We start from the raw sequence: 144,179 nt of genomic DNA, 5'->3' as shown, positions 1-144,179 counted from the left end.
TTGCCTCATCCCTTCCCACACTGCCTGTTTCTGTACCCCCTTTTTGCTTCTTGTCACCCTACATTCTGTTCTGTTTGCCTACCCTTCCCTTCCCCATGCCTTTTCCCACTTCCCATTGCCATCATAGTCTGTCCTGGAGAATACCCCAAAAATTAAGTGACTGCTCCATTTCATAATTTCATGAATTAATCAGCATTTAACCTGGACAGTGCACTTTATGCCCCCAGATATTAACAGAACTTATAGATATTGTGACTGAAATGGTGCTTATTAATGGAGTAACGATGCAGAATAACAGAGTGAGATAGTATGGGAGTTAGGTGGCACAGTGTATAGAATGCTGGGGCTAGAATGAGGAAAACTCATCTTCCTGAGTTCAAATCTGGCCTCAGATATTTCCTACCTGTGTGAACCTGGACAAATTGCTTAATCCTGTTGGCCTCAGTTTCCTTGTCTGCAAAATGAGCTGGAGAAGGAAGTGGCACACCCCTCCAGTATCTTTGACCAGAAAACCCCAAACGAGATCATACAAAGGCAGACATGACTGAAAACAACAATAGTGTGAGAAACTGGCAAATATATGATTGTCAAAAAGGAGCAGAAGGTAGAGTCTGGAAAATATAAAATATTGAACTTCACATGATTCTCAACATTAAGACTGAATGATCACCTATGAGGGATTTATAGAGAAGATTCTTACATCAGAGGCAAGGGGCAGGATGGGGGCATGTACTGATAACAGACTTTAAAAGTCTCTAATTTTTAGGGTATCCTACTTATTATCATAAAGTATCATGAGTACAAGTTATAGGCAAGAACAAATTTATTTTATTAAATGCCTTTAATGTGCCACTTATATGGCAGAGTAGTTAGAAATATCCATTAGAAATAAAGGTATATTAATCATAAAGTCAATTAGTTCTGAGTTCAAGTCCTCCCTGCCACACATACTGATTTATAGCCCTGAAGCAAATCACTCAAATTCTGTGTTCTCAGTAATTCTTTGATACTATGAAATTAAGAAAAGGACATGTACTGGTAAAGGGAACTTCTTCATCTGAGAGTTCTCTATACCAAATAAAATTTCTGGTCTAGCTCCTATTCCTCCTCAAGTCAGGCAGTGATCTTTTTTGTTGTTGTTGTTTTATGTAAATCAGATGAAGAACACTAGTGGTTAGAAACTCCATTTTATAAGACAAGACCAACTATGTTCCTTATCTTACTCATTAAATTATTCATAGAAATTTAATTATTTTTGGAATCCCAAAGAAAGTGGAAAGGATAAGAAGAGACTTGGGACTGAATAAGAGCAAATAAGGAATCCCCAAGATAAATAAAAGCAATTTATTCTGATTATTAATCCCACATTTTTCTAGACCACTCAACCACAAAGCAAGATTACTTAATTTAGCCCTTGATATCCTACCCTCACCATTTGCACCCAGTCACTGTCTTTTCCCCTTTAAATGTATTTTTTCTCTTTAATCATGAACACATTGTTCAGTTAAAGGATTTAGGATCTGAATGTTTTGAACAGAGAAGGTGATACCTGGAGGTTTTGTGGAAAGCCCTTGCAAAACTGAGAATCCTTCATAGCCTGTGCTGTCAACAGCTCCTAACAACATCAAGCCTTCCAACCCTCTTGCTACAAGAAGAGTGAATGTGGCTCAGGGTCAAGAAAGGAGAAGGAAAGATATGCACTTCGGGAATAATGGTGCACCCAGACCTCTTTCTCCATTTCCCCTTCCCCCTATACTCTGTGCCATTTTCCAGCCATTTCTGAGTCAGATAAGTTAAGGCTTCTATGTGCAACTAGACATACCAGTGAAATTTCAGATTTTTTTTTTGCTTTGTAGATGCTCAATTTGAACTGCCAGTAGGTATTCCTGACAACTGTCAGCCTTAAAACTTGTAGCAGGATCCCTGATTAGAAGCTTCTGAACTTCATGGATGAAAAATCTCTGTGTTTACCTTCTAAAGCCTCTGCCAATTTAGGGGTTCTTATATCATCTGGACTAGCTCCTTGCTGAAATATTGACATCAGGAATGAATATCAGCTCTGAAAACCATATATTTTTTAAAAGGGCTCCAATTAATATGGAGATCCATCTTAGTCCCTGAAGATAACAAACTATTAACTCCAGGAAAGATGTTTTCTCTAATTTTGCTACCATTTAAATAAACTTCAGATGTGTGAATAGTTATCACAGAAAATCTTTTTCTTTTGGATTTTGGTGAAAGGAAAAATAGGGAAGAATTCTCTTCCATGTTTCCCATTTTCTTGTCTTTCTGCTTCCATATTTTTTATGGCCTGAATTAGTAGTATACCTATACTTTCTTTATGTGAATTATTAAACTTGATAATCATCCTAAAGACAGGCAGTGGTGCATAATGGATAGTCTTAGAGTCAGGAATATCTAGTCTAACATTTATTGGTTATGTGTCTATGGCCAAGTCACTTGCCTTCTCCATGTCCCATGAAGCACTCTGAGAATATTAGTTGCAGTGAATGTGGTCATTTATTTTTGGTAAGGAGGTTCCTCATGGGGGCTCCCTATCGTAGATTTCATTAAAAAATCTTAAATTTTTTTTTTAAATCTCCAAACTATTGACTTTCATCAGGATGCACAAGCTTCAGCAAAGCCTATTGCTTATCATTGAACACAATCTTTCTAATGTGATGGCACATGTCTGGCTGGTGGTTAATAATCATTATTTCAGTTGATCCAGGAGGGAAGCTATCCCTATTTTATAGGATGACACATTAAAAACTTTATGGCTTACAACATAGTTATGAGGACCAAAAGAGATCATGCATGTAAAGTTGTACATATGTAATATATATGATATACCTATTATCTCCATTTTAAAGATGAAAAAACTGCTCTGAAAACACAAAGATATTAAATATTAATAGAGTTCATGAGAACAGAGGCAGAGGCAGGGCTCAAATTCAACCTTTTGAATCTAAATCTAGTTGTCTTCCCATTCCTAAAAATACATTTGAGGATCTCAAATGGGTACTTCAAAAGAAGAGTGATACATTTTGGTTCAAATGATTTTAAAAACTGAGAAAAGGTGTAAGTGTGCATAAGCTTGGTTGCCCAGTGGATAGAGGCCCAGGTCTACAAAAAGGAGGTCCTGGGTTCAAATCTGACCTCAGGCATTTCCTAGACACTTCACTTAAGCCCCATTGCTTATTGCTCTTCTGCCATGGATCGAATATACAACATTGATTGTAAGGTGGAAAATAAGGTTATTTAAAAAACAAAACAAAAACTGAGGAGAGAAGTTCATATTCATCTGATCTTTTAATATACATAGAGCTTTGTTTGCATATAGAGATATATAACTACATAAACATAATTGTATGTTATCTTGTTGTTCAGTTACTTTTTCAGTCAAGTCCAACTCTTTGTGGACACCATTTGGGCTTTTCTTGGTACAGATATTGGAGCATTTTATTATTTCCTTCTCTAGCTCAAGATGAAGAAATCGAGACAAATAGGGTTAAGTGACTTGTCCAGGGTCATACATCTAGAAAGTGTCTGAATCCAGACTTGAACTTAGTACAAAGAGTCTTCCTTATTCTTAGCCAGGCACTTTTATTCATTGAACAGCCTATATATGTGTAAGTTCTCTCTCTCTTTCCCTCTCTCTCCCTATCTCTCTCTCTCTCTCTTGCTTGCTTTCTCTGTGTGTGTGTGTGTGTATATATATATATATATATATATAAAATGTGTTTAATACTAAATAAATATTATATTTGTTTATTATATTATTATATATTATATAATTAAATAATAAATATTATATAAATATTTAAATGTCTCTATAGTGTACAAATATATACATATGAATGCATATGTAATCTATTGTTTCATTTGATTCTTATAACAATCTCTGAGGAAGAGGCTGTTTTATTCCCATTTTACATGTGAGATAACTGAGACAAGGCAGTGTCTTGAGTAAGGGTATATGCCTAGCAAATATGTAAGGCAGGATTTGAACCATGATCTTCCTGACACCAAGTCAAGGTTTCTATCCACTGGTACAAGGTGCATGCAGGACCAGAATCTGCCTCTTTCCCTTCACTGCTTCAGAGGCTTTGTAGGGTCTTTCTAGAGTCAGAGTGACTTCTAACTACCTTCTTTTCCCAGCTGTTTCCCAGGGAATTCCTTATTAGGGAAGGACTGAGAAATCCCAAAGACTTATTTTATGATGAACAATGCATACGTCTGCTTTGGTGGATTTTTGTTGTTGTTGTTGTTGTTGTAGTTTTACCTTCAAAGCCAGTCCAAATTAAAGATATGTAACAAATACAATTCCGGTGACCTAGCTTGAAAGTGGGGCTGTATGAGAGCCCCAAATCATTTTCAACATCTCCCCCTCGGGCACAGCTGTTCAACTGGAAATCTTGGAGAAAATTAGTCACAACCAGATGATTGCGTCTCTATTTAGAAGAAAGATGGGATTCTAAGTGCACTGTGGAGAACCACAATTCACTAAAAGAACAACACAGACAAGTTTATGGAGGTGTCCCTCGACTAAGTTGTATTGTGAAACCCGTCCCTCTAATAGACGTGCAGGCATGCTCAGGTGGTGCTAATGAGGCCAAAGTCATGGGTTTGATTCCCATATGGGCCAGTTAGGTTCACTCTGTTCCACTCTGTTTCACTGGCTGCATTTCTAACCTCAGCTCACAAATTCTTGCCTTTGGGTCACAGAGAAAATCAGGCAACAGAGAGAGAGGGAGAGTAAATAGCTCAGGATGAATTTGTCACCGCAAACCTCACAACCTCCAAGAACAGGTACAGAATCGCAGAATTTGAAGACCGAGAGGAACCTTAGCCAGCCAGTTAGCCATTTAGGGCATATCCAGAAGATAATCGTCATTAAATTATACCTGGCAAAATAGTCAATCATATTTTTCTTCAAAGATCAATGGACATCAGAATATTCTTACTAAATATCTAATAGATGAATAATATAGCAGTAAAGCGGAGTGGCTAGAAGTTGGTTCCAAAATTTCAAATAAACAAAAAAACTCCCATTAATTTAGAATTTTAATTATTGCAAAGTACCTTTACACCTTCTCTCATTTGATATTGATCCCCATTTACAGATAAGGAAAGTGAAGTTCGGAGAGCTTAGGTAAGAGGCAGAATATGAACTCTGGTCTTTCTGAATCCAACACCAGCACTCAATGCACTATACCATCTGACTGACAAGACCTGGTTTCAAGTCTTGACCCAGATATATATTTCCTGACTAAGTTACTTAACCTCCAGTGCTCCTAGATAACTTTCTAGGCTTATAAATTTCTAACTAGTTGCTGATCAGATGAAAGCATATAATTTTTTTTTTCACTTTTTTATTTGGTTATATGTTTTGGGGGTTTGGTTTTATAAGATTCATCACTCACAAAAACGAAAAATATGGAAATCTGTTTTGCATGATAATATGTTTATAACCCAGATTGAATTGCTTATCAATTCTGGGAATGGGGCAGGGGAGGGAAGAAGGGAGGGAGACAATTTGAGTCATATAATTTGGACAATTTACGTGGAAATTTGTTATGAGATGTAATTGGTAAAAAAAGAAAGTTGTGTGATCTTGATCAAGTTAAAAAAAGTAGTAGTTAATCACCATTGGTTGGAGTTTGTTTTTTTTTTTTAGTGTTCCCTAAATAAATTACATCATAGGCTCAAAACTGCCACCCCCCCCCATAATCTCCCCAGTAATAATGATGAATGTAACTTACATCCTTAGGACTATACAATCTGAGTAGTATCAACAAAACTAGAACAGAATCGGGTCATTCATCTTCCAGACTTATGCTTTTAGATCAGAAACTCTAGAGTGTAGCACACTGCCTGGAACACAATAGGCATTCAACAAATGTATATTGACTGATTGACTAACATTCACCTCTATTACAAATAATCTAAAGAAATACCTTTTTGAGGCTTAACATTATGAAGTAAAAAGAGGACCTGATTTGGAGTCAAAAGCCATCCTGACTCTTGTTTAGTATCTAAGTTACCTTTGCTGAATCACTTCATCTGTCTTGACAATGGATAAGATGCTGGAAGTCTTAATTTTTGAATTTTAAAACCTGGCCTCAGACATTTACTAGTTGTGTGACCCTGGGCAAGTCACTTAACCCTGTTTGACATAGTTTACTTATCTATAAAATGAACTGGAGAAGGAAATGGCAAATCACTCCAGGACCTCTGCCAATGAAATCCCAAATGGGGTCACAAAGAGCTGAGCATGACAGGAAAACAACTGAGCTACATGTGCCGGTCATGGTACTAAATCCTGGGGATACAAAGAAATGAAAAAGACAGTCCCTTCATTCTAGGAGCTCACAATCTAACAGAGGAGGCAACACACAGAGAGCTATGTAGAATCAAGGCATACACATCATACATTGGAGATAATCAAAAGAAGGAAGGTTCTAGTATTTTTTTCAACACTTACCTTCTATCTTAGAATCTATACTACATATTGGTTCCAAGGCAGAAGAGTTGTAAGGGCCAGGAAATGGGGGTTAAGTGACTTGCCCAGGGTCACACAGCTGGGAAGTGTCTGAGGTCAGATTTGAACCCAGAACCTCCCATCTCTAGGCCTGGCTCTCAATCCATTAAGCCATTCAGCTGCCCCCAGGAAGTTTCTAGTATTAAGGGAGAATAGAAATTATCTCATTGTCCTGATCTGTAAAATGAGGCCTTTGGATAAAATAATCCCCAAGATGACTTCAAGACCTAAATCTTATGAATCTATGTATAATAAAATTTAGGGGAAAATACATACTTTTCCATTAAAGACATCCCAAATAAACATACCCTCAAGCAGTAATGAGATGATAAGATGTAGAATGAGTACATAATTGAGAGTTGACTTTGGAATCAGGATGTGTGTTCAAATTCTTTCATTTCCTGCTGATTGTGTAACTGTGGCATAGTCTCTGAAGATCTCAGACTTTCAGACAACTCTATAAAATTACTAATTTCATTAAAAGGGGTAGATCTTCATTGTCGAGGAAGTTCCTGTATTAGGAATTCCCTGAACCAATAATCTGATCCAAAATCTAAAATGAATCCATCCCTCAAAACTAAAATGTAGAGTTTTCAGGCATAAATTGAAGAGTTGTTTATCCATACCAGGAGAAAAGCAGCATATCACTAGCAAGGATCTGTATACTCCTCATAAAAGCTGTTGCTAAAGTTGCAAACCTTAGGCTTCAGAACTTGTTCATGATTCTATATTATGAGTACCCCTATTACTGAGCTAATCTTTTTTAAAATTTATTTAATAAGCTTGGATGTGCCAAGGAGGTCTATATAAAGTTGGAAGGGATCTTGGATATTATGTAGTTGAAAAACCTTAATTTACAAATGAGGAAATTGAGGCATAGAGACACAAAAGGCTTTACCCTCAGTCACAGAGGCAATGAGGTAACTCATTAAAACTGAGGCAAAAATCATGGATTTAGATCCTGATTCCAATTTTTCCTAGCTTAAATGTTATCTGAATCTGTTTCTTCATATATAAAATGAGAATAATAATACTTCATCCATCCCTGAATTGTACTTGTCAAATTTTAAAGTACTATATTAACAGAAATTCTTTTAAGTCTCTTCATCTAGTTCTTAACATTGATTGTGTAAGAAGTGGTGTAGGTAGGGGTTTAAGTATTTCTGATACTGACAACTTCAAGTATTGAACACAGAATTTGTAATCAGAAAAACTATTTTAACTTTGGCTCTTTCAGTTTGCGTATATGATCTTGGGCAAGTCACTTGACTTTTTTGGGCCACTTACTTCATTTTTAAAGTATGGTGGACTAGATGCCTCCAATAACCTTTTTAAAATTACAATCTATGATCCTCTAATATTATATATTAGAAATTATTTCTTTTAATGGACATATCTCTAAACCAGGTTTTTGTCTTAAATTTTGGTTCCTAAGCAAAACATGCAAAAAAAATTCTCCTGTTTTATTAATTACAAAGTAAATAAATCTCCAATAGATAGATAGTTTAATAAGTTCCTTCTTTCTATAAGACACTAAAGTTATATCCATCCTTCCATCCACATTTCCACCAAATTCAAAGGAATTTTGAATTATAATAATTTGTAAACGTCGTCTTGTTTTATCCTCACAAAAGTCATGGGAGTTAGCTGCTAATTTTATCCTTATTTTACAGATGAGGAAACTGGGGCAGACAGGTTGTGTGTGAGTGTGTGTGTGTGTGTGTGTGTGTGTGTGTGTGTGTGTGTTTGACTTAGGAATAGATATCTAATAAGTATTTAATATCAAATTTGAATTCAAGCCTTCCTGAACCTAGGGCTAGTACTCTATCCATTCAGTTACTTAGTTGCATGGACCATATTTATATCTTTGTTCTGAATGTTACATATTCTAACAGGTTAAGCCGATATTACTCACCTAACACAAAAGAAGCTTGAATGATTCTGTGATGGAATATTACAGCTGGAAAAGACCTCAAATCATGAAATTTAAAGCTGGAAACGGTCTTAGTTCTAATATCATCCAACCCCATTATTTCATAATTGACAAAAATGAGACCTGAGAAGTAAAGTCACTTTCCCAACAATCCCCAAATAATAAAAATAGGGTTTCTAATTCTGGTCACACTGCCTGTTGTGCCACACCATTCTTCCCATAATCAGTTGTCCCAGGGACCTCTAAATTACAATCAACTTAAGTCAAGGAAATAAAATCTCTTTTCCCTGAAATCTCTGTAACACAGTATGTTCTCAACAGATATGGGCTGATACTGCTCTAATAGTACTCAAGGCCAGCCATCTGACAAACACCGCAACTCGAGTTGCTGTACCTGGCAATACTAAGCCTTACACATATAGGTGCCAACTGACCAAAGTGGCCTCCTGTTTCCAGCTCCCCTTTTTGTGTTGTTTTCCTCTAAAATAATGTATACACTAATGTAAGGCAAAGACAAGGACATCTGTATTAACTGTGCTTAGCCCAGTCCCTGACACATAATAAGCACTTAATGAATATTCTATGTATCTAGCCATCCATTTATCTATCTTTTCATCTGTCTTTTATCTATTTCTCTTTCTTCTGACTCTAGAGCTCTGTATAACTTACCCATTTCTTTTTCATTTCTATCTACCCATTGGTATAGATTATTATATAAGGAAGACACGGCACAGGACTATCCAGTATTACATGCCTACATCAAAGAAGATGCTGTACTCTCTGAGCAAAGCAGAACTGTAGTCACTCAAAAGATAAGTGTGATCGGCAAATTTAGGGACATCTCCATCTCAAGTGTTTATATAGACTATTCGTGCCCAACCTGTGGTAGAGTCTTCTGAGCTCAGATTGGTCTGATCAGTCACAATTGGACACTGTATTTTGACCCCAACATAGTGATGTCATTTTGGTTGTCTTTGAAGGTAAAGGACAATATCCATTTAATAATAATCTCCATTTCTTTATAAGTTCTACCTTTTTCTCTGTATCTCTCTATAATTAGAACCCATTTCTATCTGTCTCTTGTCTCTGGCATCTTTCTACCATATTTATCATATCATACTATATCAGATCTATTGTATCTATCTAATCTATTTACATATGTATATGTATGTATGTACCTATCCATCCATCCATCTATCTATCTATCTATCTATCTATCTATCTATCTATCTATCTATCTATCTACTTATCTATCTATCTAACCTATCATCAACCCTTCTATCCTTTATATCCTTCTATCTAGCTTTCTCTCTCTATCTTATGCATCAATGTGCCTATGTTTCTACATATGTATCTGTGCATCTACGTCTATCTCTCTATCTACCAATTTATCTATCTGTAACAAAAAGGACTGAATTCTTATTCTATCCTTGTCCATTTGCCAAAAAGTCTTTGAAAAGGAAATAAATATTTAAATTGTATAGCTTCTCAAAAGTATTAGCTTGATACCTAGAGTCTTCTTTGGTTACCCAAAACAGACAAACTTTCTCCCTGTCCCAATGCTCATTTGGTAATGAAAAGTGGATGATGTACTGTAATGTTGGTTTTAGCATGTGGATTATCTGCTTTTTTCACATGAAATGTACTATACTTTTATACACTATACCTTTTTGTATGGAATAAGTAGCCAATAAATCTTTGTTCAGCATTGAATTGATACTGGGATATTTATATTTAGTCCTTTTAAGGTTTGCAGATATTAGGTCATCAGACTTTCACAACAACCTCATGAGATAGATGCTATTATTGTTCCCATTTAATAAATGGGGAAATTTAGTCCCAGAAAAGTTAAGTGAATTGATCAGGATTACATAGTGTTTTAGCCAGACTTCAGATCCTCATCTTTTTTATTCTAAGTCCAGTGCTTTTATTCATACCAAAATACATGGGGGAGAAATCCGATTTGGAACACAGTATATTTATTCAGCTACTAGAAATTCCTTCTCTATTTTATTTTCTTCTATTTGGAACACAATTAAATGTTTTCACTATTCACCCTGCCTTAAAATTTAAAAAGGTATCACTTTTTAACAAATTCTAATTATGACTGATTTTGCATTCTTCTCTGAATTTTTTTTAACAGATTTTAGTCTTTGCCACAGAACTGCAGTACAAAGTTAATTTGATGAACCTACATGACTAGGAACAAAGAGACTCTTTACATACACTCTCTCTCAGTGATGTGGGTCATTAATTGGACATCTCATTCATCACAGTACTGAACTGCGACAAACAAAGAACAAGGTCTTAAAGCAGGACTAGTTTTGTTGTATGTGTAAGAGGGAGTCAAAGGAATCTGCATTTAATCAAAACATACAAAACAATCTCCAGATACTGTCTGGCAACAAATTTAGGATTTTCAGAACTGAAATGTTCATTTGCTTAGCTATAAATATTGTACTGATGAAAGACAGTCCTGACTCTGTCTTCTTCCACTTCACTTCTGATAGAAAAGTCAAGATTTTATGTGTTTTCTTAGCAACCCATTAGGTCTAACCTTTCTGGGAGTAACTAGGAAGACATAAGCAAATAGTATATGAATAGACATCAGATTTTTACAAGGCAAATTCCTGCATAGACCAGCTAAAAGGAGAGTGGGATGAGAGAAGGTGGTACTAATTTGAGAGTTAGAGATGAGGTCAAGGGGTAGAGAAGGGAGAGTAAGAGATATTGGGAAGAGAAGAAAACTGGGGGAGGCAGGGAGAGAGATGGAAGAGAGTGAAAGAGCCAGTGAAGCAGAGGGACACGGAAAGAAGGATGGAGAAAACTGGGAGAGACAGGGTGGGAGAGAAATGGGAAGAAAAGATAGACTTTTTATTTAAATCTAAAGGGCAATCCAGCAGTTCTTGGAAAAGGAAGAGGACTTCCTTTGATGTCAATGAGTGTTCTGAATGCTTTAAGTTTGGGCAGAGGGCCCATCCTGTGATATGTTAACTAAAAGCAAGAATTTCTTCCTAGGCATCTGCCTTCTTTTTTCACCAGTTCCATGGCAAGCTGCTTCAAGGTGCTTTGTGAAAAGACTCTCAAAACTAACATGTTCTAAAAGCCATGAGTTTGATGACTGATGAAAGAGCCACAAGAGAATTTTTGCATCTTCCCTTTAATGGAAAGATCTTGAAAAGCCAAGTGACTGAAAAAGAGCATGATTCATCTTCTGAGTGTACCCAAGTCTGAATTTAACAGTCATCTAATGTATTTTGCAAAAGTGCCCACATAGCAGCACATTGAAAATATATCAATACATTTCTGGAAACAGAGAAGAACTGAGTCACGGTAAACCTCCAATTGCCCTTACTTTCCTCTGTGGGAATTGTGGACAATGTTTAAGCATCATGGGTAGTTGCACAGATATTCAAATTATGTGAAAAGCTGGCTATCAATGAAATCTCTGGGAAGAAAGTTGAGAAGAAATGCATGGTTCCTGGTTGACTAATTTCTAGAGAGCCAAGTGCTTACTCTTCAAGTACTAGAACTGTGTATTAAAAAAAAAAAAAACTATTTTATGGAACATAGGAATACTAAAAGGATCTGTAATTTCCTTAGCTTGAATAACTCTTAAATGTATGAACTCTGCTTACCAACATAGATCACAAAATCCTTTTATGACTTAGAATAGAATTTTCAGAAAGTTGTTGAAGTTCATAAAAGTGAAGTAATTTGCAGAGGGATAGTCTATAAATAATAGAAGAGGAATGTTGCAGCTTCATGTCCTGCAATCTATCTACTACACAATGTAGACTCATTTAAAAAATATAACATACACATCTTCAAAGAACTGTGAATATTGGATTTAGCTATCTCCTGATTGTAACAATGAAGATACTTAGCTCTTCCTTTATCCTGAGGATTAAATTGTAATCCCCTGATTGTAACAATGAAGGTATTTAGCTCTTCCTTTATTGGGAAGATTGAATTGTAATCCACAATCTATTTTTAGATTTTAATCTACAAAAGGTGATAACTCAATATTTTAAGTAGATCTACCCATTTTAACTACAAAAAAGGTGTTAAGTAACTACAAAAAGTGAACCAACCAAAAAAGGTGTTAAGTAACCAAAAAAGGTATAATCTAACCAAAGAAGGTGTGAACTAAAGAGTGGGCAGTCATGGAGAAAAGAGTCTGCTGTGATAGGTAGATGTGAAATTTAGGGGAGGTGACACAAGAGAAAAAGATCTTTAAAAGAGGACCAGAGGCCAGAAGGAGGATATTTGATTCGAGATTTGAGTTGGATGGAGGATTCTCTGACTCAGAGTTGGACTGGAGGAACTAGACCCTTGGAAGGACTTGTGCAGGAGACCTCAGACTGCTTTACCATTTTAGACGGTCACCTGTGTGAAAGGCTGTGTGAAAGGCTGACTTAGTGACCCTGCCCCGAGAAAGGTCCATCATCTTGAGACTTTTTTCCCCTGCCTGGGGCTTAGATATTTTAACTTTCTAACATATCAAAAGAATCCTAATCTCTCTCTCTCTCTCTCTCTCTCTCTCTCTCTCTCTCTCTCTCTCTCTCTCTCTCTCTCTCTCTCTCCCTTTTTCTCTCTTCCTTACTATCTTCCCACTATTGCAAATAAACTACCATAAATTCTATTTACTTTAGTAATTCATTTTGGGATTTAGAAATTAAATCCCTGGCGACCACTTATATAAATATTCAGAGTCCAACCACAATTAAAATTAACAGAACTAACTTTAAAAAAGATTGTGTGCATGCAAATTTTTCCCATAAGGTACTACCTAATTCCCCACCTTCTTAAACAGTATATAAAATACAACTCTCTCATGAATAGAATACAATCCAAGCATCTTATTAGAAGATAAGTTGAAGATTTAGCTTTGGATATAGAAACAGAAGCAATAAATAGTGGTGGGAGCTAGGACTGAATGGATCCTATTATCATCAGTGGTTCTAATTGCTTTCTTAAAAAAGTCTCCAATGTCATCTTGCTTTTCTATTATTGGTCTTTCTTCCTCTGAAAGTTATGAAGAAACATGTGCTGTTACATGGTGTCCTGGGTAGTAGAGCATGGCTATCTTTCTTCAAAACTGATTAGTGTATCAAAGGTTGAAGCAACCTTGTCGCATATGATTTTTTCATACAGCAGAAAAAAATATGTCCTTACCTAATCCCCTTTCTGTGACTTGCCTGAACCATTCAAAAAAAAAACCCAATTTTGGCATCATTGAGTAATGGACCACAAATAACACAGGCACATTTTTGTCACTTTTCATGGACGTACCTCATGAACAAAGTCTGTTCATGGCTTATGGAAGGAGGAATATCTCTTATGCTTTCTGGCATATGGGGAAGAATTTGTTCTAAAGCCTTCAGGACATTTCTGCTTACATGACACCAGAGCATAATTTTCTTCCAACTCTGATGTTTTACTTTTGACTGTAGCTAGGCATTTCCATGTTGACTCTCCCATTAGATCGTGAACTCCTTGAGACCAGGGGCTATCTTCTTCATTTTTTTTTGTATCTCCAGGACTTAGAATAGTGCCTGGCACATAAAAGATGATTAATAAATTCTTTTCAATTCATTGACAGACATTCAGACAGGCAAAGCATATATTAAGGTCTTACTATGCACCAGACATTGTGCTATGTAAATGATATACAAATAGGTATCAAAAGACTCAACTTCATTTTAAACCTTGATTCTTCATGTTTGTGTACACAAATCCAAATTGTTTCTTCACTAGAGTAGTCTTATAAGTACATCATGTGGTATGCAGATCCAAGAGGTCCTTGATCTTCAAAGAAGACCAGATGGTTTTTTCAGTCTCTCAGCATTACTCAAGGATTAGAAACTGGCACCTGATACCTATGAAGTGTTTATGAGTCAAACGAACTTGATAGTTATATTCAGCAGATTTTAGGAGAGTCAAAACAATTCCTGTCCTTAAGAAGCTTCCATTTTTTCCCAGCAGAAGTCAGGTAAACAGGGAGCAGCTGGGTGGCTCAGTGGATTGAGAGTCAGGTCTAGAGATGGGAGATCCTGGGTTTGAATGTGGCTTCAGACACTTCCTGGCTATGTGATCCTGAACAAGTCACTTAACCCCGATTGCCTAGCTTTTACCACTCTTTGGCCTTGGAACCCATACACAGTATTGATTCTAAGGCAGAAGATGAGGGTTAAAAAAAAAAGAAGTCAGGTAAACAGGAGCATAAAGGGAGAAGAGGGAGGAGTGTTCATTGGGTCAAGATGTGATGAAAGAAAGGGAATTAGCATATGAAATGCTTATTATAGATCTTGCATATGTCTATTAGTCATGCCCAACTCTTTTTTCCTAAGCCCTTATCTTTCAATTTAGAATCAATACTGTATATTGGTTCCAAGGCAGAAGACTGGTAAGGGATAAGCAATGGGGGTAAGTGACTTACACAGGGTCACCCAGTTAAGAAGTGTCTCAGGCCACATTTGAACTGAGAATTTCCTACCTCTTGTCCTGGCTCTCAAATATGTCCAGTTCTTTTTGACTCCATTTTGGATCTTCTTGGCAAAAACACTAGAGAGGATTGCTATTTCCTTCTCTAGCTCATTTTACAGATGAAGAAACAGGCAAATAGGGTTAAGTGACACAGTAAGTATCTGAGACCAGATTTGAATTCAGGTCCTCCTTAGTCCAGGAGTTTGGTGGCTCAGGAGATAGAGTGTTATACCTAGAGTTAGAAAAATTCATTTTCCTTAGTTCAAATCTGGCCTTAGATAGTTAAAGTTTAATACCTTTTGAAGTCTTGGGATAATGACATTTTCCAGTAGAAAAAGGTTTTATTTCATGGATAGTTGTAGCACTGCTTACTCAGCACACATAAAAATAGTCAAATTCTGCTCCATCCTAAGGAATCATGATTCCCAGACACCTTCCAAGGAAGAAGTTGTCAAATATCAAAATAAAAATAAACCAATTTTGGTACATTAAATACCATTCAAGTCTAGAAATGAGTATTCTAAAAAAGTGACAAAATTCTTCTGCTGACTGTTTTACCAGCTCTATCCAACCTTCTACTATTAAATCTCATTTCAAAATACCAAACCACCTGCATTTCCTTAGAAAACATGAATAATTAAGCTTATTTGCATTTTTGAATGAATATGGGTTCAAAGTTGAGGGCAGACTAATTGTTTACAGAAAATGCTCTCAGCCACCTTAACCTGGGATCCATGGATGCTTTCCTCTAGGAGTTCATGGATATATATCAGAGGGATCCATTAACTTGGATGGGGAAATTACATCTTTCTTATCACTAAAATCTAATTTAATTTTAGGTTTTTTTCAATTATTAAAAAAAATCCTCTCTGACACCACTAGATTGCCACAGAGGTCCATAAACCAAAAAAATGATTATAAAACTCTGCTTTTGAGCCTCAAATTTGTAGACTGTGCCTAAAGACTATAGATTTGGCCATTGTCCATGGACAGAAATCTTTATAGGCTAACTGCCCTTTCTAAGCCTTGAAATAAATACATGGATGATAAATCAATGTGGTGATGATCCATCAGTATATACCTGTGCTCACTCATTTTCAACAACAAACAGACGTCTCTTTTCCCTTTTGAGATTATTAGATTTATACATCTGCATTTTACAAAAGGAAACTGGAAATAGAATCAGATACTTGCTCCTTTTTGTGTCCTCTATATTGCATAATAGCTTCCACATTATAGGTGCTTAATAAATGCTTTCTGACTCATTGACTCCTGTGATGTCCATAGCTCTCTCATGTTGCCTATATGCACCCTCTTGTATGGTACTCTACTATATTATAGCTGCGCTTTTTGCTGTACTGTTTCTGGTGAATGCCATCCCAGACTGCTGAAGTGTAGTGATAGTTATTACAAAAACATGACAAATTGATGACTTAAGGAATAACTCTATTCTCTGTGTTATCAAGGAAAATGAAGTATTCCTCCTAAAAGTGGAAGCAACATCAGCATACAAAATGAGAAAAAATAAATGTGAAAAAACTTGTGGGTTCTACTTTCCTTTCCAGATCTATTTTACTTCCCTTTCCTTTAACCATTCTTCAGGTCAACAAAACTGCCTTTTCCCATCACAAATGGCTTACCATATTATAGTTCTGGACCTTTACATAGTGTCCTGCACACCTGTAATGCATTCCATCTTTGTGTGATCTATTAGAATCCATCTTTTTCCCTCAAAACTCAACCCAAGTTACCTTCTGCATGGGACTTATCCTGATCCATTTCCCTACAAATTATCTTTTATTTATTTTGTATATTATCTAGTTATACATATATGTGTATGTGTTTTCTCTGCCAATAGAATTATAAGCTCTCAGAAGCCAAATTTTTAATTTTTGGTTTCATATCCCAAGCACCTAGCATAATGTCTAGAGCTTAATATAATACTTATTTGTTTATTTAATTGATTGAAGGGAAAATAATCTACTGATTTTTGTTAAGAAAAAATGGGGAAGAGAAAGAGTCTCTGAAAACTGTAGACTAGTAAAGGACTGTTAGTGACTACCTCAAAATAGCTACCATAAAGAGACACCATGGTTTTGATAAAAGCAAGTGAAGCCAGATTAGTTTTATTTCTGTTTTTGAAGTTAGTTAGGTCAGGATACACTTGTAGAAATAGTTTGTCTAGTTTTAGCAAAGCATTTCACCAAATTTCTGAATTATTCTTGTGGAAAGGTTGGAGAGAGGTAGGATATCTAGCATTATCATTAGATTATTTGGAACTTGTTCCAATGACTAATGCCTAAGACTAAATACTTAATGATTCAAACTCAACATGGAAGAGGGAATCAACCAAAACACCTTGTCTTCTTAGTCTTGTGGCATTAAATATTCTTAATAATCAATCAAGACAAAGGCAGAGATGATATACTTTTCACATTTTTAGATGATACAAAGCTGGGAAAGATAACTAACATGTTGGATGACAAAGACAGGACTCTAAAGAGATCTTGGCAGTCTAGAGCATTGGGCCAAAACTTTAAGATGAAATTTATAGGAGTAAATTTAGATTCTTATTTTGGGCTCAAAAAATAAACTTCAGAAGAATGACAGTTCATTTCCAAAGGATTTGATTTTTTTCAAGCTTAAGAAGAGTCAACAATGATATGGCAGATACAAAATGTTAATATGATTAGAGGTTATATTAAGAGAATCATAGTTACCAGGATTAAAGAGGTATAATATGTATGTGTATATATATATGTATATATATATATATAAAATCTCAGTATACCATTTTATCACTCTACCTCTGAAATCACCAGTATCATTATACCTATTTTAGGGAGAACATTGAAATTTTAAAAACAATAAAGAGGAGGGCAAGACAGAAAAGGATCTTGAAGTCAGGCCATATGACATTCAATGAAAGGAATTCAGAATGTTTAGCTTGTAGAAGAAAAGGTTTAGAATGAAATGATAAATTGTCTTCTGTATTCAAGTGTTTGAAGGCTATCTCATGTAAAAGTTCACTTTAGCCTCAGAAGACAGAACAAGATGCAGTGGGTTGAAATTGTAAAGGTTACAATTTACGTTTGACGAAAGGAAAATAAAATTTTTTCCATAGCTTTTCAAGATAGAATTCATTGACTTAAGAGGTGATGGCTTCTGTACTTAGTGAAGGTCTTAAAATAAAGTCTGAAGGAGCACTTGTTAGGGATTCATATTAAGATACAAGTATAGAAATAGATATGGAAGTTAGAATAGAAGTTTCTTGAGTTCCCTTCATACTCTTGTATCTTCTGCTGCCTTTGGGAGCTGTTGACATACAATTGTAAGGGTTAAAATTAATGGTTGGATAATATTTATATGAAATTATGTGGTTGCCAATATTTATTATATCTCAAGTCAGAAATTCATTTACAAATATTTACAAAATGGAGAGGAAACAATAATGTAGAGAAATGTGAAGAGGTTAAAGAGGTTATCTATCCTATCAACCTAAATGTTTTACTCTGGGCCTGCTTAATCCAGGCAGAGATTAATTAGCTTTCAACCAGGAAGCTGGTAGTGAGTAACCACACAGCCTCCTCCAAGATGGAAGCTAGTCTCTTTAGAAACTAGGAAAGGAGTCAGCCTTTCACTCACCCAATGAAGCAGTCCAGGAGTCAGAGTCCAAGTTGAAGCCAAGCTCCAAGCCTACGCTCCTTTGAAAACTATCTCTAGCCAGAAAACTATCTCCAGAAGACAATCCCTTCACATTATCTTCTCAAAGACAATCTGCCCTGAAGGAATTAGGGGCTTGCTTTTATGGTGACTTCTTGTCCCTTCCCCTCTTCATAGGGGCCAATCACAGTTTCCAAATTGTCTAGCACTGCCCAGAGGGCAGTGTCTGTGGGATGGGTTTCTTACTTTCTAAAGGTTAAGTTCTCATCAAAAAGATTCACAGATTCCTGATTGACTGAATTTCTAAGGATGTGAATTTTCTAGGTACCTTGATAACTTCTCATCTAGTACAAAATAGGGCAGGGGTCCCCAAATGGCCACATCCAGCCCCCTGAGGCCATGTATCTGGTCCCCACTGCACTTCCAGAAGGGGCACCTCTTTCATTGGTGGTCAGTGAGAGGAGCACTGTATGTAGTGGTACCGCAAAGCACAGCATCATTCACGTACAGTACTATTTCCAGTGACATAATCCTTTGAGTGGTGCCTTAGAACAAGACTCAAAGGATTATGTACCTGCACGATGGAAGACGTCAGCATGGTGACCTGGGATCTGGGGGAGGGTATTCTTCACTGTGTATATTGCTGCCAGGTTAGTTTTAGGGTTAGGTTTAAGGTTAGGGTTAGGATTTTATAGTCTGGCCTTCCAAAGGTCTAAGGGACAGTGAACTGGTGCCCTGTGTAAAAAGTCTGGGGACCCCTGAAGTAGGGTGTTCAATCTTTTGTTGATTCAATTTAAAAGTAGACAAAGGAGAGTTAATCCTATCTTCAGTTTAGTGAGGTATTAAGTAGGGGTACTAAATTAGTGTTAACTCAAGAGAGACAATAGAGTAAAGAATTCTATTTCACAAAGTTCAAATAGCTACTTCACAGTCATTTCTCCCTCTTCATATTGATGATAGTACCTTATTGATACCAAAATACCACCCTGACAATTTCTTGCTTTTTTACTTATTTGCCTTTCTAATTGGTCTCTCTGATTCAGCTCTCTTCCAATTTATCTTGCACATAGTTGCCAATATGATTTTCTTAAAGCACAAGACTGAATATATTACTCCCCTGAAATATTTCCTTCTTTGCCTAAGAAAATCAAACCTCTTAGCCTGACACTTAAAATATTTCACTATCTGACTCCAAATTACCTTTTCTGATTATACATTATTCCCCTTAGCACATTCTTCAGTCTAGACAAACTGGCCTTCTTGCTTTTGCTTACACATACAATTTCATATTTTGTCTCTGATTCTCCCCCTTCCAGCTTTTTCCACCCCCATGATTTCTGTTTTGTAGACACCCATGTTTTCTTCAAAACTCAGTTCAAATGCTACCTTCTGTATGAAACATTTCCTGATCTCCCTAGCTACCTATATCCACCCCCACCCCATCACCATATATTTATTTTGTAGGTATTTTTTGATAAGCTTTTATGTGTATTTGTTGTATCCCCATATAGAGTGTAAGATCCCTGAGGACAGGGTCTACTTCATTAGTGTATTCGTAGCCCTCATGAATGACACAATACCTGTGTATAGTGGATACTTAATAAATTTTGGTTTACTGATTACTTATTTTTTCCTATTAATTTTATTTTATTTGTTAGTCTATATGATGCATGATATAGTGAACATCCATGAACTAATATGCATCTACAAGTAAAAAACTGTTCCTGAATGGATGTTGTATTTCACAACTTAATGACTTGCTTCTTTTTTTAAAATGTTATTTAGTTGATTAATTTAGAGCATTTTTCTAGGATTACAAAAATCACATTCTTTTCCTCCCTTTCCCCGAACCCCCTCCCATATCCGTTGCACAGTTCCATTGGGTTTTACATGTGCCTTTGATCAAGACCTATTTCCATATTATTGATATTTGCACTAGGATGATCATTTAGGGTTTATAACCCCAATCATATCACCATTGACACATATGATCAAGTAGTTGTTTTCCTTCTGTGTTTCTACTCCCACAGATTTGAATGTGGATAGTGCTCTTTCTCATAAGTCCTTCAGAAATGTCCTATTGATAGACTTTTGAGAGCAAAGTTTTGCAAGAGAGTGGAAGAGGAAGATTACCACTACTTTGCCAACCACACACAGAGTAGAGGTTTTCTAAGCCTTTGTCTTCAAGACAATTAATAGCAAAGATGCAGGTTCCCCTAATCACTTAAAAGCCTGCCTTTCTATCTTCTATATATTTTGTTTTTTTTCCATCATATTACATACTTCAAAACAGAGAACATGAGATGGCTGTGAAATGACACAAATATGTCCAGTTATTCAGGAAAGTAGGCAAGTCTTCAAGGTACTATAAAAATATGACCAAAATATGATTGCAGATTATTGGAGTTCACTAAAAGTAGTACCATCTGTGCCCGAAAGCAGCCTTGGAAATCATATAGAGGTGAGATGAAATTTAAAGGTGAATTAGTAAAGAAATAAATTGAGAAGATTTTCACAAATTCCACCATTGTGAATATGTTATAGGGCTCTGCATGGACACATATGTATACACATGTACTTTTTGTAATTTTATTGGTTAAAATTCATTTGTTCATCTTCCTGGTTTGTCTGTTGGAAATTAATTTTTCCTACTGTAATTAATTCTACGTGCTTTTCAAAATCCAATCCTGAGAAGCTGAGATGCTAAATCTTATACAATCCAAACTTTCCATCAATCAAAAACATTCTATTAATTGCCTACTTAAAAGACCCCGTGATACACTGGATATACAAAGATAAAAATGAAACAGTCTTTGTCCTACAGGAGCTTATGTTTATATGCCACATAAACTCAATATGGTTTTATAAGCCATAATGGTAGGAAACAATAATGGTTCCTAATCCTAATTTATTTTTGATAGAGAAGAATAATATTAGGAATTACAAATACAATTCTAGTTCCTTAGTGAGCCAGAATTGAATGTATATTAATAATAGCTAAGATCACCTGAAACTTGCTTAAACCAATGTAAAGGCACAAGGGAGCCATGATATAGATATTGGTAATCTAATAACCCCTCTCTGATGACATATACAAAATTCTTTCCTTCTACAAAGTTTATCCTATGTGAGTGGAGTATCTATTCTTATGAAAATTTTCCTACTTAAAAAAAACAATCTAAGAAAAACCAAGAACAAAGCAGCAGTTCTTTATATTTACTAATAAACACAACTATCTACCAAATTGAAGGCAGAAGTAACAGCAGTCACTATCTGCATTGGTGATAGAAGTACTCAAAATGCTAATTTGCAGATCCTTGTAGTAGTCAAACACTCCTTAAATCTATATTTGGTATTGAATATTATTAAATAATATTTGACTTGATAGGGCAATATGAAGTCTAAAGACCATTTGGCAAAAAGGTGACTTTCATGAGTGTTTAAGAATCACATAAGATCCCATGAAAGATGCTATAATAAAATACTTTTTTTGAAGGTGTTCTGATTTTTAATATTAAAAGAGGCATTACATAGGGAGATATAGTTTTACCAAAACTATATGGAATATTTATGCAACACATATATGTATATATATATATATATAACTAGTTTAAACATATAAGAACAAGAGTCATTCTCTGGAGGTGGTAAAATGATATGAATTATTATAAACAATTACAAACCATTAAAATGTTATGAAATGTTACTCCAAATCACTACTAATAATAAAATGTAAATTCAAACTACTCTGAGGTTTTGTCTAACATTGAACAATAGATTATCCTATTTCATATAACTTTGGGCTTATTAGACCAAGATCCATAGCATTGCAGAACTCATTAAATGACATTCACAATCACTCCAAAGATTTTAATTTCAAAATGCACATAGGAAAAAAAAAGTGGATGAAGAATTGTCCAGACTTTAGTATTCAGATGAATAAATACTCCATCAGTATACATATCATGGTCAGAAACTACAGATAGATGACTAACTAGACACAAATTAAACCAGAGTAAAAGAGGAGGCTAGTTAGAATTAGAAAAATTTGCAAACCTCTCTCAATGATCCTAATGCTACCTGAAAATAAAAACTATCTTTTTTAATTTAAAGATTTTTTTCTTATATTTCTGGGTGGCTAAGAGTCTTGAATTACCACAGTTAATGTAAAGGGTTATCTAAGAAATAATGGAGGAGTGTATGATAGGCATAAATAGGTTATAAAATTTTGCCATGAAAGAATCATGCACAAGAAGAAATGCAGAATATTCATATCTGGAAAATATGGTGGTCATGAGAGTGAGAGAAGATATCAGGATCTTGTGCATTGAATAGATGTCTGTATGTCACTAGGGAAAATCATATTGTGTTGAGGGTTTTGTGAAGAACACATGCAAGGGTTAAAAAAGATGACATAATGGATGAGTTGTAGTATACATTATTTGATGTAGTATTCACATAGCTTCGTGAGTTCAGAAACCTTTCGGTGTATAAGAAACCATATATTTTTATCACTTTTAATCATTTGTTGATATCTCCTATTTTTATATCACCTTCATTTTAAAATATGATTTGCCCCCTTCCCTTATCCAGAAAGCCAGTTCATGTAACAAAGAATAATAGAAAGAAAGAAAGAAAGTAGGCAAGTAAAACTAACCAAGATTTAATCGGAAACTGACAGTATTTGAACGTTCCATACCCAGATACTCTCATAGTGGGAAGAGTATTTAAGAAGCTTCATCGTGTTATCAATTGATCCCTTGATAGTGACAAATAGTGAATAGCATTAATCAGTGATTCACAAATTATTTACATTAAGGACTTTTTTTTCTGCAGTACTAAAGGGCCATGGATAACTTAACTACCTCTACTTGGTAACAAAAGAGAATTGATTTTAGAATATGTTTTAAAACAATTATTTCAAGTAACATTCAAATCTGCAGGTGAGAACTACAGTTGTCTTTTGAAAAGAATTTGTACTTAAAACTTTGAGGTCTCCCTTATTTAGAATGTCTGGAGTAAATCACATTGATTTTATCCCTAGGACCCATTGTATGAGGCATCAGTAAATAACTACATCATGGCACATGCTTCCAAGTGAAATGATTAAGTGGAAGATGAGAATTAGCTGTTAACAAAAAAGAATGTGAATAAATTAAACTCTACTAAACTCCTAAGCACCTTTTAAACAAAGAAGAAATTGAGCAAAGATATTTAATTTACTTCTATTTCCCTAGGGAGAGCTCTACAGAATTCAACTTATAAATTTTAAGGTGATTTTCTTTATTAATGATATTAGGCTGTAAATGCTTAAGATAGTATAAAACTTCCTGTAAGTGCCCAAGTTACATAATTTTGACATATTAAAAAGTCTGACAAATTATAAGAAAGATTAATGGAATAGTCTAATTATTTAATATCATGAACACCACTAAGCCAATTATAGACCACATGTCTGGCAGCCATCATATTTAAAAGAAGAAACTGAATCAGAGAGATTCAGCAATGTTCCTTAGTACATTCAATCCTAGTTTAGAGCCTAGAGTAACTGATTCTCTGACTGAACCCCATTGATACATCTCAAATGAACAATTTATCTCGAGATTATGATGTCAGATCACATGAGATAATATATATGGAAGTATATGTTTAAACTATAAAGCATTATGCAAATGTAAGGAATTATCATCTCATTAGTCTTTTGTATTATTCTTGGAGAAAAGATGGAAAGATGTGAGCTAAATAATTGAAAAATTAGACCGATTCAGAACTAGTTGAATGGATGGACTCAAAGAGTTACCATTAGTGGTTTGATGTCAGCTTTGAAATTCTGGAGGGCAGTGTAATGTTTCAGGGATCTGTGCTTGGCCCTATGCTGTTTAATCATTTTAACATTGACTTAGATAAAAATATATATGGTATGCTTATCAAACTTGCTGGTGACACAAAGCTGGAAGGGATACTTATCACCCTGAATGACAGAAACAAGATTTTGGAAGGGAAGGAAAGGAAAGAAGGAAGGAAAAAGGAAGAGAGGAATGAAGGAAGTGAAGGAAGAATGAAGGGAAAGGAAGGAAAGAATGAAAAGAAAAGTAAGGAAAAAAGGAGGGAGGGAAGGAAGGAAGGAAGAAAGGAGGGAAAGAAAAGAAAGGGAGAGAAGAATGGTAATTTCTCTCAAAAAAGATTTAAAGGCTGATTTGTGGGCTTCAAATTCAAAGTCAATACTGTGATATGGCATCCAAAAAGTGATGCAATATTAGAACGAATTCAAAAGTTATAATTTCTGTAAATAATGAGGTTATAATGACTTGGTCAGACCGTAACTGTAGTTTTATGTTCAGTTCTTTGCACCACATTGGAAAAGAAATAGTTAAGTTGGACAGCAAGCAAGAAGACCCTGGAAAACATGTTGTAAGAATATTTCTCAAAGGAACTGGGGAGGTTTAACCAGAAAGAGAGAAGATTCATGGGCAACAAAATAGCTGTTTTAAAGAATTTAAAGGATTATTATTAGATTTGTTATGTATGATTGCAGTTTGGAACTAGAAGAAAGGAGTAGAAATAGGCAAGAGGCATATTTAGACTTGGTGAAATAAAAAAATAAAGAAAAATAAAATTCCTAAATAAGTAGCCTTCATTTTTGTACCTGCTTATTGGATGTCTTGAATTCAATGTGGCATAGGCATGGTGGTGTACTGAAGCTAACTCTGAAAGGATTTGACTGCTAAATTTTAAGCGTCAAAAACTTCAGATATCAACAATATTATAAAATAAGATTTGATTTATTGTTTTGTTGATTGTTTAGACTTAAGAAAGTGATGGAGGAAATAATAATACAGAATAAATTTGAAAACATGTTATGTGTACTTTTTTTTTTACAAAGAGCCAATTATTAAACTTTCACTCCCAAATTGTGCTTATTCTTCCTTCTGCCAGCCAAACTCTTGCCTTTCTTCCCTGTTATTGTCTGATGTCACCATTCTTTCAAACACCCACTCACAAAAATGTGTCATTTTTGACTGCTCAGTCTCTCTCATCTTCCATATCTAAACTATTGGTCCCCCTTCATTACATTACTCTGTCATCTTCTCTCTCCTGACACTTCTACTATCCTGGTTCTTGGCCTCATCCATCACATTTTTTTTTCTGTTGTCTTATGCCATTTCCTTCTCCAGCTGATTTTGCAGATGAAGAACTGAGGCAAATAGGATTAATGACTTGCCCAGGGTCACACCGATAGTGACAGTCTGAGGCCAGATTTTGAACTCAGGAAGATGAGCCTTTCTGACTCAAGGCTCAACTTTCTAGTCACTGTACCCCTTAGTTGCCCATCCATCACTTTACTGCTGGATTATTTCAATAGACTATGGTTGACCTTCATAAGTCTCTCCCCACTCCAATTCATCCTCTATTAAATTATCAAAGTGATCTTCCTAAAGTACAAGCCTAACCATGGGACTCCCCCACTCAATAAACCCCCCCTATTACCTCCAAGACCAAATATAATAATTTTAGGGTTTTTTATCGTTCTTTCAAATCCAATCTCTTCCTACCTTTCCAGTATTACTACATTTTTCTCTCCTCATATTCTGTGATTTACTGACACTGGCCTTTCTATTCCTCACATAAGACCCTTCATGTCTAGGCCATAGGAATATTTACTATCTACCTTGGAAATGCTCTATCTCCTTACATTTTACCTCTTAGCTTCTTTGAAGTGTTAACTGAAAACTCCCTTTCTTCAAGAATCTTTTCTGGGTCCACTTTAATGCAAAAGACTTACCTGTGAGATTAGTCCAATTTACCCTCTTCATTATAAGGATGTAGATCTCTCTCTTACCTTCATTTTCCACTAGAACAGGAACTATTTGATGGTAGGGACAATTTTTACTTCTATTTGTTATCCAAAGCACTTAGCATAGTTCCTGACTTATAGCATGGGCTTGACAATGTTTTTGACTGATTAGCCTTAGAAGGTAGTGAGTTCTTAAAGTAAAAGTTAGATAACCATTTATCAGGTATCATGCAGATTCCACTTTCTCCCCATCATACAGAAGTAAATACTCTTTTAAAAAACTCATTATGCTGATTACATAGCCCTTCACTTTTTAAATCCAATATAGAAAAAACACTAACTTTTTGGAAACTTCTTTCTTATATACAACCTTAATTTTTCATGGCAATGCAAAGATTTGTTACTATTTTATTTGGTTCCTGGTAGACTTGAAGATCTTAATACTTTTAATACTTTCTAAAAAAGGTAGAGGAATGGAAAAATGATCTCTTGCTATCCATTCTAATACAAGGTCTATGATTCTATTATACTTGGAAATTTAAGTCAACCATTTTCCTCCTAGATAAATATATCTAGAAAAAAAGGAAAAAAGAAAAAGAGAAAAAAATTAAACATATTTTATGAAGATCTTTGGGTTTAAGAAAAGAAGGAAAGAGAAAGAAAGAAAAAAGAAGAAAAATAAGGAAGAAAAGAAGAAAGAAAGATTCAAAATAAGTTCAAGATTAAATAGGACCATGGGTTCCTTTTTGTTCTCCAATTATTTGGCTAACTCTCTTAACAACAAAAACTCGATTAAGATGAAGTCTATATCAGCTTATTCTTATCTGCAGACAAACCCTATGTTAAAAGTATAGCCAGCATTTAAGTAATTCTACTTTGCCAGGCAGTGATGAAGTACAGAAAGGGAAAAAGTGGAGAGGAGATAAATTCACCAGTTCCTGATAGTAGTGACAGGGAAGACCAAAATTGTCCTGATAGATCTTTCCTTAAGCAGTCCAAAGAGCCAGACTCTCATAATTGTATTCAATTTATCTGATATCAGTGGCTTTAACTTGTAGTTGACTGGATGCTGGTACTTGTATATGTGTGTACCTTCAGGAAGCTCTCTTTCCAGAGCTCCAAAGTTCCTGAGCTTTCCCCTATTCTATGGAACTTCTATATCCTACCATGCTTCAATCCTTTCTTCTGGCAGGGAAAAAACAACAACCTACACTTCTCATCAGTCTCCTTGCTGATTAAGGTTATTTTACACCTTATTATTTTCTTTATTATAGAAAATATCATTTAATAATTTATCTTTAAATTTTAGAAGATAAAATGACCTAAACATTGGATAGGGGATGACTTTGTTGGGCATAAAAATTACATTTCACTTGGATACTACCAGATATCCTAATAGTAGACCTGTCATTTGAACTAATTTCTAGATCATTGTTCTTTGTTGGCCATTATCATTTATTTTAAAAAGCATTTTTAGCTCTATGAAGTTATAAATCCATGATATACCGTAACAATATCCAGTGCATTTGGTCCAAAAAGATTTCATTTAACAATTAAAAGCAAGTAAACAAAGGAGTTCATTATAGACTAATAGGGTAAAGTCAGGGTTGGAAAATAATTTTTTAAAATATTAATTTCGTTTCCTTATCAACAAAATGAAGATAACCACTGCCTATTCAATGTAGAAGTTATGTAATCTAATAAAGCAAATTGTAATAAGAGTCTTCATTAAATTGCACGTTCATTAGAAAGGGGTCCTGGTTGTGATGGTAATGACAGTATTCTATCCTCTAAGATTCCCTAAAAGAAGCCAAGGTCTGCCACAGTGGAGGTAGCCTTATCATACAAAGCTCTGTTGTGAAGGGTTCCTGGTGTATTCTCTTCTGATTAGCTTGTGAAATGAAAAGAGAAAGAATAATGAAGGGGAAATACAGAAGGAAAAAGCTGCTGTTTCTAATATTTCTCCTAAAATCATTCTAATTGCCCTGAGAAATCACAAATGTTACAGAGACTTCTTTCATGGAACAGGGTATGAGAACATTTTCGTTTTTTCAAACGTTAAAGTTCCCAGGGCAATAATATTCCTCAATGACTTTTGCTTGCCATGCCAACCCTTTCGTTGCTCTGTCATGTGATGGTTGATAAGTCACAGAGGCCTGGTTATTCAAAGTGGTGGACACATTTGTTTTAAATTTGAGGGACTATTTTCAATCAGTTCTTTAAATAGTCAATGTTGATATTATTAGTTAAGGAAAAATCCAACTCTTGCACTTTGGGAAGATTATCACATTTGACATTTTGGAAAGATGAATTGCTAGTACATTAAAAAAACATTACTTCTCCCTTCTCCCCCAAATCAGAAGGCTGCTATATGGACTATCCAGTTAATGTACCATTCAGGCCTCTTATTTTTCTTTTTTTCTTCACTTTGCACAGAATAAGTATTACACAATATTGATTATTTCAGTGTTTATTTGGGGCACATTTCATTTTTCATTATCAATTTCAATTGGGAGTAGGCAGGGAAAGGAAGATGAAATTGAAATCAAACAATGTTACCTAAAATGTTACCTTTAGTAAAGGGAAAGAGAGGAGGTGAAACCTATTGATTCAAATTAGCTTTTAGATTATCTCTGAATTGTACCTGCTTATTTATGTTGACGCTAATTATACTATGGTAGTAAAGGTTTGGAAATTGAGATTAGTACCATAATCATTCTAAAGTTCTAAGTCTTACCCCAAATTTCAGAGTACATTGGACCTTTTAAATTGGGCTGGCATTTGTGGAAGAAAAAGATCAGTTGTAAGAACTGGCCATAGTCATCAATACTTGAAGAACATGATATTTCACAATATCTCAGCACTTTCTGTTTAGAAATACCGGTGGGAAAATTATTAGAGGAAAAAGGAAATTTTATTCTTATAAGTTTAATTTAGAAACAAATTTTAAATGAGAAAACATTGCTAACTGCTTCTTTCATCATCATGGTAACAGACAGATGTAAATATCACGAAACTTGACTATGAGTATCCCCTGCCATCAGAGACCAGAGAGAGTTCATTAAAGATGGTGAACCCATCATTGTGCTCCTATTTGTGGTTGACATTCTCCTATTTGCATCAACCCCTATAAGCCTGTAGATTCTTCTATTGAGATCTATAGTCAAATGAATTTGCACTAATCATACATGTATCAAAAAGGACATGCATTAAGAACATCTATTGTTTAGACTATGATTTGTATTTTGATGGATGGTCCATAAAGTTTGTTCATCAATATAACTATAGTCTTATTTGCATATATATCTCTATCCATATCTCTATGCTTATCTTCATCATATCTGTAGCCACATTATTATCTATATTTATACTGAACAGGTACTGTATTTCTTCAATGATATGGATCAAAGGGGGCAACTAGATAGCTCAGTGGATTGGGAAGTCCTAGGTTCAAATCTGGCCTCTGTTATTGTGGGATGTTTAAGGGGAAGAGACAAGAGGTAAACATCTAAATATTTTAAGTTTATTGATGGGGAAATGGGTTAGGAATGAGGGTAACCAAGGAGAAGGAAAATTTCTTAATCTTATCCCTAAAACTAATTTCCTTTAATATTAACCTATTGGTTAACTTATCTAAGTTAAATAAGTTAAGTTTCCCCAAAACAGAACCTCATAGACTGAGTCCAGAAATGGGCCAACATCCCAGAGGTAAAGTCCAAATTAGGTGCAGAAGAGATTTGATGGTTCTTCTTTGTTCTTCAGTCTAGCTGCCAGCAGCCTGTTCAAGTCTCTCTCTCTGCAAGCTGGTATCTCACAAAGGGTCAGATATCTTGTAGAAAGGTGGAAATCACAGCTACCTCTAAAAGCTTCAGCAAGAAGCCTGATTTCAGCTGGGACCACGAACCCCTTGGAATCTTGACCCAGGCTCTCATGTGATTCTGTGTCACATGCTCTTCGTTTTGCACACTTTATTTGTTTACTACACCTCAGACACTTCCCAGCTGTGTGACCCTGGGCAAGTCACTTGACCCTCATTGCCTAGCCCTTACCACTCTTCTGCCTTGGAACCAATACATAGTACTGATTCTGAGATGGAAGGTAAGAGTTTAAAAAAAATTATATGGATCAAAATTCACTGAATCTAGAAATAGGCTGGATCGAATTGGGGAAGAGGTAAGTTGTTTCCAATGAACTCAAAGTGTCCTCTTAACCAAAACCCCATTTCCAAAATATAATCCGTATTATTCAAGAGAATGCATATTTCATGGTTACAAAAATCATGGAATATGTGTTGTTTGTCTTTCACTTTCAAAGAGGACCAATGACATCATGGGGGATATCTTGACTATGAATTAGAGTTACGTGAAGCAGAGTGGGGTAGTCATCAACCATTTATTCAAGAATCATCAAAGTTCAGTTAGGACTGGGAAGTCATAGATGATCTTGGTGTCTTCCAAACTTGATCAAGCTCTAAGCATTCCACAATGGCCTGCTTTTGCTGTTTTCATGGCCATTGGAACAAATTGTTCTCATCTGCTCATTCTGCCTTCACATACCTGGTGTAGACACTTTCCTAATTCACCAAGAGGTCTGAGAGCTATTGGTGCTAAACCTGGTTTAACTTGCCTGCCAACATGGTTTTGCTAGGGTGTAGTCACTGAGCATGCCATAGTTTCTTGGAGCCACAGGGGAACGTTGGGTGAAAGATACACACCAAAGATGGAGGAGCAGGCAATGGTCTACAGTCTCTGAAACCTAAATTGTGAGTCATAGAGCAAGCAATGGAGAAATAAATGGTGAGCATTTCCCAATAATGAATTGTTATAAAAAATAATGTAGAAGTCACTGTTCAAGAGACATACAGCTTTTTGAGTCTACCTAGGTCAACATCAAATAAAGAAGAACATGGGTGGTTCCTAGTGTGAGATCAACAGACAACTTGTGCCACCCTTAAAAGGCATATAAGATCCTAAACACAACAAGCTGGACCTCCTTTATGAGAGTGTGTGGACAAAAGTCTCATAGGATGAGGAAGTATAGATGGGCAACCATCTGTGTAGGCTGAGTGAATATTCACATCAATGAGGTCACAATACATTAAATTAATCAGTTGAGCAACAATCATCTATTTAGTTCCTACACTATCCCATGCATTGTTCTAGGAAATGGGGATTCAAAGACGACAAAATTTTAAAATCCCTTCTCAATTCTTACATGAAATTTTTTCTGATGTTACTTATTGTAAACAACCACCAGTCCCCTAATGAGAACTACATACGTCTTATTTGACACCTCTAAAATGTATTTCTCATGTGCCATAGCTCTCTATAAGTATGTCATTTCCCTAATAGATTATAATTTCTATAAGAAGGACTTTATTTCATCTAAATTTTTCATCTTCATCCACTACTTAGTACAATGAAAGCTCTGCAAACAAAATAGGCATTTAATAAATGCTTTAAACTGAATGGGATAAAGCCGCAGCTATGTGATACAGTGCATAAGAACACTGTGCCTAAAGTCAGGAAGACTTGAGTTCAAATACAGCCTAAGAACACTTACCAGCTATGTGTCTTTGGGTGTGTGTGTGTGTTTCCATGTTTACCTAAAAGACAAGGCTTTTATGGATTGATGGACACTTGTGGAATCTTGGGAAATTTCCTTTGTTTCTCTGAGCCTCAATTTCCTCATCTATAGAACAAAAGCATCAGAATTGATCATCTCTATGGTCCTTTTAAGCTCCAAAACTACAACATTCTGTTTCTGTTATCCAAGCAGTACTATACAGAGAGTAAACAACTATGAAACAATTTAATATCAGACTTTTCTCTTGATGGAAGGATGATATTGGGTAATAACTCATGTGTTAGGAAACAGAAAGAGATAAGGGATGGGGTCTGTTTAGTCTCACTTGATAGTAACTGAAATCTTGCCTTAGAGACCAATAATCTGAGTTAGTAACAATTCTCAGGGAATACAGTTTCAATATTCCTTTTCCTTTTAAACTTTTAGCATCTTCTACTTATAATGAGTTTCATGATAATAATTAAAGAAAGTCCAATATCTAGAGATTATTACTTATTTAGCTTACTTCACTGAAGACCAGAATGGGATTTTGGTCTCCTTTTGTAAACTAGTAAACAAAAAAGAATTTGAAAGGATAATATTTTATATCCTGAGTATAGTTTAGCCCTTTCCTTTTACTTGATAAAGAGTCCTAGGAAAATATGAATCCTTGTAAATCTAAACTGGTGATACCTCCTGTTTTCTTCCCCTTCAATTCAGGTTTGCCATATTTTAAGTCCTCTGTTACACTCTTGGTAAAGCTTTTTGACCTATTATTAGAGCAAAATAAACTGACAGAAGAAGGAAAGGGTACCCTAAGTTAGTGAAGGGTGAAGGTTATTTTGTAAAGAGTTTAGTATTATATTTATATTTGATAGAACACTATAGGTGATTAATAAATGCTTGCTAATAGTCTGAATTCACTGAAGCAAAAATAGCCACCTGGAAGGGGTTCAGTGTGTGTGGGAAGAAAGAGGCTCACAAAAGATATTTTTAAAACAAATGAATAAATTAATTATAGAAAATCACAAGGATATGGTACAGAAGGCTTTTTTGTCACCTGCATAAATTATAATGAACAAATTGGCTCAAAAGTAAAAATGGATGATCACCTATGAAAGTCCATGCTTATTTTGATATTCACCTTGTAAATGTAGATTCAAAACCAGTTTGTTCTTTGCATATTTTTACTATTCTTTTTCACTGTGGACACACTCAACAAATAAAAAAAGAAGTCCCACAGACACTCAAGACTGGTACATCATCATCCTCAAAAAATGAATTCATTTATGTACATTATCTTTTATAAATTAAGGGAATTCTAGATCTAAGGTGAACTGATCAAAATTCTACATTAGACATTTATTTTCAGCTCAGTTTTATTAATTAAAATTATCTTCACTCACCCTCTTGAATTAATAAAATGTGGCTGGCAGTCATTGCCGTAGTACAGGCCACAGTTGGGATGAAAATGTGGTTGCTAGGATACCTTCATTATTTCATCTCCATGTTACACTGTTCTATCAATTAATGAAGAAACACTCAAGTTAATTCTCAGCAACATTTATACACATTCTTAGCATATGATTTCCCTTATCTCCCAGTGACATTTCTCCTTCTAGCATTCACCTTCTAATCCATAAAATATTAAACACGAGGTGATCACATCAGTTTACAAATTACGGTAATGATGCAACTCTTCTCCTTAACCTTTCCATCCACTTTCCATCTTAAAGAAAGTTCACACAGAGAAATATCCTTAGCTGGCCTAAATTATTTTTTCCACTCCTTGGTTTTCTTTCCAATATGACAAAGGAATAGATAGATACTAGATTTCATGTTATTTTCTTAAGGTGACATTTTTAATTCCTTTCAGCTCTTTCTAAGAGAGACAAAATGGGTAAGTCAGAAGGTCCTATAAAGGCACATTCCCACATCAATAATTGAGAATGCTCCCTAGATTATTATTCCATTCCCACTGGATACGTTTAATGCAGATGTGTGATTCAGGGTCTTAGAAATCTATTTCATCTGACTTTTATCTCATTATAAGCTTTGATACATACTGCCATAGGTCACTACTTAATGGGGAATGATAGAAATGAAAATGATAAATAAAAGCTTTTAATAAAATAAAAAAATCACCTTGTTTGCAAGTGATTTCTTCAATTTGATCATTGCTGATTCAAACATTGGTAAAAAAAAGAAACAAAGTTAGAAGGCAATTGGAATGCAAGAGATAATCAGACTCAAATAATTAGATGTTATACAAATAGATTCTCCTTTTAAGGCATCAAAAAGCTTTTAGACAGTTTTTCATCTCTGTGATAAGATTATCTAAACCTTTTAAAAAATTTAATTTTCAAATTACAAAACTAAGAAATGGAGAGACTGACTCTTTTACAGCCATGCCTCTCAATTTAACTACCCAAGTCCAGATCTGCATCATTTCTCTCCTGGATAATTTTTATAGTTAAAAGTAGTTTTCTTTCTTCCAGTCCAGCCATTCTCCCATTCATTCTTCCCATTGATGGCTAGTTAAGCAATCAATCTTAATACACAAATCTGATCATGCTGCTTGCCAAAAACCATCACAAAAACCACTAGCAGCAATAACAACAAAAATGAAATCTCCCACAACCTGCTTCCAATCCACCTTTCTAACCCTATCTTAGCATTAATGTTTAATTTGTGCCAAATACTGTACTATGTTCTCTGAATACAAATACATTGTTCTTTCCCTTGAAGGTCCAACTCAGGTGCTACCTACTCTGTATGGTCTAGATAACTGCTTTGGACACTCAGAGGTGAATTAATTGTCCAGGATAGCCTGGCTAGTGTGTGTCACAAGTAAGAATTGAAATCAGCTCTTCCTGATACTTATCAACTACACAGTCTTGCCTTTGACAAAGAGATTAATGAGCTTAATAAATATCCGCTAAATTGAATAATTGAATTAGTACTATTATAGCATCATATAATTTCTTTTTAGAAAAAAAAAAACCTTACCTTCTGTCATGGAATAAATACTATATATTGGTTCCAAGGAAGAAGAGTGGTAAGGGCTAGGCAATGGGGATCAAGTGACTTGCCCAGGGTCACACAGCTAGGAAGAGTCTGAGTCTAGTTTTTAACCTAGGATCTCCCATCTCTAGGCCTGGTTTCAATCCATTGAGCTACCCAGATGCCCCCAATCATATCATTTCTAACTATCTTTCGACCCCACTGACAGGGATGTTGCTTTTGGGAAGGAGAAAAGCTGTCTTCTGTCTGGGTAGTTTACCTAGTATTACTAAAGTCTTCTACGTAAAATGTCTCCAAAGATGAGACCAAAGATAGGTCATATAATTACTCAATAAGTCTAGAATAGAATTGCAGTTTTCTAGCCTTTGGTCCTATTTGTTTCAATACAATATTCTTCTGAAGGCTTTGAATTAAATTTAGAATATCTAACAGGATACCCTGAAAAAAATAACAAAAATAACAAAAAATAACAAAAACAAAAAACAAACAAAAAAAACTGTATTCCAAAGGTAGTTGCCAGAGGTACTGACAATATTTCCAGGCAGTTCAGCCCATCTTTATAATAGATATGGCAATAGACTAATAGGGATAGCATAAAAAACACAGACTGTCCAGACAAATGCAGTCTTTCAAAGCAAAAGTCAATGGACAAGATGGTACACAGCTGTTTTCAATTCTCTAAAGCCTATGTGTGGTCTTCTTTATAGGACAAAAAATATATTTCTCTATTATTTATTCCTGAAATTTTCATATGTGGTTTTGGCAAATCACACCACTAACTTCATTGTGCCCCAGTGTAAGAACAGCAGGTCAGGAAACAATTTTGAGAGTTCTATAAAATTGGTAATGGGATCTTAGGAAATTTAGGAGAGTTTCCTAACCCGTTGACTCCTAATCACTTGATGCTTCACACACTGACGAGAATGTGCCAGAAAAAAACTCCATTTTTTCTTAAGGAACTGTCTCCCAAAGAAAAGAGATGAAAGTGGTTTTTGAACCTCAAGATTATGATTGATTTAGACTTTGTAAAATTAAAACAAAAAAGAAAGCATGCAAAATTTGAATACACTCCAGAATTATAGGGTTTTGGCTGGAATGGTGAGGCAAAATAGGCATATCAGAAGGAGAAAAAGCTCTGGTCTGGGAACCAGGAAACCTGGGTTCAAGATCTATTTCTGATACTGCATAATTATATTGCTTGGGGCAAATTACATGACTTCTCCAGGCATGAGTTCTCTCAAATCAGTAATATTCTGAGTTTTGACAGGAGTGTCTGAGCCAGATTTGAACTAGCTGCTGGGGCATATATACCCACATTTGCCACAGTTCCTTATCTATAAAATGAGTTGCAGAAGCAAATGGTAAACCACTCCAGTATCTTTGCCAAGAATACCCCAAATGGGGTTCATGAAGAGTTGGACACAACAAAAATAAATATGCACATAGGTGTACATATATTAATATTTGTTATTATATATTCATTTGTTTATATGCATTTATGCATGCCTATATGGCCATAGAGTCCCATAGAGAGTAAAGTATCAGAGTCAGGATTTTAGTTAATATTTTTTTCTGACTTCACATGTAACACTTTATCTTCTACATCAGAGGGGTCAAGCACTAGGTCTTCAGGATACACATGGCCCATAACACTCCTAAGTATTGCTCAAATTGCACTAAAATGTAATTTGGAAATGCTTCACAACTAAGTAAAAATACAGCAAAACAAAAATAATATTACATTTTATAATTAATTCAATATTCATCTTGCAGGGATTCTTAGGTATGAATTGGTATCCCATTTTCTATTTGAGTTTGACACCATTACTCCATATCACACCTCCTATTTAAATGAGAAAATGCATGTAAAAAGTTTTATAAAACTTAATGTATGATATGAAAATCAGTCTTTTTTATTATTGGCTTTTCTTTGACAACTCTTTTCCCAAGTTAAGACTACTAAGGGCTCAGAATTATATTAATTGGATAGATATATTAATTTGTCAACTCTTGATGGTGGAAGTCCCCAAAATCCTGCTATTGATCCTTGACAATCAGTCCTAGGGCCCAGGTCTAAAGTCTCTCCATTATGTTTCCAAGGTAGGATGAACCTACTTTCTCCTACTATTTCCTTTTCACACAGCTCACGCAGTGAGAATTGAGAATAAACTCTGAGTATTCTCACTATACCTTCCCTCTTCACCCTTAAACAAAGAGTACTGAGGTAATTAGAGACCTCAGCCTTCCCAAGGTCCTTTGCCTCCTCATGAGCTAGATGGCCCCAGATTCCATTCTGTACTCTTGAGGACCAGCTTTGGAATTCCTCCTTATGTTATGTACTGGATCTGGACTATGGAACCCATCCTAAAATCTGACCATTTTGCTTCTCCTGAGGTACCATTTGGGAAGCTTTACATCACAAAGAAGCCCTTACAACCTATTGCCTCAGATTTTCTCCAGCCTTAGAAAGTGATTAGTACAAGAAATACAGTTTCCATTAGGGTTATGATGACCATTTGTTGCTAATGATGCCCTCTACCACACTTCTATAGTAACTTCTCCCTAAATGGTCTCATTTCCATTATAGTAGACGCTTGAGGCTCAGAACCTGACTGATCGGCTATATGCCTCTGCCAGAACTTGGTCATAACCCAAGTGCTTTTGTCATGGACATCTTGGGAAGAGAGCTCCCAATCTCTTTGGCCAGCAGCTCAGTCTGGTGATATTTGCCTTTGTTTCATCCTATACCCATTCTCCCTTGAATCCAAAACCGGACTCACCTATTCACTTTGAATAAAGAGTTGAAGAGACCATAGACAAATACTCTTTTTCTTACTCATTCTAAACCTAGAATCTGCTCCTAGGACTTTCACTGTCACATTTCCTCCCTATATTTATACACCAATATTCTATTTTTTTTTATCTCTAGGTGTTTCCTCACACATCCAACAACCACTCCCTCCTCCATTAAAAAAAATTAACCTTATTATATTTTAGTCAGTTTATGACTAGTACATGATCTAGTACAAAAATAGCACATGGTGAGATTTTGTAGTGCCGTGACAAAGCATGATCCATAATATATGCGGTCTGGTAGGTTGAGTGGTAAAATTCATGATTTTGGATAACAATATGTAGGCTACTTCCTTCCATAGTTCTCAGCCAGCTTCCTCAGAGGGCTCCCAAACTGAACAAAGAATCAGTTGAAGGAACGCAGATGGCTAGATAGGAAGAGGAGATGGTTCTTTTCAGGTGTCTGAAGAGTAATTTATTAGAATGATTAGATAGAACAAAATTAGGAGCAATAACTAAAAGCTTCAAAGAGTCAATTTGAGGCTTGATAGCAAGAAAATCTTACTAATTTTAGAACTATCCAAGAGTAGAAATAGTTACCTTGCTAAGTAGTAGGTTTACCCTCATTGGAGGTTTTCAGGCAGAGACTGAAATGACCACATATCAATTATGTTGTGTGAGGAATCCATTCCAAGTAAAGGTTGACTAGATGGCATCTGTGGCTCTTCCCAACTACATCATTCTCTGCTTCTATTCTTGAAAATTATTTATTCTGCCATCAACATAGGACAGAGTAGTTCCTTTCTAAAATTTGTGCTTGGGAGCCCCAATTTAAATTAATATTATTACTGATTCCTAGGTTTACCCCTTAGTTTGACCAATGTCATATCTTCTAGCCCTCAGAATTTAGCAACCTTGATTCCATCAGCAATCACCTAGTACACTCTATATTTCTAAGTTCTACATGTTCCCTTTGTTTTTCTCTCCACTAATACATCCATTCAGGGTTGGGAGAAAATACACAAGCATTTAAGCTCCATTTCAACAAACTGTTTCAAATAGATGACATTCCTATTAAAACTTCAGGCTTAAAAGGTTCTAGAAATAGCCCAAACTTGAGCTGTATAAAAATCTGGGACTCGTATTTCTAGGGCTGTCAGGAGAACCTTAACCTTTTACAAGCATTAATTTACTCAGCAAACAAAAAGGGAAAAATATGAAACCCCCAAATACCTCTATTAGGCAACATAACATTATAAGTATAGCAGTATCAGTGACCTCTCTCTGTTATTTAAACAATGAAGATGCCGTGCTCCTGGGGAAGTGGAACAATTGCTTGGCTGCTGCAAACATCAGCATGAGTCCATTAATCTCAAGCCTTGCTGTGGTCTTGCAGTATGCTTTGTAATCCCACTCTGCTTCATGTTAAATTATTTTAGTAAAGTCAGGAAGCAGTTTTAAAAGCCTAGAACCATAGGATGTAAATCTAAAATTACAGAGTGAGATTGTACAATTCTCCACATATTAATGCAATTCTCTGTCATTAGACCTTCTCTGATTCCTTTCTAACATCTAACACAAAGCTAAAGCTACCAAATAGAAAAACCAAATTGACTTCATGTCTTGAAAACACAGACATTTGGGTCAAGCCAAAAAAAATTTCAACAACCAAAAACAATCAACGAATCTAACTTTGCCAGATTTTTCTATAAACGCAAAAATGCTAAAAGCATCAACAATCATTAGCAAACATTACAACTGCTTCCTTTAAAAATATATATAACAAGTAAAACAAAATATGTGTCCTCCGTTTTCTTCAAAGGAGTTCCAAAGATTTCAATCCAACAAATTGTCAGTATTTTTGAGAGGTATTTTGATATAGATGTCATAATGACATACTTTGAAAACAAAAGAGAAATTAAAGAAAAGTTAATAAAAGTTGTATTGAATTAATTTTATATTCATACATTTATTCAATATCAAAGAAGAGCACTAGATAGGCCATTTTAGAGACTGAGTATATATTTTGTGTGGAATATTAGAGCTTGGAGAAGATAAGATCAGATAAACAATTTAGGAGGTAGTAGCTAAAGCCTCAGCCTTGAGCTAAGGACAAACTAGGTCCAAGTCCAGTCTCAAGTAAGTAACATATGTAAAGTGCTTTGCAAACCATAAAACTCTCTACAAGTGATCACACTCCCTATTTAACATCTTTGTGCCCCCAGTCACTCTAAGACCATATGCTACAAGATCTAAATCAGTAAAGGTATTGGGATTTTTATTTCACCAGAAATTTATCAGTTATATACACTAGTGAAATTATATGTCTACATCAAAAAACAAAACAAATTTCTGTCTTTATTTATCAAAGTCTATGTTTTCTCTTTAATCTCTTCCCTCCCACACCTGCCCTAACCTATCTCAGCTGAATAGAATGTAGTAAGACCCTTGAGGGCATGGGGTATGTTTTCTCTGCTTTTTTCAGTTGCCAGCACTGGGGTCCACACATAGTAGGTATTTAATAAATGTCTGTTAAATGAAGTAGATTTAAAAATACACATAATATCTGTTCTTTTCTATACTTTGCTCCCAATTTTGTAGATGTCATTGGAAACAAAGCTGGATAACAGGAAAAGGGATGAGAAGATGCATAATTTTTCACCTAGGAAAGAATATAGCTAGTAGGGAAAGGGGTTAGTTGGTGTGACTCTGACACAAGGCAGGAGCATCATATCCAAGTGAAGGTATTATTTATGAAGTCTAGAATTATAGGGCTCTTCGAGTCAACACCCTGGCATGTTAAAAAATGAAACAGCTGCTCTCAACAATCAATCAGCTCTGAAGTAAACATGAACATTTACTTGTCACTCATCAGAAAGCCTGAACTTCTGGACTTAGTGTCACTTACTGCTCATTGTTTCACAATGTTTTGCAACACCATGTGTGAGAGAACAGAATGGAATACAAGTTATTTATCCAAAATGGGATTATTGGCTGCCATAGTTTGGTGTGGCACATTGCCTTCATGCCACACAGAAGATGCCATGGCATGTACCAGTATTTCAGCTCTGACATGTCACATCATTGGTGGCATTCTCACCCCTGGTGTCATGGTTCCACCAAGATTTTAGGACAAAGCCAAAAACAGATGGGTGATATGCTACTCCTCATGGAATTGGAAAACAGACCACATGACTCTACCAAGAAGAATTTTATTTGGGAATTTCACTTCTTGGTTATAGTAAACATGACTTGCTGAAGCCATTAGAAGAGAAATGGAATGGTCTTCTGCATAGGTGAGGAATTTTAGAAAAAAATATGATCATAAGATCATAAGAATATAGATTTAGAGAAGAAAGGGACATTAAGGATCATTTAATACAACTCTCCTCATTTTACAGAAAAGAAAATTGAGTCCAGAAAAGTATAAGTGGTTTGCCAAAAAGGGAACAAATATCATAGATGGAATTGAAACCACCTTCTCTGATTTCAAGTCTAATGCAGTTTATTTAATGGATTAAAAAATCCTTTCTCCAAAACAAACTCCTGAAGCAGATAGAACAAATATTATCTTCTTTTTGCAACCTTGAAAATTGAGGCTTTCCCCTTCTCCAAATAATAAATGGTCAAAGGATATGAATAGTTTTCAAAAGAAAAAATCAAAGCTTATCAATAGTCACATAAAATGCTCTAAATTCCTGTTGATTAGAGAAATGTAAATTAAAATAATTTTGAGATACAGCCTCACACCTATCAGATTGGTCTGGTGGGGCTTTGTTGTAAGGGTTTTCTAACTCTTACTAGATTATTGGCATAGTGTGTTTTTACCAATAACTTATCCTATATGGATAGGCTGTTTAGTTATGACTTTTGAGACAAGATAGTCCTCAGAGTAGTCTCAAGAATTCTGGCTCAGCCAGGAGTATAAAAATATCTATTTATTATGATAAAAAAGGACTAAAGAAAAGGGATAGAAAAGGAAATAAATGGATAAAAATTCTTAAAATATATTTACCCTAAAATAATAAATATTATCTAGCCACCCAAATAAATCTGACTCACAAGAGTCTCTTTAGTCCCCAACAAGATTGGGGCTACATTCTCTTCCTATTCTATCTAAATCCCCCCAAAACTTAATCTATCTAGCCTATCTAAATCCTTATCTTATACACAAAAAAGAGAAAGTTAGGTTTTTCTTCTTAGCTGTATAGTTGGAAAAAACAGCTCAGAAACTTCAAGGTCTTCCTCCACACTGGCAGCAAACCAGCTGGGCTTGAAATGATAATTCACCCAGTGATCTCTTTTGCTGATTTTGGTCAGCATGAAATTTTATGTAGGAAGCAGTTGAGAAATTTCCCACTCTAGCTGAGCTTCTATCAGGATCTCCTATCAGTACAGGATCAACTGCAAGAGTGAAAAGAAGATTGGGTAACTGTAACTCAAGGCATTTTGGGAAAAAAATTCTCTTACCCCCAATTTATCTCTGAGATTCCATTTAAAGAAGCCTTAACTTACACCTTACCTATATATTAATCCATAAGTTATGCTATGTACCTATTTTCTAATATACCCTTACTTAATTAACTCTTAATTAACAAATATCCTACCACAGGTCTGAGCAGATGTGGACACTAATCCACTTTTGGTAGAGTAGTGAACTGGTCCCACCATTCTTGAGAGAAATTTGGAACTCTTTTAAAAAGGCTATAAAACTGTGTATACACTTTGATTCAGCAATACCACTACTAGGTATCCTAAAGAGATCAAAGAAAAGGAAAAAGGACTTACTTGTACAGAAATATTTCTAGCAACTCTTTTTTGAGGTGTTCAAGATTTGGAAATGAAAGGGATGCCCATCAGCTTGGAAATGACTGAACACATTGTGATATATAATTGTGATGGAATACTATTGTGTCATAAGAAATAATAAGCAGGATGGCTTCAGAAGAAACCCCAAAAGATTTAGATGAACTCATGCAAAGTGAAGGGAGCAGAACCAGGAGAGCATTACACACAATAACACCTAATCCTAATCAATAAACATTAAATCCTAATGGATGTTGAAAGGATTATCAACTGTGAAAGACTTAGCTGCTCTGATAAAGATAGTGATGTAAGACAATTCCAAAGGACCCATGATGAAAAATACAATTCACCTCCAGAAAGAGTTATGATGTCTGAATGCAGACTGACTCATATCTTTCTCACTTCATTGTTTTTGTTTGTTGTTTTTTTAGGGGGGATGGAGTTTTTTTACAACTTGGCTAATGTGGAAATATTTTACTTCACATGCATAATCAGTATCATTTCTTGCCTTCTCAAGGGGTAGGGAAGGGGCAAGAAGGAGTAAGAAACTTTGGAACTCAAAATTTTTAGAAATTAATTTAAACATTTTACCGATTATTGGGAAATATTTAGCAAGATAAATAATATATATTAAAAAAAACCCTAGCCTCTAAGTGGTTATATCAATAACCATATCATGATTTCATAAGGCCAGAGAGAAACATATTATTCTATATTATAAAAATCAGAGAAAGTATCCTAGAAAAGCTGAATATAAATTTGCCTTTGAAAGATGAATAAGATCCCAAAAGTAAGCTACTGATGGAAAGAACTACAAGCTGATATTACCAAATCTTATTTAACATTAATGTTTCCAAAATTAGGATAGCCATGAAACTCTAATTGTCACATGCAATATTATCATGCTACTTTTCAGATTCGAGAACCAGGTGTTGAGAAGTGGTTATTATGATTAAACTATAATAAAAGATGAAATGGTTGAGTAAGATGATGAAGTTTTATTATCTCCTACTTAGAATCAGAAATAAAAATAACAGACAAGTAACCACTTTTAAGTTTAATAATCAGGACCAAGCACCAAAGCTACTACATATAAAGGAGAGCAGCAATTTGGGTACAGCTGTAGGAATCTAGGACAAATTTCATTTGCTGCATAGTGTCTCTTCCCAGTCTTATTAAGTGAAACTCCATGTTAGTCTTTTTGTCCCTATTGTCAACTTCCAAGCATATGATAGAAGTTAAAAGGAATTTATTCACATCAATCCAAATATCAGCTAGCTCTAGAGTAGTTGCAATATAGGTCCCTCCATTCTTTGACCAACTCAGGCTACATCTGGAATTTTGTAATTAATTGTTGGTGACACAATTTAAGAAGGATTTTAATAAGCTAGAGTTCATTCAGAAGAGGGCAACCAGGATGGTGAAGGAACTTGACTCCAGGTCATATGACAATTAGTTGAAAAAACTAGATCTATTCAGTCTGGTCAAAAATAATAATAGCTGTCTCAAAATGTCTAAAAGATTGTTATATGAACGGAGGATTAGGTTTATTCTCTTTGACTCCACAGGGCAGAATCAGGAACAATAAACAGGTAGAAGTATAAAAAGATAGCTTTAGGTTTGATATCAGGAAAGCAAAAATAAAACAAACAAACAAATAAAAACCCTTCATAACAATAGACCCACTGTCTGAAAGTGGGATGGACAGCATCACTAGGTGGTGGGTTTCTCCTCCTTAGAAGTCTTTAAGCTCAGACAATATTATCATGTATTGACATGTTTTGGTAGGGACTAATTTGGATTTGGGTTGGACTAGCTGACCTCTGAAGTCTGTTTCAATTCCAAAATTCTATGAATCAGTAGTTTATTAGTTAATCTCTGGGCCCTCCTTTCCATTGTATCCTTTTGGTCTCAGCTTTGTAAATTCATTATTAAGATGATGCAGGACTCCATCAATAAGAGGAGAGTGTCTACAAAGAGAGGAATCAAAGTCAAACTATACTCTGTCCTAGGCTGCCCCCATCAGAAATGTCATGTCTAGTTCTGGGCAATCCATACATACCTATTCAGATGCATGAGTATACAAAGTATGTAGATATTAAAAGAATAATAGGTAGCATTCCCATATCACTTTAGGGCTTACAAAGCATTTTACATATGTTAACTCTGTTAGTTATCACCACATTTTGCACCTTTGCAGTAGGTGCTTTTATCATCCTCATTTTTCAGATGAGGAAACTGAGCCCAGGGTCACACAGTTAGTAAATGTCAGAGGCACTCACACATGTATCTATATACATATAAATATATAGTTATAGCCAGTTCCTAATCAATATCCTTAATGTATATATGTATATCTTAGGAAGGGTATTGACAAGCAGCTAGAACAATCCAAAAGAAAGAAATTAGGATGCCAAGGAAACTCAAAACCCAAAACTCAAAAAAATTATATGATGAGACTGTGTTTATTTTATTGTGTTTAGATGCTAAAGCTGTCTGCAAATAGTTGAAAGGTTGTTTTTCTGGAAGGGAGATTATAAAATGTTCTGTGTAATACCAAATGAGGACCATGAATTGGAAACTAAAAGGAAATATATTATTGTTCAATGTGAAGACACCATATATTCAATTAAATTTTTTTCAAATACTCTCAGAATACCAAAATATTAAAGTGGATCTGTGATCTTGGTACTGTATTCAATAACACAGATTACAATCCTGCCATACTTACCCACCCTGACAACTCTCCTTGTCCTGTTTAGGTTTATTGCAAGGGGTCCATTCAACCTCTAGAGCTGTGTTGTCAAACCTATGGCACATATGCTGGAGGAAGTTGCTCTGCCCCCTCTCTCTACCATGCCTGAGGTCATTTCTCACATCACCCACCCTCTGCCCAGCAGCCCAATGGGAGCAATTACTCCCTCCCCTGTCTGGTGTCAGGGGCAGCTCACATGCGATATGAGGGTACAGTTTGGACACTTGGTCTCTAAAAGGTTCACCATCACTGCTCTAGAGCATTTCTTGTTTTTTCTACCAATGATGCACATGGACTGACCATTGTTTTTTACTCTCACTATCTGATCATCCTGCTTCCTTATTAACTCATATGTTTCTTTTAAGACTTCCTCAATAATATTTCTACTTTACCATCCCCTTTTTATAATGTGTTACAGTTTGCCCACATTCACTATGAACTTCTCTATTGCTCCTTGGCAATACTCATTCTCATTTCTTTGGTGACTAAAGCCGTAGACATGGCTCACAGTCATACAGTCAACAGATAATCTTCTCTAACATTTAACTGAATTCACTGATAATAATATCTCACATCTGCATAGCACTTTACCATTTTGAGCTTACAGTGTATTCACACAGATTTCATTTAAGATTTTATTTAGAGATGAGAATTTAATGAAAGCAGCAGTAGAGGTTATCACTCACACAGTTGTTCATTCAAGGGACAAAGAGACACATATCTGCATATGTATAGTAAATGTGCACTTGTGAGCAACCAGGAAGTATAAGCAGCAGGAATTTGTCTTTTATGCTTTCCTACATATATAAGAAATAGACACATTGATATTGGGGAAAAATAAAAATGTTAATTTCTTGACTATACCATAGGTGAATAGACTTGGGTCCTAACTGCCACTTCACTGCTGGTATGAACTTGGGGAAATCACCAGTAGTTTCTGGACCTTAATTTCTTCACCTCAAAAAGAGAAGATTGTTCTAGATAATGTCTAAGATTTCTTCCAATTCTACATCTATGTGACACTATGAAATTCAGTCAGGCTTATTCAAATCTTAGAAAAGATTTATTGAGAAAAATATGACTTAAATTTGACTTAAAGGTATAGAAGTATCCCAATTTAGAGACAGAGAAATGAGAAGGTAACATCAAGCATCCACAAACATCTTAAGGGGGAACAAAGGAAAATTTTCCAACTTTGAATAGTGGTTGCTTTTATGGATGTGATTAGGAAATGAGAATACTTTTCTGGTTTGGTTAGAATACAGGAACCTTCAAGAGTTAGTATAATGAAAACCTAGCTGATCTATTTGGCAAGTAAGCAGCTTTCTGAATATGGACTATAACTACTGATATTTTTAGAACTCTGTAAGCTTAAGTGAGATTTCCTGACTGAGAGAACTTTAATGCAACTGCTTATGTTGGATCCAGCCATAAAAATTTTCCTAGATTTGGGTTCTTATGTTTCTGCTTTAGGGCTCATATACACGTCTATTAGCTAAAGATGCTAATGTTCTTATATACTTTAAGTCCAGGACTTTAATTTACTTTCCATTATATGGAATGCTTCACATTTGAAACTGATAAAATAATGCCTCTAAGTTCCCAATGATCATCAAAGGACACAATGTGCCTGGAACATGACTGGGACCATCTGCAGTGTAATTTCAATTCAATAATTTCCTCCCTCTCTGATCTTTCCTTTATTTAATAGTTGGTATTCTTTCTCTAACATCCTTAATGTGAACATATTCCAAGGTTTGCTTGAGGGTCCTCTTTTGCTAGACATATGAGAAGCACCTGTGTGGCACAGTGGGTTGAAGGCTAAACTTGGAGTCAGTAAAAGTCTGTTTTTATTCATTTTTTAGAAATTAATTCTTTATTTTGAATTTGCCCACGCATAATGATAATTAGCAGAGTTCACAAGAAGCCTCCTAGTATGCAATGTCCATCTACAACAATTCATTCTAAAAGTCTTTTTAAAAATCTTTGTTCAGACATTTTACCAGGTGTGAGGGTCTAGGCTGGTCACATACCTTCTCAGTTTCCTTATCTATAAAGTGTGGATAACAATAGCATCTGTCTCATAAGGTTATTGTGAGGTTGAATGAGAAAAATGTATGTAAAGTACTTTACAAACTTTAATGTGCTATATAAATGTTAAAAACGTTATTATTGTTATTTTTATTTAGTAGGGACTCAAGATAATCTAATACAATTTCCTCATGTAATTGATGAGAAAACTGAGGTCCAGAGTGGTCAAATGAACTTGCCCACAGTCACACGGTGTATTTTAAGGGAGTTCAATTTCAGAACGCCAGCCCACCCAGACACAGCTTCTGGCAAAAGTTGTTACTACTCATGAGAGGAAGAGTAGAATAGTAGGTACTATCAGACCTCCACATTCATGGAAGGCAGCACAGAGAGGATGGAGGCTGGGGTTTCTATGCTCTTGTAAAAAAGAGTTCCTATGATACGAATGAGAGATTCCTCTGTGTTCTATAAGATCGATAAAGCAAAGTTATTTTCAAAATTACCTAATAAAGTATAAATAATGAAATGCAGGGAAGTGTGGAGCTGAACCCTAATCAGGGAGGGGAGGCTAATAGCTAGCTGGACTCTGGGTTTTCCAGTCTTGGGATGCTTGAATCCTAGTGGAATGAGGCCTCCTCAGTGTTCACTTCTTGACATTCAGGAAATGAGAACAAAGCAGGTAGTAAGTAGTGAAGCCAGAATTGGAAACTTACATTCTCTGACTTCAAAGAAAATGATCTTACCAAGACATCACACAGCATCAGATTCCATTTTCATTCCTTTTATTATTTATTTAATTTCATGGTTTCAAATATCATTTATGTGTGTGTATGTATGTGTGTATGTGTTTTAAGGTCTAAATATTATTAAATTTTATTTTTTAAATTTATTTTTAGAGATATTAATATAAAAATGAATTTTAATGCCATGTTTATGCCATCTTAAGTTAGTAATAAATAGAAAAGACCAGTAATGAAGTTGTCTATTATGAACTTTAAAATATTTAAATGGAGTTCATATTAAGTTAATAAGCATTTATTAAGCACTTTGTTAAGTGTTGGGGATAGATAGAAAGGCAAAAGCAGTCATGGCCCTCAAGAAGCTTGTATTCTAATGGGGGAGAAAATGTGTAAACATCTCTACATATTAAAATAATATATAATAGCATGTAATATGCAATATATTACAGATGTGATGTTATACATAAAAACTATATAAGGATATGTAAAATACATGTAGTTCTTTGGTACACCTGATGAAAGGAATTATTGAAGCCAATAAAATATATATATGTATATATATATATTGTGGTGGTTTGCCATTTCCTTTTTCAGTTCAGTTTACAGATGAGGAAACTGAGGCAAACAGGGTTAAGCAACTTGTCCAAGGTCACATAGCTAATAAATGTTGGAGGACAGATTTGAATTTAGGAATTCACCACAATATAAATGATTCCTAATTCTGAATTTTTAATCTTGCCCAGTTGTTGGTTTTTCAACTCTACCCACTTAATGGTTTAGCTATATATGTATGTCAAAATCAACTGACCACCATTAAAAAAATGGCTTACCAACTATTTAATTATCAATTATTATAATTCTTCATGGTCCCTGAGGTTCACAACTTTAATGTAAACAGCTAAGTGGAGCAGCAAATAGAGTCCTGGGTCTAGAGTCAGGAAGACCTGAGTTCAACTCCTGCCTCAGAAAATCACTTTGCCTTCGTTTCCTCCTCTAGAAAATGGGGATAATAAGAGTTTGTACATACGAAATATGCGATGAGGATGAGATAAAATAATATTTGGCACTTAGCATAGAGTCTGGTATGTAGTTGATATTTATATCTCAGGCTATATCCTATAAGTTCTTTGTCTACCAGGTCTTATGGATTTAATTTTTGCTTCCCACAGCAATAAATGTTGTCGTTAATGATAAGATCACTGTCTGTATGGTTTGGCCATTGATTGGAAAGCCCACTCGCTAAGGTCTTTTCTTGGGTCTCTCCTATGGTTACCTGCCTCTGTTTTCTCTCTGCTATGTCCCAAATCGAATACAGGTGCCTGAATGCTTTTTCTTGGAGGTCATGTTTGTTATTGTTGTCTCATTCATCAGCTAAAGAATCTGCAATGATTCAACTGAAGCACTTCAGACTAGCTGTTAAGACCCTCCTTTGACTAGCTTCTTCATTCCATTCAAGTTAGTCATCCTCTTTAAACCACAACTCAAACATGGGGCTTCTGGGCTTCCTTTCAGGTTAGGCTAAAATATTTTAAAATGTAGTTCTTACCTGATGTTAGTGTGTTGATATATACATTAAAAAAAAAGAATAACTAAACATATGTAGCTTTCTAAGTTATTATGCAGCCCACAGGGATCCTTTTGTGTGGTTTAAGGATCATTTTCATATAGCCAGGAGGCACAGGTAGAATACCTAAATTCAAATCTGGCCTCCGACATTTATTAGCTATGTGACCGTGGACAAGTTGCTTAACCCTGTTTGCCTCAGTTTCCTCATCTGTAAACTGAACTGAAAAAGGAAATGGCAAACTACCACCACAGTATATTTGCCAAGAAAATTTCAGAGGGGGTTGTGAAGAGTCAGAAATGATCGAAAAGAGTGAACAAGAAAATTCCTAGTTTAAAATTAATTCAATAAATATTTATTAGTGCCTATTTTGTGCCAGGAATTGTGTTAAGTGGTGGGGATTCAAATAAGAAAAATAGATAGCTCCTGCCCTCAAGGAACTTTAATGGGGAAAGACAATATATACAAGGAGACTGAAAAGGGGTGAATGGGGCCACTAGGGCCTGTGCTGGGATCATTAACATGGTGTTTTGTGAACTTGAAGCCAAACAAAGCAGTTAATAGAAAATGGAATTATTGGGAAGGTCATGAGCCCTCTATAAAGAATATAGCACCACTGCTCTACATAGTCTTGCCCATTCTCATGTCTTGTCTTTGTTCATGCTTTTTTCTCTTGGTGTAGAATATTCTTTGATCTCTTCCTTACTAGTAACTTCCTTGAGAGTCTTAAGGATACATTCTAGAAATCTTTGCAACCCATGGTTATAACCTCCTTACATTGCCTTTGTTCTATATTCATTATTCACAGAATAATGAAAATTCAGGACTTTTGAGGGACATCTAGAGTTAATTGAGGGCATCTAGGCCACATGGCAGATAGAGGGTCAGGCCTAGAGTCAAGAAGACTCTTCTTGAGTTCAAATCTGGCCTCAGACTAGCTGTGTGATTCTAGGCAAGTCATTTAACCCTGCTTGTCTCAATTCTTCACCTATAAAATGAGGAAAGCACTCCAAATCTCTGCCAAGAAATCCCAAATGGGATCATGGAGAGTTGGACATGATTTCAAAATGATTCAACATCTTCATACACTTCTTATTTATAGCGGAGGAAATTGAGGACTACAGAAGTGGAAGGCCTGGGAGAACTTGGGTAAGTGGTAGATCCATTAATTGAACTCTGATCCTCTCATTTGGAAAAATGGAGATTTGAACCCCAGACTTCAATCCCCAGAAGTCCTTGGTATTTCCCAGAATTCCCTATAATCTCACCTGAGTCTCCACCTGGGTAAGATGACAATTTTGTATTTAATAAACTCTTGGCCTCCCAAGAGCTCTCTTCCTCTACTCAGACATTGCAACATGTAGTAAGTAGGCTGTGAATGGGCTAATCAGCCCTAGGCATGTGGTTTATTATTTTGTATCCTTGATTTCTAATAATCTTTAATAAAACTCATAAAATATAATATTTTTATTACTAGAAACAAATTTAATTTTACACAATCCAAACCCAGTTCTCTTTTTTTTTCTATACAATGCTGACTATTTTTTTCTAGCTGAGAGAATAAAGCATCTAGAGATATTAGTCAACTTGCCTATGATTACACAACTAGTTTTAGACAAAATCTGAATTAGAACCCAGGTCATCTGATTCCTAGTCTTATAAGCTCTCTCTACTACATCCTATTGTAATTCCCTGTTTGATGTGTTTTCTCATTGTCCCTGGTTTCTCTCTGATTTTCCCATTAGATAATAAACCCCTCAAAGACAAAGACTATGCCTTCCTTTCTGGCAGTCCTTCTACTACTTAATGTCATGCCATGCTGTGTTACCCAGCAAGTGGTCCTTTAAGTGCTAGTACAATGGGCCTGGCAAAAAACCATCACTGGGGGTGACTCCTTTAGGTACATACCACATTTTTCTTTCTGGTTATTTCCCCTGGTTTGAAATAAAAATCACCCATTTTCATTAAAAACAAAAGGAATATTCTCAACTAACGACAAGTAAGAAAAAGTTTCTGTTCCTTCTGAGCCTCTTCCAAGCTCAGCCAATGGAGAGGTGACACTCTGCTGCAGCCAGTGGATGATAACCTATCTTTAATTTCTCCAGGATCTAGGACTATTATCTTTCCACTGCCACAGCTGCATACTGCTATTGTCAGTGGTAAAGACGAGACATCTCTAATTAGGGGGCAGGATAAATTGCTTTTATCTACTTTTAACATGCTTTTACATGGCACCTGGTACACAAGCCTGAGCTAGGCAACCATAATTTGAAAAGCAAATGACTGCTCAGAGAAACATGATACATTTTTTAGAAAAAAGAAAATTAAATGTATAGAATAGTAAAATCATCGTGCCAGGGACTACTTAAGTATAAAACCATCAGAAGTCCAGCAGGAATGTGCTTTTAGAAATGAATTACAAGAAGCATACTTAGACCATATGGTACAGTGTAAAGACCTCTCCTCTGTCCCTCATGACCCCTGTCAACCTGGCCAAGTCACAAAACTCCAGCCTCAGTTCCCCCATCTGAAAATGAGAAAGTTGGACTATATGGTCTTTGAAATTCCTTTGAACTCTAGCTCTACAATTCTATATGCTCTGACCAGAGGATCTATCTCTCTAATTCTATTTGTGATTATGAGGAAACAGTTATATTAGAAATAGGGAAAAATATCCCTGCCATAGATTCAGTTGACTTGAGTTACTGGGTAGTTCAAGAAAACAAGGTAAAAATAAAGGGAATAATAACCCCATCAACTGGATCATCTCTGATTCTTATTTTGTTGTTCTTTGGCTAAATCCATCCAAAATATCAACAAAGCTACTTTCTGGCTTTTGACATTTTCATAAAAATTATTCAATCTTCATTTTTAAGATGGAAAACCAGAAATGACTGTTCTAGATGCCCCAATTATTCTAACAACTTTTGAAAAGGGAAATAAAAAATGAGTTGCCAATCCTCCTGTGCTGAGTATTCTCTGGCCTCTCTGGGTCTTGGACTTGGTTATTGGGAGTATGGCGGGCTACTGGTCTAACTTCACTTGCTCAATGACTCCTTTCACTCATCAGCAACAGAAATGTTCCCAACTCTGGCTCATGAAAAGCAAAGTGGCAGACATACATCTACACTCTCTATCCACTCCCTTCTGCTCAAATACAAAATATGCCAGCTAGTCAGAGAGCACCAAACTTTGGCCCCTTCTTTTGTCTGCATCTCTTGGCACTTTCTGATCACTGGCTGTAGCTTTTGGATTGTAAGAACTGGCAGTTCTAAATAATCACCGGGCCCCACTATTTTATTACAGCTTTGGATCTGAAATGCCTACTGGAGATTTTCAGGGATGTGGGGGAGGCTGATATCCAGCTGAGAGGAGCTCAGCGCAGCTGCTTCTCTCTGGCTCAGTCAGAGGAAACTTGCCTGATTAGGGACTCCTGGTTTCTTGTTCAATTCTCCTATGGGGCCGCCTGTATGGTGCCTGCCGGTCTTTTGAACAGGTATCCTACTGATGTACCATTAATGAGAATACAGTTAACAGAGCGAGAGCAGCGATCATTTTCTGAGGCTCTTTGTTAAAGCTCTAATCTGAACACTGGATTGGAGCACTTAATATCTTTTTGTATCCTAATCTCTATTTCAGTATTATTACTCAGTTCATAGTCACAGCATCTCCAATTAGTTTGTAATATTTTGTTAATTTAGCTGGCAGTGGTGTGTTATTTCTAGATTCTACAGAATGCCTTGAATTAAATATATAGGTTAGCCAAAAAAAAATCCATCCTTTGGGATTAATGTGGGAGAAATACACCTAAATTTGTAGCAGGGTCTCACCCAGAGAATGGGAGACTCAAACTCTGTTCAGTCCAGAAGTAAGACAAGAATTTTATTTGAAGAAGTGTTTTATGGTGGTAAAATAGCTGGTGGAATAGTCTGGGGCTAATCAGGTAGCCTTAGGGCTGATGGACAAGCCCAGGGGCTAGTAGAGTAGCCTTCTTGGAGATGATAGTATGGAGTAGCAGCTCTGCAGCTTCCACCTTGGAGTGGCAGCTTCCATAGCCTGTGAATCAGGATTGGCATATTTATTGGAGTCTAGTAGCTTAGCATCTCCCTTTCCATGTTCAGTTGGAGGTATGTTTTGAGGTTTATTGCCAGAAGAGATAAGGAGCATGCACAGGTTCACTGCTCCTCCATTGTCCACCTTGTCATCATTTGTTAACTCAAGAGAGGTCCTTCTAGAGTGGGAAAATCTACTGGATGTTCTGTGTTCTGGAGTTCTGTGTCTTGCCCAGGTTCACTTTGGGGTGGGGGATGCAGTGCATTGGAGGACCACTATGGGTAATTAATTATTCCTAAGAACACAAAGCTCATACCTAGTACAGAATGTTGCAGATTCAGTACACAGAGTGAATAATTGAACAATCTACAATGCATGCTTGACTAATGCTGAAACTACAGGTTTTGCAGTTTAACTAGTGCTAACTAGTGAGACATACAAGATTTCAGAGTAAGATGGTCCCATTCCTATTACTGCCTATGACTGCCCACTGTCAGCCCACATCAGGGTTTTCAAGGTAAACATACCCCACTTGAGCATGGAGGGGTGGAAATGGATATTTTATTCAATTTGATAAAAATAAAAGCAGTATATTCCAATAGAGTTTGGAGGACTCAAAGTCTGGAGGACCTGAATTCTAATCCTACTTCTATTATTTATTAGCTATGTGACATATCATTTAACCTTCATGTGTCACAGAGAGCTCTCCTTGATTTATCTGCTAAATCATAGATAGAGTTACAATATTCACCGGTAGATGGAATTACTACTCATGGTGAGGAAATTACAACTCCTTTTCTTTTTCCATCAAGATTGTCATAACTGGGATTAATAATAACAATTATAGCTAGTATATATATTACACCTCCAATATGCCAACTACTGTGCTAAGTGCTTTACAAATATTAACTCATTTGTTCCTCATAATAACCGTGGGAGATAAATGATATTGTCATCTCTATTTAAAATTGAGAAAACTGAGGCGAATAGAACTTAAATGACTTATTCAAGGTCGTATAACTAGTAAGTATCTGAAGCTGGATTGGAAGAAAGAATAGGTCTTCCCAATTTCAGGTCTGCCATCTTACTGCACTCCCTAGTGACCTTGGACATCCCTCTTTCAGACTTTCAAAGTTCTCTATGCATATTCTCTCATCCCAAACTAGGGCAAGTATAACAGGCATTATAAGTGGTGTAGAGATGAAAAACTGAGATCCAGAGATCAACTAATTTGCCCAGGATAGAGTAAGTAATTATCAGAGGAAGGATTTGAACCCAAGTCTTTCTGACTCCACTTCCAGCATTCTATCCATTTTAATTATGTTTCATCATAGGATTCATTGAATTAAAATTGATTCACAACAAAACTCTAAAGAGATAATTCATTTTCAGGTAACTTAGGATATTTTTAAAAAGTCCAAAAGAAAATAGCCATTTAGATAGTCTGTAGCTATTCTAGAACTAGAGATTATGGTGTGTGTGTGTGTGTGTGTGTGTGTGTGTGTGTGTGTGTGTGTGTGTAGGCATGTGCTTTTTAGAATGAACACACCTTGAGTTTAACAGATTGCAATGTCTATTTTTAAAAAGACAAATGTTTCCAGAAGAATAACACAGATTTATTTGACCTTCTATTGCAGGAAAAGTATAACACTTTGTAATATGTTGAAGGTGGCACAGGTGGGCATGGAGAATGAAGGGGACCACAAATTATGGCACCTTCTGGCCCTACCAGAATGCAGATTATTTACTAATATGCAAATAAGGTGACTGACAGGAATATGGTCAGGGTGTCCAGACAAAATTAATCTCCCTTCTGAGCACCTCATCAAGACAAAGTTAAAGCCATTTATACTGGAGCCATTCTAGTGGTCTATTTTTTTATTTTTAACAAAGGAAAGCCATGGTATCTATAAACATCCAGCATGGTTCCATTAGAAATATTTGTAGTAGATGTGATTTATGACAAACATTTAATCCTCTAAAGGATCGAGGAGCCAGATTCTCTCAACATGTGAACTATGACCACTTAATTGGCTTAGATTCAGAGGATCGTAAGTCTAGGACTAGAAGGAACCTTACCAGTTATCTAATTCAACCTTTTCCTTTTATAAATGAGATAACTAAAGCCTAATGAATATAAGCAACTTGCCCCAAATCTCTCAGGAATGAAAAAAGTAGGATCTAAACTTGAAAGCAGAATTTTAATCTGTAAAGCCATTACTCTGTCCTATGTACAATACTGCCTTCTTAGGTACCCTGATAGAGCAATTTAGTTGATAGTTTCCTAGTGGCTGAATTTTTAGAAAGTTTTTAATTTACTTTGGCCGTAGTATACACACAAAACTAAGAGTACCAGTTCATTTGTATGGATATTGAGGGTTTCCTCCCTTTTTTGTTTGTTTTCAATTAATCAGTCTATCAGTCATCATTTATTTAGTATCTACTGTGTGTTAGCTGCAGTGCTAGATGCTGAGAACACAAAAGTTAAAAGTAGTTTCTGCTGCCATGGAGCTTATATCCTATTTAGAGGGAGAGAATAGAATATTCAGGGACTATTGTTGTTGTTGTTGTTTTTTTGTCCCCATTTGGGGTTTTCTAGGCAAAGATACTACAGTGGTTTTCCATTTCCTTCACCAGTTCATTTTTCAGATGAGAAAACTTAAGCAGAGTTAAATGACTTACCCAGGTTCACACAGCTAGTGAATGTTTAAAGCTGGATTTGAACTCATTAAAATGAGTCTTCCTGACTCCAGGACTGGCACTCTACCCCAACTGAGCCACCTAGCCATCCATTCAGGAATAGGCAAACATATTTTTATATTGATATATATGTGTATATTTATATATATATATATAAAACTCAATAAATATTATTTTAGCAGTTACTATGTGGTAGGCTCAGCAGTAGAATATGATACAAAGACAAAAATATAAAGGTCTCTCCACTCAACAAGATTGCATTATATAAAATATGAAATAATATTTTCTTAATATTTTCATACTCTTCTAAGCTTTGAAAAAGCTATCTACCTTTGTGGTGTCTGTTTCTCTTCTGAGTCCTCTGTAAATCTGACCTCTGACATTAATAATCACCTAACCAAAACTGCTTTCTCCAGTTACTAATGATCTCTTAATTGGAAAAATAATAACCTTTTCTCAATACTTTTTGTTCTTGACTTTTCTGAAGTGCCACCTACCTACTTATAAGGCTACCTTCTCTGAGTTTGTGTGATTCTTCTCTCCTGACTTTCTTTCTACTTGTCTGATTGATACTATTTGGTGACTTTTGGTGGATCTGCTTCAATGTCAAATCCACTAAATGTGGGTGCTCTTAGGTTTGATCGTAGACTTTCTTCTCTTTAAAATATATATACTCTTTTATTATCTTACTTATATTGATTCCCATAAGTGTAATTGCCATCTCTGTACAGATGATTCCCAGAGCCATATATCTAGTCCTAGTCTTGGAAATTTCTTGTTACTTTGCCAAGTACTACTATTCCATTTGACTATCATCTTCAATTCCTCCCAATTGGCAAATCTTATGATTTCTTTCTTTATTAAATCTCTAGCCTCTGTCTGCTTCTTGTCATTTCTCATTTCTCATCTGGGTGTCCTAATTTGGTACTTTTCTGATGAACTTTCCCACAAAACCTCTGAGTCTGTTACCCTACTCCATAGCTTCTCATTGCATGTTATCTTCTTCTATTAGATTGTAACTCTTTGAAGACAGAGATTATCTTTCTTTCTCATATTTGTATCTCCTATAAGGCCTGGCAGATAAATGATTAATAAAAGTTTATTGATTATTTTTGACTTTTAAGAATAGATTCTAAGCCCTTGGTTCAATAGTTAGTTAGGTGGTCTGAGTGGGGAGAAGGAAAAGGAAGAAAATGAACCATGCTAGTTTCAGATCATAATATAGGGTAGATGAAGAATAGGTGGTTGAACATTCTGGAAAACAATTTGGAACTGTGCCCAAAATGTTTTAATACTCTGCATACTCTTTAGTCCAGCAATATCACTTTTATGTCTGTATACCAAAAAGATCCAAAAAAAGGAAAAAGAATTTATTTGTATAAAAACAATTATTGCAGGTCTTTTGTGGTAGCAAAAAATTGGAAACTGAAGAGTTTGTCTATCACTTGGGGAATGGCAAGTTGTGATATATAATTATGATGAAAATAAGAAATGATGAGTAGGATGCTTTCAGAAAAATCTGAAAAGACAACATGAACTGATACAAAGTGAAGTGAGAACCAGAAGAACATTGTTCATAATGATAGTAATATTGTAATATTTTTGATGAACAACTGTGAAAGACCTAGTTACTATCAGCAACGTAAAATTACAAAATAATTACAGAGATTCATGATGAAAAATATCATCTGCCCTCTGCTGATGAAATCTAAATACAGACCAAAACATACTATATTTACCTTTCTTTCTTCCCTCCTTCTTCCTTCCTTCTTTCTTTCTTCTTCCCTCCCTTCCTCCCTTTCTTCCCACTCCTCCACTCTTCTTTCTTTCTTTCTTTCTTTCTTTCTTTCTTTCTTTCTTTCTTTCTTTCTTTCTTTCTTTCTTTCTTTCTTTCTTTCTTTCTTTCTTTCTTTCTTTCTTTTCTTTCTTTCTTTCTTTCTTTCTTTCTTTCTTTCTTTCTTTCTTTCTTTCTTTCTTTCTTTCTTTCTTTCTTTCTTTCTTTCTTTCTTTCTTCTTCTTCTTCTTCTTCTTCTTCTTCTTCTTCTTCTTCTTCTTCTTCTTCTTCTTCTTCTTCTTCTTCTTCTTCTTCTTCTTCTTCTTCTTCTTCTTCTTCTTCTTCTTCTTCTTCTTCTTCCTCTTCTTCTTCTTCCTCTTCTTCTCCTTATCCTCCTCTTCCTCCTCCTTCTCCTCTTTCTCCTTCTTCCATAATCTCTTCCACAAAATGACTAATATGGAAAATGTTTTTTGATTACACAAAATCTGTATCAGGTTGCCTACCATCTCAGCAAAGGAGGAGTGTGGGAAGGAGAGAGGAGGATGGAGAGAATTTGGAACTCAATATTTTTAAAAGGGATATTAAAATTGATATGGGAAAATATTTTTTTAAAAAAGAGTAGTGGTTGAAGATGAAATGCAATGATTATCAACTCTGAAGAAGTTTGGCAATGAAAAGAACTTTGTATTATTAATTCATTCATTCATCCATATGTCTCTCTACCTACTATCTTTCTTTTACACACTTATAGTCTGATTCTCCTCTTTCTCCCTTATATCTTTTTATCTTCCAATCTCCAGTTGCCCAAAAGGTCTAAATATTTCCCACTCCTGGTTTAGACATTCCCTATTGTCCTACAATCTATCTGATCAGCCTGTCCTGTCCTAGACCATAGGGGTGAGCTTATGGTGACTAGGGGGTAAAATGCTAGGAAAGAATAGATCTAAGCAAAGGGCAAGATTCTGAATAACTGAATATAGGAAGGAGCTACAAGGCTGGGCTCTAGGAACAGTGCCATTAAAACAACAATTTTATAGGCTCACAATTTGGTAACCAGAATGTCTAATTATACTGGATCAGGAACATTGGACACACCCCTGACTTTTCTTTTGAAGACCAGCAGCTGTGCTGATAGTGATGAATGCCCATATCAATATTTTGCTGAGGAAAACCGAAATCTTCATCTTTAATACATGTAATATATATTTGTGTTAATATATGTATAAACATATATATATATATATATATATATACATATATAAGATAAGAGGCTGGGGTGCATCTAATTCCATATTCTGTACTTCAGTAAAAAGTATTCCATTGATTATATCTACCTTTAATACTATATACCAATATTAAACATCTGCATAAACAAATAGAAATCTTTCTTTTAAATAAGTACTTATTATTCATGTGTATATATTACATTTTATATGTAACATATAACACATGACACATAGTATATGATACAGAAAATATATGGGACACTGAGAGGTTAAGTGATTCACACAATATATATCAGACTCAGTCTGAACTCAGGTCTTGCTGAAGCTGAGACTAACCTGTTTAAGATTTGTGGTTAAAAGGAAGCTAGGTTTGTTCTTTCAGGCCACATCATGGCAGACATTTTCTCTGATACCTACAACCTTTCAAAACTCTTCAAAATAGCAATTACACAACAAAGACAAAGCTAAAGCAACTTCAGCTGTATCTGTGACGTAGGACACCTGGAATATAAAAGGTTAAAAAACAAAACCAAAATATGAACTCACACTGACCCTGAGCTCTTTCAGCATCCCTCCCCAACTTTCCATGCTACCTACAGCAAGGCAAAACTAGAATATCCAAGGACAGTGCACAGGCTTACAGCAAAATCTATTCCTACACCCTGGTCCATGTTTCCTCTTTCAGCCACCATAGAGATCCAAGTTCCAGGGTGCAGAACTTTCCCTCAGGCATCAATAGACAATTTGCTCATAGCCTAGCAAGAAAAAAAAAAGGCCTGTTGGGGAATAAAATCCAGAAGCACCCACAGCAATGCCAAGGAAAGCAGCCTATGCCAGTGCCAGGAAAGAAAAGACTCTGAACTGTTGGTGCTAAGTCAAAGAACTAAGGAAAAGAGGCAATGGGACATGTCACCAGGACAGGATAATGCATGTGGAGAACTGTGTAGCACTCTAATGTCCTCCTGGGGGCAGTTTTGACCATACAAAAGTCAGTTGAGGGAGAGACTTGGGTTGTTGAGCTATAAATTGCCCAGTGTGAGAGGAGGCTTTTGCTATCCCCCCAAGGAAACTACAGTTAGGAAAAATCTCATATTCCCAATCTTCTGATTGTTTAATAAAGAAGTTGCTAAGTCCTGTGTAATGCTTTTTTGTTGTTATTGTTGTTCTTTTTCATAATTTTGAACTTTTTTATTTTTTCAATTATACATGAAAACACTTTTTGACAACTTTTTTTTGACATTTTAGCATTTTTGAGTTTTCTCCCTTTTCCTCCTCCTCAACTCCTCCCAGAGTCAATTAATAGTCTGATATAATTTATATCTATACTTTCATGTACTATATATTTCCATATTGCTCATGACACAATAGAAGTCACATATCACAAATACGATATAAACCTCATGAAGGAAATATAATTGAAGAAGGCGTGTTTTGATCTGCACTCAGATTTCGTTAATTCTTTGCCTATGGATAGAATTTTCATCATGAATACCTTATGGTTATCTTAGAAACTTGCTTTGCTAATAATGGTTTAGTTTTTCACAGTTGATCATCATATGATATTTCTGTTACTGTGTACATTGTTCTGGTCCTGCTCACTTCCCTTAGCATCAGTTCATATAAGTCTTTCCAGGTGTTTTCGAACTTATTTTATTCATTGTTTCTTATGGCACAATAGTATTCCATTATAATAAAAAAGCACAACTTGTTCCTCTATTCCCCAAATTACAACCTCTCACTTTCCAATTATTTGCCACTACAAAAAGAGCTGCTAAAAATATTTTACTACAGATAACTCCATTTCCCTTATTTCTAATCTTTTTGGGATGTAGACTTAAGAGTAATATTGCTGGGTCAAAGGGTGTGCATAGTTTTGAGGCCTTTTGAGCCTGGTTCCATATTGCTATCCAGAATGGTTATATCATTTCACACTTTCACTAACAGTTTATTAGTGTCTTAATCTTCTCACATGTCCTCTAACATTTATCAATTTCTTTTTTGGTCATGTTAGTCAATCTGGTAGTTGTGAGGTGGTATGTCAGAATTGTTTTACTTTGCATTTCTATAATCAGTGAATATTTGGAACATTTTTTTCATATGACAATGGATAATTTTAATTTCTTCCCCTGAGAACTGCCTGTTTATATTCTTTGACAATTTTTCAATTGAGGGTTTTTTTTTGTATTCTTAAAAATTTGACTCAGTTATCTATATATTTGAGATATGATCCATAATCAGAAATATTTGCTATAAGACTTTAAAAATTGTTTCCCTTCTAATCTTGGTCGCACTGGTTTCATTTGCACAAACCTTTTTTAATGTAATGTATACAAAATTATCTATTGCATTTTTTGTCATGTTCTCTGTGTCTTTCTTGGTCATAAATTCTTCCCTTATCTCTAAGACTGACAGTTAGACTTTTCCATGTTCCTGTAATTTGTTTATGCTGTCATCCTTTATTTCTAGGTCAGGTATACATTTTTACTTAATCTTGGTATATGGTGGGAGATATTGATCCATGCCTTGTCTTTTCCATAAACTTTCTAGTTTTCCCAGAAGTGTTGGTCAAAAAGTTAGTTCTTTTCCCCAAAGCTTGGATCTTTGGGTTTATAGAACACTAAGTTGCTATGGACATCAGCTGCTGTGTGTTGATTGCTTACTTTATTCTATTGATCCACTACTCTTATTTCTTAATCAGTACTAGATTGTTATAGTGATTACCACTTTATAATGATTTGAGATCTGGTACAGGCAGGCTTCCTTCTTCCATATTTTCCATTAATTTCCTTGATATTCTTGGCCTTTTGTTCTTCCAGATGAACATTGTTGCTATTTTTTCTATTTCTATGAAATATTTTTTAAGTAGTGTGATTGGTATGGCATTGCAGAGGTAAATTAATTTAGGTAGAATTGTCATTTTTACTGCACTGGCTCAGCCTATATGTGAGCAAATAAAGTTTTACCAAATAGGTATGGTTTTATCTGTGTGAAGAGCATCTTGTAATTGTGTTCTAATAGTTGCTGGTTTTGTTTTGGTAGGCCTTCCCCTAATATTTTATATTGTCTAGTTATTTTGAATGAAATTTCTTTTGAATGAAATTTCATTTTCTAACCTTTGCTGTTGGATTTTTTTTTTGTACCATAGATTCTAAGAAGAAGAAATCTCCAAGTGATTGAATATAAATAGGTAAATCTATTGGAAAAAACAAAGACAACAGAAAGAAACATGGTTTCCATATCTATTTAAACAAGTTCAGGCATTTAAAAATAAATACTGGAAAACAAAGCAATATCATTCAACATTTGATGAGACAGGGGACCCTATGGGATTTGAGGAAAACAGAGAACCACACAATACTGTTCCTGCATGATTTAAAAAGAAAATGAGAGTTAAGATAACAGAATTTATGTTATACACAGAAAACATAATAAATAGAATATAAAAAACTTAAATTTGTAATGGAAAACCTCGTCAAATAACCAAAGAGAGAACAATAGATTGAAAATATAATATATAGAAAAGAAGAACAATCTAGAAAAAAGAAGAAAGAACAACATCAAAATAAAATATTCTCACTATGTATGCAAAACCTAAGGATCTTGAAAAGATAGGATATGTAGAGACAACCTAAGGATCAGAGGTCTCCCAGAAGAACATGACAGGACCGAAACCCTTAATGCCAAGGAGAAGGAAATAATAGAAGAGAAATTTCCAGAACTTCTGAACATAGAGAATGAAAATCCAATTGAAAGGATTCACAGATAACTTTCAGAAAAATACACAAGGCTACAAAATGACACATAGTGATTAAATTGAATAATTAATTTCAGAAACAATGACTCCTTAAGAGAAAGAGGAAGGTCAAAGGATATGAACAAAAAGTTCTAGAAAGAACTACAAATTATTCATAATCGCATGGAAAATGTTTCAAATCATTAATAAGATATATTCAAATTAAAATAATATTGGGGTTTCACCTTACATCCTACAACTTGGCATAAATGACAAAAAAATGACAAGTCAATTTTGGTGCAGTTGTGGGAAGATAGTCTCACTAATATATTGTAGGTGTAGTTTTAAAATGATGAACCTTTTTAGAAAGCACACCAAAAAATAAAAGTAAATGTAACAAAATTATAAAGGTCAAGTGGGATTCAAATGAAGACATCCCCCAATGTATCCCTTCATGGAGGTAGGAGGTCCACAATTATTATACATTGTATTTTCAAAGTTTTTGTATTTACAAAGTATTTTCAAACTTTCTCACTCTATCAATTAATGTGCTGACTTTTTCCCCTCTCTAAAATAATTATTTTTCATTGTGGATTCAAGTCTTTCTCTGCTTTGAATTATTTCTACTATGTATGTCTTGACTTGTGTTTTCACAATTCCCATTTCTCTTTTATAACCATCAAAATATATTCATTTTTATTACATTATTTCTTAGAAATACACATGATTCTTTGCACAAACAAGCATTGGATCATTTTCTTTTTTTAAATATTTATTTGTAGATTTCTTGATTTGTTTAGCTCACCTGGAGGTCATACTTCATTCTTTTAATGATAATCTTCTCTGTTTACTTGCTTAAGTTCAAGGCTTTTAATTGAGGGTTTTTTTCCTTCTTCTTGACATTCTTTGGTAAATTCAGTCTTTTTTCCCCTTATATTCCCTTATTGCTTACTTTCTTATTCCTTCCCCTTTGATAGTGATTTTCCTTAGGGTTACACTTAAAAACTCTTTCAATCTCCCCCCATGCCAGGGAATTCATTATTCACTGGCCCTAGTATCTCCTTCAGATGTCTTCTAAGGGGACAGAATTATCATCTGCTAGATGTTTGGCCCTTTCCCTGAAACCTAGGGGAATGCTATATACTCTGGAAACCTTCTGCTGATTCCTCTGAGGTCCCTCAGTCCTCTGGATGAGTTTTGTTTCAGTACAGAATACTGCAATATTGTTGTCCTAATCAAAGCAACCTTCTGCCTTTTTGTTTTTCTTGGGACAGGGGAAGAGGTTGTATTGTTGAGTTCCATTGTGAATTCATTGGTTGGCTTGTGTTGTCCAACCAGAGCATGACCGCTGGTGAGGGAAGGTGTGCCAAGTGAACACATAGAGTGTTAGGGACTTGCCTGCTTTTCTGTGAGATCATAAGAACTTGTTTCCTTTGTTGGGTCCTTTGTGTCTTTGACATTGAAACTGCTGAAGTTGCTTTATTGCTTGCACCTATCCTATGATGGTGAAGTTCAAGATACTCTGAGAATATGTAAATATATTTCCAATTGGTTAGTAACTGACTAGAAGGGACCTTGGGTTTTCAAGTCATCGTAGTGAAATGTAGGCATTGGGAGATGCCGACAAGCTGGGAAAGTTTTTAGTTTGAATATTATATTAGATTGTATGTTGTTCCTATGCAGACCAGTTTTAAATTCACAGAGGCTCATTACCAGAAAGTTTGCTTGAGGTTCTGTTTTATTTTAACTTTTTTGCAATAGTAATTCCTAAGGGTTTAATAAGGTGTGTGGTAGAAGGTGTTAAGAGGGATTTTAACCTGCATTCTTGGAAGGAGTAATCATATTAACAAAATTATGGATTGTTAGAGAAACTAATTTCTACTTATTGATAGTTTTGTAAGTTTCCAAGAGTATCACAATTGTTTTACAAGTAGCATGTAAGGAGCAGCCTGTACATGAAAAACATATGGTTCAATATGTACATTTTAAAACTTCCTAAAAAGAAACTCCAAAAATATATTCCTAGATGCCAGACGAAAGTTCTAATGAGCAAAATTCAAATTCGACTCTCCATATGTAGGAGGACTGGTTTGTGGAAACATGCCTATCTCAAAATAGGGAGACAATCCCCTGCCTAATCATAGAAATGCCTCTTATTTGAATTAGCATGCCCATTTGCAAATAGACAAAGAAAACTAGCTCCCTTTGCCTTCCTACAACTATTTTTTCCCCCTTATTGGTAGTCCATGAAAGAATTATCATTGAAAAGAGGTGGCAGCCCACCTACAAATTTGTAGAGAAATCTTACAGAATTGATTAAGGCATAGAAAATTTAACACAAGCACAGGGACACAGGTGCAGGTTTTTTTTTTTTTATCATGTTCACATTAAGACACAAATGTTTTGATGTTTTGGTTAGTGCTGAGACTTTTGAATTCTCAGAAAGGGATGAATATTTGGATATTTGTTGTTATTGATTGGGAAATCAGTGGTGGAGGAGTCTGTAGGGTGTGGTGTTTGCTTTGGTAAACTTAATTTTTATCTTTTCCCCCCTTTCTATGTATGGGACAGGAGGAAAGATGCTTAACTTGGAATCACAGCACTGAACTGAAATTCTTATTCTGCCACTTTCTACCTTGGGTCACCTTGGTCAAGTCACTAATCATTTTAGTCTTCAGTTTCTTCATATGCAAATTGAGTTTGGTTTAGATGATCTCTAGGTCTTCTGTACCTTTAGCTCTCTGATCCTAGAACACCTGAAAAAAAGGGTGATTTTTTACTTTTACCATGTTCCAATCAGGGCCACTAACTTGTCTGGAAGAAACTGAAGAGGTGTTTTGGCCCAACCATCTCATCTTACAGTTGAGGAAAAGGAGTAACAGAAAAAGTCACTGACTTTCCCAAGGCCATATGGTCATATGGATAGCAAAAATTCTGTCCTGGGATTCAGGGCCTCCGACTCCTGGTCCAACAATATTTCTACTGTCCCTTCTTTCTGCCACAGACCCAGGAAAAGTTGAAGCTGACTGTTTCTGGCCTCTTTGAAAACAAGCAGAGCAGGTGCAGAAAGGCGCTGTACACTGGGGCAGGCCCCTCTTGACCCTTAAAACTATTTTTCTCAGGGCAGTTAGGTGACCCAGTGAAAAGAGATCCATGCCTAGATATGGAAAGTTCTGGGTTCCAGTCATTTTAACTCAATTGCCTAGTCCTTACCAGGCTTCTGCCTCAGAACCAATACTTAGTATTAATCCTAAAACAGAAAGTAGGGTTGTTGTTGTTTTTTTTAAAGAATGTTTATGTCCATATTTTCCCCAGACTACGCACTCAATATCTGTTGAGTAAATGTAACATTTATTTACATCTCTCCCAAGAACATGCAGAGTGTGACAAAAAGGCTATCTTTACTTACATTCTTTTTACATAGCACACAGAAATGATTTCTCTACATGATGGATAGCATATAAATGTACCTTGCTGTTGCTCTTGTGATGATATTTGAATAAACACCATACGGGTAGTCAGCCAAACTAAAATATTTAGTGTGAAAAAGTTAGAGTGACATCTTATTCAAACCTGTGTTGGCTCTAGAGTGGAAAATACATCTGATTTCTTCACATTTCTCTTCGGCATGCCAGTACCCCCTATCAAAGACAACTGCCTCCGAGGTAAGACTCTGCCCTTTGCAAATGATGCCCATGGAAGTGTTCTGACCCTCTCACTGATCAGAACTCCTTCAGCAGACAGAAGCCTCTTGTCCAGTCCCTGGTGGCCTCTTATATTTATATATATATATATATATATATATATATATATTTATTTATAGGCCTGGTGGCCTCTTATATTTTTATATTTATATATTATGTATATTTATGTTTATATATTATATATATTTATTTATAGGCCTGGTGGCCTCTTATATTTTTATATTTAATTATATATATAACTTATATATATATATATATACATATATATATATTTATAGGCCTGGTGGTCTCATATTTATATATATCTATTTTATTTATATTTATATATAAATTATATATTTATATTATATATTTATTTATAGGCCTGGTGGCCTCTTATATTTTTATGTTTATATATATTATATATTTATGTTTATATATTATATGTTTATTTATAGGCCTGGTGGCCTCTTATATTTTTATATTTATATATACTATATATTTATGTTTATATATTATATATATATATTTATAGGACTGGTGGCCTCTTATATTTATATATATAATGTTATATATATCTATTTTATTTATATTTATATATAAATTATATATTTATATTATATATTTATTTATAGGCCTGGTGGCCTCTTATATTTTTATATATAATGTTATATATATATCTATTTTATTTATATTTATATATATATAAATTATATATTTATATTGTATATATTTATTTATAGTCCTGGTGGCCTCTTATATTTTTATATTTATATATTATGTATATTTATGTTCATATATTTTATATATATTTATTTATAGGACTGGTGGGTTCTTATATTTTTATATTTATATATATTATATTTATTTGTATACATAGAAATTATATATTTATGTTTCTATATTATATTTATTTATTTATTTATTCATTCATTCATTCATTCATTTATTCATTCATTTATTTATTTATTTATTTATTTGTTTATTTATTTATTTATTTATTTATTTATTTATTTATTTATTTATTTATAGGCCTGGTGGCCTATAAAATGAACAGCAATTGTTTAGGATGACGGTGGGGCTCCAGTTGTGTGCCCTCAAGTATTTCAAAGTGGAAATGGAAGATGTCTTCCCATTTCGTCAGTGGAAGATGCTTTCGATCTCCCATACCTTTTGTAGATATTTCACAACGCAAGATCTTTAAGATCTGGTGATGTGAACACTGGCACCTTCTAACAGAGGGGTGTTGATTGTCATCATTCATCTGGAGTCTTAATGGGGGAAAGTCACCTGCCAGCACTTATATTAGCATGTTGGGGCTTGGAGTTAGGGGTGGGGGTGGGGAAGGGCAAGTCTTTCAGGGAAGTCCTTCTTAAGGCAATATTTCATCTCTTTGCTAATGTCTATGCAATTTCTATAGCGTAGCTAAATTAACCCTGCCTCTGATTTTATGTCTTCTCTTTATTAGCGAAATGCTGCACACCTGCTCAAGACACCTGCACCCTTTAACTTAGCATTTTAAACAGAATTCAATCAAGTGTGCATTAGTGCACTGACTAACCACATGGTATATTAAGGGCTTCATTCATAAATTGTTTATATAGCTAGAAGAGATGCCTTTTTTCTCCCTGGCCTTCATCCTCGACTCCCCACCTCCTCTCATTCTCTGACCATTATATGTCATGGGAGGTCGTTTCCTCCTCACTGTCTCACAGGTGAGTAAAAGGATAGCTTAACCCTTTGCAGGCCAAACTCCAAAGAGACAACTTATTCTGTGGTCCATCATTAGTTAATACCTAAACACCCTCTTTTGAAATTCAAAATAGGAGCAATTCTAGAAATAACAAGAAATTATATTTGTTTATGTTGTTCAGTCATTTCAGTCATGTCCAGTTCTTCAGGACTCCATTTGGAGTTTTCTTGGAAAAGATACTGGAGTGAATTGCCATTTCCTTCAACAGCTCATTTTCAGAGAAGGAAACAGGTAAACAGGATAAAATGACTTGCCCAGGGTCATCCAGCTGTTTTTGAGACTGGATTTGAACTCAGGTCTTCCTGACTAGCTCTACATTGGGCACTATACATACTATACATTGAGCACATACATACATATATATGTATTACTTGTACATAAGGACTCATACGTACATACTAATCAACCTTTTTTCTATATTCTTCTCATAGCCCTTTGTTTCAGCTTAAATCTCTCTTTAGTTTGCCTTTTAAAAGTTCTTTCTTAAAATAGTTCTTTTTTTCCTAAACATTGAAAAGAGACTAGAGTTTCCAATTTTTGTTACCTATGTGGCATTTCATATTTTTAAAGCCCTTTTGGAATATCTTATAATCAATGTTTAGTGCCATTTGTCTTAGCAAGCTGAAATAGTCTCAAAAACACAATTACAGTCATATCCCAGGAAGAGAGCAAACCTTTATGGCTGTCTCTCTACCCGTCAATAAGAAATTGGTACCTCCCAAGTCTTGTCTCTTTTTCCTGTGCCCAATAATAATCTCTTGGAGCATGGAGCATGCTTCTTCTTCTGAAATCTGGTTTCTCATTCTATGGAAATACTCCTGTATCCTTTTCTTAGCTCCAAATCTCCTATTATTCCACATCTCCCTTTTCTTCTCTTTGATTCACAAACCTCTCATGCAGACTTGGATTTCTCTCTACTTCTCTGGAATCTTTTATTGCTTGTTTGTTTTCTTGTTGAAGTATTCATTTATTCAAGAAATGCTCCATTCTTATTAAAATCCCATAGAATAGACTAGCATTGATCTAGTTCTTAAGAGTTCTCTTTTTCTTATGTCTTCTGGCTCTTCATCTTTTCTACTAGCCTTTAATCTATACTTAACTATTGCCAGAAAATTTCGTGATCTACTCATTAACCATATTTCACTCTTGTCTGAGGGAAAGGACTTCTGACCAAAAAAAAAATGATTTTCAACCTTGGCTCCCTCTTTCTTCCTCTTCCTTTTTGGAGCCTGCTTCTTTGCTGTCCTTACATCTTGGTATCCTTAGAGTCCTGGACTTGGAGTCTGAAGGTATAGACTTGACTCTAGGATTAGTCATTACTAGACATTTGATGATAAACAAGTAATTTTTACTTTTCTGTCTCTTGGTTTCCTTATTTGTAAAATAGAGATAAAGAAGTGAGAAAGTCTTATTAACCATTAGAATTATTGCCATGCATATCAGCTTTTCTTCCTTGCTTCCTTGCTTCCTTGCTTCCTTGCTTCCTTCCTGTGAATTTTAAAAAGTCTCCGTCTTGGTCTAGCACCCAAAAATTGTGCACACCCACACTACACGGGCATGTGCTAGTCAATGACAAATCAGAAATAACTAACTGCCCACCTGGGCTGTCCTAAGCCAAGCTAGAGCCAACCATTGGATTTTGTGAGACACAGGAAGTGAGGGGAGATGGGGAGACTGAGGCAGGTAGAAATTAGTTTCTCTCTGCAAAGAGTATTATATTTTTTAGAGGTTTATTAAAGGTTAAAGATTAAGAATATACAAGTAAGAAACATGTGCCTAGGCCAGAGGCCTAGACAAAATAACCTCACATCATGGAAGAGACGCCTCTGCTCCAAAACGGAAGTCCAAAAGCCGAAAAGCCAAGACCCCTTCAAAAGCCTTTGAATCCACTTAAATCCCTTCTCGATCTCGGCCCAGGTGAGATTACAAGGCATTCTGGGGAAGTGGAGCAAAGGCTCATGGGGATTGTAGTCCTGTATTCGAGTCTATTTTTTACATTCCTTCCTTCCTTCCTTCCTTCCTTCCTTCCTTCCTTCCTTCCTTCCTTCCTTCCTTCCTTCCTCCCTCACTCCCTCCCTCCCTCCTTTCCTTTTCTTTCTTTCTTTCTTTCTTTCTTTCTTTCTTTCTTTCTTTCTTTCTTTCTTTCTTTCTTTCTTTCTTTCTTTCTTTCTTTCTTTCTTTCTTTCTTTCTTTCTTTCTTTCTTTCTTTCTTTCTTTCTTTCTTTCTTTCTTTCTTTCTTTCTTTCTTTCTTTCTTTCTTTCTTTCTTTCTTTCTTTCTTTCTTTCTTTCTTTCTTTCTTTCTTTCTTTCTTTCTTTCTTTCTTTCTTTCTTTCTTTCTTTCTTTCTTTCTTTCTTTCTTTCTTTCTTTCTTTCCCTCTTACTTGCTGATATAGAATTGCTATTGAATGTTGGTTCCAAGGAAGAAGAGCGGTAAGGGTTAAGTAATTAAGGTTAAGTGGCTTGCCCAAGTTCACACAGCTAGGAAGTGTTGGAGGTCAGATTTGATTTGGAATGTCCTATCTCCATTCCTGGTTCTCTCTACTGAGCTACCTAACTACACTCAGCTTTGCTTTTGAGAACTAGGTGTTTCACTTGAGATATTTATATCTTTTGGAATTAGGCATGAGCTTTTTCTCCCTTTGAGTTGGCAAATATAATCCAAGAGATGGCAAGTCCCATCCATGGGCCAAAAGGTCTCAGTGACAACATAGCCCAAGATATGCATTACTTGTAACAAAATGATTTATTCCATGCTTTCCCTAAGTAAGCCAATGGAAAACAAATATAAACAATGCATTTTTGCATCATATAATAAATTTGTAAAGGATGTTCAGTAGAAACCTGAATAAGCTTTTCCTTATGCTGGTCAAATATTGTAAGAGTGAAAGAATTTTTAAGTATATTCAATTAACCTCCATTCAGCTCATTTCTAGAAGATATAAAATGATTACATTTTTCTAAAGCTACCAAACAAATATATTCTCCCTGAACAATGTATATAATGTGTTTTAAACCATAAAATAATATTGATTTTATAGATCCTTTAAAGTATTCATCAATATAGTAGCATTGAAATATTTCCCCAAACTAAGTTTATGTTATTACTCAAATTGGTAATTCTTGGCATTTCAGCCTGTTGGAATCTTACCTTCACTGCTACAACTCACATACCACCTCTTCCGGGAAACCTTTTCCAACATCTTCAGCTAAAAATAATTTATAATTTCTTCCATTTCTTCCTTTCCTTTTGCCTGGACCTTAACTTTACTTTTCATAGCCTTACTTGCATCATAATTTTTTATGTAAATGTATATAATCCCTTAACAACTCCTTAAGAGGATGGTCCATGGCAATATCACTCTAACCCTGACCTCTGCTTTTGACTTCAATTTTTTTCTGGCTCTACCATTCAGCCAGATTCTCATGTTTATAAACTTGTGGGTATTCATGTATTTCCCCTTTTAAGTTCAATCATTAATAGTACCAAGTCTATTAATTCCATTTCTTCAACTTCACTTGAATCTGTTCTTCTCTGGAACTAGTACTAGAACCAAATACAAGTCCTTTTCAACACCTGACTCAACTACTTATTGTGAGGTTTTTTGAAGAGATCTTCCTATCCTTATCATCATCCCAATTTCCCCATTTTTTTCTTCAATACTACTCCAGAATTATCTTTCAAATGCATAGTTCTGGTTATATCATACCTCATATCAAAAATATTCCCAGGTTCCCTATTACCAACTGAATTAAAATCTCTCTATCTAGGCTTTTAAAGCCTCTACAATTTGGGGAACAAACCCCAAAATTTTTAGTTTTACTAATTTCCACTTTATGCTCTAGACAACCCAGAAAACTCTGTGCCTCCACTCCACATTCCATTCTCATACTTCCACCCTTGGTTCAAGCTATTTCCTCTGCCTTTAATTTCTTCAACTTTTCAAATGACAAATCCCAATCCATCTTTTAAAGTCCAAGGTAGATATCTCTTCTGTGACTTTTCACTGATTTGCTCTGGTTGACTTCCCAGTCAGATCTGATATAAATCTTTCAAAAACAAAGGAACAAGCAAAATGTACCCTAATGAACTTATGATTAAATATTTTGTATTAGACTGTAAGGGTAAATTTTAGGGTTGAGACTGAATATAAATTTAATTTGGTTGCCAGGGGTTAATTCAAATCCCAAATAAAATACTCAAGTCACTTTGGAAATTTTATGATCATTTAATTAATATAGAGGGAAGGAATTGAGAAGAAGAGAGGGGGGGAAAGGGTATAGAATTTCTCTGGACTAGCCTGTGCCAGGGGGAGTTCAAAGACCTCTGGCAGGAAACCTCCTCAAAAGATTAGGGGCCTCCTAAGAGGATAGTGTTTTGGAAGATAAAGGAAAAAGGAATCAGCCTAAACTCTGAGAGAGCTCAGAGAAGACACCTCACCTGACCTATGATATGAAGCTTCTCCCAGTTACTGCATCAAGGACACTCACTGCCAAATCTGGACAATAGCTGCAGCCACCCCAAGATGCCAAGATTCTCAGCATGCTGCCACCAGCCACCTCTCTGCTGCAAGAGCCAGAGCCACCTCTCTGCAAAAAGAGCCCAGAGAGAGGAAATGATGTGAAATATATAGACCATTTTTATATTACTTCCTGCATCTCACATGTATCAATGGTAGCTTAAGCTTGACTTAGGACAGCCCAGGGGGTCTGTCAATTGTTTCTGATTTGTCATTTGCCAGCACATGTCTGTAATAGGCCATCCTTCTCAACACTTAATCCTTAAGTAGGGGTGTAGGCATTCCTGTTTTGTTAGACTAAGCAGGGTGGAGTAAATCTAAAATTCACAATAGCTATACGTATTCATCTCATCCAAAACTCACCTGATTAGACTTGTCAACTGTCTGCTCATCACTTTGCACAGGTTTATCCATATAAAACATATTTAAGAAATGCTATTGATTGGGTATGTATCTTTGTGTCTCTCATGCCTACCTCAAAGCTTAACATATAATAAACACTTAATGAACATCTGCTGAATTTGTTGAATAGTTTGTAATCCTTTACAGTGTTTTAGTAGAAAGGAAGATGGGGAACATAAGAAAGGGAAGTGTTGATCAACTGATGCCAACATAAAGAGACATAATCAGAGCTAAATCCTACAGGATTTGACTTGCTTGTGGCCTGAATAGGGATATCTTGAGAAATAGCCTTTCTGCTCTTTAAATAGTATACATGCAGGAGTCCCGATTTCTTTCATTTTTCAAACTCATTCCTGACTTGTGGACAATGTTTTGATTTGTTTTGTCTGACTATAATAATTTTATTTAAAGGAGGACCCCTATGGGGAAAGGAGTAATATCATTATCAATATCAATATCAATATTAATAGGTAGTAATATCATTAGGGAATGTGTGTGTGGGGAAGAGTATCAATTATTTGTATCTTTCCTTACTCCTGTAAAGGGTATTATTTTTGAACATGACTAACTCAGGAATTTATTTTACTTGTCTGAATATTTGTCGCAGTGAGATACTTTTGTTTTTTTTTTCCTTTTCCCAAAGGGAATAGAGAAGAGATGGGAATGGGTGAAAAGAAATTTCTGTTCATTAAAAAGAATAATTTTAAAAGATCATCAATAGAATCTTTAAAATGACACATAAGAAACAAAAAGAATTGCAGGATATGATAGGACAATTTTCTTACTACTCTAATTTTAATATGTTTTAAGGATGTAATGATTTTGTTTTCTTATGCAATTTTCTTTCTTATTTATGTGTTGATATCTTTGTGCTGGCTGATGATTAATTTAATAATTATATTATTTTAAAATGAAACAAAGTCATTGTTGGTGTTCTCTATGACCCCTAACCTCACTTTGTATACTCTATAGTCTAATTATTACCATTAACAGCATGGCCTCTCTATAAGAAGTTTTCTAGGAATCTGCTTTGAAAGCTAAAAAAAATTATAACTCTCCTTATACTTTTCCCTTCCCAAAAAAGAAAACACTTTAATAACAAAGAAGCCACCCACATATAATTATGGATTTCATTTATCAAATCACATTCCTCCATGACAGGATGCTGCAAGTACTGGGCCCCTGAAGCCATGAATTGTTTGATTATTACTGAATCTTTTATAGTTGAAAGAGGCCTTTGTGGTCTGGTAGGTCAACTCAGTGAGATACTTATAATTGTTAGAAAGTCTCTCCTGGCTGTCAAGCCTAAATTTGCCTATTTGCAATATCTATCCCTTGATTATAGTTCTATCCTCTGAAGGTAAAGAAAAGCTCAAATAAGATAGTCTTTTAAAACATGAAGGCACCTGACACGTCCAAACCTTCCTTTTCCTAGGACAAACATTCCCTATTGCATCAATTATCTTGGTTGCCTTTTTCTGGTTGCCCTTCAGTTCATCACTCTTTCTGAAAAGATGATAACCAGAACGAACACAAAATTCCAGGCATGATCTGACCAGGGAATAGCATATCACCTCCATAGACTACATGTTCCTCAACATAGTCCTAGATCTCATTTAAATTTTTTGACTTCTATAAAACATTCCTGTCTCATAATGTGTCTCCAGTCCACTAAAACTCATTAATCTTTTATCAGATAAATTGCTATTTTAATTCTATTCTTTTTAAATTTGGCCTAATATTCTACCTTGTCAATATCTTTTTTGTTCCCTGAATTTGTCATCCAGAGTGTTAGCAAATCTGCATGGTGTAGAAATGGAGATAGATGGTACCAATAGCAAACTGTCATTTCATAATTGTGTCCAAGATTGGTCTTAACCCTCTTTGTCTTCTCATTTAGCATCCCATGAACTTTCAGATGATATTACCTTACTCTTATTTTCCTATCTTGCCACTAAATACATAGTATGGTAAACCTACATTGCAATCTGTGAATGTATATTTCAAATACATTACAGCCAATAATACACTATACATTAGTTCTTTATTAGTGTCAACACAGAAACCTAGATATGCTTGCCTTCCTTATTAAGCTTAATTAGCTCAAGGTCACAACTGCCAATTAAGCTGTCAACTTAATAGAGAGCCAAAATATATAGATCAAATGCCAGCTCAACCTTTTATTTAATTTAGTGTGCCCTGGCTTCACTTTCCCTAAATGTTATGCCACAATTTATAGGCAATATTTAGTTGATTATGAGCAAATTGATTATCCAGAATAACCCCCTTGAGAACAATCAGGAGTCTGAATAAACCTCAACATCCAGCATTGCTCTACAAAAACAACTCATAGAAATTAAAACACTCCATATTCTATTTAATACTCACTTAAATTTAAGGGCAAAGAAAAGTCTAGTGGGTTGCAGTGAGAATATGAGAAAGACCTTACATTCCTAAGAAGCCAAGAATATCCAAAAGATGCAAAGGGAGTGGGGAAAGTTCTTCATCTTGTATTAGAAGAGACTGGGACTCAGATTCTAAATAATATATAATATAACATAACATAACATAACATAATACTATAATATGATATAATGTACAGCTAGTGAAAATATAGTCAGGAGATGGAGAATCTTGTACTGATTGTCTCAGTATCTCATGCGAAGAACTTCAAGGAGACCATTGTCTCTGGGGTATAGAAGATGACAAGAATCATAAAGTATAACGAGACTGGAGAAGTAGGAAGGGTCAAATATTCAAGGACTTCCAAAGTCAAAACAGAGGGTTTTATATGCATACATACATATTCATTTATACATAACACTAGTTTATTTGATCATAACAGCCCTGCTACTCTCTCTACTTTATAAATGAGGAAATTAATACCAATGAAGGGTTAAATGACTGCCTAGGTTTACACAGCTGCATAATCCAAAGATAGAGTCAGGAGAACATTGTAAGCAGTCACAATTACAGTTTAATCTGGAAAACACCAAAAAATTATTATAGAAAAACAATTAACTAAAAGAAATAGAGCATACAAGATTCTATATGACTTCATGTATGTTAATTAGCAAAAAGCATTTTATATTATAGAACAAAAGTCCACCTAAGAGGCTCTTTTATAAGAAGGTATCTCCCATCCATTCATCAAAATCATTCAGGACTCCTTGGAAGTTGTAACAGCAGAAACAATTCTTTTTTCCTGACTCTTTGATAAATATGAGTTATGTATAGAATAGAGAGATGAACATTCGCGGAAGGTATTTGTTGCTATGAAAGAGGAGATTTGTCTCAGAGTCTAGGAAAGGGAGGGATCATTGTGGATGATAAAGTACTCCTGATATTTCTAATTATTTATGATATTTTAAGTCTATCAGGCCCCAAGAGGGCAGAGCCTTCAGAAAAGAATCATGGAAAGGGGCTTAGTCAGTTTAACCACATGGGACAGACCAAATAGACAAAGAATGTCTACCACACAGATTCCAATATATATTTGTATGGACGGTCCATTGAATTTAGGTATCAATATGGGACATACAATGCAGATGGGCAATCAATTGGTCCAGGAGTTAAAAAAAAAGACTTGGGGAATGGCCTTCATTGTTTTCAGGAAATTGCTAGTGATTTTTACTGACCCCAAGTTTATCATCAAAGCAAAGGTCCATTTTTTTCATTATGAGTATTTTTTGATATTGCTCTATGCAACAATGCATGGAATGCCAAAGCTTTCAAAGGACCAAAGAAAGACCAATGGAAAGTCACTTAGTGGGTGTGAACAGGCTATCCCATATAATGAAGTGGAATTCTAGGAAAGAACAGAAGTAGAGAATGTCATCAAGGAATGATATGGCCAGAAGAAAAGATGGATTGGTTACAATCTGATCACAATTTGTTGTAATTGTATTTTTTCTCTGTTTTTCAGGGCCAAACCCTGTTGTTCACCTTTACTGTGAACTTTGAACCCTTGATACATCAATTTTTTCTCAGGATATCACCCCTGAACTAGCTACATTCATCTTCCTTTCCCATCTTAATTCTTTAGTGAACCAATTAATCTCAACACTAAGATCTTCTCTCACACCTTTTCTCTTCCCCTATTGTATCATAGATCTTCTACAGCTAAGTCTCAGGCTCTTGTAACTTCCACTCTGCTGATTTTGTTTCTAGTATCAGGCTGTTGAATGAGACTGGAGAAAATCATGACATTATCTGACTTCTATTCTGGACCTGGAGTCAGGATGACCTGAATTCAAGTCCAGCCTCAGAATTTATTGACTGTGAGATCCAGGAAAAGTCCTTTAACCACTGCCTATTTCAGTTTCCTCATCAGCTAAATGGATATCATAATAGCACTTGCCTCCCAGGGTTGTGAGGATAAAAGGAGATAATATTTGTAAAGTACTTTGCAAACATTAAAATATTATTATTATCTTTTTCTTTAAGGAATTTTCTCAATAATCATTTTTCTTGACCTTTATGCAAACTGACATGTCAATCACACTCTTCTTTTTTAAATTGTCTTCTCTCTAGATATTATCTTCCCTTTAGGGTTCTGTGATACTACACTACACTGTTTCTTCTATCCATGTAAGGATTCCTCAGATTCTTTATCTGTGTCTTCCTCCAGATTAACTATATCTGTTATATCTATCATGTCTGATAACCAGAACAAAGTTCTAAAATCTTTTCGTACTCTTTATACCAGTTTGTTTTGTGATCTCATCAATTCCCATAGATTCAATTCCTATCTCTATGCAAATGATCCTCAAACTGATGCATCGAAGAGAGCTCCTGACTATTGTCTTGTATCTTCAACTGCTTCTTATATACATCTTGAATTGGATGTCCTATGGAAATCTTAAAATCAAACATCCAAAATAAAATTCATTTTCTTTCCTCCCAAAATCTTCCTTCTCCCAAACTTTTTTTTATTATTGTTGAGGGTACCACCATTCTAGCAGTCACCTAGGCTTGTAACATAGCTGTCATCCTTTTTTCCTTACTCTCATTACTCCCTCTATCCCTTCCAATCAGTTGTTAAGTATTGCCAATGCTGCCTTTAAACATTTCTTCTGTGACAGAGGCTGGCACTAAAGAAAAAGTGCCAAGTTGAAGAGTGTATGAAACTGATCACCTTGATGGGGGAGGGCCCCCAAGAGATTGGAATCTTGAGGAGGGGAAGTCTCTGGCTGGTAGAGGAGTTGGTCTCTCAGTATTGAGAAGCCAAAGAGAGAAGGTGGAAAAAGACTTTCTCCTGAGGGTTACCCACTTTTCCTACTTGTGACTAGAAATTTTCCCCCCAACATTTCCCAATTTAAAACTATTGAAGAGGAAGCCTGAGAAAGACATTTTAAATCTCTGTCTGACTTTCCTTCAGCTCCTACTGCCCTGAGTCTGAACTGTGACCAAGGGGCCAAATCCAGGGTGAGTCAACTTGACTCTCTCAGGGGGCTGAGGCTGCCAAGGCCTGAGTTCCCCCCCAAACTCAAGGAGGGAGGGAAAAGGGTTTTAGATAGAGACAGGGACCCCTTTTCTCCACTTTCCTCTCCCATTTTTTCCTTGATAGTTTTTCCTTTGTATTATCCTGATTGAGTTAAGTTGACATTAAAAAATTATCTGTTCCCCAAGCTGTGAACAAGTGAGAGTGAACAGATCAAAGAGAGACCCTTTGGTCTCAAGTAGTGGAGGGGAGACAAGAGGGACAAGAGTGAATCTGGGAGAGCAGCCTTAGCTAAGGAGGGAAGGCAGAAGGGGGAAAATCTTTAAACCCCCTCTTCTCTCTCTGAGCCAACCCTAAACATTAGCTGTCTCCCCTGAACCCCACTTTGAGAAGGGGGGTTCTCACCACTCTTCTCCCCTCTCTCTATACTGATTTAACCATCCCTCCAATACACTTCATATGTACCCTTTTCTCTACTCTGATATTGCTGTCACCTGGATAAAGGTACCTAACTTCTAAAGACTGGGCTAAGGTAGCAACCCCCGAATGGTCTCCCTAATTCAAGTCTCTTTCCCACTTGAGTTCCATTCAGCTGAAAATTGATTTTCCTAAAGCACAGGTTTGATCATATCATCCCTCTATTAAATAAGATCCAGTGGCTCCCTATTGCCTTAAAAAGAAAACAGAAATTTCTATGTAGAGATTGAGAGCCATCAATGAACTCTCTAAGAAAAAATCTTCAGGGTCAAATTGATTCACAAGTAACTTTTAACAAACAGTAATTCCAATACTATATAAATTATTTGAAAAAATGGGCAGAGTTCTAACAAATATCTTATAAGTAAGGTACTAATACCTAAACCAGAAAGAGCAAAAACAGAAAAAGAAAACTATAGACTAATTTCTCTAAGGAACATTGAAACAAAAATTTAAAGTAATAAAAAACAAGGATATACACTATGACCAGGTGGCTATGTACAAGGAATGCAGGGATGTCTCTATTAGGAAAACCATCAGCATAATTGCCCATATAAATAGCAACTCCAATAGAAATTATATGATTATTTCAATCAATACAGAAAAAGCATTTAACAAAATGTAATACCCCTTTATATTGAAAACTCTAAAGAATATATAAATAAATGGAACTTTCCTTAAAATAAGTAGTATCTATTTAAAATCACCAATGAGCATTATGGGTAATGGAGATAAAATTAGGAGCTTCCTTAATAGGATCGGGAATAAAGCAAGGATTCCATTATCACCACTATTATTAAATATTTTACTAGAAAGGCTAATCATAACAATAAGAAGAAAAAAAACAAATTGAAGGAACTAGATTAGGCAATGAGGAAACAAAACTATTATTCTTAAAGATGATGTGATGGTCTACTTAGAGAATCAGCTAAAAAACTAATTTAAATAAATCACACTTTAGAAGATTGCAGAATATAAAATCTAGAGTAAACCTGTATAAATAATCAACATTTTAATATATTAACTAATCCAGCATCAAAAGATAGAAATAGAAATTCCATTTTAATTAACCATAGACAAAATAAAATCCTTGGGATCCTAACTGCTAAAATGAACCCAGGAACTATATGCACAATTGAAAAAAAATCATTTTTCATACAAATAAAGTCAGAACTAAACAAGTGGAAAAACATTAATTGCTAATGGGTAGGCTGAGCCAATATAATAAAAAGACAGTTTTGTCAAAATCTATTTATTTGGTGCCATAACAATCAAACTGTCCTAAAATTACTTTATTAAACCTAAAAAAATAATAAAATTAATCTGGAAGAACAAAAATGTCAAGAATATCAAGAGAATCAATAATAAAAACTATGAAAGAAGATGGCCTGGCCATGCCAGACATCAAAGTGTCTTATAAAGTGGTAGGTAATCATCAAAACAATTTGATATTGAGAGTAGTGGACCAATGCTGTAGATTTGGTACACAATAGAGCATAGTTAATAACCAAAGTAATCTAATATTTGATAAAACCAAAAATTCAAGCTTCTGGGACAAGAATTTATTATTTTACAAATAGTCAAAAAACTGTTAGGAAAACAATAAATAAACTGACATTTCAAACTATATACCAAAATAAAGTCAAAATGGGTGCATTAATTAGACATAAGAAGTGGTACCATGAGCAAATTAGGGGTTAAACTCCCCTAATTTGCTCTTGGTATTATTACTCTTATTCTCTGTCTTCCTCCTCTTCTTTTTTATTCTTGAAGGAAGGAAACAAACATTTATTAATTGTCTGCTATGTGCCAGGTTCTCTGTTACGTGCTTTGCAAATATTTTTATTTTATCCTCATCACAACTCTTGAGAGGTAGGTGCTATTTTGGTCATCTTATAATTGAGGAAACTGAAGGATAGAGAAATTAAGTGACTTGCCCAAGGTCACACAGATAATAAGTGTTTGAGGTCAGATTTGAATTCAAGTCTTACTGATTTCAGACCCAGCAATTTATTCATTGTGCCAACCATTGCCTCTTCTCTCTCTCTTCTTCTTCCTTCTCATCCTTTTATTTCTCTTTTGCTTATACTTTTCTTGCTAGAGTGAAGTTCTCTTTCTGAACTTCTTTTACATATTGCCTCTTCCCTGGGATGATAGCTACATCTTTATTCAAAGGATTGTTTGAAACTTCAGACTCTGAATGACCCATTATATCACATAGGGGACTGTAAAGAGAACATCAAGTTATTTCACAAAACTCCTTTTCACCAAATTTCTGTTTTAGTCAAAGTGGTGTTGCTTTTCATCATGCTCAGCACTATGTCACTTCATTTTTATTTTATTTTATAGGCTTCTCTACTTTTCATCACCCAGGCCTGAAATAAACTCCTTCCTTGGCACCAAGTCTTAGTATCTGGCGTTTCCTTCAAGGTTCATCTCAGGATTCAACCACTCTATGATGGTGCTTTTTGATGTCCTAATTATTTATTATCATTACCTTTTTTCATTTATTTACTTATTTATGTATTTACTTGTTTATTTGTTTGTTCATTCATTCATTCATTCATTCATTTTTTTGTTTGTTTCTTTGTTTTTCACAGGATTTATCCCCAGTGTAATATAAGCTTCTTGAGGGCAGGGGAACTTTCATTTTTACTATGTATCACTAATGCCCTCAAGATACTTAAATATTTCAGTGTAGCCCTTTTCTCATCAATGTGTGTGTTCTCTCTAATGAAAAGGATCAAAAAACATCCATGACATTATATCCATTATATCATCTCAATCTGAAATCTAGGCTATCCTTCTTATACAGTGTATTCTCCAGTAATGTTGTTTAAGTCCTAAAGGAGCAGATGGGCTGTCCATTATTTATCTCCCCCTCTCACCATATCATCTTTTTTCTTCAGACAGCTCTCTGGTGAAAACCTTTATATTGTTTTTCTAGTGAAATTTTTGACTGGTAATGAACTGTATCTTTCACACACCCCACTTGTACCTCACCATTGATCTCTGGATTTAATTCTATGAGGGCTGCTATTTTTCATGACATAGCCATAAGAAGAAAATTGGTATTAAAAGTGTGTTTTTTTAGAGGAAACCTTGAAGTCAGTATAAGCATAAATGTATTCCAGCCTGCTCTTTTACTTTTATTTAAATCATTGTTGATGGTCAATGTCTGTTGAAAATTAAGAGACAACATGATACAATGGAAAGAACACAAGACTTTAAGTCAAAAGACCTGGAGTTAAAATTTTGTCCCTGCTATTACCTTTCTGATCTTGAACAAGTCATTTAACATTAATGGGCCTCAGTTTCCTTAACTATAAAATGAAGAATTGAACTAGAAGGGCTCTAAAATCCCTCCCAGCTCTAAATCTATGACCTTATGTATGCATTGATGAACCACCCCTATGAGTTATTTATCCAAATATATATCATAGACTGGACAATAGGCAATCTTCATCCATTCATTTTTTTCTTTTTTTCTAATGTGTTAAGTTAGCCCATGATCTTTTTAGTGATTATGAAACTCATTAGGAGGCTCTGCAGTGTTGCAGTTCTTGATGCAATCAGCACAATGACATCTGCAAATAGGAGCATCTGGAGGATATTATCATCTATAGAGAATGCTAGAATATAGAGAATTACCATCCTCTTATCCATCCTCTACACAGCTGCCAAAGCAATATTCTGAAAACACAAGTTTGACCATGTTACTCTCCTACTTGATAAACTCCAGTGGCTACCTATTATGTCTAGAATCAAATACAAACTCCTTGGTTTGGCATTTTAAGCATCATCTTGTGACTCCAACATATTTTCCAGTCTTATTATATATTCATCCCCTTAACCAACTCTCTGTTTCAGCCAAGCTAGCCTTCCTCCTCTTTTTCATACATGAAACCCCAATTTTTGTCTCCATTTTTCAAAGATTTTCCTCCTGCCTAAAATATATTTCCTTTTTAACTCTGGCTTTTTGCTCAAAAGGTCAGATCAAGTGCTACCTCTAATACGAAGGTTTTCCCGGTCTTCCCAAAGGCTTCTGCCTTCCCTCATTGCCTTAAGTTTATTTTATATTTATTTGTATGGATTTATGTACATTTGCATTGTCTCCTTCTATAGAATATAAGTTCATAGACAGCAGAGACTTTTAAATTTTTGTCTTTTATCTCCACTGTCTAAAATAATGCCACACACTTAGTCTTTCTTGATAGAAAGAGATCTTTAATTTAGACCTTGCACTAGAGATTACCTATTCCAGCAGCAAACATTTTAAATTATCATACAACTCCTTGTGTTATTTATACACTATTAATCAGAAAAATGCTAATGTTATCTTTAATATATCTTTAAAAATTTATGGCTTTTGAATATGCATAGGAGTTACCTCGTTGATGTTTTGTTTCATCAAATAAAAAGCTTTATACAGTCAATCAACAATAAAATAGCACCAAATCCTTTTTTTCTTTAGTATTCTTTGCAACCTCGATCAATTTTTTGTCTGTAAATTTGTGTTCTATAGAATATCTTTTCTGAAAGTTGTCCTATTTTTTCTCATATTTTCATAAAGGATGCCCTTAATGCATGAGTGGATTATTCTAAAAAGAACTTGTAGAGTTTGAGAAGTAATTGTAATTATTAGTAGCCGCAATCACCTTTTCTTTTGTTAACAATGAAGTACAAGCTTTTTATCCAAGCCTTTTGTATCTTCTCTTTCAGACATATAAAGAATTGATCCTTCAATGTTCACACAATTGCATTCTCCCCAGCATTATCTCCCTTGTGTTCACTTGCCTTAGTTCAACTACTCTTTCCATCTTAATTTCCCTTAAAAATCTTTTCTAAATTTTCATGGAGCATTACATGACCTATTATATCATAGTTCATTAATGGTGAAAATTATGAGTGTCCCCAAAATTCTGCCTTGGACCCTCCTTTTGCACCACACTATTTCACATGGTTATCTCTTTAGTTCCCATTGGTTCAGTTTTCATATTTATGCACATTATTACAAAAGTTATAAATGAAATATTGATGTCTTTCCTGATCTATGGCGGTACATATCCACCTAGTTCTTGGACATATCATATTAGATGTCTCATTGACATCTAAAATTCAAAGGGTCCAAAATGAAATTCACCATCCTCCCCAGCCTCCACATTTTTAACTATCCTAATATTATTACACAAACTTGCAACCTTGGTGTCATCATTGATTCCTAACTCTTATCTACATTCCCAGTTGTTTGCTAAATGTTGACAATCTTCTAAACATCTCTAACATAGCCACCACCTTAATTCAAGACTTTTTCACTTCTCTAACTGTTCTCCCTTATCTACAGAATTCAAAATTTCCCCCATTTGCTTAAATTGTTGGTTTTACATATTTAAGGTACATTTCTAGTTGGTGGAGAACCTTTGTTTTCTTGATGTTAATTGTTAGGCCAAAAGTACCTCAAGAAAGAGAATTGATTGATACTCTTGTTGCATCTAAGTATCAAGGCTGCTTTGAATGCACTTTATCTGTGAATGAAAGTTGTGCTCTAATTCTCCTATTTTAATCATGGCTTATATAGACTTTCAAGTTAAATAACTTAACCATTAGTGTAGGAGGCATCCTTATTGCTGTTTTCATCCTTGTTAAAGACATCCAAGGACATCATGCTAAAAAGCATGGGAGCAAGCACTCAGCCCTGCTTCATTTCTTTGGTGATTGGGAAAGTGTGAGAACTCACCATCATGAAACTGGCATACAATATTAATGAACTTCTCTGGGCAGCCAAATTTTGACATGATCTTCCACAAGTTCTCATGACTGACAATATTTAGGCTTTGGTCAGATTGATAAATGTTGTGTACAGTCCTCTATTCTATTCCTTTTATTTACCTTGGCAGTATACTTTCCAGGGATAGACACATAGATGATGAGGTTGAAACAGAGCTAGCTCAGTATTTGGGATGCTCTAAGGGAAAGTGCAGGAGATAAAATGTAGGAAGTTACCTCCCAAACTGAAGGTCTACAGAGCCAAAGTGCTAAATCCATTTTTATGTGCCTGTGAAACTTGAACAATATACAGCAATAGGGCATAATTTTTAGTTGAAACATCTTAGGAAGATTCTGAAGATCACCTGGCAAAGAAAGGTACTGGAAACTGAGATCCTTTCTTGAGCTGAACTGCCAAGAATTCAAACTTTACAGAAGAGAGAATAACTTTCATGGGCTGGCCATATCATTGAAATCTAAACACACTTTAGCCTAAAAGATTTTTACAGAAAACTCACACATGGCAAGTGTTCACATGAAGAAACGATACAAGGACACCGTAAAGGTTTCTCTGAAGAACTTTGGTCTTGATTGTGAGTCATGGGAGAACCTGACACAGGACTATCCAGAAGGATATGCCCACATCAAAGAAGGCACTGTGCTTCATTAGCAAAGCAAAATTGTACTAGCTCAAAAGAAACATTGGATGCTCAAATTTAGAGACATATATTTATGTCTAGCCTGGGGTAGAGTCTTCCAATCTTGTATTGGTATGATGAGGTACAGTTGAACACACAGTACATCGACCCTGACAGAATAATGTCTTTTTGGACGTCTTTCAGTATGAAGGACAACAACCAACCAGCTGGTCTCCCTGTGTCAAATCTGACACTTTGAGCTTTTTTCTCTCTGATGAATCTTTAGAAAAAGATGATCAAGAGTTACAGAGGATGGGCAAGTCACTTAATTCGCATTGCCTAGCTCTTACCACTCTTTTGCTTTGAAACCAATACATTGATTCTAAGTATTGATTCTAAGATGAAAGGTAAGGGTTTAAGAAAAAAGAATTACAGAGGATGAAAAGTTATTGATGGATTGTAATCAACACTACTGGAATGAGTAGTCCATATTGTTGGCAACCTCCATTCAATGATGTACAGTATAAAGGAAGGATGCTCTCATGACATTTGCATTATCCTGGATCTCCCACATAATTCCTTACTCTTTCCTTTCTTCCGTCCTTCTATTTTTCTTTCCCATTTCTCTCTTCATTTAAAGACAAGCTACAAAGATATAGCAGGAATTGCCAAACAAATATAATGAACTTTTGGAAAGTAATGGAGTCAAGTTAGGAATTGACCTGATGGAATCAGATCAACACTGGAATCAGAAGGATGTTTTATATTAGTTGTAAAAAATAAGCATAATTAAGTGAAATTTCCCATTGAGATGCTAAGGAATATAACTAAGGTCAAGTAGGTGGTCACGGTAGTAGGATTGAATCTATATCCTCTGACATCAGAATCAGGGCTTCTTCACTATATCATGCTGAACTTAATCTTTTCCTAGTTACTATTATGATTTTCTCTCATGCAACAGGTTGGTAGTTCACTTTTTGGTATGGCTCCCATCCAGCAAAGAAAATTAGAATATGAATGAAATTGCTCATGCATATTCCACAAGGGCTGTTACTGCTACACTTGCTAATCTTCTGCCAGTCTTTAATTTCATAGAAAAAGAATGAAACCGGCAATGATAAGCCTATCTGCATGATATCAAGGGAATGATGCCCCCCCCCAAGATTTTCAACAGGAAAAAAAAAAACTTAATTGCCCTCCTTTCAGAGTTGAAAGATTCTTGGGACACTAGCTTGCAAAGTTCAGCTTTTTTTTTCCCAAAAAATCTCTGAAGGTTTCTTTTATCACTTCACCAACAAGTATGCACTAAGAATCTTCAATGAACCCAGAAATGTTTATGACTCTGCAGTAGCAATGAATAATGCTATCAATGGCTCTTGTGTGCAAGGAGATTGAAATCTAGTTGTTACTCAGAGTAGTATATGCCTGAGGACTGAGGAAACTCTCCAGATTTAGATGAAGCCTGGGACAGAAAAGATAGAGAAATAAGGTGAGGCTTAGACTATGAAGAAATTTAGAAATTAAGTTCATTACTTTAGAAATGAACTAAGCAACAGAATAATAGGATAAGTCATTCTGGAACTTCAGAAAATCTGAAAATGGTTCTTTTAAAGACTTTTACACAGAAAGACTCTTGGCAGTGCTATATGATGAAAGATCCTTATTTCTGGTGTCAGAGGACCTGGGTTCAATCCTACCTCAATGCCTACTCCCTTCATGACCTTAGCAATTACCTTAGCAACTCAAGGTCTCTAAGTCCTCATCTTTGGCTTCTGACCCAAGGAGCCTACTTTCACCAAAAGAGGAATCACCACAGGAGATTTTTCTGAGGCAAATACCAAGTTCTAGGTTTAAACATGTGATAGAGACATTCAAGACCATCAGTTTCTAATTGCTTGATACTGGAATTAAAAGAAAAAAAGATCCAGAAGAAATTTTATAGAGATTATTTAGTCTAATACCTCATTTTACAGCTAATAAGACTGGTACATGTCTGTCTTAATCTTTGCCATCTTCATTTAGGGAACTAAATGCATTTGTGATTTCAGTGATTTGGATGATCCCTCTGATGCTGCTAATCATAACTGATGCTCAAGCTGTGGGACTTTTTCATGTTCTTTCATAAATTCAGTAGAGGGGATCTACTCAATGTGTTACAGGTCTTTTTTGTTTTCTCTGGAAATGAAAAGTTTGTTTAAAATTTCACAGATTTCTCATCCCTAACCTCTTGTTTTCCCCATTGTTTTGGGATTACAATGCAATGAAAGTTAGACCTAACAAAGATGCTTCTGATAGCATATCAGAATGATTCCAGCAACTTTATTATCTGTGTTGTGACCTCCAATCCTGAATTTTGAGTTGAGTATTATTACCCTGAACATACTTGTTTAGCTCTTGATAACTGGTCAGCTTAGTGGAATAAAAGGTAGTTTGATGTCATGAAAATGTTTGAAATAAGGAGACCTGTGTTTGATTTCTGGCTCTGCCACTTACTAACTGTGCAATCAGGGATCAGGCACTTAGTCTCACTGAGCCTCTATTTCATGATCTGTGAAATAGGGATAACGTTTGTATTACCCGAAGCATTATTATAAAGAGAGACTTTTGAGACAGAAAGCATTATATAAAAGGGAAGTATCCTGGGACACGTTATGGAGCAATGGAAAGAGCACTAAATCTTTCTCTAAAGTAACTGCTGTGTAACTCGCAAGAAAACTAAAAGGAACAAAGAGACATAAATAAATAGAAGGTTTTTGTACTATTTAGTTAAATTATTTATACATTTCCAAATCTGTATATATCTACACATTATAAATCAGTATCTATAGATGTTATGGCATAATGATTAAAGAAAGAATTGGCTTTAAATTAAAAAAGACCTCAGTTCAAGTCCTTCATCTCATATATGCTAACTATATGATCCTGGGTAAATCACTGAACCTCTTAGTACTCTGAGCAACTTCTCAATACTATGAACTAAAGAAAATATTTATAGAATTTCCTTATGTTACCAAGGAATTTCCTAGACCAATAATAAGATAGATTTAGTACTTATCCATAAATTATATATACATGTATATGTGTATAAATATGTACAATATACAAAATATGTGAATTTATGATATATTATATATTAAAGTACTTTCTATATCACATATATCTGTTAGAAATTAACAGTTATTTAAAAATTCTCTCATTTTTATTTGTAGGTTAAAATCTGTGCCCTCACTAGTCTGTGCTCCAATTTTTTTTATGTTGTTATTTAGTCATTTTTTAGTTATATCTGATTTTTCCCAACTCGATTTAGGATTTTCTTGGCAAAGATACTGGAGTGGTTTGCCATTTCCTTCTCCATTTCATTTTATAGATGAGGAAACTGAGGCAACCAAGGCAAAGTGACCAGATTTCAAATCAGATATCCCTAACTTTTATCTCCTGTGCCACCTGTCTAACCAGTTTCTTTATGCCTTCTGTTAACTAGAGGTCACAGTACTAGAATTCAAAGGCTATGATGAAGAAATCTCTTTGTAAACCAGAAAAATTCTAGAAAAGCAAGTGAACACGGATGTTATCATTTCGTTAGTTCAGCTGAATTTTACAGAGCAGAGAGTCTAAGATGAGCTAGGCTTGGCTTTGCTGTCATGAGTCTTCTCGAAGGCTATATAGCTAAGGTTATATTCACTTTTGTCTAACCACCAGACATTGATGACTCTGGAAGAAATGACAGAACAGAAGAGAAATGACTGAACAACCACAACTCTATGCCTTCCCTTGCTACCAGCTAATCTAGGCCTCAATTGTCTCATTTCTAAAGTGAAAGGCTTGGAATAGATGATCTTTAAGGTCTTTTTAGGGCAGTGAGGTGGCTCAAGGGTAGCTAAATGGTGCAGGGGAAATGGAACTAGAGCTACAGTGAGGAAGAACTGAGTTTAAATCTGGTCACAGATACTTTCTAGCTATCTGGCCTTGGACAAATCACTTAATTCTGTTTGCCTCAGTTTCCTCATGTGTAAAATGAGCTAGAGAAGGCAATGGAAAACCAACCAACCACTCTAGTGTCTTTGCCAAATGGGGTCACAAAAAGTCTGAAACAACTGAAAAATGACAGAAACCTCAATTAAATCCAATTCACTTGTAAATTAAGACATCATTCCATGATATAATTGATCCTCTTTGAAAATGAGGACCTCAAGAACAACATATCAATTGTGGGAGCAGTATTCTAAGCTCTCTTCCCATGCAAGTTAGTTTTTCCTTAAAAGGAAACAAATCTTTGAGTATTGATTGATTCCAGGGACCAAAGACTCTGCTTGCTGACAGGACTCCTTCCTTGCCCAAGCACTAAGTCATCACTAAGAGCTCCAGATCTACTTTCTGATTCTTGGTGGTGAATTGCAGCTATCTTCAACTCAATCAACAAAAGATTCCCTCAGCGCCCATTCTTGTTGGATATCCATCTTCTGCTATGGATAAGAAAATCTCTTTTTATGTTAACTGTCCATTGACCTATTTTTTTTTTCATTTTATTCTAGTATTGAGCCTAATCTAGCAAGGAATTTGTCTTAGACTCAGCTCAAAACAGTAATTATCCTATCTTTTGTCTGGAATTCTCAATCCACTCCAATGGTTGTTTAATCTCTTTACTATCCAGACCCTTTCAGTTAACTGAAATACCATTGGCTGGTCTGGGGTGCTGTATGTAACTAATAGATTGGCAGGTTGTAATATTATGATGAATTCTTGCTCCCCTTCCTACACATGGAACACATCATCCATCTCCTCAATCCCTCATTCAGAAGGCAAGAGAGCCTGTGCCTCCAGACTGGGGGAAGTCTAATCCTTTAATAACTTTACCAGGTCTAAGGAGCAGTGTCCATTCTTCCTTGTTAACTCTGCTTGTGAATAGCAAAAACAGACAAGACCTCTGGTAAAATATATGTGCACAGTAAAAATTATGACAAGAATCCTCTCCAAGATAAATAATCTGTAGTTCCATTACCTCGGAGAATTCAGCAATTTGGGGGTCTAAGGTAGAGATAGCTCTGACTCATGACTTTGAGTGATTCATGAACTAATAGTTTAAATTGTAAGTGTATTAACAAACAAAATGGCAAATTTCCACTAAAATAATTTAATTTACTCTCTTAAAATGTAAAGGAAATCACAATGATAGAGTCAAGGGTATGAAATGTCCCAGCTCCCCACAAGAATATTCTTTTCTTTTTACCAAATAAATATTCTGGCAACTTGATTACTTTTAAGACCTATGGTTTTTAGATTGAATTTAGGTAGATTGGCAAGTCCATTTTATAAGTTGCTAGCTAAAAATAACATGGAAAGAAGAAATAATGTGGAATAAGTTGAAGCACAACAGAAACTAATGAATAAAACTCATTGCAGTTTTTCCTCTTGGGGGACAGACTGTGTAATTGTTCAGTTTCCTATTTTTCTTTCAACTTCAGCTATCTGCTCGTTCTCTATATAGCTACCAAAATAAATCGAGAAAATAATTCTCATTTACATAATAATGATAGGCATCTTTAGAAAGTCCAAAAAGTTACTCTATTAAACATTAAGTCCACTTGCTCAATCAAAAGAATGTACCACTACACTTAAAAAGTGTTATTTTCTATCATTAAATAGCTATTTGTATATATGATAATTTTCTCTACCTAAACTATAGACATATACTGCATAGATTTCTAGATTTTATTTCTCTTCCAGGACCAAGTTTGTATGTACAGTTAAAACTTCTGGTTTGGAGTATTTCAGTTTGGTTGTATCTGTGTTGTATGTGTGTTCCCCCGGGTCTGAGTCCTGAGTCCATTACACATTTTAGGGTCTTAATAGATGTGTGTTGAATTTATCCTTTCTAATCTGTGTATGCTTCTTGAGGGAAAGCAATATTTTGTATTTTTTATTTTATCCCTACCATCTAGCAGAGTGTCTTGGATAAACATCCACCTAAAATGTTTGATAAATTGAATTGAATTGAAACCCTAGTAACCAGAAGAGATTTTTAGAATGATATATAAATTGGTTAAATGAATATAGAAAAACAGATGCAAAGTGAAGTAAGCAAAGTTAAAAAAGTAAAATATGAAATGATTATAGTAATATAATTGGAAAGAAGAACCACAAAACAATTAAAATCAAGCTTTGCAGAAGTATAAAGAATAATCTTGACCACAAAGATGAGATAACATATCAGATAAAATATGAAAATACCTTGTAAAATAGTTGAAAACATATGAATGAGAGATATGTAATTAATAATAGTAATTCTTTAAAGGTATTTGAAATACAAGTGGTATTACAGAAAGACCATTATGTTGGGATTCAAGAGAGATCTGTGTTCCTATCTAGACTCTAATGCTATCTGAACAGTTGGGGTAACATGTAACATTACAAATAAAGTCAGTTTTTTAATACGTTGACTAGGTTTTGTTGATTTTTTCTCATATTCTTTTTAAAAATATTTATTTTAAGATAGCTGCTTGAAAGGGAGGAGAGAAATACTAAAAGGGAAATTTTAGGCTATGTAGCAGTAAATCTGTGTTATGAAAACAAAGAAAAATGCAGATACATTCTTCCTCCTCAAAAATAATTTCACATGCATTTGAAAATGATGATTTTAAAGAAAATATAAAGAACAGTGTGAGTATTTTTTCTCCCTTAAATGGGAAAAAGGGGTTTTTTAGTGAGGGAATACGTGGGAAAATCTGGTTAAAGGAGAGGACAGCAAGTTTTAAATATCCTGATGAAAAAAGTCAATATGCTGTTACTGGAATTTATAACAGGGAGGAAAAATTGCCATCTGAAATTTTCATTAGCAGATCTGCCCAGGCTGTGTGGCTTTGGACTAAAACGGGTGTGGTTTGCCCTGTTTACTACTCAGAAGGCAGGCAGTTCTGGGGAAAAAAAAAACACACACACAACTCTGGTCTGCTCATCACTGTACATTAGGTCTCAAGGTATGGTTCTATGAGAGTTTCATTTCAATTTAATTTGATTGAAATCTCAATCAGAATTTGATCCAGCTACCAATAATAAAGTTTGTGAGTGCCCCACAGGTCAGTCTGACTAACTCTACTGACACCAAAAGTGATAAAAGGCTTATTTTCACCTAAAAGCCCCCTTTCTTTTTTTTTTTTGTTTGTGCATAAATGATATACACCAGACTGTTAAGTTAACTCACCTCCATCAGGCAGTACAAAAATCATGCTAATGACATTAACAGTTCATTCTAAAAAATATTAAACTAACCTAACCAAGAACCTTAGTGCTAATCTACAATTGTTGTTATACTATATTTTTATTTGCTATATTTTTGCTATTTTAATTCACTGTTGCTATTTACTATTAGTAAAAAAAATATATTTAGGCAATAATTTCTTGCTTCTTGAGTTTCTAAAAGGACTACTGCAATACTTTTATAATATTCAATCATAAACCTAGTGTGGAGATTGGATTTGGCTCTCTACTGATTGTAACAATGAAGGTACTTAGCTCTACTTTTATTGGGAAGACTGAATTGTAATCCACAATCTATTTTTAGATTTTAATCTACAAAAAGGTGATAACTCAGTATTTTAAGTAGATCTACCCATTTTAACTACAAAAAGATGCTAAGTAACTACAAAAGGTGAACTAACCAAAAAAGGTGTCAAGTAGCCCAAAAGGTATAATCTAATCAAAAGAAGGTATGAACTAAAGAGTGGGCAGTCCTGGAAAAAAGTGTGCTGTGATTGGTAGATGTGAAATTTAGGGGAGGTGACACAAGAGAAAAAGATCTTTAAAAAGAGGATCAGAGGCCAGAAGAAAATATCTTTGATTCAAGATATTCAATTCAAGGGGATCTAAGAGCTCTCTGACTTGAAAGAGAGACTGGAAGACAGTCACTTGAGGAGCGACCAGAAGACAGACACCCAGACTTCTTTCCATTTAGATGGTCACCATTGACAAGTGAAAGGTTGACTTAGTGACCCTACCTATTGTCTTGAGACTCTTTTCCCTGATTACGGCTCTCTCTTTCTGTCTCTGTCTCTGTCTCTTTCTGTCTCTGTCTCTGTCTCTGTCTGTCTCTGTCTCTGTCTCTGTCTCTCTGTCTCTCTCTCTTTCTCTCTCTCTCTTCCTTAATATCTTCCCTCTATTGTAAATAAACTACCATAAATCCATTTACTTTAGTAATTCAATTTGGGATTCAGAAATTAAATCCTTGGCAACCACCTAATTAACATATTTCAGTCTCAACCACAAATTAAATTTAACACTAGTTTATTACTTGGTTTTTGCCATTTAATTACTTTTTCAATTAAATAGCCCCTACAATGAATAGTTCCTACCTGTCATGATGCTTCAAGTTAACTTTAAGTTTTGTTAATTCAGTTCTTTTTTCTCACAAAATCCTAGTTGAGTAGGCACTATAATTATTACTCCATCGGCTAATCAATTAACTCATAAATATTTAATTAGTATCAACTACATGCAGGCAGTTTGGTTGCCACTGAGGATGTGAAGAGAAAACCAAAAATAGTTCTTGCTCTCAAGGAATTGACTTCCTATTTTGGGCAAACACGATGTATGCCTTTAAGCATAGACAAAATATATACTTCTACAAATTGAAAACTGTGGTCTCCAACTTACATGTTATGCTATTGATCAACTATTACTATTCTCATTTCATCACAAGGAAACTGGGATTCAAAGGATTCAAGTGATTGATCCAGCTAGCATTAGAATCTAGATCTGAATCCAGATCTCTTCTAAATCTGAAAATAATGTTTTCTGTCATACCACTTGTACTTTAAATACCTTTAAAATATTGCTATTACTACTAATAATACATCTTATATTTGCATGCTAAAAACTATTTTATAAGGTGTTTTATATATGCTATCTCTTTTGATCCTCACAAAACTTTATTAAATAAGCAAGGTAATATCTTATCCTTATTTTATAGATGATGAAACTGTCTCAGAGATGTTCCTTATCCCCTTTATGTCCAAAGTTATCAACAGTCTCTTACTTGTTCAATACAATGGTCTTTTCTCCATCCCCATTCTTTCTGATTTCTCTATAGCCTTTGATACTGTCAATTCCCTTTTCCTTGATACTCTTTCCTCTCAAGGTTTTCAGGACACAAATTTCTGGTGGTTTTCTTCCTGTTTCTCTAACTACTTTTGTCAGTTTTCTATGTTAGGTCCTCATTTAGAATATGTCCCATTATTATAAGTGTCCCACAGAACTCTGTCCTGGGTCTTTTTCTTATCTTCATCTCTATTACTTCACTTGATTAGCTCCCACGGACTTAATTATCAGCTTGATACTTTAGTTCTCCAATCTACTTAGTTAGCACAAGCCTTTCTGTAGATATCCAATCTTTCATTTCTAACTGCCTTTCAACCATCCAGGAGACAACTTAAACTCAATAGGTCCAATATCTTTATTCCCAAAATATGTCATCATTATTGTCAAAGGCACCATCAACCTCATGGTTCCGCATGCTAACAGTCTAGGTTTCATGCCTGACTTCTCACTATTTCTTACTCCTCGTAGCCAATGTGTTACTAAGGCTTGCCAATTTCACCTTTGTAATATCTCTTAAAGTTTAAGTTTAAAGTAAAGCAACTGAAGGAACATAATAGTACATTTATAGTAGAAGGGGAGGAATCATAACTAAAAAATGACAAAACAGAGGAAAACATAACCTTAATTCATAAAATTTTAAATGTGAATGTAATATACAATCCAATAAAATTAAAAATTGTGATAAATTAGATAAGAAAACAAATTACAATCTGTTTCTTATAAGGCATACATTTTAAAAATAAAGACATGCACAAAATAAAACCGAAGGGATGGAGGAAAAAAATACTCCTCATTCTCTCCTCTGTTATTACCATAGGTCTGTCTGGTGCAGGTCCTTATCATGACACAAATGGACTATTGACATTCCTCCTCACCCCCTACAGTGGATCTACCTTCCACAAGTATCTCCACTCCAATCCATCCTCCATTCAACTGTCATAGTATTCTTCCTAAAGTACAGATCTGATCATGTCACACATCCTCACAGTAAACTCCAATGGCTCCCCACAGCCTCTTGGATCAAATACAAAATCCTCTATTTGATGTTCAAAGCCTTTCATTATCTGGCAAACTTCTATCTTTTTAATCTTATATCTTACACACTCCACCCTCCATGTACTCTGTTCCATGAAGAAGCCACTCTATCTCTCTTTCCTCGTTTCTACCTATTTACCTCATTGGCTTCTTGTAAGTCCAGTTATAATCCCATCTCAATTGTAAATTGAGAAGGGAGCATATTAAAGTGGTTGCCATTTCAGAGGAGAGAAGAGGACATATATGAAAGATGTTACAAAGATAGAAACTAGCAACAAAAGACTGAGCAACAAATTGAATATGTAGAGTCAAAAATGACACTTAGGTTGAGAATCTGGTATCCTAGGAAGTGAAATGTGACTTTATTCATCAAACTGTTTCTTGGGCAGGTCATTTGTTTTTATCCACTGGCTTAGAGTCTAATGGTCTTTTCAAATTGGTTATAAGTTCGTCATATAATGTAATGAGGTTTTAGAAAAATCCCTGAGTATCTGTTTTATTCTGTTGATTGCTGATTCAATTAAGATGCCTGTGCCTTCCATGATCACATTAACTGAGCTTCCACCCTCATCCTTAAGCTAAAGTAGAAAAATCCAGAGGTAGTTAATAACTGAATATGGACTCAAACATGGGAATTCTGAGTTATAGAACTACATACTGGAGAGAATTATTAACATTCCTGACTTCAAATTCCTTTGGAAAATATCTACTTGAAACATAAATTCATTTGGTGTAATGTATAGAATATTGGACCCAGAATCAGAAGAAATGAGTTAACATTCAGCCTCAGCACTTACTAGCTGTGAGACCCTTGGCAAATAATTTATTCTTCATAGCTTTGGTTCCCTTAATGGTAAGATGAGGAAATGGCAGCACCTATCTCTTGGGGGTAGTTGTGACACTCAGATAAGAGAACCTAAGTAAAAGATTTTATGAACATTAAAGTACTAAAAATGTTAATTAGTAGACATAGTAATAATTAGTAGTCATTGTAGTAGTCATAGAATGTGAAGCTACAATCTTGAAACTAATTAATTAGGGAGAGAAAAGGGAATGTTCCTTTAATAACAAAACTTAAAACTGCACTAACATTTTTAGAACACTGTATAAAAGTATAACTAACTGTAATCTTTCAAAGACAAGCTTTTTTCTTTGTTTATATTCCTAGCACTTAGCACAGTGCCTGGCACATAATAGTCATTTCATAAAAGCATGTGGATTGATGCGTGATGTGTTTCTAATTGTGACAGTGCTGAAGTTATCGCATGATGTTCTTAATGCACCACTCCAGCACCCTTGGCTGTTGCTTTGTTTCTAATACACAGTGAGTCGGTAGTGCCCATTCTGGTATTCAGTATAAAGTACAGATGATAAGGACAAAATCTGGGAGGAGGGCTGGAATATCAGTCTTCTGTTATTCTGGGTCCTGAGCCATTTCCCTGTGAATCAATGAAGCCAGAAGCGAGTGGCTGCAAATGAGATCTCTTTTGCTAGCCAGGGTGGAACCATACCTTGTTGCTCCCATTCTTCATTTTCCTAACCTGGTTCCTGTGTCCCCTCTGACCTCCCACATTCTTTTCCTTCTGCTTCTTACTACAGTAAGCATTATTTTTATCACTGGTCTTGCCATCTAATTATGTGCCAACAACTTTTCTGGAATGTCAGGAACAGAAGCAAGTATGATCCAGCACCAAATGGTTTTGCATCCTTTGGAAAACCCAAGGCTATATTAAAATGTTTCCTGACTGGTTCTGGAGTCAGGCTTTCTCCTACCATAGCAACTTAAAAATAATTTGGATATCAGTTTTTTTGCTTACTGTTGTGTTGTGATTCTTTTCTCTGTTGTCACAAGTATGAATATCAGGTAATGGGCACCATTCATTTTTGTAGTTAGTCATTTTCCCGGGGTGCCAGTGACAGGAGAAATGTATGCATTAAAACAAGCGTGATGAAAAGTAGCTCTCTTTATAATTTCAGCCCAGCTGCTGTATTGATGGATACAATCTCTACCACATGCTCCAGGTGGCTTCTAATGCCCGACTCCCTGCAGAAACCTCTATTTGCACATCTTAAACCACTTATTGGATTTGAATGGGATTTTTCAGCCTGAGTGCAGCAACAGTGTTCACTCATGTAATATTTGTAAATCCTGGCTTTACATTTCACTCACCCAACTATCTTCAGGAGGAATTCAACAGGGCCTTTTATGCCTCTAATTCCTATCTTCTGGGCAGTTCATGTCAACTTTGTGCAGCTACAAAGTATGTCGACAAATTTATTTTCTGTCATTGTCAGCATGGACAATGAAGAGAAACTCAATTTATCAGCCCCTCTTGAAAGGTACTCTTCTTCTATCCTCCCAGAATCCATATAAAATTCATTTGAATGCTCTATAGTCAAAGTTCTCAAAGGTTAAACTTTTTTTTAGAATAGTCATCTCAAAGAATTTTCATCAATATGTCTTGCTTTTGTTTAAAACTCCACTTACTACTATGCCAGTTGCTTTGAATTTTTGTGCTAGAGACCTTTGCTCAGTGCCAACAAGACCTCTGTTTGATATACTGTAGGCTGTATAATGCAGAGCTTTTATAATTATGGATGGACCCTGGAAAAGATGAAAATAAACACATTCCTTTTTGTTTGAAATAAAATGCAACTCAGTAGCATCCAGTCAGACACTTCCCTCTGCCCTTTGGAGAGAGGCAATAAAAATTTCAGGAGCTCTCAATACACTAAGGAGCACCGCTCACCACCAATACAGATCTCATAACATTTAAGGGACTCAGTAACAGGTTGGTATACTAATTAGTGGGCAACAATAAGCTTTCATGATTTATTGCAAAAGCCCAGCACATGATTATGCTGCTGGACCACAAGTCAATGGTTTTTGCAGTGAGCCAAGACTAATTAATTGTGCATCAATAGATTGGTAGAGCGAACTCCTCTGTTTATTCTCTTTAAAGAAACACCAGTTTAAAAAGGTAGACCTTCCAGTGGTTGCAGGTGTCTTTTGCTGAGGGATGCCAGTGGTATGTAGACTTGCATATCAACTGGGATTCTGTTCCCAGGTCTTTTTGTGAAGGATGCAAGCCTATTCTTTCTTGGAGTGTTGCCTGCAATTTGATATTCCCAAAGCTGGCTTAAACCATGACCTGAATTCAATATATGACTACAGAACAAGGATTGATATATCTGATTATTTTGGTGTGGGCTAGAGCAATAGGAATTCTGTCCAAAGAATTGAGTTAGCTTCTGAGTCAACCTCCTGCCTATACCAGTGACTCTACTGAAACTTGAGAATTAGAAGCAGATAGCCCATGTACATCTGTGGCAGTTGAATTGCCATAATAGACCTGAGCATCCATTCTGGTCTTTGGAGTCAACAATCTCGGTACCAAATAGGATTTATGTGTCCAACTGTGTGTTATGCTAGATTAAAAAGCCACTTTCCAAAAAGTGTCAATATAAAATCTATTCAATAGCTATGCTCTCACATTTTACCATCTACTGCAAAATTCTCATGAAGCTCCCCAAACCTAGAAGTTCCAAAACAGTTTTTAGTGTTTATTGGGGGTAGTAACCCATGGGCCAAATACAAGTTTAGAAACACACATAGAACAATTTTCAGAAGCCTTGTTAAAATGCCTTCTAACTTTATCATGAGTAAAATAAATATATGCTAACATAGGAGGTCAATCTTTAGGAGGTACTACAAAAGTCACAGTTTAAGATTATTTATACAATAGTAGTTATTAAAAACTAAAAACAAAAAGAAAATGATTAAAGTTCCTAATATTCTATATATTATATTAAGTACAGTTTGGCTAAGAGCATAGGTATTAAAACCACTGCTTCCCTTCAGACTCTGGATGATATACGATATCAGTATGAAAGCTTGAGGACTACAAGATAAAGGATATTAATAACTACAACTCAACTAGCTTAGCTGGCAAGAGCTTCCTCATTGAACATCTCAAGGGTTCCAAGACTGCATCAAAGTTACTACAATAGTTGCAAACTATTTCCTTCAGGAAGACCAAAGTGAGACCTTGAAAATAAGCATTCCTTGATTAATGTAATGGATTCCCTTGTGAGGATTCTGAATTTAGATATCTTCTGAGCTCCCTCAGATTAAAGATACATTTTACTCACAGAAGAAAACTTGGTTTCCTGGTTACTTTCCAAACAAGGAAACTTGACTGAATTTGACTTCTTGGTCAGACATTTTGATAGTCTGCATTATAATGAAAGAGAGAGAGAAGCTATGTTACTGCATTCAGGCGTGTGGATGTTAACAAATCATGGCATAACTAGGAATATAACAAAAAACATGGTGATATCAATGGTATCTAATGTTTCCTCATTCACTCTTCCCCTTGAAAGGCAGTATGGTGTAATAGACAGCCTTGAATTCCAAATCCTACCTCTGATACTAATAGTATCAAGTCAATCTCTGTGCTTCAATTTCCTCAACTGTAAAGCAAGAGAGAACTTAATTATCTCTAAGGATATTAAATAAAGGATATTAAATAAAGGATAACGTTGATCCAAACATCAGAATCTGAAACCTGCTTTATTGATTAGATTGACCTTGAGTAAATCACTTAATTTTTCTTAGATTTCTAGTTTCCTTATCCATAAAATGGGGGAAGGATTTGGACCTGATGGCTTTTGAGTTCCTTTCCAGTTCTACATCTATGTTCTTATTTTGTTTGTTCACTGAAAGATGTGGAAGAGAAAGAGAGAGAGAGATAGATAGAGAGAGAGAGAGAGAGAGAGAGAGAGAGAGAGAGAGAGAGAGAAAGAGAGAGAGAGAGAAAGGGAGAGAGAGAAAGGGAGAGGAAGAAAGAAAGAGGAGAGAAGGAAGGAAAGAAGAAAGGAAGGAAGGAAGGAAGGAAGGAAGGAAGGAAGGAAGGAAGGAAGGAAAGAAGGGAAGGAGGGAGAGAGGAAGAAATGAGAGTAGGAAGGGAAGGAAGGAGAGAAGGAAGGATGGAGTGAAGGAAGAAGGGAAGGAGGGAAGGAAGGAAGGAAGGAAGGCAGGAATAGTTAATTCTTAATATCATTTGTTTAACTCGGTTCAAAAACTGCCAGGAAAACCAGGACAGGAGAAATAACTTTAGGTCATCAGAGCCCCAGATTCCAAGTCCCAGACATCAAAAGAATGTCTTGTCTATTCCTCCCAAGGTAGCATATTGCTTTGCTTTGCTATGAACTTTTCTGTGCTCATAAAACTACTAATCAAACCACAAAGATCTATTTCTGCTCATCATACACTGGCAGGGCCATGCTGATGCAAAGTGTGTTTGAATGTCAGAATACAGGACCATAAACAGCAATCGGTTGTGGGAATGGCTCCCCAGGTTGCTATCTTAGCAAGGGCTGTGCTTTCACATCATGAGGGCTGGACTGTTGGTTTCTCAAAGTTATGGGAAATAGTGTAACATGAGCTCTTCCTGGAGGTCCATTACATGCTTTTATGAAATATTTCTCTCTTAGTTTTGCCCTGCAGAAGTTGCCTTCCCAGTAGAGCCTGAGCTTTCCACCTGCTTTATGTGCTTGCTCAGAAAAGAGGAGAGATCCTTCTGGGAATGGTTGCATGCAGAGACTGTGGACATACCTATGGTGGCAGCAGTGGGATCATTCAACAAAGCAAGGACAGGAGAAATTGGAGTTATCCCAAATGACAACAGGCACAAACATGAGTAATCCCATAAAACCAGACAAACATGAATAATTGTATAAATCCAGAGTAAACAATAACCAGAAGCATTTGAATATAAACATAGGAAAAAGCCTTTTATCAGGCTGAGATGAACCAGTGCATGAGTTCATGTTACATGAGGCATGTTTCAGAAAAACAGGCATTTAAGGTTCCCATGGGAATGAGAGGCAGGGTTGCAAAGGTATAGAATATTGGACTTATATTTGGCTCAAAACCTACCTCTTACTTTTATTAGCTGTGTGACCGTGGGCAAGTCATTTAACTGCTTTGAGTCTCAGGAAACTCTGTAGAATGAGTAAGTTACACATAGTTTCTCAAATACCTGGATGAAAGTGTCCCTGCTGATGAACACATGGATCCTCAAAATACTAACTATGCAAACTTGGAAAATTCAAAACAATTCAAACTAATAAAATGAAAAAATAAGTCAGTTTCATCTAGGATAACACAAGAAAGAGGGATGGGGTATCTCAGAAAGTGTTACATTCCCCTCTTAGGAGACTCAGAATTACAGTCTAATTCAATCATATTTTAGAGAAATATTGCTAATTGGGGCAGTTTTCTCATCATTGTCATTAATTTGTCTTTTCAGGTTCTGTTTTCCAAACACTCCTTCTTGTTTTCTGCTACCTAACTAAGAATCAACAAAGGCAAAATGTCTTGACGAAATCAAACTGTAGCTCACATTTCTACAGTCCTTTCCAATTAGAACATGCTTTTCATGTGCCTGGTCTTATTTGTATTCATAATAGTCTTATCAAAGAAGTAGGCTACTGTTCAACTCAAACACTTCAATGGAACTGAGAGTTCATTGATTTCCATTCTAGTCAATGATGCAGAGTATAGCGTATCCATGCCTACCTATCATGTGCAACTCTTATCCATGTTCTCCCATAAGTATCCCACAGAGAGTTCACATGATATTCTAGAGGCCTTCCTTACTTTCTTCCCCTTTTTACTTTTGAAGTGATAAAATTTTAATTTCTTGAACATATTAATATTTATAATGAATTTAATAATTATCAATAAACACAAATATGTTCCAAGGAAAACAAAACATGAGGTTTGCTTGTGAAATGGTGAACTTGGTATTTAAAGTTTGTATTTTTAAGACAATCCACATAGACATTAAATTTAACAAGAGAGTAACCAAATAGCTTTGTGTGTATGTGTGTGTGTTTCCTTTACTACTGCTTTTTAATTTTCATGTGTGCTAAAAATGGTTTAATTAATGATGGGAAATTAAGGAAGAATGTGAGCTGGCTAGCTATTTGAGTATCAGCCCTTTTTTCAGGACTATTCTGAGTGTGTTCAAGGACTCAGTATATTAAAGTGAATTGTATCAGTAAAGCACCATACATACGTAATCTGTCTTGTAATTTCAGGCAAACTTCTTGACTTTGTAGTTTCCTAATTAGGAAGAAGGGAAATGAAGAAAGCAGAAATGTAGAATGAGGAAGAGCAAATCAACAAAAGAAAGAAAATGAATTTCAGTTATTTGACTGTCAAAATATTACAAATGGATATTCAATCAACTCCTCTTTTTTGATCCCAAATGTTTCCGATGACATCATTTATTCTGACTCACTTTCATAGTTCCATATTAGTAATGTGGTGTAAACTTGTGAATTCTTTGGAGACTATGATGTTCCATTACTCTTAAGTTTCAGAGCACCAGAAACCTTCTACCAATATTGTTATGTAGTGGCGAGACAGAGAACACTATGGTTTCTGAAGAATTAAAAAAGAAGTATCAGTCATTGGGCAATGGTGAACAGGACATAAATTACTATCCATTTTTTTAGGGATTAGGAAACTGAGACTCAGGGAGATTTAATGACTTGCTCATGGTATCACCTAGAAATTGACCAAAGCACTGTTTTGAGTTAATTGTATGGTTGCTACTTGCAGTCTCTTTTCCAAAAGGAATATTTCAAAATTAGTCTAACTTAATTTAATGATAAAATGAATTCTCAGAAACATGATCTTTCATAAATGATACTCAATTTTGGAATGTGTCACAAGGCTTGGACTTTGAAAACAGTTTCACCTGTCATTCTACTCTTCAAAACATCTTGGTGGGATCAATAACTACCTCTATCTTTCTACAAGTTGGAGTAGGTTTTTTTCTTAAAAGATATTGATAATATCCTTGAGGCTTGATTGGTCCAAAGGAATTAAAGTTTATAAACCAGTTTATAGCACTTCCTGGCAACATAAGTACAAAATAGCCACAAAGAGCTCCAGGCACTCTCTGATACTTGGCTCACAAACAATGATGGGTAACAGTCAAGGAAGCTTCACACAGTCAATTCGATTTAGGATTTCCTTATTGAATGCCCTTTTCTCATATGGCTTATTAAACCTCCTTTTGATAACTGTTGAATGACTTCACATTTCCTTCCAATATTGAACAGAAACTGAAAAATAATTGACCTGAGGAAAACCCAATCCACATTTCTGTCCTCCACAGAGTGGCCACAATAGTCTTCTTAATGCTCAGGTCTGCCTCTGCCACCTCTGCTCTACAGAATGTAAAGCCCACCTATCTCTTCAGCCCTATTTCATATTGCTATTTAATTAAATTCAATAAACTTTTAATAAGCACCTTCTCTGTGTAAAGCAATGAAGTAGGGACTCCCACTCATGTACTTTATGTATAAGCTAAACAAGAATATCAGCTACTTCCAAATCTTATTATGTCCTCTTCCATCTTTGGATGTTCATTCTGGATATCATCACTTGCCATGTCATAAATGGTCTCCATTTTTATCTTTGGCTATTGAAATCTGTGCCTTCTTTCTAGGCTCAATTCTCTCCCCAATCTCATCAGCTCTGAAGAATCACAAGGTTTGAGTTATAGAGTTTGACATCTTAGAGACCATTTTACATTTGAGATCATCAAAGATCTGAGCAGTGAGATGTTGCCCAAAGTTACATATGTAGTAAATGTCAGAATTGTGCCTTGACCCCAGATCTCTTAATTCTAATGCCAATTTCTTTCTATTTCCATCTTAAATTTTCCTGCTGGGCTTTTTGTTCTAGGCTTCTCTGAATCTCCATCAAATTCTACCTGCAATTCTATTGATCTGGGTGTATGGCCAATCTCCATTCTCAGGTTAAAATGATAATAGCTAACATAGCGATCATCTATCTATCTATCTATCTATCTATCTATCTATCTATCTATCATCTATCAATCAATCAATCTATCTATCTATTATCTATCTATCTATCTATCTATCTATCTATCTATCTATCTATCTATCTATCATCTATCAATCAATCAATCAATCAATCTATCTATTATCTATCTATCTGTTTGTTTATCTGTCTGTCTATCTATCTATCTAACTATATTTGTATCTATCTCTTAAAGATTTACAAAGCACTTTCCAAATATTCTCCCACTTGATCCTCACAACCATGGGAGGTAGGTGCTCTTATTAGCCTCATTGAAGCAGACAGAGGTTGACCAGGGTCACATAGCTAGTAGGTGTCTGTACTCAGGACTCCCTGACTCCTAGTCCAGTGCTCTATTCACTGCCTCATCTGGATGGTTATAAACTTCTTGAGGATACATCTAATGCCATTTATCATCATGTATTTTCAATACTAAGTTGAGGGAAGGAAATAAGCATTTATAGAGCATCTATTATGTGCCAGGCACTGTACTAACCACTTTACAAATATTGTCTCATTTCATGCTCACAAGTCTAGGAGGTGATTGCTATTGTTTTCCTTATTTTTCAGTTGAGGAAACCAAGACAAATAAAAGTTAAATGACTTGCCCAGGGTTACATAGCTATTAATATAGTAACATAGCTTGTAGGTATCCAGGGTGGAATTTGAATCCAGGGTCTTCTTGACCCGATGCCCACTGGTGTTTCTAACTGCAATTGCTAACTCAATACTTCAATACTTTGTATTTGGTATTCTTAATAAATATTTATTGCATAAGACTTAGGTTGTTTTTTTTTTACTGGAAGTGATACTACATGGTGTTTTTATCAATGCAAATCCTTGTAGGTATACTTGGGTTAAACGGATAGTAGTGGATTATCCATTAAAGGATTATATTAGATTGCAGGGATTGAGAATAGGGGTAATAAATTATTGATTCCCATGAAAAACAATCAAGTTTTCTTGCTCAGTGGCAATTACCAATAATAGAGGAGAAATTTCATTTGCAAGGGTACAAGCAATACTTGATTTTATTTTTGGTATCCTTTGCTTATGCTCACCCTCACATCCAAACATAACTAAGTCTTCTCTATTGCAATAGCTATGTTAATTTTAATTCTTACCATATTTTATTCTGCTTTTTTCTTGTGGCGATGGCTACAGAACACAACCAACATCTACTATGAAGTTATTCATTATTACTCTCCTTCAAAAGGAAGCAAGCTTATTATTTTGTTTTGCTTTTTGAATAGGATTTTTAGGGGCCAGATTCAGATTGGGAACATTTCAGTTAGCATTTTGTTTGTATAACTGCAAAGTACAATACAACTTTTATACCTAAACAATGTAACAAAATAATTTTAATAATTTCTGGGAAGTGGCCTTAAATACTAGAATAATAAATACTCTAAATGTTTTTAATAAATAAAATCCTGGGACAACTACTGTTTTTAAGTTTTAAAATTATTCATACATGTGGACAGGCCAGTAGTTACTACTATACTCTACATTTAATTGGATAGGCTCCATTCCTAATCAGAAAACCTCATTAACATATTCCATTCTCTGCTTCCTAATTTTGTCCAGTCTCTGATAATGATATAGCCCTTCTTGCCACAATTTCTCAATGGGTGCCTTCGATTCTGTCTCCTTTTTCTCTTGCCAGAATGTCACTCAATCAAGCATTTTCTCTTTCACTTTAATCTTTGGCATCTCTCTATAACTGATTAGCTCCCAGCTGCTTCCAAACAGTCTTCTCAATATTAAAAACAAAAACAAACACAAACTAAAAATTCTCTCTCCGCTACAACTCACTATTCCATCAAACTTTGATACTCTATATTTCCTCCATTTCTCAGCCATATTCCCAGAAAATGATGCATACACTCATTTGCTTATTCCTCTGTTCCTGTTCACTTTTTAATTCTGAAATTTGGCTTTTGACCTCATAACTAGATTCAACTGCTATCTCTAAAGGGAATGATGGATGCTACCTTCACTGCCAAATCTGATGATCTTTTCTCAGTTCTCATCGTTCTTGACCTCTTTGCTATATTTGACAGGTGACTCCCCTTTCCTTTTCAATCCTGTCCGCTGACTCATGAAACTGCCCTTTCCTGGTTTTCCTCCTCCCTTTTGGACTGTTGCTTCTTAATCTCCTTTGCTAACTCACTACACATGCTGTAATCCTTAAAGGTGGGTTCTTTCTAAGACTCCTCTCTTGTTTACATACTATCAGGAACCTCAGGGTCATATGGCTTTAATCATCACCTGTACATGATGCAATGATTGATATATTTAGCAATAGTCTCTCTTGAGCTCATTTCCCACCTAGGAGACATTTCCAACAGATGAGCTCAAAGGCAGCATTTCTAAAACAAAAACCATTATCTTTCTCACAAACTTACCTCTATAAAAAAAGTCTCCACTTCTGGTAAAGTATCACCTTCTTTTGATGTTCCAATACAATTCAGTGAACTATTGTTGAGCATACAGTATGTGCCAGACTCTGTGATAAGAGCTGGGGACACAAAAAAGATACAAAAGACATTTTTGCCCTTAAGCAATGCACAGTCTGATGGAGAGAACAACCAAACAAATGTATACTAATCCAGCTTTGTGCAGTTTAAATAGGAAATAATGAACAGAAAGAAGTAAGACACAAAAACTAAGAATAGGCTACCTGTAAAAGATGTGATTTTTACTGGGATTGAAAGGAAGGCAGAGAAGTCAGTGGGTAGAAATGAACAGGGAGAGCCTTGTAGGCATGAGAGACAACCAGAGAAAGCAAGCATGGTAGAAGAGAGGATGACAGTGAAGATGCACTGAGTGCTGAGAAAATAACACAGATAAAAAAATAAAGGCAAAAGAGAGTCTCTGCCCTCAAGTAGCTTACAATCTAATGGGGGAGATAACACGCATTTAAATACATACAAAACAAGGTATATACAAGAAAAGTAGAAACTAATTAGTAAAGGGAAAGAGTACTGGAATTAAGAAAGGATGGAGAAGGCTTTCTGTAGAAGGTGTGATTTTAGTTGGGATTTAAATCAGAGAGGCAAGTCCGAAGTGGAAGAGAAAGAGCATTCCAGTCATTGGGAACAGCCAGAAAAAAAATTCCTGGAGCAAAGATATGAAGTGACTTGTTCACTGAAGACAAGGAAATCAGTGTTGCTGGACTAAGTAAGGTATAAGAAGACAGGTAGGTTATGAAGGGTTTTGCATACAAAACAAAATGCTTGGTAATTACTCTTGGAGGCAATAGGAGGCCATTGGTGCTTATTGAGTAAGGGAATGGAATGATTAATCCTGCATTTTGGGAAAGTATGTATGGCCTCAAAAAAAATACGGAATGGAATGGGGAGGTAGGGTAGACAGATTCGTAGCCGACTATTATAGTACTCCAGGCATAACATAACAAGGTCTGCGTTAGAGGTGGAAGTGCCAGAGGATAGAAGAGAATATATTAGAGACATGCTGCAAAGGAGGAATGGATAGACCTTGCCAATAGCTTAGATATTGGGTGAGAAGGAGAGAAATCCAGGATGACTCCTAGGTTAAGAGTCTGAGGGATTGAGAGAATAGTATTTGTTGTCAATAAGAAAAAGGAAAAATAGGTGGTCTGAAAGCTTAAGGGAAAAATAATGAGTTTTATTTGGGATATATTGAGTTTTTTTTAATATCTACTGGACATCCAGTTTGAGAAAAATGTTGGGCAATTAGAGATGGGAGATTGGAGGCCAGCTGAGAGATTGGGGCATGAAAGATAGATTGAAGAATCATTGGCATTGAGCTAGTAATTAAATCTGTGGTAGCTGAATACCACATAAAAGGATAGAGAGAGAAGAGAATTAGGCTCAGGACAGAACCCTGAGAGACAACTCTAATGAGAGGGAATGATCTGGAGGAGGATCCTGCAAAGGAGACAGAGAAGGGATGGTTAGAAAGGTAAGAGGAACCTAGGATAAAGTGGTGTCCTGAAAAACCTAGAGAGAAGGGAGTATCAAGGAGGACAGGGTGATCAACAGTGTCACAGGCTTTAGAATGGTAAAGGAGAACAGACTGAGTAACAGCCCTTCCATCGGGCAATTAGGAGATCATTAGTGACTTTGGAGAGAACAGTTTCAATGGAATGAATAGGCTAGAAGCCAGATATAATAGGGTTAAGAAAAGACAGAGAGGGTAGAGAAACTGGGAGCATCTGTTATAGACTTTACAGTTTAGCTACAAAGACAGAGGAGAAATAGGACATTAGTTAACCAGAATAGAAGGATCAGGTGAGGGTTTTTGTTTTGTTTTGTTTTGTTTTGTTTTTTAGGATGGGGTGAAATGCGAATGATTGTAGGTAGCAGGGAATGAGCCAATAGAGAGGTAGAGATTGAAAATAAATGAAAGTGGTGATGGAAGAAAGGGGCAATACGTTGGAGGAGATGGGAAGGAATAGGATCACTTGAACAAGTAGAGACATTAGCTGTGGCAAAGAGTAAGGTCATTTTATTGTGTGAGGTACAGTGAAGAAGGAGAGAATGGCAGAAAGCACTTGGGTGACAGGACATGAAGAAAAGATGACAGGAGAGATTTCAAAGTGAATAAACCCAAATTTTTCTGTAAAAACAAGGTAAGGTTGTTAGCTGAGAGAGAGTGGGAGAAGAGGGAACCATGGGAGGTTGGAGGAAAGATGAAACGATTTGGAAGAACCACTACGGAGAGTGAGACAGACATTTAATAAGGGAGGTATAGGAGGATTGCAGTACTTCTCATTTCTCTCTACCATGGTCATGTGCCATGCCTCAAATGCACTGATTCCTTTTCTCTGCTTATACAATCCCTCACTTTTTTATTATATATCTCAAACACAATCCTCTCCAAGAGGTCTTTCTAGATCCCAACAATGTCTGCCCTCCCTCCTTTCTTATATGTCTTTTATTCCACAACCTCATATTTACTTTATGTTTGGGTTTTTGTTTCTGATTGGATCTGAGGTTTTATCAGTATAGGAAACTCCAGCAAAAAACATCTACTGCCAGTGTAAATAGAAATCTGCTCTGCAGACATAGATTTTCAGAAGTATTGGAAGATTAAGAGACTTGTCCATTATGATACTGTCAGGATATGGCAGAGATAGGATTTAAATGTAACTCTCTTGATAGCTTGTGTTCACTCCATCACACTGCCTCACCATTTTGTATTTTTCAATAGATAAGTATACACATATATGTGTATATCTACACATATATACATATTCATATATGCGACTCCTCTACTAAAAAGTAAATTCTTTGAGAGTAGGGAGGGATTATTTGATTTTTTGGCTTTATATCCCCATCACCTGTCTCTGTTTTTGCATGCCATAGGTGCTTTAAAAACATTTTTGATTGATTGATTATTCAGAAAATAATTGTTTATACTTCATCTAATAACTTGTGATTTTACATATCAGGTGAACTGTAGATACATGAACTCCTTTCGGGAATACAAATCATGACTCCTCTATGAGTTGGTAGATATGTCCTAGGAAGTTGTCTAAGACTCAGAAATTAAATAACTTGTCTAGGGACACATTGATAAAAAGGTTGGCAGAGACAGAATTTTATAGGATTTTTTCTTTTTTTTTTTTTAAACCTGTACCTTCCATCTTGGAATTAATACTGTGCATTGGTTCCAAGGTAGAAGAGTGGTAGGGGATAAAAAATTGGGGCTCTTCTTGAGGAAAATTTAAAGACTGCTTTATCTTTGGAATAATGTAGGTGTTAAGAATTAAAAGCCCACAAATATTATATCATATCATCTTTTCAATGATTTTGATAGCCACTTTGACATGAGCAAACAAATGGAAAGTGGGCATTCTTTTATAACAACTGTCTAAGGCTAGGCATGATGGTGGTTCATATCTGTACAGAAAGAGTTGATCCATTACTCTAACCATGCATGATCTTCTTAGGTCTTAGAATATGAGGTGTATTTTCTTTAGAAAAAGGATGGATTGATAATTTCTCTATCTTGTCACTTTCACTTGTCTTCCAGAGTCAGAGAGAAATCTACACCAGAGCTAATGTGAGCCCCAGTACTTTCATCCCTCTGTGTGCTCTCTGCAACTGGAGCAGTAAAACCTGCAAAAACAAATGACCTCTTTTTATGTCTTCTTTTATTTGTCTAGTATTCCAATTGCAAAGAAAGTCTATAAAAGAGTTGCACTCTGTAACTGGGGTATTAAATTCAACCCATCAAAGGAGCAATGGAATAGCTTTTGTTTAAAAATAGATCTGTCTGTGACCCTCATTAGAGAAGGTAAATGTGCTTCAATATTGGGACAAACTGTGATAATAAATAAAACTCGTTATCTGGAGTTATTTTTCTGACCAATAAAAAATAAAACGTAGCACATGCCTTTTTGTCCTGAATGGAAATCCAGGACACTAACAAATTAAAGACCTTTTCTTTCACAAACACGGTGAGTGAATTATCTGACAATATTTTTCCTCAATTCTCAACTGAAGCTTAATTTAAAATTGTCTTTAAGTTTATGCATTTTTCTTTTATTTCTATAGCTCTGAGGCATAAATCAAAGGGCTAAAATAAACATTGTCCATGTTTCCTTTTTTGTTGTTTTGGGTTTTGAACAATCTGTTGCTGCAAGAGCAGCAGATTATGAAGACTGAGCACACGTGAGCAGAGTTGAGTGTAGCAATCAAACACAATTTACCCAAGTTAATCTGACGCATTTAATAACATTCACAATCATTATTGTGCTGCATGGTAATTAGGCATCCGTGGAAAACAGTCCGTGCAAATGATGGCAAATTCCTGTATTTTCTACAGCAAAACCAAGTGTTTATTTTTCCTCTTCTCACTTTGTTCCTCAGCATTTAGAATCACTGTCAGTTTCAACAGTTTCTCCTAATGCTGTTTATAATTTAATCTTCAGTCTCTGCCTCTGTCTTTCTCTTGCTTGTGTGTATAAGCATTAAAAGATAGAGATCTCCATAATTCTCTATGATGGGAGTTCTTAACCTGGTATAAAGAGATTGTGGATAGATTTGAAGGGATCTGTGCACTTTGATAAAAAAAAAAAAAAACTATCTCTATTTTCACTAACCTCCAAGTAAAATGTAGCATTTCTTTCAATTATTTAGAATATTATTCTGTTCATTGTTCACACAGTGAACAAGAAATATTAAGAACATCTTCTATAAAAAAGAACACCCGACTATTAGCTAGACCAACAGGTAGTTCTGGAATTCTCATTTTAATATTACATTACTTTGGGCAATTTGTTAAACCTCTCTGGGATTCAGTTTTTCTCATCTGCAAAGCAACAAAGTTGAATTGAATTATCTCTAATGTCTCTTATTTCTATTATAAATCAAGCTAGGAGATCAGTCTCCCCAATATATAGGAACTTTTTTCCATTGTATAGTCCATGAGACTCTTCCCTGAAAATATCTGACTTTTCGATGCTATCTCCCTCCAGATGTTTTGTATACAACGGGTCCCCTAAGCCAGGAATCTTTGTGTGTCCCTCTTGAGGAGAGACATAATATATGGAATGGTATGGATGGAAAAGGCCCAAGCCAAAAGTTATCTCATGGGAAAAAGAAGACGGGAATGGCAAGATTCAATTGGCATTCTGGTATTTTTAAAATATAAGAAAAAGAGAAGAGATTTTCTCATTAAAAGAGAGGAAATGAATGGAATGATTATGAAGCTGATTTTGAAAAAAAGAAAAGAATTAAACCCTGAGTTAGAATACTTAGTCTCAGTGTTGGGCTCCTGCATGATTTATTAGTTGTATCAACTTGGAAAAATCATCTTACCTATATCATATGAGACATAGGAATGACAACTTTTTTTTTTACCTTTCTCTCCTTTTTTTGTCGACACAATTTAAAATAATCATTTGTTAACATTTTACAATCCATAGTCCCTCCCTCCTTCCCAAACTACTCCCCTCCCCAAGAAGGCAAATAATATGGTATGAACTGAACATGTGTTATGGTATAATACATATATTTATGTTTGTCATGTTGTAAAACAAGACATATCACTAATAATGGGAAAAATTCATGGAGTAAATAAAGAATCTTCCATCTATAATTTCCTGAAAGCAGTCCAGCCTGGTCTCTTCCTGGTTTTTAGATATTGCTTCAACTCATTGTCCATCTGTACAGCCTTTCATAAATAGACATGCTGATGGACAAGCTCTTCAAGGAATTCAAATTCAAATTCAAAATTATATTGAAGTCTAGGTAATAGACATTCTTCATCCATTTAATTTTTCTGTGCAGATAGAAATCCAAATTCCTTTGAGTGATTTCAAATCTCTCCTTGGAATCTCTGCAGGATTCAGTGGCTTGATGTCACTATCAACTACAGAGAGGAGAATGAAGGGAATCTCACCATTCCCAGTGAATAACCTCTTCAAATTAGACTTTGTGCCATATTTTTTCTTTCATAGTAGTGAGTATATTTAGTGAGCACACATCTTTTATGTATGACTTGGCATTTATTTTTAGAGGTCATTGAACAAAGTTAATTCTTTTACTGTATTGAATAAGTTTGATTTTTGGATGGGAACTGTTTTACTATAAAAGGGTACAATGGGCAATGTTTTTTTCTAAAACAAAGTCTTTTTTTAGTAAATCACAAATAAATACATCTCTCAATGAATTTTAAATGGTAAAGATGTGGGTTTTTTTTTTAACATCATTGAGAAATCTTCCTGTTCTCAGCTAAATCAAGAATATTAACAAGGCAGTCTCCAACAAGGTCAGATCAAGATGGTAGAATAAAGAAAATGCTAAGCTAAGGCTTCCCAAAATTCCACACCAAACAACTTTAAAATAATGCCATAAATCAAATTCTGGAGTGTTAGAGCCAACAAAAGGTCAGAGAGTTTGGAAAGAGAGATCCATGACAGGAGGGTAGAGCCTGGCATGGAACCCATGGAGAGCAATCACCAGTAATGGGAATAGTTGGTGGCATCAGAACTATTCAAAGGACATGAACAAGCAGTTTTCAGATGAAGAAATCAAAAGTATTTATATTAATATAAAAATAGTCTAAATCACTACTGATTAGAAAAAGCATGCTTAGGTACCATCTCATACCCACTAGATTGGCTAATATGACAGAAAAGGAAAGTGACAAATTTTGGAGGGAATGTGGGAAAAATTGGATTACTAATGTGGAATTTTTAATTTATCCGATCATTCTGAAAAACATTTTGGAAATATTCCCAAAGGGCTCAAAAACTATGCATACCCTGTGACCCTGTGACTACTACCATGTCTGCATCCAAAATATTAAAGAAAAGGGAAAAGTATCTATTTTTAGAAAAAAAAATTTATAGAAGCTCTTTTTGTGGTGGTAAAGAATTGGAAATTAAGGAAGATACCCATTAATTGAAGAGTTCCGATTCTCTTAGGGAGTCATTGCTTTCTGTTTGCTTCACTTTAATTTTCAAGTAGTATATTACTTAGTCAATGCTTTATATCTTTTCTGTCAAGATATTAATTCTCTTTTCAACTATTTCTTAGCATTCATTTTCTTTTTCTAGAATTTTCCTTTTTGACACTCATTTAATTTATTTAAAATATTTTGAATTTTTAAAGAAATAAACAAATGGGTTAATCTGTTATATATGCATGCATATATATACATACATACATATACATACATACACATATATACATATATACATACATACATATACATATAAACTTACCTTTTGTCTTAGAATTGATACCATCAATTCCAAGGTGGAAGAGCAGTAAAGGCTAGACATCTGGGGTTAAGTGAATTGCCAAGGGTCACATAGTTAGAAAGTGTTTAAGGCCAGAGTTGAACCCAGGACTTTTCATCTCTCGGCCTAGCTCACTATCTGTTGAACTACGTAGTTACCTCTTATCTGTTATTTTTTTAAAGGCTTCTTCCTAAAATATTTCTCTCCCTTCAGGGATTGAAGATTATGAATTTTCTATCATTTCTCTTGAACTGGAAACCACAAATCCAAGATCTTTCTTTTTTCTTAATCTTTCATCAATACATGTAAGTGTGGACCATCAGTGTCAGTCAATAAGGAGAGTTCCATGCAAATGGACTTTGAAGAATGTTCTATATTCTTATCTTTCATTAAATTTTTCTATCCCTTCATCCTTAGTAAATGACATTTTCCTCTGTATTGCAACATGCAATGACAAACTATTGGGTGAAAAAATGTTGTTGCTATTGAGTATACAACAAAATAAATTCCACCAATTTCTTTGTTTTCTATGAGTAGTGCTCCTATTTCTTTACAACTTCATTGTTCTGACTTAATTCATACCAAGGCTATCAAGACTGATGTGATTCAGTTGTCCTTGCAATATGGTCACTCACTGATCACTAACCAAATATTTTATATAAAGAAGGTCAATAGTTAATTTAGAGCTTATCAGCAGTCTAAAAAATGTAAAAACGTTTGATTCTTAGCTCCCTTTCCTTACTTTTCCATCATTCTGCCATTATTTCTACAGAAGCAAGAGGGAACCAATAGGATTTAGGGTCTTTAAAAAATATTTTTATTTTATAGGTTGTCTAGTCCAAAATAACAACATCGTAAGTGACCAACCTAATGACTATGTGTCTTTAGCTAGGTTGGAAGTCAAAAATAGATAGCAGGATTGTACATTAAGTGTCAGAATTTCTGGTCCATTGGAATAGTCTTGAAGACATGAAATTCTCTCTATGCTATAAAGGAGTTTTGTAGTAGGAATTTGTGAATGTTTTTGTCATTTAGAAAAATCAATGGAAAAATAGGATATACTTTCCATAATCATAGCTTGGGGTGAAATTCTTATCCAAACAAGAAATATAAGACATCATAAGATACATCAGACAATTTTACCTTCATAAATTAAAAAATCTAATAAAAATAGTCAACAGTCTTAAAAAGATAATTTCAGGGTGTGAAAAATCTTTACATCAAATATCTGATAAATGACTTTGTTCAGCATATATAAACATATAAAACCAAAAATCCTTAACCCTCTATTGACGTGGTGAGAAGACTTCAGAGGATAAATCTCAAAATATCAACAATGTCATAAAAGATGCTCTATATAATAAGAAAAATATAGACTAATTAATTCCAAAATTTTACCTCACATCCATCAAATTGACAAAAATGACTTCCACCGCAAAAGTAAAAATAGCCTGGGCTGGAGAGATCTAGGAAGATAAGCATATTAATGCCTTAATTGTGGAACTATGAATTGATTCAATTGTTCCAGTAAACATTTCAAAATTACCTGATCAAAGACCTAATCCCAAGTGAATTAAGCAGAATTATACAACTATATAGAGTAATATAGATTAAAAGATTCTGAAATAAAGTTGAACTCTAATTAATTACAATGATAATTATGACCTAAAGAATAGATGGTGAAAGGCACCTCTTTTTTAATTAAAGAGACATGGATATATGGATGGAGAATGTTGCAAATGTTGTCAGATATGGGTTAACTGTTGGTTGGTTTTGTGTAATTATTTTTTTGTTCCCAGTATTAAAAGGGACATTTCATTATGGAGAAGAGTGGCAAATTGGGAAAGTGATGTGATACATAAAGGGAAGCCATCAATAACAAATTTTTTAAGCCTTCAGAAAAATCCCTCCATCTGCTTGTGGATGCCTCACATTGTTGTCACAAGCCACAATATCTTTCATTTTGAAATTAAATAGAAAAATCTTCAAATGCCAATCTTCTTGTTGTGACGTATTAGCTTGGTGGCAGCATGGTACAATGTGAAGAATTCTAGGAACCATATGACCTCAATTCAGATTCTGATTCTGCTTTTAAATATCCCTTATGATCATAAGTCACTTAATCTCTTGCAAAACAAATAGGTTGAACCTCTAAGATTCCTTTATGCTCAAAAGTTATGATCTTATAACTGAAATTTATTCACATCAGTGCAAATGTAATGAAAAAAAATCTCATGGCAATTTCTTCCTGTTATAATGTGACAGTAGTAGGGAGAGTTATAGAGTAGGGTAGCAACTGATGTATGAAAGAGATTGACTCCAAAAAAAAGAAAAAGTTTATTAAAGACACTCAAGAAAAATTCCCAGAGGAACTATAGCATCTACAACAGTCATGACAGTGGCAAATCAGGCAAAGATGGTGGAGTAAGAGACTCTTGAGCCCACCAACCACCCTACAAATGACTATAGAAGAACAAAAATATCTCTGAATGAATCCTAGAGTGACAAAACCAACAGAAAAAGGGACAAAACAGTGCTCTTGCTCAGAAAAATGTAGAGAGACTGCAAAGGGTCTTATCTGGAGTACTAGGAGAGAGTACTCAAGAAGATTTAAACACAATATAGTGTGAGTTGGAGGAGAAAGAGAACAGTTGGGTCAGTTCACCTTTAGTGGGGTAAGAGTAAAAATCAAAGTAGAACAGAATAATCAACAGTGAGAGGAGAGTAGCCCTGCATAATCCAGCCAGAAGAGAAGTGGCGTGCAACCCAGGATAGGCCACACTGAGAGAAACTTAGCCCAATGTTGGCAGGATTGGGAAGAACCCAACCCACACCACTTGAGTTGATCAGCTACAAATCTCCACATAGCAGGCCAACCAGACCACCTCTGTAGAGTGCTCAATCTGAGACTGAGACAATGGAGCCAAATGTAGGCACAATACAACCATGAAACAATACTCTTTCCACCCCAAGAATGGAGCTAAGCTTCAACATATACACAAAATCAAAGGAAAAAAATTAACCTTCAAATGAGCAAAAGACAGAAAAAGCTTGATGCTATAAAACTATCTCAGCAAGAGAAATGGCTAAAATACAAACTCATAAGAGGACAGCAACAACAACAGAACATATCTGAAGCCTCACAGGAAAATATGAAAGGATATCAATCCCAAAATGAACCCATGGAAGAGTTAAAAAAAGAAGTAAATGAAATTTAGGGGGAAATAGAAAAACATGATAGAAAAAATCAACAGTTAAGAATTAAAATTTACAAAAGAAAAATAGCACCCGAAGGAAGGAAAGGCAATACCTTAAAAAGGAAAATAACTCCATAATAAAGGAAGCACTCACCTTGCATCTAGCAGATTGACCAATATGACAGAAAAGGAAAAAAAAGAATAAATGTTGGAGGGGATGTGGCAAAATTTGGACTCTAATGCATTGCTTTGGAGTTATAAACTAATCCAACTATTCCGGAGAGCAATTTGGAATTATGCCCAAAGGGCTTTAGAAGACTGCTTACCCTTTGACTCAGGTATACCACTATTGGGTTTGTACCCCAAAGAGATAATGAAAAAAATGTTTGTTTGAAAATATTTATAGCTGCTGCACTTTTTGTTGTGGCAAAAATTTAGAAAACGGGGGGATGTCCATTGATTGGGGAATGGCTGAACAAATTGTGGTATATTATGGTAATGGAATAATATTATGCTATAAGGAATGATAAACTGCTTGATTTCTATACAAACTGGAAAGATCTACTTGAACTGATGCAGAGTGAAATGAACAGAACCAGAAGAACATTGTATATAGAAATTAAAATTTGTGGAATTGTCAAATTGTAATAGACTTTGCTACTAATAGCAATACAATGATCCAGGACAATTCTGAGATACTTATGAGAAAGAATGCTAGCCACATCTAGAAAAAGAACTGTGGGAGTAGAAATACAGAAGAAAAGCATATGATTTATCACTTGTTTGTTTATATGAGGATATTATTGGGGCAATTGGTTTTAAAAGATTATAAATATATTACAAATATATTTAAATATGTTTACATTAATATATTTAAAATATTACAAATCTTAATAATATGAGAAATAGGTTTTGAGTAATAATATGTGTATAATCCAATGGAATTGTTTGTTAGCTCTGGAAGGAAGGAAGGAAAGGGGAGAGAGAGAGATGAATTATGTAACCATGGAAAAATATTCTAAATAAATAAACTTTAAAAAGATAAAGGAAGTACAAAGCCTTAAAGGAGATAATGACTCAATATAAATTAGAATTGGACAGATGGAAGCTTATGACTTCATGAGAAGCAGGAAACAAAAAAAAAACAAAAGAACAGAAGAAAATTTGAAATCTCTCATTGGAAAAACAATTGATCTGAAAAATAGATCTAGGAAAAATAACCTAAACATCATTAGGTTGCCTGAAAAGTATGATAAAAAAAAGAAACTGGTCGCCATCTTGAAAGAAATTATCAGGAAAACTGCCTTGATATTCTTGAAAAGGAGGAGAAAATATAAATAAAGAATCACTCACCTCCAGAAAGAAATCCAAAATTTAAAAATCCCATTTCTATAATAACTATATTCCAGAAATCATAAATCAAGGAGAAAATACCACAACCACCCAGAAAATTCAAATATTGTAGAAACACAATCAGGATTACACAGGACCTAGTTGCTTCTATATTAAAGGATCAAATGGTATGAAAAATGATATTCCACAAAGCAAAGAATTTAGTCCTACAACCAAAATATTCACCTACCCAGTGAAACTGAGCATAATGCTCCCATGGAAGAAATCAACATTTAATGAAACAGAGGGGTTCCAGGTGTTCCTCACTAAATGGCCAGAGTTAAAAAGAAAATTCATTGATCAAATTTGACATTCAAAAGAAACAGGAAAAAATAAACAGAAAAAATCTCAAGGGAATCAGTGGGATTAAATTAATCACACCACTATATGGAAAAGTAATAATTAGAATACTTAATATTTCTATGGTATAAGAGATACCTAAAGTACATAATATACTTACAACAATCAAAAGAAGCAATGGGGTTAAAATGATTAAATTCATTGCATGGGAAAGTAATGACTAAAATACTTAGGATACTTCTGGTACAAGAGATATTTAAGATACTCAAGGGGTATTTTAAGGTGATAAAAGGAAACAATGGGAATAAACTGATTATATTACTAGTAAGAGGGTGATAACTAAGATACTTAAGATATCTGAGATACTTGAATTACCTAATATATGTAAAGTATTTAGGATGTTGAAGGTACTGAAGATACTTAAAAACTTTATCTCTATTAGGAGGATGAATAAAAGAATATATAGACAGAGAGCAGAGAGTAAGTTGAAAATAATGGGATGTTATTTTTTTAAATCCACAGATAAGAAAGAGTAATGCAATGAAAAGAGAAAAGAAGAGAAAGTTGGGAATAAATTATCTCATATGAGTAGTCATGAAAGAATCAATAATTCAGCAGAAGGGAAGATGAGAGGGTGGCAAACAATGCTTGAACCATACTGTCATTAGAATTAGCACCACAAGGAAATAACAGCCACATTCAGTCAGGTATAGAAATCGTAACTTACTAAATAGGGAAGTAGGAAGATAGAGAATTTAAAAAAGGAAGGAGACAGGTGAAAGGGAGGTAGAACTTGGGGAGGTGAGTAAGCAGAAGCAAAAGCATTTGTGAACAAGGGAAAGATTGAAGAGACAGAAAGAGAAGGATAAAAAGGGGACAAATAAGATGGAGAGATCGGATGTGGGAAAAGAGCTTACTTGTACAAAAATATTTTCAGCAGCAATCTTTGTAGTGCAAAGAATTGGAAACTGAGGGGTGTCTGGAGGGATATCCATCAGTTATGGAATTGCCTACCCAGTTGTGGGATATGGTTGTAATGGAAAACTATTGTGCCATAAGAAATGATAGAACAGGATGAATTCAGAAAAAGTTATATGAACTGAGGCAAAGTGAACAAAATCAGGATAGCAATGTATACAGTAACTGAAATATTGTATGTTGATCAACTATGAAGGACTAAACTATTATCAGCAAAACAAGGTTGTAAAATAACTCCAAGAGCCTCATGATTTAAAAAAAATCTATTATCCATAGCCAAAGAAGGAACTATTGGAATTTGATTACAAATGAAAGCACCTATCCTTCTCTGTATTTCCTTCATGAATTTTTTTATTGTATATGTGATTTGTATCTTCAGTCATGACATGGAGAATATGGAAATATGTATTGCATGAAGCACTATATCAGACTATGTAATGCCTCAAGTAGGGGAGAGAGAGGGAGAGTATGTGATTTGCAAAATGTCAGAATTACAAAATGACAAAAATTATTTCTACATGTAATTAAAAAAATAAAATTTAATTAAAAAAAACTCCCATGACTTTACACAGATCTTTATAACATGACATGGGAGAATCACACTCAATTGGGAGTCAGAAAACATGGATTCAAATTCTTGGTCTTTTAAGTACACACTATCTATGTAACCATGGAGAAGTAATTTCATTTCTCTAGGCTTCAATTACTTTCACTGGTACATGAGAATGTTGGATCTTTTGACTATCCTATTTACTTTTGACCTTCAAATGCATAGTGAGAGATAGGATTTGTGGGAGAAGAAAAGAAAGGTTCAGCATAACAAAAATTTTCATTTTCACATCTCAAAATAATTAACTTCTCAGAATTTCCATACTATAAACTTTCCATTTAATCTAAAATAAAAAGTGTGTTTGAGTAACTTTTTAAGGCCCCATGGTAACCACAGTAAAGAACTAGATGTTAAAACATCTGGTACTGTTACTAACTGACTTTATATTGCAACTCAAGCAAGTGTCAACCTCTATAAACTTCTGTTTCCTTATTTGTAAAATAAGAGATTACATAAAATCACCTTTAAAAATCTCTTAAAGCTCTAAAAATCTTATGTCTTTTGCCACAAGTTCCTTCCAAGCTGGTACAATGTCTTTCTGTGTAGTATCCTACTGGGCAACAGTAACTTATTGTAGAAACCAAATAAATATTATTAGATGATGATGCCAAGTAGAGAGGATGAGAAGGATGCTCTTTCATTTGCAGTACTTAATTCACATGAACATCAATGTCATCCTTGTCAATCAAAAGTCCATACAAATTAAGGCTTTGGGGATTATACCTTGACACTTAAAAAAGGAATTGATTTTTCTAGATTTAGATTTAAAAGCACCCATAGTGGACCTTTGGGCATAAACACACAAAATCAATATGAACTATTAATAACTAAAATGGATTACCATCTCTATAGGAAGAGAATGCCAAACCGGAAAATAGTAAGAATAGTCATTTATATCCTTCCTAATTTAGCTCCTATTGTCAATGTATACTTAGTTTATTCTACTCTCGGTCACAAATTCTATAGTCTTTCGTTTCTCATCCTGGATAATCTATATTGAGATATTTTCATAAAGTATAACTCATGCCTGATATATGAATCCTCTTTATTTCAATCTCACAAAATTATTTTATTCCTTCAAATCTCAACTGAAGGACCATTCCAGAAAGGGACTTCTTCCCTTTACTCTCTCAGACCTGAGTTCAAATCATCAGTCTACAATCAGAGCCCTAATATTACTCTCTGTATTACTCTCTGTATTACCTTGAATAAGTCACTTAACCTCTCTGAGCCCCAATTTCTTCATCTATAAAATTAGTATGTTGTTCTATATGTTCTTAGGATATACTATAAACTTTATGGAGAGCAGAGATTATTTACATTTTGGCTTTGTATTCTCCAAACTTAGCAGAGAATAGATGATTACTAAATATTTTAAAATTGGTTTTGGTCTTATTGTTGAAGCTCTATCATTGTCAAATATTTTGAACTTTGGAATTTTACACTGTAGTGAGCTTTCCTAACTAAGTTTGTCATTAGTATGGTGAACTCTCAGAAAACAGAAAAAGAGGGATGCACCAAGTCATCTGAGGTGGGGTAAAACCAGACCCATGTCTGAAAATTGGACAGATCAAATGCCAATCAAAATGGTGCTGAACTTTAGGAAGACTCGGTTCCATCATAAAAATAATTAGGCTAAGCATGACCTCTTTCTAAAAAGACTTTCATTTGAGCAGATTGTCTAGAAAAGGAGGTTCTCTGGAGGAGATCCTATAATTTACAGAGAAAAGTCAATAACCAGCCTTGCATGGGTTTGAACAACTTTAAAGATTTAATTGACCTCACTTTTAAGGGAAATTGGAGACACATTGGTCGGGCACCAAGGGTCAGAACAGTAAAAAGTATAAACTAGTCTTCAAACATAATCAAGCTGCTTATGGAGATTTTGGTTAGGATAAACAAAATCTTCATTCTTTCATGAATAAATGTTAAAAGTACTTCAGCATTCAGGCAGAAATGTAGTTTAACACTGGCAAAATTTTTATAGTGCCATACTCCTACTACATTCAGAGACTTTGCCCATTTTACCCTTATTTCTGCTCAATCTGTCAACATAGATTTACTCATTAATATATTAGAAAGGGAGTATAGCATGCCACACGCTGCACAGTATTTATTGTCATGTCAATGACTCAAATGGTAGATTTTACTACTTTCTAATGTCCACTAAATCAATCTGAAATTTCTTTCTACTTATTTGCTCTTAGTTCAACTGTGGTATAGTAGAAAAATAGCATGGCTATGGAATCAGAGGACAGAGAGGTAAAATCCTACCTCTCACACTTACCATCTATGTGTCCTTGGGAAAGTCACTGGACTTCTTTAGTCCTCTGTCTCATCATCAGTAACATGAGGCTGTTGGATCTATGAGCATTGTCTTCCATTGACTTTCAAAAGAAGGCATTTATCAGTTATGTGATTTCATATAGGAAGTTATATAAGTTAACCACTTCCTATAGAAAAAAGACTTTCCTTCTCCTGCTTTGGGGCATTTTTGTATACTTAGTTCACTGGAGGGAATGGTTTATTTTGAAACCAAGCCTCACCACCACAATGAAAGCCAAGGTAGCAATTTAGTACCAGGTTGAGGACAAGAATTATTTATGAAAAGCCTGAATAATATATAATCTGTGACTCTAACAACACGAAGATGTCTTTGGATAACAATAATGAAGGAACAGTATTATAGAGGGATACCTTAGAAGCTATTGAAAGGAATTTTTAGCTAATAGACTTATGAAACTTTATCAAATATAAATGAGTGAGTTATCTGAAAAGAACCCTCTTAAGTGGTTCTGGTAGATGTGAAGCTCATTGGTGTGGATATGATCAGGCATTCCTGCCTTTATTTCATTATGGAAATGTATGATGATACATACTATATGGACTTAAAATTAGATCAAGGCAATGTGGGGTTGACTTTTTTTTCCTTAACAATTAAGATGTATTTAAGGAACTTGATATCAACATATGGGTCTGTACCAGTCTAGCTCTTAGAAGAAATAGACGTAAAAAGGCTATCAGGTTTTTTTTTGTGACTTAGGTAAGAGTCTTTCCCCCCCCATTTCTCTCTCTCTCTCTCTCTCTCTCTCTCTCTCTCTCTGTTTTCCTCTGTCTCTCTCACTGTCTCTCTGTCTCTGTGTGTCTCTCTGTTTTCCTCTGTCTCTCTCACTGTCTCTCTGTCTCTGTGTGTCTCTGTCTCTCTGACTCTCTCATATTTCTTTAGAGGGCAAGGTAGAAAGCATTAGCATACTTTGTTCTTGAGGAAGAGGAAAAGACATGATGGTAATTGAAGAAAACTTTAGAATAACATTGAAGTTAGGATTTTAGTAATAATTATGATTAATTATAATAACTGATGAGAAATGGAATATAGAGAGCTGACTTCCTATTGAGGAACACCTGAGCTCATGCCTAACCTCTGAGACACCCTGGTTATGTACTGCTCGCCCTAGTCCTCAACTTTAAGCTACTTGAAGTCAAGTTGCAGAGAAAGCATTAACCTCTCTTGGAAAAGAGAGTTACATACCTGTAGTTCTCTATAATGCTGAAGATGAAGAAGAATGGATATTTTAATAGTACTATAAAGAAGACTTTTAATGTATTGAGTCATTACAATATTCAGATAAAAACTAACATCAAATCAATAGTAGTTATATTTGTGATAGGCTGGGCAGTGCTTCCTAGCCAAATATTGATTGCCTTCATTTATTTATTGATTTCCATGCTTTGGCCATGAGGTTCAGTGATAAGTGCAGGGTTTGACCAGCAAAACCCTGCCAGTCTCTGGGGGTCCTGCAAGGGCCCTGCAAAATCCTTGTTGGGATAAGAGGCAATGAGGATCATAAGAAAGATGGATGAATCAAAAGGACCAAGGATGTGGGTGGTATTCAATAGCACCAATGGCAACTTTATTAAGAGAGGCGATGATATTTATAGGAATCTATGGTTGCTACTTAAACATATCCATCCACATGGTTGCAGGCAATATTTTCCTAGCAACAGATAGCCGATCATGAGAGTGTGGAGAACAATGCATCCTTCAAGATATTGTTCTATGGGATACAGTCTGCATAGTGATTGGAGGATTCAGGGGTATCCATAAGACACATGAAAATGTAGAATTTAAATGTCCAACACTCCAAGTATTAATTTTATAAAGTTTATTAATAATCACTTGAAGTAAAGGAATAAAAAAGTAACTATCTAACAAAATATAAGACCACGTGAGCAGATTCTCCTGCCACTCACTTCACACCACCTCCCAAATGGGATCACAGAAAGACAGAGCAAGAGGCGGGTCTACACAAAATTTATATCCTGCCTCCATCAGCATGTAATGTGAGGAGGAACATGGGATGCTGGGAATTGCAGTTCTGGGTTTCAGATTCCAATTACACAAAAACATACTCAAGATGACATCTCTTCTGCTAGAGTTTCCAGGGATATAGTATACAAAACGGTCCTAAGTTCATTCCTAGGTCACTTAGGATCATTCAATGTACTATAATTCCTTTATGTAGGGATCCAATAACTTAGGGGGCTATCAATCCAGGTGATGCTATTTGTCTCTGAAGTGCTTCTGAGTTCAGAGAATATTACATTCTGGATTTGTCAAGTTTGGTTTATTTCTGAGGCTAAAAATGTCCCTCTATTTTTGACTCCTCAAGTCTCTCTATTGAGAAGAGGAAGTGGGGCAGATTAGAATAGAATCGTACAGCCATAAGAAATGATAAACAAAATGATCACAAAACACCTGAAAAGACTTTCGTAAAGTGATGCAAAGTGAAGTGAGAAGAGCCAGGAGAACATTATAGACAGTAACAGCAATAAAGTACAATGATCAACTGTGAAAGACTTAACTATTATCAGCAATGCTAGAATCCAGGATAACTCCAGGGAAATTGAAGAAAAAAGGCTACCCTGTCCTATTCAAAGGCCTGATGTAGTCTGAATATAGATTGAACTATACCATTCTTCACTTTATCTCCTTCATTAATTTTTCGCTGGTGGAAATAATATGTGTCTTTCACAATATGATGAACAGGGAAATATGTATTAGATGATAATACATATACAAACTATGTCATATTATCTGCTATCTTGGGGAGGTGGAAGGGAGAAGAAGGAGGGAGAGAACATGGATCTCAGAATGTCAGAAAATAATCACTAAAATTATATTGGTATGTAATCTGGGAAAAATAAATAATATTAAAAAAGAATAGAATCACAAATTTAGAGCTGGGAGGGATGTTAAGGGGTTCCTAGTCCAATCCCCTCATTTAACAAATGAGGAAAGTGATTTCCAGAGTCACATCGTTAGTGGATAGAAGTCATAAACTCAAATCATCTAAATATATACTCATTTCCCTTCCCATTGTATTAAATTGCTTCTGCAATATTTCCTCTAAAAGTTCTGCACTGTCTTCCTCAAAAGGTATATCTCTTCTGGTTGTTCAGCTAGACAGGAAGGAACCTTTCTTACTCTTCCACCATTTACCTCAACCAGAACTAATTCCTACTTGGTTTCTTAAACTATCTACTCCTGCCTTATTTTTTAGACTCACTAAAACAAAGGGAAGTCTTCATCCTGTCACAATAAATCTATTGCAAGGAGTACTTGATCATTACAGTTTTTAGAAATCAAAAGAAAATTAAAGACTTAAAAATCAATTTCACATTTCCTAAATGTAATGTACATTATGTTTTGTAGTTCATTTGAGTGCAAAGATGTATTTATATTTTCGATATTTGATTAATCTGCCTTTATTGATTTCTTACTAATTATACATTTATAGCTACCTAATTGGCTTTTTAAAATTATAAATATAAATATAATTTTGCATATTTATATATAATGAATTTAAAATCAACAAATTGTTGATGACTTTCAGCCAGACCCTATCCACTTTGAATGAGAGGGGTGGCTTAGTTAGGAAGCTAATCATCTCGGGAGTGTAATTCAGCTGAATGCTTTCATTTCACACCAAGGGAACAGGGACTCAAATCCCAAATGGAGGATGCATGTAAACAGGTTTCCGTCATCTGCACACACTGCTACCATGGGGCTGGATATGATGTCTATTTGTGTATACAGTTTGGGAATGTGTACAGAGGATGTGAGGCCCAGATCGGAAGTAAAGCACAACTCAGTAAAAAGTGCTGAGCATGCAATCCTGCAAGGGGAAACCTCACAAGGCTAGATTTGAGCTGAGAAAAACTGTTTAGAGAGGGTATTTTGAGTGTGCATTGCGTGCCACAATGGTTTTTTAATAATTACAGTGTGAAAAACCATTAGGGTAAATACAAATGAGTTGCATTTTTTCCCTCGGTACTAATGATACCACCCAGGATCGAGCTGATAATAGCTTTCTCCTAGGTGGATATTTCCAAATTCCTCACAATCCTTTTTTTCTTTTTCTTTTTGATCTTTTCAGTAGTCCACTCTCTCCATTAAGTGTTACTATAAATGGGGTTCCAACACCATACGCGACTCCATAATCCTTGGCCCCTAAAGTTGCCGCAAAATCATTAATCAAAAACATTAACATGGTTGGCCTGGGGTTCTTTTTTTGTTGGAATTTTTAAAGCCACTGACTTGTAACCAGCTTTTAAAATGACAGGATTTTTTCCCCCTTGCTGCATTCAGTTCAGTCCAAAAATAAAAAAAAATAAAAATAAAAAGATGCCAGATGTCATGAGGCCAATAAGCAGGTGGGCCGAAGCTTCTGTACCAATTCAAACTGGCACCGCATCAAACCTGGTGGGTATAACCTTTAATTCACTGCTTCCCTGGCACCAGATCTAGTGCCATCTGCTCCACTTTGCTAAGCTGTGCTTGTTTCTGTGCAGGGACGATGCCAACAATGCAAACTGTCTCCTACATGTGCAGGGAATCATCAGTGCAACTAGTTTTTCCAGACCCATATGGTGGCATCTGCAAATACACACTGTCAGCATCGCTGCTTGTACCTCCCTGCGAGTTTTAAGAATGGAAGGATGGAACACTAGTTCCTAATTCACAATGGAAAAGCTGGTGGAAAAGTTTGTCTTTCCTTTGGGGCCCTTCTTGTTAAGGTCCTTTAAAGCCGGCGCTCAAGGCTTATTAAGACACTTGACTCGAGTTACAAGGCAAGATAATTAAGGAATGGTTCTAAGATGGGTGCCAGGAGGGGCTTCACCCCACACGTGTCCTAGATCAATGGTAATCAAAGTCTTCTTCTTATTTTATGGCTGGTGCTAAAGAGGATAATGCCCTTTTCCCCCTACATTTCCACTGAAACTATAAGGGAAGCACTGAACAAGCATGGCGGCATGGACATGAGCAAGTCCGATTCTCTCATCATCAAGGAAAGCATCAGTAATAGCATTGGGAAGAAGAAAGAACTTATGCTGCTCTCACTCAGGTCAAATGGGACCTAATGAATAGAGGCTAAGCATATGAGTCATTTCTGAACTTCCAAAACCCTTTGAGAAAGAAATCTTGTTTTACTTAGAAGGATGGGACATCTCTGTGGTAACTCTTGCATAATGCATCATTTGTTTCTCTTTGAAATTCAGAGACTGAATTTTAATGCTTTGCCAATGAACCTGCTCTGGATGTTACCAGTCATATGACAAAGTTAAGGAAGCTCAAACCCCCTTGGCTTCTCACTTTCTGCATAATAAACTTGCTCAGAAGTTGAATTCCAGTTGACTTCAAAAGTTCCTTGCTCAGATCCCTGTTGTGGGACAAAAACAGCACTGACCTACCTGTACACAAAAACTCTCCCCTACATTTGTAGAGAGATTGAGAAATGTAAAGAAGTTTATCTTGGTGTCAACCTAGACGATACGTTTTAGTCTCTCCCTCCTGCCCCCCACTAACATCTGAGTTCTTTGAAGACGGTATCTGAAATATTTTTACATGTGTGACCTTAGAGCTTAGCACAATGTATTATTATATAAGGTAATTGCTTAAAGATGTTTGAATTTTCTCTGAACTAGTTATTTATTTCAAAATGACTGATCAATTTAGACAAATAACGTCAAAGATTCAGGGGGAGAAGGGCCAGTTCAGTGTAGACCACAGTACCATTGGCTTGACAGAGTTTTTAAACTTTTAAGTCAATTGCTTTGGTATCACTTAGACATAATTTTTATGTCAGCCTCTCGTCCTTTGAATATAATTAGTATGTTTGGACAAATATGTGGCATTTGTTTAAAGGAACGATTACTTTTGTAGCATTAGGAACTTTTTACACCAAACATCCTAAAAATCTCAAATATGAAAGATGCTATTTGCACTCTGCTAACACTCCACTCTGTCTGTGATATTTCAACATATATAAGAACTCCTGATTGCTGGATTCGTGATCCCAATACCATCTGGCAAGATATAGATCTGGAGCTACAAGGCAGAATCATTGGGGGAAGAGATCTGGGTAATTGCCGTGCAATATTTATCGCACACTTGTTTCAACATGCTAATTCACCTGATAAATGTTAACAACTTAAACTAGGGAAAGAATTAATTCTAAAACCTTTAACTTACCAGAAAGGTAAAAACATTAAACTATAAAATTAGAGTAGGAAGGGAGCATCATCATAATTCAAAATACACAATCCCCCCTGAAGAAATCTAGACACAAAATGTAAATCACAATGATTGAACATATAACTATCCTTTATAGAATAACTACTTAACATTCAAAGGATTTGGATACCATTCAAACGCCTTTGGAACCCTACTTGTAATCTCTTCTTCACTCAGCAACAGAAATTGCTCCAAATCCAGCCCTATTTTTTCCCTGGCAACAAAAAGAAAAGAAACTTAATACTGTAACACCTGCTATGGTGAACCTTTCCAGCAAAAATCCAGCCAAGAGTCCAGGCTCAGATGCTGGTTGACAAAATACATTTTTTTAAGTCAAAAATTTTTACCAAAGGTGAGAGCTATTAGACTCAAGGAGAGAAAGGGTCAAAAGACAGAGGAAAGAGAAAATCTAAAGGAGAGTAAGAAATATGAAACTTTTAATAACAGACACACTCGCAATAGAAATGCTGGAATCAAAGCACTAGATAATAGATTGAGGCTAACACAGTTTAGTACCAGAAGACTAACACTATGATCAGTTCTCATAATGAATTGTTAAGAAGGTCATGATTTCCTGGCACCATTTAAAACAATAACTCACATGAATATAGCATTTAAAGGTTTACAAATATCTTTCAACCCCCAAATAGTGTGAAAAATGAGTAGAGAAACTGTCTTCTTCTTCATTTTTAAGATGAAGAAACTGAGCACCAGAGGACTTGTCCATCATCAAATGTGGTGAGAACTCAGGATCAAACCCAGGATTCCTGATTCTAGATATTTTTCTTGCAAACGCCATGCTTTTTTATTCCTTGCCAGATACCCTTAAAGAAATCTTTTCTCTTTCTTCTAGCCATGAAAACTCCTCTGGCATTTAAAGTCCTTAACAACCTAACATCAGTCTCCTATATATGTATATATGCCCCTCTCCCCAATGCACACACTCACCACACACACACACACACACACACACACAAACACACTTTTTGCTCACCAACATATACTATGATACATACATACAAACCTTTCTATGCTCTTCATAATGTCATACAAATGTGTATAACAGTCCATCCTCTGAATTATATTGGCTATTCCCATACCTAGAATTTGCTCTCTAATTACCTAAACACTTCTGATAATTCCTAGTTTCCTTTCAGAAAACTCAAATGTCATCAGTTGTTTCTTTCTTCAGAAATCACTTATAGGTATGTATTTTTCACTCCTGCTTGATTATATGATCCTTAGAAATGAGGATTGTTTAACTTTTGAAAATTTTATTCCATCACCTAGCACAGTGTGTGGTATATAGTAGGTATGATATTAATTATTAATATGATTATTATTATAGTAATAAATAATAACATATTATTGAGAAATTGATTGATTCATTGGTTCATGTTCTATCCAACCTATGCCAATATCTCAAAGAAAGGGAGTGGAACAAAAAACCTTAGCTTAAAGGGGAAAGAAAATAAGACCTGATGAGGTGAAAGCTGCCAAGAAAAGGCCCATCTTTGCACATTTAAGTTCCACCTGATCTCACACGAGTGCTGTCAGGTTGTCTTGACTTGGGTTTCATAAGCCTAAATCAGCAAATTTGGTTCTCTATAACTATAGCCCTCAAATGCACTCAGATTAGTCAAGCTGTTTGAGGCTTTCGAACCATTTAGAGAGCTATAATTTTCATAAAAAATATTTTCTTAGTAGAAAGCAAAGTGATCATTGTAGACCCTGAAGAAGCTAATGTGTCCTCCCTCATTTCTTCACTCCAAGGAAAACTTTCTAAGTTGGAAAGCTAATTGTTAAGGGAAAATAAGCAATGTAGACAAAACCGTGTTGTCTTCCCTGAGGGTTAATGCAGGTTCCATCTCCCTAGTTTTAATCATTCCTTTAGCTCTACTTTCCCTACTATATTAACCATACCATGAACTGGAGAGACACATTAAAAATGGTATTCAGAAAGATTAATCTAGTCACCAAATAAAAAATGAATTAGAGAGAAGAAATACTGATATAACCCAGTATTAAGTGACAAGAATCAAATCTAGAGTGGTAGCAGTGGGAATCAAAATAAAGAGAAATGTCATCAAATCAAAGGTTTAAAAGAAATAGATTTTTTTTAATTCAAAAGACTAGATCTCATTAAGGATCTTTTTGAATTATTACTAGTTTGTCATTTAATTACTTATTATAGTCATGGCAAGGATGCAATGAATGATTGTATGCTCAAAAATAATATAATAAAATATTTTGCCAAGATTAAGTTCATTTATATATGTATATATGATTCACACATGAATAAATATGTATAATAATTCATATATATCATATATATAAATTCTATACATATACATATATAAATGCCTTTGACAGAAGTCATGAGATCCATAAGAAGGTAGGTCAAAAATGTTTGTATATATAGACACACACATATATGTATATATATGCCCATGTGTGTATATTAATAGGCACAAGCATATATGCATACATGCATATTCATCTACATATGTATATAGATAGATTAATCAATAAACATTTATTAAGCACCAACAATGTGTCAGGCTTTATACTAAGCACTGGATATGCATCCATACTCAGATATATATATAGATATAGATAGATATAGATATAGATATAGATATAGATATAGATATAGATATAGATAGATATAGATAAATATATGTTACTAGTATGAGAATGAGAATCATAGTTTCATTTAACTCATTGGCATGAATTAGATTTTGCAAAGGGATATTTTCTAAGAAAAGAGAACAAAAACAAATACTTTCTTATTTTTTAACTCAGACCCTAAAAAGAGTGGGTTCCCAAATCCTTGCTATAAAGCATTTGTTTTACTAAGTTTACTTTTAAGTGCAATCTAGCCAATGGGTGATGAATCTATATTTCTGCTACTATTGGGATAGACCAAGCCCATCTTCAGTACCTTGGCTGAGCCTTACCTGAGCTCATTCTCCTGGTCCTGGGCTTCTGGTACTTTGAAATTTCAAAGACCACATGCTTATAGCTGTCTCCAACACTCCACCAAAAAGAAAGGAAATTAGACACAAGAGAAACAGGCTTATGGCCACAGACATAGCTCCAGGGAGAGATGAAAGCTTTCTCACTAGTCTGTAATTGAAAATCTGTTACCCTAAAAACTGCATTCCCTGGAGCCCACTGACTTCCTGTCTTTACGTACTTCCTGTAGATAGTGGATAAATTCATTGGGCGTTCCAGCTCTGGATCTTTGGCTTCCTGTTGTGATCAGGGTGGGTGGTAAGCAGGGATTTTGAACAGGCTAATTAGCCTGTTTTATTTGGTTTTATTTTGTATCCCTTTTATTCCTTTATTTTTAATGATCATTAATAAATCTCTTAAAATATAATATTTTTATTATTTTAAATTAATTTTAATTTTTACACCTGGGAAGTTTTCGTCCTTGCCTCATCACTTGAAAACCCCTGGTTTTCAAGCAACAGGTTGGTCCTAGATGGCAAGTGACTCTAACAGTTCACAACTAGTTCATCCCTTCATCACCTGTCAGAGGATTTGAATAAGTTAAAGAATGTCTATGCAGACTCCTAAATAAGAAGAAGGTTCCTGCTTTTCCATATTAATATGACTTTCCTAAGTCCAAACCATGGACCTCTTACCTGCTGGCAACAGGAAGAGAATGCTGGGCACGCTCTGGGTACAGAGCTCCTTTGGCTATCACATTTCAGCACCATGTTGTCCATAAACATGAGCTTCTAGAGGAGGCCTTTGACATTTTTGGAGATTTATGATATGTGTATGGACACAAAGAATCCTCTGAGACTAACAATGAATCCTGGCACATTATAAAGCCTCTTAAATGAACTCTGTGGATACTTAAAAGAAATTGGCCAAGCCATCCACAAAAGACAGTTGATATCAAAAGGACATAAGATCAGCATTAATAATCCCCAGTATACTATTAGTAATGATTTATGAGTTTGTTCACTTTATTGAAACTTTCTGTTTAGTTAAAGGATCATAAATTTAAAACCAGAAGTGACTTTAGAGGACATTAATATCTATCCTTTCCTTTTTACAGAAGAGAAAACTAAGGTCTAGAGAGACTGAATGCTTGCCTAGGATAAAAAAAATAAAGTGTCTAATGTAGAAAATATATTAACAACAAACAAACAAACAAATAAATAAAAAATTAAATAAATAAGTAAGAAAGTAAATAAACAAATAAATAAATGAAATGTGACAAACCTTTTCACTCAAGACACCTAAAATCCTGTTTGGAAATATATAATTTTAGAGAAATCTTTGGAGGGTATGATGTATCCTCCCTTTACCTGAGTTAGAGGAAAGCATAAAGGCAATTATTTCCCGATAATCTGAATCAAACAGCAAATAAATAAGTCTTCCAATATTCCCTTGCATTTATTAATCAATAAGATTTTATTAGAGGACTGCTATATATCCAGACACTGTGGGAAGCACTGGTGATTTAAGTACAAAGAATGAATCTCTATTTTTAAAAAGCTTACATTCTAAAGGGAGAAAACCAAGCAAATATATCTATATATAACAGAGAGTTAATATAAAATGCATAAAAAGTAGTTAAATACAAGAGAACTTGGGAAATAGAATGCTAGAAGCTGGGGATATCAGTAAAAGATTTATACAGAAGCTCATTGTAGCATAATGAGTGAGGAAGGGAAAAAAAAAACAAGTTCAGCTTTATTTGAAGAATGTAGAAGTAATGTAAATAAGCTTAGAATGATAAGTTGAGACCAAATTGTATAAACAGAATTTTTGTTGACTTATTATTTTGACTTAGAAGCAGTAGGAAGTCACCAGAGTTGGTTAAATTGGGGCGGCACAAGATTAAATCTCTGCTTAAATTCATCTTTAGTTTTGAAGAGGGTCAATGATATCACAGAGTGATGACTTGACTCACTCATGACTTGGATTTAAGTGAAGCAGAGTTGCACAAAATCATCAGCCTTAAACTTCCAGTTATTGAAGTCCAGTGGCAGGACAAAAATCAAGACAACTGGCAACAGCCCAGTATATATGTAATGGATGACTTTGGTGTCTGATGTATGACCAAGCTCTAAGCACTCCACAGTGCCTACTTTAGCTACCTTCATGGCTGTTGCAACAAATTGTTCTCACTGCCCATTCCACTGCAGAAAGTCTTCACATGATTGGGTTAGACATTCCCCTAACTCACTGACAAGGCCTGCAGTCAGGAGAGATTTGAGGCAAGGGGACCATTTTGGAGACTTTAGCAAAACCTTAAGTTGGAGGTGATAAAGGCCTGAATCAAAGTAATAGCTTTTAGGGTGAAGAAAAGGTATCAGATGAAAGATATATTGTGAAGCTAGAAAGAGAACGAATTGACAACTAATTAGGTAAATGGGGTGAGAAATGATGTAGATTACAAAATAATGCCAAGGGTAACAAACCTGAGAGACTAGAAGGTTTGTGGTATCTGACAGAAATGGAAAATTTGGAAGAGGGAAAGGTTTATGGGGAGTCTGGTTTTAGATATGATAAGTTTAAAATATTTCTGGAACATCAGTTTGAAATGTCCATTGAGTAATTGATGAAGAAAGACTGAATCTGTGGGTAGAGATTCAGACTGGATACATAGATCTGGGAGTTACTAGCATAGAGATAATAATTAAACCATTGGGAGCTGAGGAGATGAGCAAGAAAGAAAATGTAGGAAAAGAAGAGAAGAGGATATAGAACAAAATTTTCTGGAATACCCATGATTAGCAGGCACAATCTAGATGATGAGATAGCAAATGAGACTGAAAAGGAGCAATCAAGTAGGAGGTAAACTAGGATTACTGCCATAGACACCCAAGAAAGGTGAGAGTATCCAGGAGAAGAGGGTGGTTAAAAGTATCAAATTCTTCAGGGAGGTCAAGAAAAAATGAAGATTGAAAAAATTCATTAAATTTTGCCATTGTTAACTTTGGAGTGATCAATTTCCGTTGAATAATGTCAAAAACTATTGCAGAATTGAGTAAGAAGGAAGAAAATAGAGGCAGTGAGAGCAAATAACTTTTTCAGAGAAGAAAAACAATTGGTCAATAAATCTTAAAGATGAGAGACATAGAAAGAGAGAGAAGGAGACAGGAAAAACAGAGAGGGAGAGAAAGTGAAGGAGGGAGTCATGGTGAGGGAAAGAGGAAGGGAGGGGGCGAGAGAGAGAGACAGATAAAGAGAGACAGGGAGAGACAGAGACAGACAGAGACAGAGGGATAAAAGAGATTTGATGGAGGATACAATCTGCTGGAGAAGATATCAGAGGATGGAATCAAGTGCACATATACTGGAATTGTCTTTGGTAAGGGGAAGAGCCAACATTACTTTTTTGGAAACTGGAATAAGAGGAAAGAGAAGGAGATGATATAAAATTGTTTTGAGATGAGAATGGAAAAAAGAAAGCTCATGTCAAATGGCCTCATTTTTTTCAGTAAAGTAAGAGGAAAGAGAGAGTATATGGAGATATGTGGAGGAAATTAAAGAGAAAAGGAAGGTATGGAAGAGGAGAATGAGAAAGGCAATCAAATAGGGAGAAATAAAAGGACTACCTAAGAGACTTAGAGATGTTACTTGATTATCCTCTCATTAAAAATATTATTTCAATCAATGTATAAAGCTTTACTACAAAACTAGTTAAGTGGTGCAGTGGATAGAACACTGGGACTGAAGTCAGGAAGACTAATCTTCCTGAGTTCAAATCCAGCTTCAGATACTAGATAAATGACTGGACAAGTCAGTTAACTCTGTTTGCCTCATCTTCCTCAGCTGTAAAATGATCTGAACAAAGGAAATGGAAAACCACTCAAATATCTCCAATAAGAAAACCCTAAATAGGGTCACCAAGAGTCAGACACAACTGAAACAAATGAACAACAACCAAAAAATAATTCTATGATTAAAGGCCTTATATAATTTGGTGTCATTCTGCTGGCAGAGCCTTATCTCATATGAGTTGTTTTCACACACTTTACAAGACAACTAGTCTAGATTGTTCTCTATTCACAAATGCTTATTTGTGATGCCTCTTCACTCTTATTACATAGTTCCCTGTGCCTATAAATATTATGGAGCCTGTTCTTTGTCAGTAGAATTCCTATTTATCTTTAAAGTAGAACTCAAATTCATACTCTTTGATTCTATTTTATAAGCCCTGTCAGTGAGAATCTTCTAAAATTCCTTCATAAAACATTGCATTCTATATATCTTTATGGAAATTCTCATGTATTATTTGGCATTAAACTCATCTATGTTGATGCATTTTCATACTGCATGGCTGTAACCTCTGAAAAGGTAGGGATTATGCTTTATCTAAACTTGGTATCTCCTCAAGTACTCAGAATGATGTTCTGCATCTGGTAGGCATTTAAACAATGTTTGTCGATTCCAGTCCCACAGTCCATCAGAAATTATTTATTAAAAAACTGTTATGTTCAAGGCACTAAGTTAGACAATGGGGATAGAAGGAATAAAAAGAAAGCATTTCCTGTCCCCAAAGTGGTTACATTTTATTGAATCAACATATGAATGAAAGGCTTAATTTATGAGGTGGCAATCCCAGACATAGTATCAATTATGAACTGACGGTTTTGTAATAAGCAACTTATTAACTTTCAGGAGGAGTCAAGATGGCGGTTTAGAAGCAGCAAAAGTCAATTCCTCTGTGAAAATCCTATATCAATCAAAACCAAAGTTTTTCAAGGGGGTCAGAAAAACAAATACAACAAGAAGACTGAGCTGAGGGAACCTCTTGTTTGATTCAACACCCAAGGTACACAGAGAAGGTTGAATTCTTGATTTTAAGGAAAAGAAAGAAGGGAGGGCCCAGTGCCCCTCCCCCACCTATTGTGCTGAGACTTGGGTGATTGTTGGTATCTCAGGGCAAGGGCTCCAACCAGGATGGAGTACCTTGCTACAACTAAGAAAAATTCAGGGATCTGACCACAGCTGGCAAGGAGGCAGCTGGAGAAAATCAGCAGAGAAGCATGCAAACTGATTGCAGCCTTCAGTCACCATACCTGCATCTTGGGCCTTTGCCTCTGGAAATTTTGGCCTCAGGGCACATTCAATTCTGTAGACCAGCTCAACTGGCCTAATCCAGTTTATTAATTGTGCAGAGAAGAAGGCTCCAGAGGGCAGAGGGACTCAGTATTAGGGAGCTGGCAGAAAACCAAAGGAACAAGGGTGCAGAGTGGACAGAGAGCCAGGCTTGGCAGTAGGATAGAGTCATGGGTCTCTCTTGTTCAATCCAACCTGAAAGGTACCCAGATAAAGTAGAATTCTTGGGTATAAAGGAAATATCCAATACACTTCCCAGACCTACTGCACTGAAACCAGCAGTTGGAATCCGGCTGACTGGGATCCCAGGGCAAAGATTTCAACCACGACAAAGTACCCTGGAATCATCTCAGGAAGCTCAGGGATGGCAGAAAGGAGTAGGGAAGAGGACCAAGGGTAACTCCCTTAAGCCTCGGCTAGCAGCTAGGGAAGATCTGGCCTCAGGACACATTAATACAACTGGTCAGTTCCATCAGGCTAATCAAGTTAATCAGTTGAACAGAGAAGAAGCCCCTTCAGGGCCGATAAGTCCAAACTCAAAGATCCAGCAAATAAACAGAGGAGTAAGAATGCAGCGAATGAAGAGGGGGGCAGAAGGAAAAATAATGAGTAAACAGAAAAATAAAAAAGAAATTATAATTGACAGTTTCTATTCAGGTAATGAACTAAGAACAAATGGAACAGAAGAGGATCAAGGAATACCAAGCAAAAACTCAGGAACTTCGGGGAATTGGACCCAGGCTTTGGAAGAACTCAAAACACAATTCAAAAACCAATTAAGAGAGACTGAAGAAAATTGGGAAAAGAACTTAAAAATCAAAATAGGTCATCTGGAAACAGAGGCACATGAACTAAAACAAGAAAATAGAGTTTTAAAAGTCAAAATTGACCAGATGGAAAATGAGGCAAAGATAGTAAAAGTTAAAAATAATAACCTACAAAGAAAAATACATCAAAAGGAAAAGGAGGATCAAAAAGCCAGGGATGAAATTCAGTCTTTAAAAATTAGAATCCAACAACTAGAAGCAAATGATTTCATAAGGCAGCAGGAGTCTACAAAACAAAAGCAAAAGAATTAAAAAAAATAAGGAAAATATGAAACTCCTCATTGATTAAACAACAGGCTTGGAAAATAGATCCATGAGACACAATTTAAGAATTATTGGACTACCAGAAAGTCATGACCAAATAAAAAGCCTGGACAACATTCTACAGGGAGTTATCCAAGAAAACTGCCCTGATATTCTTGAACAAGCAAGTAAAGTAGAGATTGAAAGAATCCACAGATCACCTTCTGCATTAAATTCCCAATTGACAATGCCCAGGAATGTTATAGCCAAGTTAAAGAACTTCAAAATCAAGGAAAAGCTATTACAAGCTGCTATGGAACCATAGTTAAGATTACACAGGACCTGGATACATCTACACTGGAGGACCAAACACATGGAATATAATATTCCAGAAAGCAAGGAACTGGGTATACAACCAAGAATCAACTACCCAGCAAAACTGACTATATTCTTGCAGGGGAAAGTATAGTCATTTAATAAAATAGAAGATTTCAAAGCATTCCAGAAGAAAAGACCAGACTTAAATTGAAAATTTGATGCCCAAATACAGAACTCCAGAGAACCACCAAAAGGTAATTAAGAATGGGGAAAAATAAGAGACTCAATAGGTTAAAATGATTTGTATTCCTATAGGAAAAGATGATATTGGTAATTCTTAAAAAAATTTTTCTATTATCATCACAGTAGCTAGAAGAAGTATACCTAGAGGTCATAGTGATACATTTTATAGGATGATATGTCAAAAATATTTTTAAATAGGGGTAAAAAGAGGATAATACTAAGAGAAATGGGAAAAGAGCTAAATGGGGTAAATATATTTCATAAAGAAGTGCACTGGGGGAAGAGGAGAAGACCAATACAATGGAAGGGAGGAAGAGGTTGACAACAGGGAGACTGACTAAAAGCAAAAAGCTGGAGGGGAGGGCAAGAGGGATAAGAGAAAAGGCAGAATCAAAGGAGGAGGTAAAAATGTAGGGGAATACACAGGGAGTAATCATAACTCTGAATGTGAATGGGATGAACTCAAAAAGGAAGCAGACAGCAGAATGGATTAAAAACCAGAAACTTATCATATGTTGTCTACAAGAAACATACTTGAGGCACGTATATATACACAGGAGCAGAATTTACTGAGAAAAAGAAGGCAGGAGTAGCAATTATGATCTCAGACAAAGCTAAAGCAAAAATAGATCTCATTAAAAAGATAAGGAAGGTAATTCCATCTTGATCAAAGTCATTATAAATAATAAAGAAATATCAGTACTCAGCATATATGCATTAAATGGTACAGCATTCAAATTTCTAAAGGAAAAATAAAGGAAACTAAAGGAAGAAATAGATAGTAAAACTATATTAGTAGGGGACCTCAACCTTCCCCTACCAGAACTAGATAAATCAAACCAAAAATAAATTAGAAAGAATTAAGGGAAATTAATGAAATGTTAGAAAAATTAGAGCTAATAGATATCTGGAAAAAATAAATAGGAGAAAAAAGGAATATGCCTTCGTTTTAGCAGCACATGACACATATACAAAGATTAACCATATACTGGGCCATAAAAATGTTGCAAACAAATGTAGAAAAGCAGAAATAATAAATGCATTTTTTCAGACCATAATGAAATAACAATTATAATCAATAAAGGCTTATGGAAAGGTAAATTTAAAATTAATTGGAAACTAAATAATCTAATTCTTCAAAACTGGTCGGTCAAAGAACAAATCAAAGAAACAATTACTGATTTCATTGAAAAAATGATAACGAGGGAACAACATATCAAAATCTATGGGTTACAGCCAAAGCAGTAGTGCATATATTAATAAATCAGAGAGGGAAGAGATTAATGAATTGGGTAAACAACTTAAAAAAAACTACAAAGAGAACAAATTAAATATCCTCAGATAGAAACTAAATTAGAAATCCCATAAATCAAAGGAGAAATTAATAAAATTGAAAGGAAAAGAACTATTGAACTAATAAATAATACTGGAGCTGGTATTTTGTAAAAACAAATAAAATAGATAAAATATTGGTTAATCTAATAAAAATAAAGAAGAAAATAAAAATAATAATATCAAAGATGAAAAATGTGTAAATAGAATTTTGAACTCTTGAACTATATTTCCTAGGAACCCTTTCACTTTGTCACCATGTTTCATTCTTACATTGTATTGATAAAGTTGCATGTAACTCTGTCCCCCTCTCTCCCTCTCCCACTTGAGTGGACTGGAATGCTCCTCTTTACTGACTTACTTTTTGCTTTCCTCTACTCCAAGTGATTATTAATATATCTTATTAAAATATAATCCTTGGAGTATTAGATATTAATTTTTAATTTCACATATTTGGGCAACCACAAAGAGATGGAATCCTTGAACTTATTTTAAGATAGCCTTTGAGAAAAGAATGGGGAGTAGATAAATTTTGCAAAGTTGTGTTCCTGCTCCCTCTGCTTCTGCCTGCCTTTCTGCTGCCACTTATTGCTGCTGATTCAGACTTGGCTATTAGCCATATGTTCTGCTATATTGTCCTTATTTGTACCTCCCCTATGACTGGATTAGAGAAAATGCGATTGTAAAAATCTGTAAACAACTTACTCAAACTCTTTTCAGTGGCAAAACTGTAGGTCCTTATAAATGCTGAGTTTGTCACCAGATCCTTTGAGGTCACATGTTGCCAATATGGCATTTTGTTCCCTTTTGCCTTTGTTAATTTTCACATAGATGATGATGGATGGGCTCCATCAAACTGATAACAACCTGTATACAACCTTTGGAGAATTTAGTGAGCTAAATATCTCAATTGATTTTAAGGGGTCTTCAGAAGTGATTTTTAGATATATAGTACCATCCCCACCTCTGACTGATCATTCGCCTGCCTCAGAGTTTTTTGTAACAAGATGTAAGGGTCCATTTAGTAGTTGAAGTGAAGTGCAGTAGCACTATTGTATTTTCCCATCTCTTCATTTATTAAAAATGTAATCGATGACACATCTGAAGTGATTTTCACTATTTAGTCCTTGTCTCCACATTGAAATGGATGAGATATATTGGAGACAGATCTTTTACACTGTTACAGACTCATACCAGAGTGAGGGAGGTTGCCCAAGTGGCTTAGTTACCCTGTGATAGGGTTATACTCTCATCTGGGAATTAGGAAGGATTTTCCATGAAGCCTAGTAGCTTCTGAATGGTTCTTTTTATATTTGTATCTCTTCCACTTACTCTACCCTTCCACCAGAATGATCTAAATTCTTGGTGACATTTTAGACCCAAAAGGTTTTCATTAGCAGAACAAAGGTTTTTCTGGTCTCTCTTGCCAAATTGTGGAATAATGGCAGTAATAGACATTGTTTAAAATATCTTCACCAAGGTTGAAAGAATGGCTAGATCTGTAGAACTTGTGACATGTATCCATGATTTCATAGGTATTTTAACTGTCACACAGGAAGTGGCTATAGAGACTCATAAGAATCCCAATGATAGTGGGTTTGCTTGCTCTTGTCATTAACTGGGCTATTATGATTTTGGGAATTTTGGCACATCTTTAAATGTGCATTACCTGTTGTACTACTGTTTTATAAAGTTGTTACTTGGTGAAAATAATTTTCATTCACACTGTGGATCATGACCAAGTTAAAAAGAAAATGGATGAGAAATCTTTATATTCTACCTCTCCTAGGTTGACACAGTGTGTCCCTGATTGCATCCTATATATTTTTTTAATTTTTAAAACCTGTTTATTATTGTTTTTCCTTGTATGTGCAATACATTATTTTTCTTTTTTCTTTCATTTGTTTTTGTACTTCAAACACATGTTACCAGTATTAAGAGTTTTTTTTTTTAATTTTTTTTAAAATTTTGCACTAGGGTAAGTTCAAAATGTCCATTAGCCCTAATGTCAATGCACACCCAAAAGCTTTAGACTATGGAAACCTGTCATTCATTGTTTAAAAATTATGGGACTTTGCTCAATATTTGTGTCTGATTCCAGGAGAAGGAAACACATAAGAGCCTCTACATAGAGCCAAGGAGCAGATAAGAACCTGCATAGTGCCAACGAGCACACAGTTAAAGAGACCAACCAATCCCAGTGGGATAGATGAGATTCTGTGGCAAGACAAGAGAATTTCAACTTGCTTGAGGTTCGAGGTTGCAGCTGTTTGACATATGTCAGATGCGGGTCTTCCCTGTCCCACACTTCTATCAAGCACCTCACTTTGGCTGCCATCCTGGCTCCCCTATTCATGAGAGAAAAGGTAAAATCAGACCAGGGAATGCTATCTCCCATTTGCTGCTAAAATCTAGTCCTTTTTCTTTCTTTCATACTGTGGCAAATTTTCTATAGTCCTGGCTGCTGATTGAGTAAGTGCTTAATTGCTACTGCAGGCTTGTGGGATATAAATCACTTTAATTGGACCATGATTCAAGGACCTATTATTGGTTTATTTTTCCTTACTTAGAATTTTTACAAATAAAACTTTGATAGTATATATTTCATCCAGAAGTTATTTTTTCTCTTTTATTTGGACTTTATGATGTTTTAATTTTTTTTTGGCCAATTGATTCATATACCTCATAACTCAGTCATGTATCCCTGAGTGTTCCATGTGTTTGTCAACATCCTCCTCAGGGGGATGGTATTATTATTCTATTATGCAAAGTTTAAATTCTTTTGAGAGTAATTTTAGGATAAGAAACTTGCTACTTCCCAGAATACAGAAAGCAAACTGTTTGTAGAAGGCACCATGAAGATGCATGGAGAAACCACACACTGCACCAGAAGATCCAGAGTGAACTTTGGGATGTGGTGAATTTGAACAGTGGGGGGTTGAAAACATTTGTTTTGAATGTACACTCTTATGCCAAAGGGGACTGCTCCCTAATTGCTTTTTTTGTTGATGTAGGAATCATTAGTTTTGGCCTCTTTCTCTTCTATTTCCCTTTATCCCCATATTATTGTAATTGCCCTTTAGAAACTGCAATATTGCATATACCTTTAGTTAAAAATCTTTCGAGTTATAAGTTGGTTATTTTAAAATGTTCCTTTGGGGTGACTAGTCTCCCAAAGGGTCACAGGGGGATATGTAAATAGAATGTTGTACCATTGATCTACATTTCCCAGCATCCCTTTCCCTTCATCCTTATGTTACATTCTTATGTTGTATTGATAAAGTTGCATGTAACTCTTCCCCTGTCACTCTCTCCTGCTTGCATGTACCAGGAAGCTCCTCTTTACTGATTTTCTTTTTACTTTCCTCTACTTCAAGTGATTATTAATAAATCTTATTAAAATATAATACTTGGAGTATTGGATATCAAT

Source organism: Monodelphis domestica, chromosome 3 (genome assembly GCF_027887165.1).
Source record: "Monodelphis domestica isolate mMonDom1 chromosome 3, mMonDom1.pri, whole genome shotgun sequence".
In the NCBI taxonomy this organism is placed as follows: Eukaryota; Metazoa; Chordata; class Mammalia; order Didelphimorphia; family Didelphidae; genus Monodelphis; species Monodelphis domestica.
The sequence above is the reverse complement of the archived record's forward strand: the minus strand, read 5'-3'. Positions refer to the sequence as shown.